Here is a 109,241-nt window from a genome sequence, read left to right as displayed (position 1 = left end):
CTCGAGCTAAAAAGGAATTCCTCCAAGTGTTTGTGATAGGATGAGGCGTCTGGTCAGCCCCACTTAATAAGGGGTAGAGGTAATTAATTGCCCTTGCCCTAGTGTCGGCCTAACACTAAAGGGGCTACCATCTGCCCTTGTTAGGGGTGTGTGTGCGCCCATAGTCAAAAGTGGTCTACAACATGCCTTCTTCTACCACATCTGTCCCGTCTATCCCATCATCAATATCTATCAGCATCAAGGTGACGTCCGCATCATCCGTTGTGCGCAGAGATATGGAGCCGTTTGGCCTTGGGTTTCTCGTCAACCGCCTAGAACCTATAGCAGGTGAAGGAATATCCAACAGCGCGCATGTGGCTCAACACTTGATGATGACATCAGTACTTTGGATACACACAATACTCCTCAAGTTATTATGTAAGGTCCAATCAGTAGAGCTCGTGTCTGCCAATTGAATTTATAGGTGAGCTCGTTACCAAGTAGTTTTTTTTCATAGTTTTGAGAATAGATCGCTAACTAATGATATTATCGTGCTTAGGAACATTGGAGAGGATCATGAAGTACTTGGAGAGAGTTCTGGAGTTGGAGAAGACCATCAATGACTTCCAATTGAAGCACGAATCCTAGTCCAACTTGAGTAGGAGTTTGTCTTGGCCTCCAGAACCAGCATGCACTAAAACAGACATCTAGAATGCGTATAGATTCTGTTTTCGATGATCCATTTGTGCATAGAAATATAATTTTATAATATATTCAATGGATTTGGTTTGACGTTAAAATCATATCGGAGTCAACGGGAATCATCGAAACAAATCAGCGTTCAGAATCTACCAGGGTGTTGTGTCACCGTCTTTTGGGTGTTAGGCCATGTAATGTCTTAAGCCCATTAGGGGGTGTGTCCAGGTAGCACCATGTCCCAAAAACTATATTTAGTCATCATACCCCATGTAGGTTTTGGGGTTTTGTTTAGATTAATCTATCACCATAGTTTCGCTAATAGATCTGTTCGTGAAACACCACAATTTTGAGTTCCTCATTAATCATTCATCTGCAATTGAGATGTTGTTTTTCTTGTTCTTGCTTGTGTTCTTTGATTCACTTGCAGGGATTAGCCTTCTCGGTGAGGTCAATTGGGTTTTGCCTCAGTTAATAACCAGAAAAGACATGGCACTATCATTACAATGTTCAAATCGTGTTGATCTAAAGTCGGATCTTGTGTGTAAAGTTTCCACCAAATCGAAAGTTATCTTTGCCTAACGGAAGATCGGGCAACCCATTGCCATCAACACTAATCATCTATAGGCATGGCGTGTCCTCATTAAGTGGCTCCCCAGAAAGCCGCAAGAGTTATTATGTATTGTTGTAGTCATCCCTTCAGTAGACATTGTGCTATCCACATGTGATGTTAAAAAAAGGGGACCTTGCCTCGGAAGGGGGGAGTTTTGTCATGCCTAAAAATTTACACCAATTTCTGAACAATGATATGCATTAAATCTTGATCTAGGATCAGCCTGAGTACACACTATGCCAATATCTTGATTAAACAAATAAAATAAACATAGTGTAAACAACGCAACGGAAAAAGAAAACCTAATGCTGCTTTTTCAGAGAAGCGACATCAATGACACAACCCCATAGGAAGCACTTAAGCATAGAAACTCACCTAATCTTCAAATTACTCCTCGTCAGATGCAACTCCGGCTTTCGAGGAAAGGGGAAAAAAGCATGGCTGAGTACAATCGCCATACTCAACAAGACACCAACAAATGCAATAGAAATAGATGCATATTGGTGTACAAAGGTGTTATTAATAGGAAATTTTGACATTTTTGACCGTTAATGGGATTTTGCTAAAGTGGAGTGGAGATGGCTGATTAGGAAATCAATCGGGTAAAATGAAAAGGAAATAGGAATTAGAAGCCGAATCAGACCTGGGCTAGAAGTCGAATCAGACAAAAGCTAGAAGCTAAAATGGACAAGAGATAGTGACCGAATCAGATTAGAAGTAGAAGTTGAATTAGACAGTGAGATGAAAACCGATGGAGGAGGATAAGGATTCAGATTTTGAGATAACATAGAGTCTGCTTGTTAAAACAGATATTGTAATACAGATAGTTTAGAATCAATTTTGTCTACTAGCAAACTGTCCGTGCGTTGCAACATGATTTTATATTTTCTTTGGTCGGGAGGGTATCTAATTTAGACTTTTTTCTGGTCCAACTATTAGCCTGTTCGGCCTTCTTTCGGCGTGCGCAAACACCCTCGCGCACCCAGACCGTAACTTGGGCATGGGCCACGAAATCCTCCCTCATGCGCACCCACTAGGGCCGTATTTGGCCCATTCATTCCCAGCCGTCCGATCTAGGGTCGGGTGAATGGACGGCCGACCGGCGAGATAAGGGAACAAAACCATTCGAGACCCAGCCGCCGCCGCCTCAAACCCTAACCCTAGTCGGCGCCTTTCATCTTCCTCTCCCTAGTGATCTTCGCCCGACGCGACGACGCTTCTCGTGCGGTCGTGGCATGGCTCGACAGCGGTGGCATTCGGCTTCTTGCCGGCGCACGTACTCCGACCGGTCCTTGCCCACGCCCCCTCCCCTTCATCGTCTCATCGCCTCGCCAGTGGCGCCGTCATGCGGCCCCTCGTCGGTGCGTGCGCTCACCCGTGACTAAGCGCACTCCTGTCGAGCGGCCTTCGGCGGTGCCCTCGCTGGTGCCCACACGCTTCCTTGCACGGCGACGGCGACCCGTGCGACAGTGCAGTGGCCCAGTGTCCTCACCACCCCCGGCTCCAACGGCAATCAGTACTCCCTCCTCTCTTTGCAGCCTTTTTCGGGGCCCACGCGTGGCCCACACGTCATTGACAATAGTTCACTGGCACCACTACTAGAGTCCTTTTAGTATGGTATTGATTAGTAAAGTTAGAGTTCGACTTTGTAAAGTCAGTTAAAGGCACATGTCTATATCTGTCTTGGTTAGTCTTTGGGGTATAAATATAGAGACCCCACTTCATGTAAATCATCATATTCAGATTACTAAACAACTTTTCCGCGCATCGCCACCATTTTCGACGGAGCGAGCTGACGAAGCAGAGTTGATTGACTTCGCAATATAAGTCCGTGCTTGTCACGAGCAGATTTGATAGGAATTTCTTGGTTTAGTTTGATATTCTATCTAATCTATTCGATGGTTTTACCTAAAGTTTTGTAATTGCTTTTTGCTATGCCTAGTTTAGGATAATTACAATTCCCTTATCACACCCCATGTGTATTATTGATCTAATCTACGTTCATATCTGTTTTAAACATAGTTCTACCTCAATTTGGTCCGATCAACCATGTTTGCTGACAATTATGAGTGCAGATTAGATTAAAATGTATACATGGATTGTTTTGTTGGAGTTCCAGCGAATAAGTTATTTAGTGGCCTATCAGTTGAATTGTTAAGCCTGCAAATCAATCGTTAATCCTTAATTGTGTTGATATTAACCCTATATTCTGTTGATTTGGTCCGATCTATCAGAGTTACTTTCAACTTGATTAAGGATTACTATAAGAATAGTTAGTTTTAGTAATTTAAGCCGATAGGTCACCCTAGGTTATTAATTAAGAATTCATGATGTTTAATACTATTTTGGACTTGTTATTGCTTATTTTAACCTTGAATTGTCTCGGTTGAGTCCGATCTTCTAAATTTGTGATAAATGTTCATCGACCTACTTAATATTACACATACCTTGTTCTTAAGCTAATAATTTAGGCTTGTATGTGCATAATTCCATAAATATTCTTATATGCTTGTACTCAATGATATAATAGTCAATAAATCTAGTGATTGTTGGCCTCAATGTTGAATTGTCTCAGGTAAGTCCAATCTTCTAAGGTTGTTTCCAACAATTTATCTAGAATATTGATTGTTATATTTTATCTTAGTCGATAAGGTTTATTTTATATCCATCATACCCAAAATTCCTATAAAGCCGATTTTATGTCCATAAGCATTATCAACTAGTAAGCCAATAAGTCATTTTAGGTTTAACTTTGTTTCCTTTGTTTTATATCTCGTCACTTGCAGGGTCAAACTGAGCGGCACACCTATTCAAAGAAATTAGGTACTGCACTAAAGCAATTCAAAGACTTTCAGGTCTTCGTGTGTAACACGCTAAGACTTTAGTTTTAGCGTCAACAAAAGGAAAAAAAAGGGCAAAGCCCCTGGTAGTATTCTTGGTAAAAAAACAAAAGGAAAAAATGCTAAGGCTCACTTTTGCATAAAGAAACAGTTATAAAACAATTACTTTAGCAAAAGTAAAATAATAATAATTGAACAGTCAATTAAATAACAATACTAAACCAACCATTGGTCAGTGCTAAACCACACAATACCAATGCCCCACTAATTCTGTGCTAAACCATATGGCACTAGCTCACTGTCTTAGCAAGTTTTACCATATTCATTTAATTATGAAAACAATGCAACTAATCATAGGAAATCTCGATCAACCGCCCATAACCACGGGCGCAACTATTTATACAGTTTTACTCTAGTAAGAGGTGTACAACTTTATCCACAAGACACAACCCCACGTACGTATCCGTACGCCGGCATGTCACCACGACATCTCGCTAAGAGCTTACGACATGACCCTTTACATGACCCACTCCTAACCATTCACCACATCGAGATTACATCCCCACACCCTCATCAGGGTTGGGTAGACTACCCTTTGCCACAGCAAATTCGACAGTGGATCAATCCATCCCCGGACCGATCCAACTCTTTCATTCCTACCCTCGCCTGGGTTCCTAGGAAAGAAGAAAACTATATGTCAAGTTCAGTCGTTGCCCACCTTGGCTTGCTGTAAGTATGGATAAGTCCCCTGAGGATTTCTATGATCTGGTCCTTAATTGCCATGGGTAGTTCCAACAAAACCATGCACTCACAGCCCAACATTAGACATATTCTAATTTTTAGTGAAAACCCCTACACACAACTACTTTTATTGCGAGACAAAAAGTCCCGACTTATTTATGAGAAAGAATATAGTGTCCCAAACCCAAATTAAGTGAGGTAGCAAACTAAGCATGGCTAAACATACCAGCTTAAACAAAAGATAAAAACCCCAGGTTACAAGGTAACAAGGTATATACAACATAATGGCTTAATAGCAAAGTATAGGTAAAACCCATAAGCATATAATTATGAAAACATGCATATATATAAAGCAACAATTCAAAAATAATTTTAAAAACAAGTATCAACATGCTCAAGGATTGGGAATGTGAATTACTAAGAAAGTGACTTGCCTTACGACTCCTCCAGAATGGCTTGGGCCACCATTTCATAGATTGGAACTTGGGTTTCGTTGAAATCTAGAACAAACAATTAAAAACAATCAAGCCAGTACAGAGGGCTATAGAAACAGGGAAAGAAAATTTTTAATTGGATTCTTGACAAAATTATTGATCCACTGCAATAAATGGGCTTAAACGGACTTTGGATTAATTAGTTATGAATTTCAAAAGTTTTGTTGTTTTCTCGCTAAACCTGAAAAACGTGTTAACAACTTTTTAATGGCAACCTGAACGTAACATGAATACAAACCAGAAATAAAAAACTTAATTGAGTTAAAAGTTAGCGTTTCTTAAACAATGTTCGTCATGTTAGATGTTGTTTAAAACAATGTTATATTAATTTTAATTGAGTCATTGGTCTTGCCTTTGTGAGAAACAAATCCCATTAATGTTTTGTGTGATGATTATTATAAATGCATGTGATGATTGAAGTAGGACAATACTAAGTTATGGCATTATGTAGCCACACTCCTAGGGAAGAGATTAAGATTTCATTAGCAAAAGAGACATTTTTCTCTAGGATTTTATAACATCATTTTATGTTAAGAGAGAAATCAACTAAGAAAAGTTGTTTGCCTCAATAAGCCATAAGTGAGATAATACTATTGCGTAGAGGTGGAAATTATGATTAGAAATCTATAAGATATGTCTGCTCTAATAGCTAAGAATAATGTTTTCTAGATTTCAAAGTCTATATGCATACAAACTTGACTTCATTCGCAATAATTTTAACTATCTTTCGACAATTTTATTGGGAATAACAAGAGTTTTCCTTAATACCTAAAGTTTCATATGTGTAGTAAGTTTTCAAGAAACCGCTCGAGATTTAGCAAAAGCTGCCTCACTCCATAGGGGAAAAAAAGGAGTTGGGGGTAAGGTGGCATGCTAATCTGCAGGGACCCTGCTGCTTGTTTGTGGAATAAGCAAAGTTCTCCCTCCCCCACTCTTCCAGGTTTGGAGAGAAGGAAACTTGTTTGTCGCCATGGTTGTGGGGGCGAGCACAGAATCCCTGAACTGTCAAGGGAACCTACCTAGGAGGAGGATCCTTGTAGTTTTAAGTTTCCCTTCTGCCCACATATAATGCGAGAGAGCTAGATACGTATTCGGCCGGTCGGCCTCTCCGATGTTTCTATGCGTATACTGCATGCGCAAGCAACAAGGAGCAAAATACGCTTCCATGTACATATACATGCATGCAACAAGGAGTGAAATATTTATTTTTTACCAGAGAGAGTATTCTTGCTGCCAGCCCTATATACCTGTACACCACAATTTGCTGTCAATTCACTCTCCCTCTCTCTCATATAGCTCTTGGTCTCGCTACTGTGGCTGCCGCATGTTTACTCACATGTCTTGGGGTATATGTATATATAGCTACATATGTAGGATTGAGGGTGTGTGGAAAGTTTTTTTTCTTACAAAACCTACCTACATGGTCCTTGGGCCAACATTTTTTAGGTAGTTCGTGGACCACCCGGACCACCTATGCGTATATCTCTATCTCTACTACTTAAAAAATATAGATATCTCTATCTCTACTACTTATAAATTCAACCCACCGTTGCCTGTCAGCATGCATCCTCACTTGGTTGAATTAAGTGAAAAAGGACTAGTACTGAACAAACTTTTTTTTCTAGGCGCACGCTGAAGTGACCGAGTAAACAGATCGACAATCGAGCTAGATACGTATCCTGCCGCCTGGCCTCTCCCATGTTTACATGCGTATACTGCATGTGCATGCAACAAGGAGCAAAATACATTTCCATGTACATATACATGCAAAAAAGGAGCGAAATATTTTTTTTTTTCGGAAATAGTACTTTTGCTGCCAGCCCTATATATTTATACACCACAATTTGCTGTCAACTCGCTCTCCCTCTCTCTCATGTAGCTCCTGGTCTGGCTACCGCGGCTGCTGCATGTCTACTGACATGTCTTGGGGTATACATATATACATATATACAGCTACGTATGTAGGATTTAGGGTATGTGTGAAAAGTTTTTTCTTGCAAAACCTACCTACCCAGTCCTTGGGCCAACATTTTTTGGGTGGTTCGTGGACTAACCGAACCACCTATTGGATCCACCTATGCGTATATCTCTACTATTTAAAAAATACGGATATTTCTATCTTGCTACGTTGGCCCACTTTTAAATTCAGCCCAGCGTTGCCCTGTCTTGATACATCGACCCACTTACAAATTCAGTCCACCATTGCCCGACAGCGTGCATCCGCACTTGGTTGAATTAAGTGAAAAAGGATAGAATAAGTTCACTCTAGGTCCTTTATCTTGACACCGAGTTTCAAAATCGTCCCTAAACCATAATACCAGAAATGTTAGACCCCGAACTCGTTAATCCCGTCTAATAGAGGTCCCTGGGCAGTATGGAGGGGTGGTTTTGCTTACGTGGCATCCTAAGCTTGTGGGGACCTACTTGTCAGTCAAATAGAGAAAATAAAAAAACTCTCCTGTATCGTTTCCCCTCCTCCTGACGGCCATGGCAACAACCTTGGAAAACAGGTCTAGGTGCTCCATGGCGGCGACAACAAGAACCATGGTCGACCTATCCATGAACGGCGGCGGCAACAAGAACCGCCACGGTGGCGTCCAACACTGCTAGAGCTTAGCGATGACGACATTTAAGGTAGAGCAGATCTTGCCGTTGGTGGGCGCCGCGTACTGCGTCCTGAGCTTGCGGAGGTAGGCGTTCGCCCACCCGCACCAGCCGTCGCACTTCATCGCCAGCCGCACCGGCCCGGCCCAGCTGCCACCGCCCTTGCTAGTGTTGGTCGTCGCCCGTGCTTCGCCCTCCACTGCCGCGCTAGCTGTCGCACACCACCGCAGCACACCACTACCGTGTGGCTCTGCCGCATACCCGCACCGGCCATCACACACCATAGCTACCAGCCCGGCCGCCACCGCCACCGCCCCAGCCGGCTGCGCTCCGCCCTCCAGCGTGACTCGACCGCTACAAGCTTGTGCCCCGCTGCCGTCGGTAGCCCCACCGCCACCACCCTTGCTCGGCTCTGCCGCAAGCTTGCGCCCTAGCTGCCGCCGTGCTCTGCCCTCCAGCTTGCTGCCTGTTGCCTCCCGTGCCTCAACCGGTGAGAGAACAAAGGAAGAAGAGAGAGAGTTTTTATTTTTCTCTATTTAACTGACAAGTGGGTCCCCACAAGTTTAGTAGGATGCCACATATGTAAAACCATCCCTCATACTGCCCAGGGACCTCTATTAGACGAGATTCACGAGTTCAAGGTCCAACATTTATGGTATTAATGTTTAGGGATAATTTTAAAACTCGGTGTCAAGATAAGAGACCTAGAGTGGACTTATTCTAAAAGGACTACTACGAACAAAAAGTGCACCGCCGCTGCCTGACCGGCACGACATTCGGCTCCTCCTTCGGTCCTTCCCCACTCTCGCCCAACACCACGTCGCAAGATGCTTAAGAGCAGGTACAATAGCAGGCTATAAACCAACTATAAATATATTTTAAAGAGATAAGAGAGGAGAGAGAGGAGGTGGGGGCTGCATATGGGCTTCGAGACAAAATGTGTGTATGACATGTGAGACCATGTATTGATGTTTTGTAGGTAAATATTGTATGAATTGACTATTAGATTGACTATAAATGAATTGGAGCTACTAGTTGGCTATACTATTGAACTTGCTCTAAAGGGCTAATCTCTTTTTTCCGTGCGTACGTTTTTCAAACTGTTAAATGTTATATTTTTTTGCTAAAAATTTTATATAAAAGTTGTTTAAAAAATCATATTATTCTATTTTCAAGTTTAAAATAGATAATACTTAATTAATCACGTGCTAACGATGTTTCAAGTTTTGCGTGCGCTTGCTGTTGCAACGAGCCCGTTTGGCCGATCAGCCGGCCGATCAGCCTCCCCAACCCTATCGCCCTAGGCAGCTAGCTAGGTTTCTTTCAAGGCGGTAGAGATGCAATTTTCTAGTACCTTCCTTCCCAGCCCGCACCGCAACGGTAAAAAATTCCCCTTCTCTCCTCGTCTCGCCCTCCTCGACAGATCATTCACCATCATTTCGCCCCGAGCCAGCCGCCCGCCGGCCCCTAGGAATCGAAGATGCCGTACGCCTACCCGCCGGCGCCGAGGTCGACCTCCTCCCCTGATCTTCGCCAAGCGCCCGCCGTTCTCGTCGGCGTTGCTGGCCTCTCGTCCTCCTCGGTACTTGGTACCTCTCATTGGAGCGCCGCCTGACTACCGGCGGTCGGCACCCGTAGCCCGTCGTCAAGCCCCGCCCCACCCGGCGCGCTCCATCTGGAGGCTGGCTTCTCTTGATGAACTAAACCAGACTAGGAAGCTCCTCCGCCACTCGGGGTCGCACCTCGCCTAGCGTTTGTTTCATGGTAAGCCCTAGTCCGGCTTTCGCCGTCGTCAAGATTGGTTCCCTCTCTTCGGGAGATCCCCTTCCTGTTTCTTGTGTGGCTCCACGGCTGTGTTGGATTTGTCCCCGATGATTTGTCTGGTTACTTTAATCCCATCCAGGAGGCGAGCCGAGGTGCATCCGCCATGGCCACGGCGTGGTGCAGGGTATGGTGGCCACGGGGGAGGCTGCAGCCCGTGCCGCCCGCAAGGTTCGTACTGTTCGGATGGCTCTTCGCCCGCACGAGCTCCGTTGACGTTTTGGTCGCGACGGCCCTCCCGCAGGAGGAAATCTTGCTGTCGTTCCCCACCCTAGAAGCACTCCAGGTCTGCAATGGAACCTTGCCATCTTTATTTCCTTCAACCCAATATTAAGTAGACATGTTTTTGGCATTGCCAACTCTAACCAGAAATTATCCTAACTCTATGCGGTAAGTGCAACTTCAAGTTACTTTTTCCTGTCTTTCAAAAATTCGTTGTACCTTCAGTAATTAGGGCCCAGAAGGTCAAATTCTGATAGCCGTTATTGAGTATGTGGCTGGAATGACTTCTTTTTGATCCATTGAAGAGAACAAAGGGAGTTATATATTACTTCAGTACTTATATTTGACCATTGCAGACTATGGTTCTAAATATATGCATGTCATGACGGCTTGATGCTGTATACATCGCGATCGTATTTCAAGGATTAGCAGCCCTTAGAACACTATAAAGGCATTCATAGCAGCCGGAAGAAGATTCCCTTCATCTGGCTATAAGTTAGTGGAATTGAGACACAAATAGAACCTTGTTAGTATTGCATTTTATGGAAATGGCTAGACTGCTCACACCAACTTAACTTTCATCTGTTGTTTCTATCATATGTGAAATATATATGGTATATTTGGAGCTCATTTGCTTAGTTGTATGTTTCTCGTTACAATTCATTTTGCAAGGATGCTATACGAAATTGTTAAGTTCCTTTTATTTTCCGTTGTTCCACTGCAATACTAGAATATATTACTATTGTAATGCGTGGATTAGTTCTAATCTTGACTTTATGTTTGACAGCACAAGATTCTGGCTTGTCCGTTTGTCATAGTGTTGGTTCACATGGAGCTTATGGATTTTATTGTTGGTTGCAGCGCAATTTACTCACAATTATTGGATAAAACGGACATTTATAGACACGTGTACAAGATTGACACACATATCTTCCACTACCGTTTTCAGTGGTGTTTCTATTGCTATATCGCATGCATGCTTGTTGTTTTTCCAAATGTCAAATTAATATCAATACAGTTTTGCTTTCTGAATTATATTTCTTATTTTGAGCATCCCTTGTTCTTTTATATACCCTTGAGGAGGCTTCATCTTCTTGTACAATCACTTTCTGTTGGGTCTTCAATGTGATGACAAGGAAATTGGATTATGGCTTTTGTTGTTGTAACTTTTACGCCTGCTTCATGTGAGGTATAAGGGATCTTACATTATCAAAGAATTAGCGCAGCATTTTTCTTCGCAAGGTAAATTCTGATGTACTCTCTTTGAAGCTTAATATATTATTGTTGCATATTCAGATATTCACCCTCCTGAGATTAGTTTTGTGCTTGTGTATTTTTTCCCATGATGTTACACATGATGTTGGTAGACAATCAATGACTTTACAAATGATATGTGTTTCTATGCCTATAAATGATTAAATCTAGGTCTTGAATTTCCTGTAGTCTTGATGTATATACATCACGAGAACAGGCTTTCGACATTCTGCAGAGTGAGGAAGCATCATTAGTTTTGATGCTTTATAAATAAACTCGACTTCGGTTGATTCAGTTTGAAGGTTTAGGATGAAATAAAACCAGTTTCAAGTTGAGATTTGAGAAAGATACCTTGGTACTTCAGTTTATGTTCCAGCAGAACTTGAGACAAAGGCAGAACAGAACCCATTTAAAAAAGGTTAGAAATATTCAAGATAATAATCTCATTTAACAAACTGTAGGATATGAGTAGACTAATGTTTGAAAGTTCACAAAAATCATGTAGAGAACATGAATGAAATTAAAACTAAAAATTATTGTAGTTACTTTCATTGTTGGGTACATGGAGTTCAAAAGGATAGTGCCAAGGAAACATGTGTATGGTCCACATATCCAACAAAGGCACACAGCATACTCAGTCCATATATATTGAACTGCACCTTCTTACAGTTCCATATATTTTAACATCTCTAGAATTTATGAGTCTAGGAATGAGTTTCATGCTACATGAATGTTCATTTCCGTAAAGGATGGTGACCAGCAAAGGATATTAAGTTGGTGATTGTTTAATTTTTTTCAAGGAAGAAGCCAAACGACATATTTGCAAATAAAAAATAATATATAAATGGAACTTTTATATATGTTTTCTTAGTGATCTAAAACCCAAGGCTAAAAAATAAACGATGATGAAAAAAAAATCTCAAAATCAACTCCGAATTTAAGATTGAAGATTCAAATTTTGTCGTATAAGCATAAACCAAAAAGATGACGGTGTAAGTCTATTCAAATCCCATTGTTTTACAGTATTCTCAATACAGTAGGGATGGTAAATTAGGTTTCTATCTAAGCAGTGACATCCCTTTCAAAAGTAGGGATTCCATTAATGCATTGTACCATTATTAATGTACATTTTCTCTTGCAATAGATCCAACAAATTCGGAGGGCATGCAAAATAGCGTAACTTGATTATAGTATATCAACTTCCCGAGTGGGAAAAGATGACGCTGATGATAGCGACAGGCTTGGTGAAGTAGTGTTCGATATTTTACGTTTCCATTTAGTTTGTAAGATGCTAACTTACCATTCCATTGTAGTTTCTTTTATTCAATAAATATTACAATTGGAAAAGTCAGTTTGTAGATTTAGCCAATTGAAAGGAGCTGAAAAAATAGCTTGTTTTAGTTGCCAAACTTCAACAATAGAATATATTGTCAAATCATAATCTGAATAAGCTGCAGCAATGTTATGTTACTCCACATTTGTAGTCAAGTGTTGGTTATTTTGTAGTGCCATGGGATTATTGTTTTTTCGTCATTTTCATTGAACACATGGAGTTTTCTTTCACAACTTTATTGTCCGTTGACGCTTTCCCAGTGGCATGTAATTGTTTCATGATCTGCTTTTCATCTTTAGTCGAATTCGGTTAGCCGAGAAGATTATATTATGTTTCCTTGCCAAGAACCCTTCAAGATAAATTCTGTTCTATGTTCCCGCCTAATATACTTAAGCTGAAAAGCAGGATTTCGTCGTAGCTCCTTCATCAGTTACTCATGTAGCCTATATGTGTTCCAGAAGAGAATTTTTTTTTCTGTTCCTGCTAATTTTGTTCCTTTTGCGTACCTCCGGGTTTACATGCCTTCACACGTAGTGTTCACAAAGGGGATCCTTCTTTGCTTACACCAGAAAGCCATGTATATAGCCCTTTGCTTGATTGACATTTGCCACCTACTTATGTACTTCTTCTCATTGTTTTCCATAATAATGCAAATGTCATTCGTTTACTCAATGTTTCTAGGACAAATTATTAGGAGCATATTTAATTAGTCCAGCTTTTGGGGCATATTTCAAAATGTACTTGGCAGAAATGCATGGTATGCGATTTGTCCAACCTACAAAGCATACCATAGTTGCAGAATATTCAACAAATTCCGTACCAGGTCCAAATTTGGTTACTATTTCTATAAAGGTAGAACATGTGTTTGCAACAAAACCATTGGATTAGATGAAACTTTTTTTCTCCAGAATCATTTTTGTCGTCTACAATATTTCTGCATCTAGATATGGTAACTGCCTCCTAATTAAAAAGCCTGTATTATTCTTATTGTACATTGGAACATACTATGTTTAATCTTACCAAATTAACCTCTTGGGAAAATACCAAGTTCTTATCTTTTGTATTATCTCAAGGTGCGTAGCGAAGCTGAATGTATCTAGGCAGGAAGCTGAACTTTTTGTCTTTGCAAGAATCAGCCTATGCACTAAAGATTACTTTCAGAGTGACAACTGCTCTTCATGGTGCCAACCCACACCCATAGTAATAATTTTTCTGTTAATTCTAACTTGCAGGTCAAAGCTTTTGAGAGGCTGACTTGTCTTTCCTTTGTAAAACTTGCAGGCTCAAGCTTTCAAATATTTTTTTCAACATGCTAACGTTGCAAGCTTCTTGAAGCAAAACTATGCCTCAATAATTCAATTTATAAATAAGCAATATCAAGTCAAACATTGTACTTATGTGCTACTGCTTACATATATGCATATGTACATTTTTGTATTTTATTTCAGAAGAAAATATGTGAACAACAGAAATTTGATTATGGTCAAATATTGTCAGGGATCTCTTGATGGGTTTATTCCTTGGAGCAGCGCTGTTGATGAAAACAGAGATATTTGTTCTTGGACTCTTGCTCGTCCACTACTTGACAGATAGTGTCCTGAGATCTGGCTGTGTGGGGCTGATGGGTGTTCCAGCAGGCTTTAAGCTGAATACCAGTTGGCAGAGCTTTTAGGCATGATTTCACTTGACGCAATTCAAATATTGTCAACACTTTGGTTCATTGTGGGAGGCTTCCTAAGGCAAATAGTTTGGGGTCTTGCATTTTCTGGGATCCTTTTTGGTTTAACAGTTCCAGTTTTATTCTTCATAGATGTCATCCAGCTTGCTACATTGCATGTTACGCTGCTTCAATGGTTGATCTCTGTGATATATTCAAGACAGATTCAAACAGTGACATCATTGTGGTGTCTTTTCAGGTAAAACCATGAGTACATTGTTGCTGGCATCATTTAAATCATAAAGGACTTAGGGCCTTTTTAGTTTGGAGGAAAAACAAAGGATTGGATTCCTAAGGATTAGTTCTTATGAAAGCCATTTGGTTTGTAGAAATGAATTATAGGAAAACCAAAGGAAAATTTCTTTCTACAAGTTGTATACATAGAAAAATTTCTATCCACTCAAAACTCTTGGAAAATTTCTTATGGATTGATGTGGCATGTATTTGCATTTCTCCACCTTTCCTATTTCTATAGGTTGAAATTCCCCCAAAACGTATAGGCCCCTAATATGCTCATCTATTTTGTCGAGTGCACAGATAAATTTTGAAATTCTAGTATTAATAAGACTTAACACAAAGCACACCCTCTGGTCATGGAAACATGTTTTGAATATAGACATTGCCTTCAAAATGAAACCCGGTCCATGAAATTAACATCACAAAAGTACTTTTCAAGACAAATCTATACAAACGATTTTCTTCTGTTGAATATAATATTAAAAAAAGTCCAACATTTATGTATTACCACTCCATAAGCTGAATTTATACTTACTAACCTACATGTTTTTTTATTATCATGATAGGAAAACTATTTATTCTATCATCGTTCAGCTGAGGTGATGCATTATTATTGAACCTAGTAGAGATGTTAACTGATTTTCTGTTATGATAATTACTCATCTGTTTCATCTTATAATATATTTTGGCCGTACCTAGATTTTATCCATGGATCAATGTGTATGTTTTATATATGTGTCTATATTTATTAGCATTCATATGAATCTAAGGAAGCTATAATGTGAAATGGAGATAATAGTTCCTGATCGTTTTACCATGGCCTATATCAACAAATATCTAAAATATTCAATCTCCTTTATATTTCTTTCTTTTTACTTTTCTTGTAAGCTTGCTGTTAACGTTCATGTATTATTAACAGTGGGCGCAAACAGAATCGTCTTAGGCAAAGATTAGCTATATGACTATACAGTTGAACAACATGTGGTTGGTTCACTGTTGTTTACACCAGTCCTGCTTCTCCTACCCACCACCTCTATGTTCTATTTGTATGGTAGACTAGAAAGAACCATGAGTACAAGCAGCCTAACAAGGAGGCTAAGGTAGCCATTATAGAAAGCATAGGAACAATAGTCCAACGTACTTTGCAACCACAAGAAATGAACACTTGATGGCTGATTTGCTAGCATTGCAGCATTTTTCCTTTGAAAAAGGCAAACTTCAGAAAATTATTGTACATATATTTCGAATTTTACCCTCTGACTTCTGAAAACAATTAACAATGTACTCTGTGCAAATAGTAGGTATTTATCTTTCACAAAAATTAGTTGAGTGTAATGGTTAGTCGCATCTCCACTCAACTTGGGTTTCTAAATTTACCCATACTGACTTTCATCTTGCAATACGATGGATTGTAGGACAACCAAAAATTGTTTCTGTACTCTGATTGAAATATGAAGTATAAATGTGTGTGGATGTCAGGATTGCATACAACCAAAACTCTGGATTCGTAGGCATATTATGCTCAGGTTGTTGTTTGCTTCATCCTGAGAGACCACTTAACTGCTTCCAAGAATTTTTCATTCCCATGTGCATCTGTCCAGGTTTGCAAAATACTCCTGATGTGATTTATCTGACTTAGATATAGATGATTATGCATATAGTTCATTTTTCCTGACTGTACCAATTGATCAGAATTCTTGATGTGATTTATATGACGATGCATCTTAATATTCTGAATTGTGTTGCAGAGATTGGCCAATTGTCCCTGAAAGGGTGAGTTGATGAACAACTCACCTTAAAATGTTTGACAGGTTATTCAACTATGGAAGTCAATGGAATATTAAGTGATATGTCATGGCTCTAATAACAAAAGCTTTTTTTTTTCTCAACATTCATCTCTGATACCTTGGTTCACCTGGTCTTTATATACAAAGAAACACAGTTCTTTCCCAATTTGGTTCGAATTAATTTTGATTAGTTTTGGAATAGTAGATTTATTACTTCCTTTTTCTGGATAATGATGGTATTGAATGCCGATGAAATAGGGATTAGAGGAGAAAGTGTCAAATAATAGCATCAGAGCATGACATGTCAATGAGGTAACATGTTGCCCATGTTTTGTATTTATAATCAGTGGTGCATGCATAAATAAGGTACATCTATATTCTCTCTTCAATGAAAAGAAACCTTAAACTTTCTTTAAAAAGGGGGAAATGGGATACATGCAGGTATACCTATTAACCCATGGAATAACAACTAAAACCGGTTTTTGTTATAGTAGAACAAAGCCTACACCCTTTTGATTCCCCTAGCCTCAAGCTCGTAGGATTTGACCTAAAAATAACGTTGTTAATCTGTCTATTAGCAAATTAGGGCCAACTTGATTATGCATCTGGGGCAGCTTAGCTTGTTTTAATCACACTACACCCTAATATACCATGCCATTATTTTAGTAAATCACAATAATCGTTCATGGTTCTAACACTCAAACTTTTTTGGTCTTACTACCCTAATCCCCAGCCAAATCTCTCCACTAGGCTGCAATGGCTACTCTGGACCCTCCTGTTTTGTGCAAATTTATGTTTTGATGATGGTTGACAATGAGTTTCTTAATTGTTTTTCTAAAGTATAGTAGTTGAACGCTTGAACACTAATTTGATTGATCTTTTATTTGTTCTTTTGCTTAGTTAAGTCCATGCACTGATGATGGTTTGATATGGATGCTCGACGGTGGGAAAGAACAGTAAAGATCGGTACTACTTGAGAATAGAGTCATCATCCTTATTGTTACATAACCCAGGTAAATTCTCCTGAAATTAACTGACTTCACCAATTAGTTTATACAAATTTTGAATGTAGCAGACGATAGCCTCTTTCATGAGGTGTCTTGGCAAATTATATTCTTTTTTGAATTTTTCTTTACCTTTTGATGGAAGGAACCAGGATACTAAATAATCGTAGGACTCCATAAGTCCCATAAGTGAATGTTTTTACTTTCATATATGTTAGTCATATAATACTACGCTACTTGTCAAGGTAATAACCTGCATTAATTTGTCGGTAATTACATTATTAATTGATTCCACTGGATGATCCTTCTTTTGTGTTGATAACGAGGATCAGGATTATGAAGAAGGTATGGAGTTACATACATTCTGTGAGAAGTTATGGGCCTCCCATCTTCGTGATATATATATATACACATACAATATATATATATATATATATATATATATATATATATTGTATGTATGTATGTATACATATATTGAAAAATGTACAGTTACCTCGGAAGAATTTTGCTCAATAAAAATTAATATGAGAAATTGGCTGATTCCAAATCGTAAATGTGACTTCTTTTTGCATGCTTTTAGATCAAAATATTCTAAGTTATTTTTTTGGTGCTTTGTAAGGGCAGTGCTATGAAGAATTGCTAGTTTCCTGGGCTTCTATAGGGGTACATGGGCAATTGAGATTTGATCCCAGTGCTAGATATTATATTGCTCCTTATGTGAGATATTTTCAATTTTAATGGTTGTAAAGAACCGTTGTCAAAGTAATCTAAAAATGAACTATGATAACTTTTCTTTATATAATTTAATGGCATAATTTCACTTATTTGTTCTCATTATTAAATTTAGTTGATAATTGTTTATAATGGTCATTTACTCGGATTCATAATGTCAAATGGGCTGCCTCAACTAGGACCCCCTTTACCATCACCGCTTTAAAGTGATAGAATAGTTTCAAAAGATAAATAGAATTTTATGCATGCACTCCATTCATATGGGTCATAACGTGCCTTGCACGTGCATGGCTACTAGTGTACTAAAATATCATAAGAGTCAAAATGGAGAATTCTACTTGCCTTCTTTATGCGGGAAATTTTACACAGAAATATTTTCTTATTATACTACCTCCTGGATGTGAAATTTGTATATATGATAGTTGAATGGCTGGGTGGCCCCTCGCCATGGCCGCGTCGCCCTTTTTTCGTCGGCCGTCCAATTGGGCACAGGCGACTGGATGGCTGAGGGGCGGTGCAGCACGACGCGTCGATGCGCGGCTGGATGGCTGAGGGGCTGTGCGGCGCGACGTGTCGATGCAGTGCTTTTGCGTTGTGCGTCGCCGACGCACACCACACGGCTCAGGAGCACCTTAGTACTCTCCTTGGCTCTCACGCCATCGTCTTATCTCTTACATCTCGGTTCATCTCGCTTTTCCTCGTTTTTTCTTCATAGATTGTCTATGGCAGTGAGCGGCGGAAGGTGCAGGCGGCGGCTTACGGAAGAGTCGGGGACCGCCATGGCGATGGTGGCAAACGGACGCGGCGGGTGCTGGCAGACCCGGACTTGGCCAAAGCCGGGATGGCGGCTGTTGGGTCCGTGCGGCGCCGGCTGGCGGCGGAGCTTGGTGTGGCGAACACGGCCGTTGCGGCCCGCAGTCGGCCACGCTTACCTCCGGCAGGCGCCGGCTGATGGCAGAGGCAGGGGCAGCGGGCGGCGGTTTTTGGAGGGGACCGACACGGTGGAGCCGGCCGCTGCGGTCGGCCAACGTGACGGCTGCCAACATAGGTCGGGCCGGCAGACCTCGGTCCAATCGTCGCCAGACCTCGTGTCGACATGAATCAGACCTTGGGGTAGCGCAGATCTACACGGCGGACTCCAATCCGTCATTGCCCTCTTGGTTCTTGCATGCGGAGTTGATGAAAGTGTTGCAGGCGAGGCGGCGGGAGAAGATATGGCGATGCAGAGGCCCGGTTGATCACCACCACCTCAGAAGCCACCAGCAACCGCGGAGCGGCCACCCTTGCATCGGCACTGTCGCTCCACCGTCTTCTTTGATTTGCTTTTTATGCTTCTTCTTTCTCTTTTCTATAATGTTTGATTCTCTGGCCTTTTTACTTTCTTTGATTTTCTACGCAGCAAGCGACTGGTCAGCAGTTCGAGCAGAGCTTGACCGGACTGACAGTTAGCACGTCAGTACATACAGACTATGAGCTTGGTATGCCTACGTTGCCTTACAACTTTCATTTTTATTTTACCCTTCTTTTGTGAACCGAGTACAACCTGTTGCTCCATACTACAGGTTCATGTTGCCTTACCGTCTGCTTAATAATCTCTGGTTAACTTCTATTTCAACATGTCCTGCAGCTCTTACTGATGTCTTACTGATGCTGTTCAACTATTTCCGCTGGCCGTAGCGGTGCCGGTGGATGGCGTGTGCGCCAGCCGGTAGGCCACGCTATAGGTCGTCCCGGCGAAGGCGGTGACGATCCATTGAGGCGGCGGCTGCTGGGTGCAGGGTGGTTCATTAATTTGGTTTCGTGTCTATTACAAACCTTTTGATGTACTATTGTCAGCCGTATGTTGTTTGAGAGAGAAGGCACCTCATCTTATAACAGGTACAGGCGTATATAGGAGCATTTCATTTGACCACTGCTACACATGCATAGGCAGATTTGTTTCTTTAAACATAAGTAATATGTGCGATATCATACTTCACCCATTATAATGCATAATGGCTTTGTTTTGTGTTTTCTTCCCTGATATATCTATATGAGCTGTTCAACCCAATCATGATGGCATATGTATTTTCTATTTAGATAGTCATGTTGATTCCTGGCTTGTGGCCTTATGGGAATGCTTCAAAGTTCTTGCTTTTACTGCATTGTCATAGCTTGATTCTTTCAACCAATTCTTCTCATGACATGGATACTCCAGTTCTTTATATGTCACCTAAATATAGGAAACCTAATACAAGTTCAGTCTAGCATTGCTTTTAATTTATTGTCTTCAGTTGTTCGTTATGTTGTTCTCCTAGACTTACAAGTTACAAGATCTGGAAATTGCAGACTTTCTCATAGCTTGTTCAGGATTCTGATTTGTTTAAGTACCTTAATCTTGAGGGATCGAAGGAAATGGGACTGATCTTCCTTACATTCTCTTTAACATTATTGTTTTCATACGTATACATCATAGTGTCCTGGCATGTATACCATATGGAAATGAACTTGTTGTGGTAGCAACAGCAATGGACTAGAGTAGATGTTTGTTTAAAAAGTTAATACAGGTCTTGTTGCATTCAGTTAACGTACAACTTTTGTTCTGCTGCAATTGATCTCGATAACTCTGTGATAGCCCATTTACAGTGAATGCCCTCAGGAAGCCTTGCAAGCAGTGTCAACTCTAATTTTTACCGCTGCTAGATTTCCTGATTTGCCTGAACTGTGTGACCTCAGACATGTGTTAACGGAGAGATATGGGAGTTTCGTTGACCCCTTTGTTAGCTCTGAGGTGCTTAAATACTGTCCTTTTTGATCTGTTCTGAGGCGCTCTCATATTTCACAATGTTAATTAGCTTGGTCTTTCTGTGGCCAGTTTGTTCAGAAACTTCAGAACAAGTCATCTACTAATGAACAAAAGCTGCAAGTGATGCAACGCATAGCTGAAGAATTCTCAGTCCTATTTAATGCCAACGCATTGGAACATTGGAATAATAGATATCTGGTGTACCTCAAAATAGACATGTAAAATTTTGGTTAACTTACTGAATCACAGCATTACATGCATTCCTTCTTAAATATATGTTCACTTATACACTGTCTTGATTTTTTTTCCCTTACAGGATTATTAAAACAAGAGTTCTTTTAAATGTGTACAAGTTGAAAAATCAGCATGTGATGAGTTGAAGGTGGATAGACATCATGAAAGAAAATCGAAAGTGACACCTGAAGTCTATGAAAAGAAGCAGGAAATGATAAAGCCTAAAGATATTCATGTAATCCCTGATGCTGTTGGTCAGCTTGTTGAGAAAAGCAGGAAGAACCACTCAGATATACCTTATGATGTGCCTCCTTTAGACTTGAAGCTAATTAATGATTAAAAGGAACTAAAGAAAGAAAATAAAAAACACAATCATCACCTAATGTTCACAAAACGTACCTTAAAAAATTTTCTTCCTCTAATATTTTTATTGCCAAGGTCTGTTTATGGTGCCGGTGATACTTTTATTCCAACGCTTTCTGCAGTGGGTAAGTGCCCTTTTTCTTCCGAAGGGTACTGCGTTACAGCAGTCAACCTACATTTTTAGCCTGCTTTATTGAGTTCAGCTTGTTTTATTAACTGACAAATATATCTTTTTATGTTGCCATATCTTAAAGAAATTACAAGTAAATGTAACTAGTCATGTGGTTTTTCAGGTACATATTTGATACCTTTCGGGTTCATCGTCCAACCGCTGGTGGAACTGGACATGTGGACAGCATACAAAAAAAAATGCTCTGTAATTCTGTTGTCAGCTTAAAATTCATTATTTGTGGTTTGCTTTAATATTTCGGTCTGCAGCTTTGTTGTCCACTTTATTGTAACTGCATGGCTGTTTCTGCAATTTTGCTATCGCAATTCTCTGTTGTTGATATTTTTCTGCGCTGTTTCTACGTTTAAATATGCCCCTTAGATGATACTTTCTTCTCTGGCCATACCTGTCATTTTACAGCACCGAATATTGTTGCCATATTTATATATATATCTGATTGTTTTCTCAATGCTAATTATACTGTTACATAACAGTGTTACATTTTTTTGTTCTAATGTCTACCTTTGTAGGTCATATTCAATTATTCTTTCGTTGCAAAGCACATTGAGGAAGGGAATTTCATCACTGTCCCTTGGAGAGACGACTTCCCTCAAAATGCTCGTCTGTTTATCTTCAAAACCTACTGTCGTATTCATCGGTGTATTGATATTGGGTGGGTGTTTCTGTCTTAGTAGTCACTTTTTTTACATGTAAAACTTGACATAGATGAATGACAGCGAATGGTAGTTATAAATTATGATTTTATTACAGCAGTTTGGTTCTCTGCCTTTGCTGTTTTCCATTGTCTTCATCACTTATCTGCTTTCCATGTTTTATGGAGCTCTTCATGTTTATCAGTGAAAAAATGTAATCGTTACTTTAGGACAATTATCATTTCGTCATTTTGTTTTGTTATCTCTGTTAACAATAGTCATGCTAATTTCTCGCTGTTTCAAACTTTACCACGCATTTCATATTTAATAGATGAATCATGTAGGAATGCAATTTGTTTCAAGTTTAAGATGTTTTTCCAATGCTCTACAGCATGCTCTCTCAGAAGCTGAACATAACCTATGATCAGGTACAATTGTGGATAATGAACTTAGTTAGGAATTCACAACTTGATGCCTGCATTGATTCAGTGTCTGGAACTATTGTTACGATGACCAATTATGTTAGTATGTAGGTTGGTCCACCCATACATGGCGCAAACTAATTTAAGCAATTGATAGAATACCGATATATTCATATTATCGATTTAGGAGGGAATTTTTCCAATATTTTCCTCATATGTAAATAGGGTGCTTTGCCGTGAACTCTGGCTACATATATTAACCTTGCATGTAGTTCCGCTTAGGAAAAATCTTTACTATTTCTTCTCAGCTCTCATGCGTAATTTAGTATTAATGTTTGGACTACTTTTGACCTTCCATTTCATATAAATTATTTCAAGTTGCTGTAATGCATTTCTAACGTATTTGATTGTTTTCTTACATAAATGCTAGAGAAAACAGATCTGTGCTTCATGTAGCTGTAAGTGCTCCAAGTGATGAGGTCATAAAAAGTGATGGGGTCAATGTGGTTCCTGAAGTTTGGGGCGTAAAGGATAGAATCAAACAGTTTTCAGAGACTTCTAGGGGCGGATTATGGCTAGGTTCAACATTCCCTTCAACTCAGTAAATGTTTTCAAACACTGAAGATTGATCAGTGCTTCTTAGATTGTACGTTGGGCCAACTGGTAGAGCATTCACAGATGTTGCGTCGGTTGGTATAGGTGGTACCTTTCTTGGTCCTTTGGGCTGAGTGGAAACGAATATATACAGAATTAGGTGAGTACAGTGTCACCTGGTGCTGTTGACGGAAGAAAAGGGGAACAGAAAGGAGGAACCGGTAAATACATGGGCCTCCATTTCACCCGGCCCACTTACCGTAACAATCATCTTAATTTAACTGCTACTTACACCCACACTCAACACAAATCGCTTACCACGCACAAACCACGCGGCGCAGCGCGCTCACGCCTGCCCCAACCTCTAATGTTGAAAAGTTTTCTTATGATTATACTGCATCCTGGATGTGGAATCTTGAAATATATTTCTGTGCTTTTAACTTGCAATAGTTCAAAATCATTCACAGAATGGAGCTGAACCAATGGAGTTAAATGTTTATGATTTTTGAAGGGCTTGGTTTGGCTTTCTCAATGAATAATGTGGACGAGGTATGATAAAAAAAAATCAACACAATATGCTTTCTTCTCTTGAGTGGTGTGCTAACTTTTAGTCTCTGTCATTTAGAGCTGTTACCGAACCATCAATGGCAACTGCACTTTTCAAAAAATTGACCCTTTAATACTGGCACTAGGAGTATATGATACTAAAGAAATTTGATGACTGGTAGGTAGAATTATCATTATTTCCAAAGTACTCTTTTGTTGCCACAAGGAATATCAGTTCTTTGTATGTTGTATACTTAGTTCGATCCCACTCTCTGAACTATGAGTCAACTGATATTTTTGCAGGTCATGAACTACAAAGCCACTTTGCAGCCTTTATCCGCTCAGTACACTTATATTGCATATCTTTACGATTTCTCTGGTCCCTTAGCAACTTAGAAATTTGTATGACATACAGTCAATCTATTTTGAGGAAATTATTATTCTCTATTGCTTGATGACGAGAAGTTACATCCTCATTTCCTGCACATACTCCATATGTACCCCTTGATTGAGGTTGATGGATGAGTTGGTCCTGAAAATTGCCTACAAGATCAGTTTATTTTCAGTTTTCAATTATTGTTATTACTTTGCTGCTAAATATCAACACAATTTCATAACAGTTTTGGGCTAAAAAATTGGATCAGGTGGGTGCTAATTTGGTTCAGTTGTTCGGTGCTCCAGGATATGCAGAAGGCATGGCTTATTTCTAGTGGCATCCACATCCAACCTTCAAATGTTCTTAAGTTCTTAAATAACGGACGGTAATGTACTTATACTTTGCGTCTTGTAAATTTGCAGCTGTTAAAGCAAACAAGACCAGTCAAAGAACTGTGGATGTTTCTGCATGACGAATTGCCTGTTTTTTCTCGGTGTCTACAAGGATGCCAAGTGTCATGGGTTCCATTTCCTCACGAAATTGTTCATAATGGATATTCTTCTTTTGGCACGCATATTTTTCTTATATATAGAACTAATTACTAGAAATTATATGTATAATTGTTTGCTAGAGTCTGAAGACTTCGTTCAGGGCCTCTTGCTGCAAGGTTCATATACCAGGAAAACCAGCTCAGGTGCATTTCCTTCGCTATTGTCTTAAGTTTGCTGGTCAAAATGCACACCTTTTATGAAGTATGTAGTTCCTTTTACTGATCCAAATGTAAATTCAGTTTGTCTAGGTCGGAATTGGTTACTCCTACATTTTAATCATAGTTTCTTAGAATCGAGATCTATCAATCTTTTTACTCTGCCGTATACAAACTTTGAATAAATGCAATGAAATTCCAATTGAAATGACCAGTAAAGATGATGTCAGTGTTCCTCTTTCGCACAGTTAATGTGGGAGCAAGATGAATAAACAACAATCTGACATTATTGTATTCTAGAACTGCGACAATTCTTAATTCCAAAAACTACATCACCCATGCCATACTCGTGCTCTGCGCAAAATATTTGTTGTAGCTTGGCATGCGTGTAAGTGATAGGTCATGGGTTGATGTTGGACAAAGCAAATGACCTATTTACTATGTTTGTTACTTTGTGAACTTTGTGAATCAGTCAAGCCAGTCTTGTTATTCAACTTGTACTATTTTTTGTGAGGGTTTGATGAATCTTGACTTGTTATTTTGAGCAACTCACCTCATGGGAATTTTGATACAGAGAGAAGGGTAGATGCTCTACATTCTGATTTGAAAAATGTATCACTAATAGTTTATAATTTACTTTGACTCTCTTCTCTTGAGTTTGCTAGAAGCTGCACTCCACTGTTCCTTTCTGCATGTAATTTGTTTCTATATATCCTTTAAAGCTGTCGGCCTAGGCGGGTGGAGGGGTCGGCCATGTCGTCGTTTTTTCCTCGGCCGTCAGATCCATCATTGGTGGACGGGATTGCTACGCTGGATGCTCGCGCCATGTCCACGATCCAGCTCACACCCACCTACCCACCCACCCACCCATCCATCCAGCTGCTCCCACGCAAATGCAGAAAGTTTTGGATCCGCTGGCTCTCTCGATGTGATCACCTCCTGTCTCCGCCTAAGCACGAGCGGATCCCCAAGGTTAGCTCAATCTCATCCGCCATTTCTCCGGATCGCCTCTCGCTGGGCTTTGAGCGCACTCCTCGATCCTCGACGCTGGCACCCTCAGAAATCCTCATGGCTGCATCAGAGATGCTCGCCAGAGATGCGTTGCTGAGGAGGTCGAGGAGCTCTGCCGTGGGCACTACCGTCATTTCTGGATCTGACGGCGTCCTTCGAGGTCTTGACCACACCCCAAGATCCATGTGATGCTTTGGTGGCGGAGGAGGGAGGCGAAGCGTGAGGCTGTCGTCGGCGGGGACGCCGAGAAGGGTGGGGACAAGGAGTCCGCCGCCCAAGGGCATTTCGCTGATCCTAATACCATCCACGACAGCACTGAGACAATTCTTTTGGTGGCTATTTCCGTCGATGTGGGCAGAGCTCCTCAACTGCCTCGGGCAAGGAATCCATGAAGGGATGAGGATAGCGCGAGATATGGCGGTGGCGGTGGCTGATGAAGTCACTGTGCTCCAAGATGGGGTCGTCGTCACCATCGACGGCGGGTTCCGCGTCTTCCGTGATGGCGTCATCGCGGTCACCGGGAACTGCGTCGTGTTCGTGAGGCCCTCGGGCTACGTTCTCGCGGCCTACCCCTACTGCGGGGACCATTGACCTTGTCGGCTGCATCCTTCTTCCCAGTTGGTGGTGCGAACGCTTGGTCAATTTCAGCTCTTCCCTGGTTTCCCCACTGGAATTTTTGGGGATGAATCATGTCGATTGTGCTGGTAGGGTTCATCAACACGCACGTGCTCACGTCGCTGCAACTGGCATGGGGGATCACCCACGATGTCGACCTGATGACGTGACTACATGGGAGGATCTGGCCCTATGAGTCCCACGTGGCAGAGGACTCCTATGCCTCCTCGGTGCTCTGCGACATCAAGCTTATTTGATCCGGAGTGAGCTAACTGTCCCCTGACATCAGCTCAGTTCAGTTCCTCTGTTGTATTACTATGGATGCTACTATGACAGTGACACTGTCAACCTTTTCACTGGAATCTGGAATGCAAAATGCTTCGCTGCTTGATTGCGAGATCTCAAACTGATTGTTTTATCTGTTTGCCTTGCTTTTGAATTTTCGTGTATTTCATTAGTTTGATTTAGATTAGGACAACAACTCTACAAACATGCTAATAGCACACAATTATTCTAGAAGGGCAATTGAGCGAGTAGTTTTATCTTCAAAATTCTAGCTATTCATGTTTTTTATGATATACCTTTGCCTGAGTGTAATGTGCAGTGCTTTCCGCTTTGAGGCTAATTATGAAGATTAACTATTTTGTAGTGCATAGGGCCATTGCTGATGTGCAAAATTATCTTAATAAAAAAACTTGCAATCTAAACTGAATTTTCTTAACTGATAGGATGGATGAGGTTGCATTGGTCAGGACATCGTCAGATGGCAGTTCCAAGAGTGTTAATGTTGAGGGAGCTAGGAGAATGATTCTGAAGCATACAGACTTTTGTTCTGACATTTTTAGACTCACAAGTTTTTACTGTGGCTTCCACCTCCTCAGCCTCAGAAGCACTATCTCAGATTCCTGATGCGGTGTTTATACAAGAAGCTGGACAGCTGAGATGCAGGTTTGACTTTACACTAATAAAGATTAGCTTTAGTCAGAGTACATGAAACATTTTAACAATCATACTTGTCCCTTCTGCCATGGTATTACTATAGCTAAGAGGAATGTAATCCTTTACTTCTTTTAGTGCTGCTGACAACATAAGAGGAATGTAGTACTAATATAGCCCTTTACTTTCCTCCAGTGGTGCTGAGATTGCTAGATTTGTTGCCATGCTTTGGAATCCTGCATCAGTTCTCCATGCTTGTCCCGCCTTTGCTCTCCTTCAGGTTCGTTTCTTTCCTTCCATACCATCTTAATTTTTGGAAGAGTCCTATCAATTGAGAACCAACATTTTCCTTTATTGTGCATGCATAAGATCTCAATTGTTGTTTAACTCTGTAGTATAGACATTATGAAATGCGCAACATCATTGTTCTCTTCTTTGAATAAGGCACCATACATACCTTGCTCTCTCCCTCTCTCTCACAAACACACACACAGTGACATAGTCAGCCATGCTAAAAAGTACAACACAGTTTTACCATCATATTTGACCATCAGTTAACACAAAAAATTCTCGGAAGTAACTACAGGGTCCTTACCTGGTGTCAGTAGACAACACATGCCAGCCCTAATAATACCAATATGAAAGGAAGCAATAATGGTGTCGCCACAGCATAGACAAGGCCTAGTAAGAAATATAGTTGTATTCGTGGTTCACATGAATCAAAATAGATACTACCAGGATCCATCTCCTCTTCTCTGTCCTTTTCAGTCTTCACCAAGAAAAAGTTCTTCAAATGGAAGAATAAAAGAGCCTTCAATCTCAGTATTTCACCAGCTATACCAGTCCAACCGTCAACCAGTACATGTGCTATGAAAAAAGTGGCCCTCATTGGAATGGCTACACCGATCGTTCTCGGTATTCTGCAAAGGAAGTGATTTAGACTCACTGCAAATCATAATCATTGTTTGATTTCAATCAAGTAATGTGAGGAATTAGTTGTCAAAAGCACAGGCAAACAGTACAACATAAACATAAACATCAGTGCATACAAGCAAAAACATTATCTAAGTTTCCAGGAGGTAAATAGCTATAGTGTAAAGTGCAAAGCGATGTCAGACCCATGCTTTGGCGTTGGCCTTGATGCCAAAATCTCTGCACCTAGAGAGTTAGCCTATCGACAAATTGCCACCCTTTTGCCTCTTTAGCACCACAATATTGTTATTTGTATCTAAAATATAAGTTCCCCATGAGTCAGATTAAATAATGATACTCACTCTAATGAAAAGAAACATCTATTTCTAAGATAGCTTAGGAACCAATATGACATGAGTTCATTGTGTCATTTGAGCCACCAGCACGCATGTTTTATTTCATAAGAATATATATCATAACTGGCTGCTTGGAATATTCGATTATTGCTAACAGGCTCTGTTTTCACTTTGTTCTGTCTTCTGCTTTTCTCCTTTCATAAATAGTTCTGCTGTTCGTTGTCAAAGTTCACCTTCCTTTATTAACACAAAAGATATGTGGTTGCATATTCTCAAAAATATTTGATTAAGCCTATGTGTCTAATATTCAAACAAAAAGCAGCTCCTGGATATATAATCCACAGGTCTGATCAAAACAACGTTAAGCACTTGTCATATATTTGCCTGCTCATGAACAAAGTGACATCTCAATCTTCAAGTCAGTCGATGTGGTGGCATAGGACTTACTCATTTGCTGACTGATGAAGGTACGCCTTAAGCTGCTCTAAAGCAGACCCTGTAATGATGCTTCCAAAAAATACATTGAAGAACAAGAAGATATAATATTTAGCTGCAGTTCTTCGCTCCAGGGATGACTGTGATATTAATCCCTCAAACTTAGACATAAACATCAGTATAGTTGGAAGCAATATAAGGAAGACCTTCAAAGCAATTCTAGGAAGAAATCCTTGGATGAATGATTTGATGGAAGGACTGCATAATAGTCAACAAGACCTATCAGGATATTTCAACAGAATACGCAGAACATAACCATATGCGTAATATAACCCAACTAATTATAGGATAAATTAAACCATGGAAATGCCATAATAATATAAATAATAAACATATGAAGGAACACTTACATATCAATTAAGGGTTTCAGAAATGGAAGCGCCTTTTCTATTCCTTCAAGGCTTGCAAGAGATTGTACAAATGCTTTTGGAATGATATTAGAAAAAGTTGAGGAAGAAGAATGCCACAGCAATTATCAACCATCAACCTCCGAACTGTGAGGGACACAAATGGAATGGATAGATTATTCCAGTAAACATCACGAGGTTCTGGAGCCCATTCAGTCAACCAGACAGTTGGATTACTGGTTTGCTGTGTTTGAGCATAAAACAGCCGCTCCCCACCGTGAACGGAACGAAACAAAGGCTGCTGGAACAACTGATTTGGATCCTTTATGATTCTTTTACGCTCATCAGCTTCCTGCATGATGTTACACATTAACTTATTGTTATCTGACTGTTTTCTGTAAACAAATTTAATGGCCACAAGGTAGCAGGGCATACTAGTCATAAAACACTACCACAACCACTTCCGTCGAAGCCAAAGTCTTTGCAAGAATTGTCCTTAGAAATTTGGAACACCATCAGATGGGGACCTCAACATGAAAGCACAAGCAGTGGAGCGTGCTAACCTTCCAACAACAAGGGCATCTCCAGTAACCTTCTCTGCCAGTTGAAAACATCGTAAAATTGCGGTTCAGGTATGTTTTGGCTTGTATTACCACTTGGCCTGTGCAGACGGGGACCGGATGTAGGTACAATCACGTAAAGAGAGATGTAAGTTTACATTAATGAGGCAATTGCGGGGTGCGGAGTCGTAATGACATTTGTTTTTTGCTTCAGCGCGTGCTTTTTTGGTTCTTCCTGTTGCTCATTGGGATGCAAATGACTGATCGCTAATGGGGTACTAGATTTCGGCAGGTCAGAAATTTGGAATTATTGAATACTCTTTTTTTCGTGCAAATAAGTGAGTTCATTCTTCATATTCTTTGTTTTGTTCGATAGATGTCTGCCAACACGCTTGTAAATTTTCCACCTAATCACGAGTAATAGAAGGAAAAATGATTAGGTATGTTTTTGCTGATTCCCTACCATTTTAGTTTAACACTGAATTTGTGGTTACACGTCTGTTGCTTCCTTTATTTCCATGTGTATTTCTTTGCATAGGAAGCAAACATCCATGAACCTGGACTTCTCGTGACAAAAAAGAGTGCTATTAGATTCATAGACTATGCGCATGCCTCCATGTTGATGCTGCCCCCCTTGGCCGGCTGTGGCGGCCCCATGGCAGCCTGTGAGAGCTGCCCCTCCGCTTCTCTGGCAAGCTCAGTGGGAAGGGGTTGCTGTCTCTCTTGGCCGGTCCGGTATGGCGGCTCCCCGCAAAGTGGCCCCTCCGCTTCTCCAGCGAGCTCGGCGGCGGGGAGTCGGGCGACGCCGGAGGGAGTTGATGCCTTCCTTGCTGGCTGTGGAGGCTCCGTGGCGTCCCGCTCTATTAAGCAAATAGGCTCATCCTAACATAAACTGAAAAAAAAAAGAGCAGAGCTCTCATTTGACTTGCTATCAATGTGAAAGATATTAAACATTACTACTTGTGGTACTGGTTTGCAGGTTACAGGAGGTGGACAGGTCTGATAGATATCCACATGTTACAAACATCATCGAGCAGCAGCATATTTCTGTGTGATTTCGGCTTATGCGACGTCCAATATTCATTCCCTTCTCAACAGAGAACCCCAGAAATACAAACACCTTAAGTGCAAGTATGCCCATACATGATATTCAATCTTAGGTCGGTCTTCACGATACACAAATCATCAATTCTCCTCGCATGTTATTTGCATGTGAGATGCTGCTAATATGCGCTTGTTGTTTAGGGGTTTGCCAAATGCCAGCGCATTCTATGGGGGCAAGGAATTCTAGGTAGCTCACTGGTGGTTCCTTCACTTATCAGTAGCAGCGAACACACGTTCACATCCCAACAACCCTAAGCTGGTGGTTTGACCAGCAATTTCGTTTTAGTTCCGGTGACTTCACTTGCTAGACTTTTTGTTGTTCTTCATACCACATGTAAATTTGAATCACTGCACATGCTTACGGCCCTTCTGTTCCAAAAGGAATCTATACGAGTTACCTCCTTCCTTTCTTTCCCATCTGAAGTTTGGATTCTGTTAATCGTGAAGTTTAATTATTTATTTCTAATGGATTTTGTTAACTCCCTCCTTTTATTTTTGTTGTTGGAATACCAAGCTAGTTCATGATGCTTTCAGATTAGTGCCTTCCACGATTTGGAAATCTCAAATTCAACTTGGGATAATAGCTATTCTCCAGAACCGTGTTGGTATGTTTGCTTCATGTTTTTACACACTATTTGCTGCTTTTCTATTGAAGTTATATTTCGTTGGTCTACAGCATTAGTTTAAGAATCTATTGCATTCATCAAGGATGAAGGTGCTGAACGCCCCATTTTGCAATAGCTATTCTGTCTCTATGCACTACTAATCTATAACTTGAGATATTAGTAGATCTTTGACTTTTCTTAAAAATGTTTCTTTTGTTTCAGTGACTAGCTTTACTATAGGAGAGGCCCTTTTTTGAGCAATAGTTAGTACTTTATGCTAATTTGAGGAAGTTATGATCATACTCTCGAAGAAATTTTCAGAGGAGAGACGAATAGCACTTTACCAGCGTCAGTATTTCCTTTCCCTTGTGATTTGGTCCATGTTACTGATTTTTTTTGCACTGATCAGTATCTTCAGAAAATGTCTATTAGGTGAGAATTGGTTCATGTTATCAAATGCCAGCCGTGGAGAAGGTATGTCTACCATATTATTGACTCTTTTTTGTTTGCAAATCTCTAGCTCTTAGGTGATGTATTAGGTTGATTATATACTTATATGTTCCATATCTTTCATCATTTAAGTTACCCAATATATTCATTTTATTAAGTTCCGATGATAAGTTCTGTGATAATTTTTCTCCCGAATTGCCCGACCTTTTAATTGTACTAGCATCAATAGTTTTGTATGGTAATGCCTGAATTGAATTTCTTAGCAAAAACCAACATTATTGTTGTAATATGCTGATATTTCTTCTTCTCTACTTGCTACCTTGTCCATTTTGACTATCCTCCAATTTAGGTTATTAACCGTGACTTAATACAACGTTGTGATTTGGCCGAATACTGGAAATTAGTACGAGCATGTTTCAAAACCCCTTCTCTTTAGATTTTTTTTGCATTTTAGCCCCTGGGATCGGGCGGAGTTGTATAGACGGTTTAGCCACATGACCCATATCATCAACATGTCAACATAGTTAGGTCATCCATTTTATTTCATCTTGTTTTCCTGGTTTCTTACTCTATTTATTATAAATCTGTATGTACTTTATTTTAGTAATAAATCTATTCATAAAAATCAAACCATAATTATATAAGTTTTTGAATAAACGAAGGGTCAAACATGTAAAAAAAGTTAACGTCATTATTTATCAAAATACATAGGGATTATCTTTTTATGCGATTTGATTGTCCGTTAAATTGTGTACACATGACACTTGGCATATACACGTACATCCCATATATTTTAATAAAAATCTAAATGGAATGGTTCTTTTTGTCCTGTGGCGAAGCACGGGCATTGTGCTAGTAAAAGTAGAAATGTATATACCGCATGGCATGTTGATATTTCCTTTTGATTATATAACATAAAACATTTCAGCATAGAAATGTCCATGCTACTCAAAGGGGGAAAATTTGTTGTTATATCAACCCGTGCAATTCTTTGATGTTATATATCTTTGTATCTCACCAGCTATACTTGAGAAGAAGTAGCCCATTATTCTTGCACATGCACTTCTGGATTATATGTGTGATCTATTTTTGTTAGCCAATTGTTAATATCTACTGTACCTATCCTGGTTTTCTTTGCCCCTCCACGATAACATGAACTCCTAATCTACGTATGCTTAGGGATGGTATCGTGTATAACCAAGGCCCATTTTCTAATCTTGTAGTTTTGAATGTTTCCATTTTTTACCAAGAAAGACATCAACCTTCTTTTTTGAAATTTTCCATTCATATCTGCTCAGGCCTCAACATTTTCTGCGCCACAAATACTTGTACTGAAACACATACATCCAAATTGGTCTCTATACCCTCTGGTCACTGCGTTGGGGATTGCTAGTGGTGGAACCAAAGCTCACCCGGAGAGGGCTGGCGGTGGAGCAGGACAGGTGATGGAGGTGGTTGAGTGGGAGGTTGATGGAGATCTAACATGCGGGCCCTAGTTTATAAAATAGTTTTAGCGGACTGACTATTGGGTGCGCCACCCAAAACTACTCCGGATTGAGTTATTGGTGTAATTCGTTCTTTTTCCTTCTTTTATGTGGTGATGAAGAACTTGGGTTCAGAGTGTGTTGTATAACTAACCCTCAACCCTAAACTGAAAATAAATATAGCACTGTTTTTACTGCACTATCTGGCACTCTAGCTATGTGCCTCTGTCACTTGCTTAGCTATCTTGCTAAAATGATAACTGAAAATAAAATCATATCCACGCAGACGTAACACGGCCGACGGAAGACGGTACGACGCCCTGGCCAGCTCACAGCTGGACCACTGGTCTCAAGTCTCAAGCGAACTAGGCAGTAGCCAACTAGGTGAGATATTCTCTCGGTTTCTAATTTTCTATACAAAGAATGAAGAAACTATTTTATTTGCTCTATATATTAAAAATTGAAACTGGTTGCTTTGCAAATTGCAATGGAGAAATTTCTCAAAAGAAAAGCACGAGATAGTATCAACATCATTAGAATTTCTCAAAACATTGGTATGTAATTTCTAACTTCTAATCCACTTTTTTCATATTTGTCATCATTTAGAGATGTTATATTTATATAATTATAGTCAATGGAAACCCATTTACTAAACATATTTTGGTTATACAATTATATATGCGGCTATAGATAAAAAAGCTAGGCACGCCCTCTTTGTTTGCTCTAGCTCCGCCCCTGAGAATAGCCAAGAGATCTCCTTGAAGTATTTTGGCAACTGATAAAATTTTAAATTGTTATCAAATTTCTGGAATTAACAAACTAATCACATTTGCCTATGTGCCTATGTGATAAATGTACGAATGCATGAACATTATACATCATGGCTAATAGCCTAATTCTGATAATTACCCAAAAAGCAATGAGGAGTAAAAGATGAACATCATACAAATTTAACTTTGTTTTACACACACACATATATATATATGCTTTGAACACCTAGGAGAAAATAATCATTGTTATTATCAATATAAAGATGTAGAAATAAATAGTGAAGTTCATACCCTAGATTACGAGAGACTGTCTAAGAGTACCTAGACATATGGTATCATTATGAAAAACATAGATCTTGAGCTACAAGACAGGACCTTAGGGAAGGGGATCTACACCTACCTTTAATAATCTCTACACTTAAAAAGCTTTTTCGTTTTCTTGTGTTGTTTTGTCACAACTTTCAGCTTGCTAGACAGTAAGGGAATCTATAGTAGCTCTGATGACGTGTTCATCAGTATAGCTGCAGTGTCAATATTAGTCGTATATTTGAAGGTCTGCAACCGGAAAGAACATATAGTGTGGTTTTTATGCAGTGGAATAGTGCAAATTGATTTATTTATGATGTTTGATACATTTTCTCCTTTGAAGTTAGGAAGAGGAATCAGTCAGTAGATTGTGAACTAGGTATGCCTTTGCTGATTTCTTATGTTTGCTGACCAAAACACACATGCCTTGGTTATCCTAGTAGCTTGGGAGATTTGGAAGCACCGCAATGACTGCGTCTTCAATGGAGCCAATCCTATTTTGTATTTTTATTCGTACTTTTTTCTTTGTTTACTCCTCTTTAATATAATGAAACGCTATTCTCTTGTGTTTTCGAGAAAAAAACACATGCCTTGTGATACCTGCCCACTTGAAGTTAGTTTGCCGATTTGCTTTAGAAATTCACAACCAAGTAGCTTGTTACTTGCATATTGTTCAAACTGATTTTTTTTCTTTTTAAGCTAATTGTGATGAACATTTTCTTTCTTTTATGTTTCTTATCACACACCATGGATTCAATTCGAGCTTACAACAGGTACATGAAGCTGCCAACATAAAGTTGCACTAGATCTTGCACCAAACATCCCCTAAATACAAACTAGTGGGTATGTGTTTAATTCCTTTTTAATAAATAACTATAGTAGTTGTATTCCCATGGCATTTTCTTGGTGGGCATTGTTGGTTGACTTGACTAAGTATTGCTAGCAACACTAGTTCTAAAAGAAGTCATCACATTGCATAGCATAACTATGGTTCTCCATTTCCGGTTAGAAATACATATTCATATTCTTTCTTTTCTTTGTTCTTAATCTGGTAGGAAGAGGTTCAAAGCAAAATGAAGGTGTGCCAGCTATCTAAAAGTTTTAATACCTACCAGAAAATAAATGGAAGTTATCTCAAGCACAATTTTACAATATACAAGATATATGTGGCCATTTTTTCGTGCCCACTAATCCGATTTATTATAACCTTTTCTCATCGACATTATGCTAAAATTTTCATGCTCATGAATTTTCATGAATTGTGGTTATTGGCCAAGGATAGAGAGAAGATGCTGTACATTCTGATGAGAAAAAGGTAATGTTGTCTCTAGCCAATCATCTAGTTTTGTTGTTGGACTCTTCAAGTTGCTAGAATTTTCACTTCATTATACTCGTAGAAATAGAAGCAATTTCTGATGTATTTGGATGTATGTGTGTCTAGGCTCATCCTTAAAAATTGGCCTTTTTTGACAGGGACCGGGGGTAGTGTCCTATCATCAATATATTGCCTATCCAAGCTCTACCAGGTAGTTATATGAAATCTATTTTTGCTAAAATCACTATTTCAAGAGTTGTAACATGCTTAGCTTATGGTTTGACTTTGTGAGTGTGTCAAGTCACTTCCATTATTCAGCCTACACTATTTTTAGCATGTCGTCTGATTGTAATTATGATACAGACGATAGTAGATGCTCTACATTTATATATGCAAAATGTGTTACTATCTAGTTTATCATTTATTTTGATTGGATTCTTGAGATTGCACAAATAATTTATTTGGTTCAATTAATGTATGAAAGTGCAATCCACTGTTTCTTTCTGCACAAATAATTTATTTGGTTAATTTAATGTATGAAAGTAGAATTTTAATTTTCAATTTCAGAAAACATCTAACTTTAGTTCCGTTGTTTTCACAAAGTTTGCCTTTGCTTCCAAAGGTAACATTTGTTCCTTCCAATTAACCAATACGTTAGATTTGTGTGACTGAAATATGTTATGTAGTATTTTAGTACATGGTAATATTTTTCACATACCAATTGACTGCCTGTCATCAGTTTTGTTAATAGGTTCATGTGTCATTTTGTTCATAGTTTTTTTTAATGAAATGTTGATTGGGTTAATCTGATAGGCCCCTATGGTACGTTTAAGTTGTTGGAGCAGCGCTATATGTATGTTTGACTGCAGAATAATTCAGTAGAGTTATCAACTTCTAAATCAGATATCATTACCAACCTTGTATTCATGTTGCAGGAAGCATCCAGCAGGAGCTCAAGTGTTGTTACCGATTATGTTGGTTGTCTCAGAAAATGTCAAATACCACCAAAGGTATCATACTGTAACTGCACATATGCTCATTCCATTTTGAACAAAAAAGCGCGGCACCTATCTGATTCTTTTCCCTTTTCAGCACATATCTCTCATTAATTTGACTGTTACCCTAAACATAGAGGGGAGCTTACTGCACATATGCTCATTTCCTTTTCAGCAAATATTTTTGTGCATTCAACTAGCAATATTATGAAATCAGTGACAGATGGAGCTTAACAAGTGGAGTTAAATGTTTATGGTTTTTGAAGGGCTTGGTGTGGCTTTCTCAATTAATAATGCGGATGGGGTATGATAAAAATCAACACAGGATGCTTTCTTCTCTTGTGTGTATTCATCTTTCACAAAAAAATATTGGACTGTAATGGTTAGTCGCATCTCCACTCAACTTGGGTTTCTAAATTTACCCTTACTGGCTTTCATCTTGCAATACGATGGATTGTAGGACAACCAAAAATTGTTTCTGTACTCTGGCTGAAAGATATAAATGTGTGTTGATGTCAGGATTGCATACAACCAAAACTCTGGATTCTTCGGCATATTATGCTCAGGTTATTGTTTGCTTCATCCTGAGAGACCACTTAACTGCTTCCAAGAATTTTTCATTCCCATGTGCATCTGTCCAGGTTTGCAAAATACTCCTGACGATTATGCATATAGTTCATTTTTCTTGACTGTACCAATTGATCAGAATTCTTGATGTGTGATTTATATGATGATGCATCTTAATATTCTGAATTACGTTGCGGAGATTGGGCCATTGTCCCTGAAAGGGTGAGTTGATGAACAACTCACCTTAAAATGTTTGACTGGTTATTCAACTATGGAAGTCAATGGAATATTAAGTGATATGTCATGGCTCTAATAGCAAAAGCAATTTTTTCTCATTTTCATCTCTTATACCTTGGTTCACCTGGTCTTTATATACAAAGAAACACAGTTCTTTCTCAATTTTGCCTGATTTAATTTTGATTATCTTTGGAATAGTAGCTTTATTACTTCCTTTTTGTGGATAATGATGGTATTGAATGCCGATGAAATAGGGATTAGAGGAGAAAGTGTCAAATAATAGCATCAGAGCATGACATGTCAATGAGGTAACATGTTGTCCATGCTTTGTATTTATATCAGTGGTGCATGCATAAATAAGAAAGCTACATCTATATTCTCTCTTAAATGCAAAGAAACCTTAAACTTTTTTTTTAAAAAAAAAGGGGAAAGGGATACATGCATGTATACCTATTAACCCATGGAATAACAACTAAAACCCGGTTTTTGTTACAGTAGAACAAAGCCTACACCCTTTTGATTCCCCTAGCCTCAAGCTCGTAGGATTTGACCTAAAAATCACATTTCTTAATCTGTCTATTAGCAAAGTAGGGCCAACTTGAATATGCATCTGGGGTACCTTAGCTTGTTTTTATCACATTACACCCTATTATACTAAGCCATTATTTTAGTAAATCACAATAATCGTTCATGGTTCTAACACTCCACTTTTTTGGTCTTACAGCCCTAATCCCTACCCAAATCTCTCCACTAGTCTACAAATGCTACTCCAGATCCTCATGTTTTGTGCAAACTTATGTTTTGATGATGGTTGACAATGAGTTTCTCAATTGATTTTTTTCTAAAGTATAGTAGTTGAACGCTTGAACTCTAATTTGATTGTTGTGTTATTTGTTCTTTTGCTTAGTTAAGTCCATGCACTGATGATGGTTTGATATGGATGCTCGACGGTGGGAAAGAACAGTAAAAATCGGTGCTACTTGAGAATAGAGTCATCGTCCTTATTGTAACATAACCCAGGTAAATTCTTCTGAAATTAACTGGCTTCACCAATTAGTGTTGGTTTCTATTAATTGGCACTGGCCTAAAGTTCATCTGGAATTTCTTTGTTCTAGATCTCTATTTTTCTGACAAGAGGGTTGTGTGTTGCCTGTTAGGACTTTTAAGTTTCTCAGTTATTTTGCTTAAACAAATTTGTAAACTATTGTTCTATCACTGTTCTCTAGCTAACCTAAGGAATTCCTTCAAATTACTGTAGCCAAATGGCATGTATTTGTTCAATTAAGTTCAAGCAACAATGGTCTTTGTGTGTTTTTCAACTGCCTAAACGTACTACGGGGTACACCCATATATATTGGTTAGCAAATGCATTGACTGAATTAATATTGTTGACAAATTGATTTTTTTAAGTAACAACAAATTTTGCACTTTCCAAAAAATGGCCACTTTAATATTGGCACTAGGAGTATATGATATGAAAGAAATATGATGGCAGGTAGGTAGAATTATCATTACTTCCATTTATTTCTGAAGTACTATAGTAATCAAGAACTCTTTTGTCGTAACAAGGAATATCAATTCTTTGTACGTTGTATACTTAATTCGATTCCACTCTCTGAACTATGAATCAACTGATATTTTTGCAGGTCGTGAACTGCAAAGCCACTCTTTCAGCCTTTATAATTTCTCTGGTCTCTTCGCAACTTAGAAATTTGTATCACATACAGTCAATCTATTTTGAGGAAATTATTATTCTCTATTGCTTGATGACGGGAAGTTACATCCTCATTTCCTGCACATACTCCATATGTGCAACATTCAAATGTTTAGTGGCATCCACATCCAACCTTCAAATGTTCTTAAGTTCTTAAATAACAGATAGTAATGTACTTATACTTTTCGTCTTATAAATTTGTGGCTATTAAAACAACCAAGACCAGCCAAAGAACTGTGGATGTTTCTGCATGATGAATTGGTCGTTTTTTTTTGGTGTCTACAAGGATGCCAAGTGTCATGGGTACCATTTCCTCACGAAATTGTTCATAATGAATATTGTTCTTTTGGCATGCATACTTTTCTTATATACATAACTAATTACTGTAAATTATATGTAGAATTGTTTGCTATAGAGACTGAAGACTTCGTTCAGGGCCTCTTGCTGCGAGGTTCATATACTAGGAAAACCAGCTCAGGTGCATTTTCTTAGCTAATGTGTTATGTTTGCTGGTCAAAATGCACACCTATTATGGAGTATGTACTGATTTCTGCATGTAGGCCTCAGATCTCTACAAGGCCAACATTGGGGAGTCGTGTGTCGTGCTCGCCTCCAGGGAGGCGACCGGCATGGTCGCCATGCAGCTCATCGTTGTTCTTAACCTGGATGTCCCTAGTATGCCTCTCCCCTGCTTCTGCTTGCCGATAATTTAGTTTTAGGAGTTCTTGCGCTTATTCTGCTGGTTGTGATTGCAGGCGAGGCAGAGCGGATTAAGAAGTGTAGGGGCAGGGTGTTTGCTCTACATGACGAGCCGAAGGTGCCAAGGGTCTGGTTGTCGTTCGACGATGCACTAGGCCTAGTGATGGCGTGATGTTCGGGGACTTTTGCCTGAAAGATTACGCGGTCATACCAGTGCCGGAGTTCTTCCATTGGTCTCCCACAGAAAAGGACCAGTTCATCATTCTTGCATCGGATGGGGTAATTTGCTCAAACCTAACACTTGTAGTTTATTCGTTGTTGCTCTGTTTTGTTGTATGATATTTGCCCGTGCAACGATATGAGCATCTCTGTCACAATAAATTCTTGCTGCTTTCTTTTTGCTGGAGTTAGATTAGTTGCGATGTAGTGTTGATCTTTCACACTTCCGCATTCAAACATGTTAGTTGCACATGGCAGGCCTTGAGTGTCCATGACATCTCAGACCATTTCTTTATAAGCTAAAATGTCATGATGATCATATCCACGAATGGTCTAGGCTTTTGACTTCAGAACAATATATCTTTCAAGATTGATTTCCAAAACTCCTCATGATAACAAAAGGTGTGACAGCGCAGGAAAGAAGGCTGTTAAGCTTGCTAGTTATCACTTAATCCGCAGTCACAAAAGGCACATAATCGTCCTTGAAAAAGGCAACCTTTCGGTTTTCGTGTCAAGTTGACTATCTGTCTTATTTGAAAAATTTTCAAGAAATTTAAAAAAAATTAGTCACACAAAGTATTATTCATGTTTTATCATCTAATAAAAACAAAAATATTAATCGTATATTTTTTAAATAAGACAGAGGGAGTACGAAGGAAAATTGATTTGTTTTGGGACAAAGGGAGTACGAAGGAAATTTAAACTATTCACCTGCAATCATCACTTAATCTGGTAGCAGTTACAGGTGCGGACATTAAGCTAATGGCATATGACTTCCTGAATAGAGTTAGATATCCTTGTTGGAGTGTATAAAGTGAATTGCCCGTCTTTCCCTATCAGCTTGGGCTTTTGGGTGCAACACCCATGGAAGAAAGGCACGATGGGGAGTCATATGCAAAGAAGTACCAGAATGAAGAGTCCAAGGACAACTACCTTGTTCAGGAGAGGAACCCGTAATAGAAGACTGAGAAGCAGCAGCAGAACCTGGTAGTATAGAAGGTTGAGTCATTGAACCAACAGCTCCTGGTGAAGAAGAGGCGACGAGGCGACCGAGTAGCCTGAGAATCTCCTGCGCATCAGATCCAGTAGAACTCAAAATCTTTAGTACTAGAACCATCAGAAGCGTGTGAAGAACGACGAGCACGAGATTTCTAGTCCTTCCTCTTTTTAAAACAATAGGATTCCACATGGCCGTCTTTGTCGCAACACCTGCAATGAAGACCACTCCCTCCTTTAGTGTCAAAAGAAGGCTTCCCAGATGTAGTTACCACTGGTAGAGGTGTAGAACGAGAAGACGAAGAACGAGCAACCAACATAGAAGAGTGTTGTAAGAGGCCCGCATCACAAAGACGAGTCTCATTACGAATCTCAGCAAGAGCATCCAACAAAGAGACACAAGTGACGAGCAAGTAGCTGAGCACGAAGGGGCTCAAACTCTGCACGAAGACGAGTTAAGAAGTCGTAGGTACGACGTAGCTCAAGAGCATCCTTTTGGCGCCAAATAGCATAAATCTGAGCATAGAAATCATCCACTGTACTATCTCCTTGATGAACCAACTACTCGTGGCGAATAACAAGATTTGTGGACTGTCCAGAGGGCTTAGTTCTCAGGAAGAAAAGTCCACATTTGATGCGTATACTCGAGCTCAACAATATCAGCAGAATCCGATCCTCCATACTAGCAACAAGAATGGCAGTAGCACGAGCATCCTCCTTAATCCATGTCCTGTAGGCTGCATATGCCGAGTCATAAGTGGCCAAGCGATCATCATATTCAGCATGCAAACGCATCATATTCCTTAAGCAAACATGTAAATTCCATCTTCTGGTCAGTACTAGCATTCTTCAGAAGAATAGGCTCTTGTGGAAGCATAGGCTGCGGAGGAGTAGGATGGGTTGGACAAAGAAGATCACTAGTCAAAAACTCCCAAAGACGCAGGCCACACATGAATCCGAAGACGAGGAACCCAATCGCGAAAGTTGGTGCCATTGAAAAGCACTAGACAACGGAGAAGAGCAACGCCACTAGAAACTTGCGAAGGAGCCATGGCGATGACGAGAGCGTAGAGGTTTTTTTAGCCGAACCGGTTTTTAAATAGTCTAACTAGTCAGATCCAGATCTAGATCTGCCAGATGGTGGGTGGCCGTAGAGGCGGTGGCGGTCGTCGGCGACAGCTCCGGCGGTGGCCCGACGCTCGTCCTCGGGCGGTGACCAGGCCAAAGGAGCCGATGGCGTCGGCAGTGCTCGGCGACCACAGAGGCGGCTGCCCTTGGCCCCGGCAGCGATGGCAGCAGAGGTGGCGCTCAGCTCCGACGGCGTCGACGACCGTGCAAAGGAGGGGGCAGAGGTCTGGCGATGGCAGCATCGCGGCGTGGCGTGCAATTGCAACACGCAAATTCTCAGGTTTGCTCTGATACCATGAATTGCCCATCTTTCCCTATGAGGTTATGCTTTTGAGTGGAACTGGCTGCTACATGCAACTTAACATGGTTTCAGAGCCAGAGGTCTCGAGTTCGAATCCTGGCTAGCGCGCAATTATTAAAATAATTGCAACCCACTGCAATATTCCACGCGTGAGGGGGTGTTGCAGTGTATAAAGTGAATTGCCCTTCTTTCCCATTAACTTATGCTTTTGGGTGCAACTGGCTGGCGCTCGGCTCCGGCGGCGGCGACGACTGTGCAAAGGAGGCGGCAGAGCTCCGGCGATGGCAGCGTCGCGGCGTGGTGTGCAATTGCAACACGCAAATTCTCAGGTTTGCTCTGATACCATGAAATTGCCCCTCTTTTCCTGTGAGGTTAAGCTTTTGAGTGCAACTGGCTGGTGCATGCAACTTAAACATGGCATCAGAGCCAGAGGTCTTGAGTTCGAATCCTGGCTGGCGTGCAATTATTTATTAACCGTCGGATCCATACATCTAACGGTCTATGTCGTAAGTTGGATTAACCTTTGAATTAACACCGTAATTAACAGGTCACCTCACAGCCACGTCTATCCACGTCTATCCACCTCACCGTAATTAACCACGTCGCATCGCATATAGGCCACCTCCCTCTACCCGTAGCCACGCGCTGCTCTCTCACGCCGCCACCGTTGCGCCTCTCCCTCGTCAGCCGTCGCGCCGCGCTACTTCCTTGCCCGCGGCTGCGGCCCACACCGCTTCGGGAGCTTACCGGCGAGGGTGACGAGCTACAGCCCAATGCGGCTTGATCTGGACTGGACTGTGCGGTGATTTGGCTCCGGTTGGGCACTGCTTTGGTGAATTTGGCGTCGTTGACTCCAGCTGGGTGGGAAAGGCCAGATCTTTTGTGGTGTTCTACACAGCGTGGCTGTCTTCTGGTTTCTTGGAGTGTATTTAGGTGGGTATTGCCTGCATTTCGGGTAAATTGACGGAACATTTGCTGGCTTTGTTCTCCGAGTGTGTGAATCTCGTTGTTCAGTTTTTTCCCTAGGTCATATTTGCAGGCTAAAGATTGGGTTTTGGGGGAATCATTGTTGGCTTTGTTGAGGGGGAATCATTATATTTTGATTTACAGATTACAGCATTGTTTGTTGATGTAGTAACGGTTCATGTGCTTGTTTTTTTTTCACTGGTGTTAAGAACAAACAATTACAAGGTCTTCCTGGTAACACTCATGAATTATGAAAACGTGTATCAATTCTTTATTGGCTCTGTTCAACAGAAATCTAATAATTCTAGGAAATCCGCAGGTCTGTTCAAAACAATGCTGACGAGTCGGATGCTAATCAGCTAGAGAAACTGGAGAAACTCCTGACAAATGCTTTGAGGGATACGAAATCCAAGAAGGTACATTATGATGGCTCTGTTTCCAGCAATAATTCAACCTGGTTCAGAAAAAACTTAGGAGTAAAACACGTGATTATTTTGGTAGGCTATTTAGTTCTGATGGCTTTGCAACAGATCCTTTTTTCTCTACTGTTCGTGTGACATTGCAATTTTCACAGCAACTGAGGGGCTCAGGGCCCATCTCTCTTTGCATGTGGCTGTCTTGATAATTTCAGATTTTTCTGGGCAAACTCACATTGATATCATATAAATATATACGTATATAACTACATTAATGGATATCATATATTGCAATAAACAGGAACTGGGAAAACCAACATCAGTGCTGGAATTGGTAGGTATACCTTCAATCAAAAACCTTGTGAGAAAGCTATGTATGCTGACATAAGTATTGTATAAATCGTTCATGACAATTCACAAAAGAGCAGATATTTCCTGGCAGTATTCTAATCAAGCTTTCTGCGATGTTTTTTAAAGACTCAACAGAAGGCTGTGAAACCGGTCTACCTCTTTGTGTGATGCTAATGTAACAGATGGATTTTACTTCCATTGTTCCATTTTAGTAAACCCTGTAGCTGAACAGGGACATAGTAACGGGCACCCATTGAGTTGGTCCTGATTGTATTTCAATACAGTAGGTCTGTCAGTTAACTGAAGATAATATGTTTTCCCTTCCTTATAATCAATCTTAACAATTCCCTAATGTAGTTTTCCCCCTTGTTTTGTTCGTTTACCTTGCCTTGTTTTGGATTGCAAGTGTTGACGAAACAAAATGGTGAAGGGTGCAGAAGCAGCGCAAACTCCACAATTGTTAATGAGCTGGATTCCATCCATTTGTCCATTAAAAAGGCATCACAAATGGAAATTGTGGAAGAAATTGGTAGGCAGGTAAGTACCCCTTTCTATGATATCTATTGAAAAGGGACTGACAATCTGTATCAACCTCATTATTCGCTTCGTAGTATTCATTTTTGAAGGCATCACACCTTGGGTATTTAAATAAACAGAGCAAGTGAAGAGGTGGCAGCAGCAAAGGAGGGACTGCCATCCAAATGTACATATTGATACTTGATACAATTATTTCCTTTAAAAGAGAAAATGAATATCAAAATTGGTGCTTTTGGGGATAATAGTGATACAAGTGCTATTTGTGCCAAAGCTATGGCTTGTTGTGCCAAAGCTCAGATAATCAGGATTGAATGACATGAGGATAACGACAGCTTTGATCTTAACAAGATGGCTCTAATCTCCCACCACTAGAGGTCCTATGCATATAGCATTGATATATTCACGGAGGGGAGATACCATCTCAGTCACTTAAAGAGTTGACACATCATTGAGTCATTTCTGCTCCAAGTATAGTAAAATTGGAAATAACCAATTCTGGAGGTTAAACTCTTATACTAATGATGTTAAGGCTATTGTTTGTTTCTGAAGGGTATTCTACGGGTTATAATTGTAAGATATATATATACCTCTTTTCCACCTTTTGGAATTCTCTTGTACATGTATATATTTGGGTACATTGCCCTCACTTGAATACAAGTGCTATTCCTAACATGGTATCAGAGCTAGTTCATCTCATCTCTAGCAAAACTCTCCTTGATTTCTTGTTGCTGGATCTTCATCAAGGATGATTTGGTTTCTTTGCCTTGAAGCCATCACATCCTCATGATCTAGCCCCTTGTCAAAGATAGTTGATCTCTGTTCGTCTTCTTGCTGTGTCGTCGCTGCTCTTCGCCGCATGTCGTCGCTGTTCTTCGTTGCCGATCTTGTCGCCCTTCACCGCAGGACGTCGGCAACCTTCGTCGCTGGCCATCGCTGGTCACCGGTCTTTGTCGCTGGCCGTTGCCGGTCGCCAGCCTTTGTCGCTGGCTGTCACTGGTCGTCGCCGGTCGCCGCTGGTCACCGCCGGCCGTCGCCGGTCACCGTCAGTCATCGCCGGTCGCTGCTGGCCGGTCGCCACCCTCACGTCGCTCTTCCCCACTCGCTCTTCCCCAGCCATCGCTAGCTCCCTCCAGATATGGATTGGGAGGTAAAAAGGTGAAAGGGTAAAAAAAAACACTTGAGCTCTGCTGCTTTTCCAGAGCAGCGTACTGTGACGAGTTAAAAAAAAAGAGGATGATTTTTTTTCTTCCTTTGCTTGCTGCCGCTTACTCCTTTGCGCTCTTGCCGTCACTTGTTCATCTCCGATGATGTCGTCTTTATCTGGCACGGTGTCTGTTCCTCGTTGCCCGGTTCTTTTCGATGGTGTCAACTACAGTCATTGGGCTCAGCACATGCATCTTCATATGCGCGGGCAACGTCTTTGGGATATCTTATCCGGTGAGATACCTTGTCCTCCTTGCCCTGTTGCTCCAGATTTGCCTATCCACGTGAGGCTTCCGATGCAGCCAGAGCAGCAGCACAAGAGCGGTATGATGGATGATATAGCATGGAAAATTATCAGACTCCGTTCGCTCCAACCAAAAACTGTCTGGTAGATGAAGACCTTTCAAACTTTAGTGTCTGACCGTAGCCTCTTGCATTACGTGCCAACATGTAAAAGTATTGAACAAAAATCATCTTTTCCTTATAAATTATTTGGTTCTACAATAAAAAAATAATTCATGACAAATTTTAACTATTTGGATTATTTGATTGTTGTTTGCTTGCCAAATTATATGTATTGTTTCCTCTATGCAAAAACAGCATGTCAAATCTCATGTTGTGTGTACTCCAAATTTCCTTTTTTTAAAAAAAAGTTATATATCTTCCTACCATTTGGATGAAATTTTTTTGATTTTTTATATGCTGGAGACCTCAAACCTACTATTTGATTCATGGTGTTCAGTCATTCATAGGCTAAAACTAAATTGCTGCCAACAACTGCTGAATTCATTTTATGTATTTGGCGTCTTATATTGGTCATTCAGATTATTGTTTTAGCAGCTGCTACATTAGTGTACAAACCCTTCTTATGTCATAAATATCAATGTATGAACATCTCCTGGATTATTGTTTCAGCATTTGCCATATTAGTTCTTGAACTTGTCCTTGTGATATCTGAATTCTGTCTGGACCAGAACTTAGACAAGCATATGAAGAACATACATTGTGCACACAGTTTATTATAGTTCAAGTTTAGAATTTATGTTTTATAACTTTATATTGAATTTGTATTATTCGATGTACATAGACCATTTGAACTTAAATTAGAGTTGGAATGCATGTATTTGTAAAATCCAAATTTATTTATGCACATGCTTGGAGTGTATTTGAATTCAGTGGATAAATATGTCGTCGTAATGTTTCTAAATTCAGTGCATGAACATGGCTCGGTGTTACAACCTAGATTTTGCATGTAGCGTTAATTTTATTTTTTGTTCTTTAAGTTTATATTAAAAAATGTGCCTTGAATGTACATAACTACTACTATGTATAAAGATTACTTACATTAAACTACACTTAGGCGCGCCCCAGCCTCTTTTATAACAAGTGCTCGAACAGTGATACCTGTCTAGTTGGGTTTCCTATGTTGCTGAACAACTTTTTTTTATGAAAAGTCAATTCTGGACAGATATGATTTCAGGTTCCTTATTTTGTTGATGAAGAGACAGGTTGGGGACTGGAGGTTGACAAGCTTAAGAAACAATTGGAGTAGTAGGCTCAGTCTAAGGGTATCACTGTTAGAGCACTTCTTGTTATAAATCCACGAAACCCAACTGGACAGGTATGACTTATTAAGTTGTCATACATTTACAAAAGGCCGATATCTTGCATAACGATTTATGAGAAGTCAATTCTGTCTGCTGGAAGACTGGAACACAATGAATATATAGTTTATGAAGCAACCTCCCCCCTTCTCAAAAATCATGTTCTTGGAGTGATTACTTATGGCTCTTCTACTTTCATCAGGTTCTTGCTGAGGAAAATCAAAAGAAAATTGTCAAATTCTGCAAAAATGGACTTGTTCTTCTTTCAGATGAGGTGAGTCCAGAACCCCTTGTACTTGAAGGCTTGAACATTTCAGTTTTAGTGAGCTATTTGACCATTTTCTGTGAGTTTGGTAGGTCTTGTAAGTTGCTTGTTGATTCGTTCCCTGGCAGTTGTACCAAGAAAACATATATGTCGAAGACCAGCAATTCCATTCTTTCACAAAGATTGCACAATCAATGGGATACACTGATGATGATCTTCCCTTGGTATCATCCCATTCAGTTAATTAAGTTCTTCAGTTATTTTATGTACATCTCCAAGGATGCGGTAAAACTTACTGTTTGTACAATTAGGTTACTATGGAGAATGTGGAAAACGAGGAGGCTATATGGAAGTAACCATGTAAGGGAACAAATTTACATGTTGGCATCAGTAAACCTGTGTTCCAACTTCTCCGGCCAAATACTTGCTAGCCTTATAATGAACCCACCAAAGGTCAATATAAGATAAGTTGAATAATGATCGCCGTAACTTACATGGTTACTTCTTCCACAGGCTGGGGACGAATCTTATGAATCCTTTTATGGTAGAGAAAGATGGGATCCTCTCATCACTGGCTCGACGTGCAAGGTTTGTCCTACTTGTTGCAAGAATGGTCAGTTGTAAACAGTATTCACTGCTACTGTCTTTTGATCAAAAAAACAATATTCACTGCTGGAACTGTAAATTTGGAACTACTGCCACTTCTCTTGTGGGTTATTGTAAAACTGAAAAAATATCCAAAGTATTGCTAGCTTATGGAATCCTAAGCGGTGAATGGTTTGTACATATTCTAGAAATCCTTTGGTGGTATTTTTTTTTTCAATTCCTTTCTTGATTTCAGGATACCTACAACTCTCCACCTTCAGTTTTCTCAGTTCCCTTGGATGCATGTTAGCATTCAAGAATACTAGATGCTCTGTCGGGGTTCTGTCCTTTCATGTGCGCCAAAGAGGTGACAGAAATTTCTACCGTACTGAAACCATTTTGGTCCCATTATAAAATCGGCTGGCCCAACCTAGGGGGATCATTAATCTACAAAATCAATTATTATGTTTTATATATGTGTCTAGATTCATTAATATCTCTATGAATCAAAGGTGCACTACCATTCATAGTTACCTTAATTAACTACATTTGTTGTTCTTGGTACATGACGTGGTGCACCACTAGTGTACCTAAACCATGTGTATACCTAGTTTCCATCCCCACGTTTAAGGGTAACATGAGTTTACCTTTAGAAAGAAGCATGCCATCCTGTTGAAGGAGCACGCTAGCGACGTTGGCACCGTCAAAAGGTCCATCTCTAAAATAAGTTTTTTCAATGATCTATTTGTAAAATAAATTTTTTGAAAGGACCAAAATGTCAAAATTCCAGGGAGACGCTCGCTCTTCCTCCCCCAAAACCTTACCTCACCAACAACACCCACCAGCGGAGGCTGTCGAGATGATCAAGAGGCTGCACTTTTTGACAGGACCATGGCTTCCTCCTATAGTTCATGATTTTACATTATCTTGGAGTGATTTATTTGCACAAATAGGATTTCCGAAGTGACAACATGGGCTCAACTTCTTTTTGGTTCTTGACATACTGCAAATCTTGATTGAAGGATGCCAAGTTCTATATGAATAAAGAGATTCTAACCATGGGGAGAGTAGCCACCATTATTAATTTGTTACTGACTATGCGATGTGGACAAAGTTTCTTTCTTGTTCTATATTTGTTATAATTAAACTACTCCCTACGTTTCTTTTATTTCATACAATTGATTTTTGATTTGCATTTGACTGTTTGTCTTATTCAAATTTTTTGTGTAAACACTAAAATTATAAGTCATGCTTAACGTCGTCTTTTTACTAATAAATCAAATCATAATAAAATAATTTATAATTTTATAATTTTTTTGAATAAGATGAATGGTCAAGGTAGACACAAAAGTCAACAACATCAAATAAGTAAAAAGGCGGATGGAGTATTTGTTAGGATAACCTATGTCATCTAAGTTTTGTTGCTTTAATTTAATCACCTTGTACACAAATTGCAATAGCTTAAACATTTATCAATTATATTGTGGAGATTATTAATGATTTTTCTCTGCAATGTTTATTAGGTTCAGGGTATCAAAGTGAAGACAGTGGTATTATTGTTCATTGATGTTCTGCCATTCAAAATATTGGACATTGTGTGGGAAGTATTTAACATTGGCGTCCTCCAGCACCCCCCACTCTTTTCTAGATGGTTATGTAGAAGTATGAACCGTTGTTGGTTGTTGCGCCCAAATCACTTCTAACCGTTCGGCCCTTGAAGCCGGCGCAACCTAGTTATACACACTGCAATCACTTCGTCTTACCCTTCTCTTTTCTTGTTCACCCCGCCGTCTCTCTTTCTTTGACCCCACCACAATTTCCTCCCTTGCAACCCAATCCCGCTACTCTCACTCAGCTACCTTGCTTCCGCCTCCAACAACATCCCCACCACCAAACTCCACTATCGACCTTAGCGAATAGTTTTGGGTGTGGGTCTTCGAATGGCTTCTCCTCAAGATACCGGTCAAGAGTTGCCGCTTGCAGCATGGGAAAAATCGACCTCCAGGAATCGAGAGGTGGCGTTGCTAACATCAGCTCGGTTGCTGTCGGCACAGACCATAGTTGGGTGGCATCCGGTCGCAGGTTAGCCGTTCCCCACTCCCCGCTCTGACGAGATCATCTTTTCCTCTTTCTTCGAGCGAGGATTTAGCCTTCCTGTTTCCTCCTTCCTTGGTCTGCTTGAATTTTACAAGCTTGAGCACCATCACCTCAACCCCAATTCCATTCTTCATATTTCTATTTTTGTTGACATCATACCATTGGCCCTCTCGACTTGACCGTTGCTTTTTAGATGTGCTACAGAAGAGATCTGGATTCAATGCTCCTTGCAGAAATCCTAAAAAACTCCAGAAATAAATGTCTATCGTTGTCTGTAATGATACAGTTCAGGATGCTGAAATGGTACATAATATTTTGTATGAAGTGCCTCGCATGTGCGGAGTCGATTGTAGCGACTGACTTGGTCACAATCCACTTAGTGAATTTGTCGACGGCGATGAACAGGTGAGTGAAACCTCCTAGGGCCCGCTTGAAGGGGCCGGCAATGTCTAGTATTCAATCAGCGAACGACCAAGAAATTTGGATCGTCTGTAGCACTTTAGCCGGCATGTGTGTTTGCCTTGCAAAGAATTGGCATCCTTCGCATTTTCTGACCAGTTCGTGAGCGTCCGAGACAATAGTCGGATAGAAGAAACCCTTCCTATAGACTTTCCCAACTGGTATCTGTGCGGAGGCATGGTTGCCGCAGAGCCCCGAGTGGACCGATTGCAAGATCTTCCCTTCGTCGGTGAGTACACAACGCATGGCGATGCCAATTGCACTTCGACACAGGAGTTCTCTGTTTGAGACTAGGTAGCAGTAGCTTCGGTGCTTGGTGCGTTCGGCTTCTGCTTATTCAGTCGAAAGCTCTTCTTCTGTCAGAAATTTAATAAGGGTATCCTCTCTAGTCTTCCGTGACAGTTGTGACCATGTGGTCGTCGGTGTCGTGCTCCCCAGCCGACTGCTGGGTTGTCTTCTAGGCTTACTTCGGTCCTTCCACTCGGCTCCTCTGGGTCAGCCTTTTTCACTGTGGGCTCAATGAGGTGCTCCAATGAGGTTTGCTAGTTTGTCGGCGGCTTCATTGTTGTGCCGCGGGATGTGGACTAGCTTGAGCCCGTCGAATTTATTCTCCAGCTTGCGTACCTCCTATCAGTATGCCTACATGTTTTCGCCGACGCAGGTCCACTCGTTCATGACTTGGTTGACCATGAGCTGGGAATCCCCACGAACTAGCAGTTGCCTATCCCAAGAGATACAACCAGCCATAGGATATGGAGTAGTGCTTCATACTCGACGATGTTGTGTGACGCCGGGAAGTGGATTTGAAGGACGTATTTAAACTTTTCACCCTTCAGGGAGATGAGTACCACCCTAGCCCCAGCACCCGACATCCATAGGGATCTGTCGAAATATATTGTCCAATGGGGCAATTCTTCCAGCGAAGTCTCTAGTTGGACGTCTGTCCAAGCATATTATATTGTCCGAGGATATTAACATCAGACGCTAAGATTTAGCTTCTAGATTTGTTTTGCACAAAACCATCATTCCATATTGTTTACGTCGAAAATGTGAACGCTAATGTGTTAAACACGTAGGCCTAGAAATCACTTCTCAAAACATTCCAGTGCAGAACCTAAATCTTAGAAACCTGGCGTGTCAATTAGTTTGATCCTATAACTGACAAGATATGAAAAAAACAGGAAAAACAGTTAAACCTAAAGCCGCTATCAAACTAACAGTCAATACCGCTTTAGGACCCAAGCCGATACGTTAGACAATCAACTTTACAGGAATTTAATGATATCGTGTGAAAATATGCCCTATCGCCTGAATTATGAGTAAGATAATCACTAAACAGTTCAATCAACTAACCTATCTTAAAATATCGGACTTAACCGAGACAGTTTTAAGATTAATCAGTCGATCGGACTGATTTAACACATCGCATATGGAGTCAGCAGCCGATATGACACTAAACATGTAAATTAAAGTAGAACTGTATTGCTATGCTAATTACCGGTATAAAACAATGACAACCAATTGCATACACACTCACGCTAGACCTAGAAGATCGAACTATAAACCATGACAGCTCAGATCTAAACATATCGGACCAAACCGAGACGGTATGCAGTTGGATTCGATATAGCTATAGAAAACATGAAAATCTATATGCTTAACAAGTAAACATATGAATTACTTAAGTTAATGCTGGCTAAGACTCCAGCGATAAATCCTCATGACTACTTGATCTGATCTGTTAATACAAACCTAGCTGATTAGATTGATCAGACTAAACTGAGGCAGAATCAAGTTGACCAGACTCATATTGACAAGCCGAACAAAGAACTTGTGAGGCCTTGTTCAAGAACCTATCACTTCTTCAAATCAAGAATAGATCAAAAACAACAATAAGTCTTAGGGAAATTGTCGAACAACTAGGAAGGAGATCGAACTAAATCAAGACAGTCCTATCTAGTCGATCGACAAGTTGACAATTACGAACTATAATCCGAAGCTGACAAATCTCGAGCCGAGAGTTTGCTCCTATCGAAAAGATTGGCGATGTGCCGAAGATGTGTGTATTAAATTGCTGATTGTTTTTACAAAGCTATGGAATACCCTATTTATATCCCAGGAAATAACTAACCTAATCGGATACAGATCCGTATCAAATAACTAATCTATCACACACGAACTCTAATTAGAGATAAAATCCTGAACAAACTCCAATATATATAAACTACTTTACACGGACCCTGATTAATCCTGAATCTCTCCGCAACCTTCCCTAGGCCCAATTGGACTCTATCTCCCGTTCGAGTCAAACTCCATCGGCAGAATCCAAGTTGTATTCCAATTAATCTCTATCCGATTGGCATGTTTCCTATCCGATTCAGTCTTTAATCACAGTTCAAACTCTAACGGCAATTTTTCAAATTCTGGCGTTAACACATATCCGGTTAAAGCAATGGTGCATTTAAGTGCAATGGTGCAACCGTAAAGCTCCAGATTAAAAATAAGCAGATGAGATTTAGTTGGTCTCCCAAAGTTGTAGCATTACTTTAGCTAATCCGTATCATTCCCTATCCTGTTAGAACTATCTCAAGGCCTTCTATACAACCTTGTTATGCATCAACAATTCTGACAAATTGAATGGTAGTTAAGTTACATTACGAAACAGGAAAACATTATTGAATGCCATTAATAACAAAACATTTTATTATATTTTTTTAATGAGAGGGGGAGAGCATAGAAAACCAGAAAGTGAGAAACAAATATACATGTTATGAGAGTACAGAATATACTTGTAAGATGACAAATAACAAGAAAGTGTGTATCAAAAGCTTACTTTTAACATCCTGCCGTATAAGTGACATGAGTGCTTTATGGACAGCATCGTGCTCCACATTTTCCTCTAAAATGAATTAAGAACTCAGAAAAATGCTCATATATACCATTTGATCCCAGATCAAAGATAGAAAAAAGATTGTACCACTTGCAAGGAGTTGTCCTAGGATATCAGCAATTTTTTAGACAAATTCAACATCTTTGGCAAGAAGTGGAAACCCACAAATAGCTTGTATTCTAGTCTGCACGCACATTTAATGAGGGATTAATCAAGCAAAACAGGTGGGAACATGATGTACATAATGCATTCATATGGTTTTAACGAAAACTAAACGCATATAACCATATTCTAACAAAAATAATTTACTTCTGAAGAAAAGTTCTTGATTGCCTACGCATTTAACAGACAAGTGCCTATCAAGTAACCAGGGACAAGCATGAGCAACAACCATTAAGGGAGTAGGGCTGCGTTCGGCAGCTGGCTTATCACTCGACGCGCAAAACACGGTAATATATTAATACATGATTAATTAATTGTTAAATATAGAAAAATAGAAAAATAGATTTATTTGAATTTTTAAAGCAACTTTCCTATAGAAAATTTTCGCAAAAAACACACCGTTCAGCAGTTCGGGATACGTGCGCGTGAAAAACGAGGGAATCTGTGAAGGGGGCAAACGAATGGGGCCTAGGTACAGACAAATTACATTTATTCCTTATATGCTTATGGCATAAATATAGTAGACGATATATGAATATCAGAAAGAAAATGGGCATAAAAAATGGTAGGAATAATCCAACGTTTCATATTGAACACGAAATGCACCACATCCCTTTTCCCTAGTTACCACATACCAAATAGCCTTTTTAACCAACACCCCAGAATGGTGAATGCTGCGCATTCTTGTAGCCTTGCCGGCATCCTTGTATTTGAGGAAAGGATGATGGTCTAACATGAGAGATAACACTGATCAAAGCCGCTATGAACAATTACTACAGCTAACAACAAACATAAGCAAGAACTTTACTGTTGTTTATTAGGCTAAATGCTACCTTTTGCCGTAACCATATTGCAAAACTAATCTACACAAATAAGTTTATTTTCCCTAAGTGAAGACAAAAGACATCCTGAAGTACATAAACAGAACTAGATGTGGATCTTTCAATATAGAAAGATTCAAGCCCTACAGTTGATGAAAGCCCAACATAAAAATTTCACATGAAGGGACAAACATCAGGAGAGAGTATTGTGCACACACCGAGGAGAAACATAATGGTCAGGAAAGGCTATCTGTCAGTTTGACACACCCATCTCTGGATATTAAACTTGCTTTCTGCATCAGTCATTAGATGAGGTTTAGATGGGTCAGATTCAAATGGATGTCGCAGCCACATAAAAGGGCATTCGACAACCCCTTCAAGCATCATTGAATCACATAGGATGGATCTAGCTCCAATGTTTCATTGAATCTAATCAAACCAAATCTGTTCCAGCAGCCCTCTCATCAGGAGTTGTCAGTAATCAATTAACGATGAGTTTTCCTAGATTTATACCCACATATGGAGAATGTGGTTTTTTGTAGTATACAATGGGAAGATTGCAGTAATCAAGCAACGTTGGCTAGTATCAAAATATGAGAAACACCCAGATAAGCGATTAGAAGAAAGTAGAAATAAGTACACTCAACCATGAGCAGCTAATTAGTACTAGGAACAATCCCATCTCTTGTTTCACACACAACAGAGGTGCACCAAACCCATCCAGCATATTTAACCTAAACTTTCCAGTTCCACAACAGGTGTTGGAGTAAAATGGCACTTCCTCCTATCATAAATATTTGATGTTTAGGGCAAGATTTAGTCAAACTTTTGAATGTCAATCAATAACTTCATAATAATTTATAAAAAATGGTATGGGTAGATTTGCTTAGGAAAGTACTAACATAAATAAGCTTCTTGGATTTTATAAACTTATTCTAATAAAATTGATAGTCAAAGTTTCAAAAGTTTGACCAAATATTGTCTTCAACATCAAATATTTATGACAATAGAGATTAACATAAAAGGCTATAAAATCCAAATAATTCAAATACATCCAAAAACTGCATAAGTGTTATGATAAAACAAGATTGTCTTAATATAACACACTAGTCATCGATAACCCCTTCTGGAAACCATCCATCTCAAACATCCTAGAATCAGCTCAATCATTTTGAATGGAATTGGTAACTGGACCATCTAAGCAAATTTAGAACCATCCGAACAGTACGAACCATAGTCGGCAATGGTCAAATATAAGTACTGAAGTAATATATAACTTCCTTTGTTTTCTTCAATGGATCAAAAAGAAGTCATTCCAGCCACATACTCAATAATAGCTATCAGAATTTGACCTTCTGGGCCCTAATTACTGAAGGTACAACGAATTTTTAAAAGACAGGAAAAAGTAACTTGAAGTTACACTTACCGCAGAGTTAGGATAATTTCTGGTTAGAGTTGGCAATGCCAAAAACATGTCTACTTAATATTGGGCTGAAGGAAATAAAGATGGCAAGGTTCCATTGCAGACCTGGAGTGCTTCTAGGGTGGAGAACGACAGCAAGATTTCCTCCTGCGGGAGGGCCGTCGCGACCAAAACGTCAACGGAGCTCGTGCGGGCGAAGAGCCATCCGAACAGTACGAACCTTGCGAGCGGCTCGGGCTGCAGCCTCCCCCGTGGCCACCATACCCTGCACCACGCCGTGGCCATGGCGGATGCACCTCGGCTCGCCTCCTGGATGGGATTAAAGTAACCAAACAAATCATCGGGGACAAATCCAACACAGCCGTGGAGCCACACAAGAAACAGGAAGGGGATCTCCCGAAGAGAGGGAACCAATCTTGACGACGGCGAGAGCCGGACTAGGGCTTACCATGAAACAAACGCTAGGCGAGGTGCGACCCCGAGTGGCGGAGGAGCTTCCTAGTCTGGTTTAGTTCATCGAGAGAAGCCAGCCTCCAGATGGAGCGCGTCGGGTGGGGCGGGGCTTGACGACGGGCTACGGGTGCCGACCGCCGGTAGTCTGGCGGCGCTCCAATGAGATGTACCAAGTACCGAGGAGGACGAGAGGCCGGCAACGCCGACGAGAACGGCGGGCGCTTGGCGAAGATCAGGGGAGGAGGTCGACCTCGGCGCCGGCGGGGTAGGCGTACGACATCTTCGATTCCTAGGGGGCCGGCGGGCGGCTGGCTCGGGGCGAAATGATGGCGAATGATTCGTCGAGGAGGGCGAGACGAGGAGAGAAGGGGAAATTTTTTACCGTTGTAGTGCGGGCTGGGATGGAAGGTACTAGAAAATTGCATCTCTACAGCCTTGAAAGAAACCTAAGCTCCCGAAACGTGTTTTTTAAATAAAAAATAATGTAGTAAAATTTGTATATACGTGCCCGTAGCGACTCAAAAGCAAAATATGAAAAACAAAACATGATGAAAAAACCACAAAATCAAGTTCAACATTAAGTTTTAAAATTCAAATTTTTAAAGGGTGCTGATTAGCGACAACTGGCAACACAGCCAACCGATGGAGCTAAAACTTTTAAAGGGGCTACAAGGGTGGTGTTAGCTGTGTAATTTGGCCATATAGTTTGTCAACTGGCTAAATTATTTCTTGATTAGTTAGATGATTTATTCCTTTAGTTAGTTAGTTCAGCTTTTTAATTGGCCAGGCTATTTTAATATTTTGATTAACTAATGTGTGGAGTTTAATTGGTGTTTAGATTAAATACAGGTTTTGATTGGTTGGTGCAGCAGCTGATTTACAAAGTTTTGTATCCATGTAAGTGAGGATGTATGCACTGCAAGATTTGATTTCCATTTGATGATGCATACGCCTATGACCAAATCTGAGGCAACGTGGGTTGCGGCAAGGTAACGATTGATTATATGCAGCAGGCGTACTACTCGAGTTATTTCCTTATTCAAATAGAAACATTACCATGTATTATGTGGCTTGTATGCCAAAGACCAAGGCACATTTATGTATATATAGTGGATTTTGGCCGATTGGAAGGGAATCAATCGATACAATTTAGTTTACTTTTTGCTTTTCATCTTTACTGCTCTTGCTCCTCGTTCATCGCTGCTGAATCCTAGATACCCTAGGGTTTGGTGATCTTTGCCATTTTGCGCTGAAAAACAGTCGGTTCTCCTCCACGTAAGTGAGGTCTCTTTGTTGCTTTGCTTGAAAAGCATCCGCTGATCGTCGCGTAAGAACGATCGATATTGTGTTGCCGTGCGAATCAAATTTGTGCGTCAACAGGTGGGCGGGGAAGAAAGATATTGCTTGAGGCTGCTCAAGGCTTGCTCCGCTTTCTCGGTCCACACAAAGGGCCCTGTTCTTTTTAGCAATTTGAACAGGGGTAGCACACGCTCTCCCAGTCTCGATATGAAACGGCTTAAGGCGGCCATGCATCCAGTGATGCACTATACGTCCCTAAGCATTCTGGGGGGTCGCATTCTCTGTATTGCCTTAATTTTCTCATGGTTGGCCTTGATGCCTTGGGAACAGACCAAGAACCCTAAGAGTTTACCAGTCGGCACCTCGAAAACGCATTTTTCAGGGTTCAGCTTCATACACATGGTCCGGAGACTATCAAAAGTCTCGTCCAGATCTGAGAGTAAGGCCTCTCGGTTGCGTGTTTTGACGACAAGGTCGTCCACACATGCCTCAACATTGCGTCCTATCTGACTACTCAAAGTAATGCGAGTAGAACGCTGAAAAGTAGTACCTACATTCTTTAAACCAAAGGGCATAGATACGTAACAGTAAGTACCTACAGGCGTAATGAATGCAATTTTTTCCTCATCTTTCCTAGCCATGCCGATCTGATGGTATCCTAAGTATGCATCTAGGAAACACAAAAGGTCGCACCCCGCAGTGGAGTCGACTATCTGATCTATGCGTGCCAAGGGGAAGGGATCTCTAGGACATGCCTTGTTGAGGTCTATGTAGTCAATGCACATGCGCATCTTGTCGTTGGCCTTGGGGACGACCACCGGGTTTGCCAGCCACTCAGGGTGCACAACCTCCCGGATGAAGCTGGCTTCTAGAAAGCGAGCGACCTCCTCACGGATGAACGCATGTCTTTCCGGAGCTTGACGTCATACCTTCTGTCGGACGGGTCTTGTGTCTGGTCGCACGGCTAAGCAGTGCTCGATCACCTCCCTAGGGACCCCGGGCATATCCGACGGTTTCCAAGCGAACACATCGGTGTTTGCCCGCAGGAAGGAGACGAGCACGCCTTCCTATTTGGCATCCAAGTCACCACTGATATGGGCGATCTTGGACGGGTCATCGCCAAGCTGGACAAGCTTGACGGGTACCTCGTCGGTCGAGGTAATCTGCTTCTTGGGGGCTCGCAAGGTTGGCGCCTCGGGGCCCTGGCCGGCTGTCGCGGCGGCGGTGACCATAGCGAGGGCGTCGACGCGCATTTCTGCTCACGCCAACACCATCTTAACGTTGCCATGCACCGTGATGGGGCCACTAGGCCCGACATCTTGAGCTGGCGATACGCATAGTGGGCAAGTGCCATAAACTTCACCAACACCGGCTTGCCAAGCATGGCATTGTAGGGCAGACTAAGGTCCGCCACATTGAAGTCGATCTGCTCCGTGCGGAAATTGGTGGGCCCCCCAAAGGTGATGGGGAGCAAGATCTGCCCTAGGGGCCAAACCAGTCCCGGCGTAACCCCAATGATGGGGAGGGACGGTTTGAGGCTCATCCCTGGGGCCTTGAGAGTATCAAAGGCCTTGGGGGACAGAAGGTTGAGAGCCGCGACACCGTCGATAAGAACGCGACCCACCTTGACGTTGTAGATGGTCGGGGAGGTCACCAGGGCCAGGTGGCCACTGTCGGCGACGCTCGCCGGGTGGTCGGTATGATCGAAGGTGAGCGGCACCCCCAACCATCTCGACCACCGTGCCGTCTTGTGAGTCAGCACTGTCGCCAAAAGCTCTCGCTTCATGGCTTTGAAGCTCCGGCGGGAGGCGTGGGCACACGGCCCTCCGTCCATGGTGGCGATGGTGTGCTCGGCTTCCTGGAAGTTGAGGTCGTCGTCATCATCCTCAGCGGGGCCTAGTTTTTCGGCCTCTCCTCGCTGGTTTTTGGTGGAGGCCGCCGGGGCTTTTCCCTTGTAGCTCTCCTTCTTCGGCCCACTCATTCTGCCGCACGCGCTCGGCCAAGCTTTTGATCGAGCGGCATTCGACAAGGCTGTGGTGGGAGGTGTTGTGCACGGAGCACCGTTTGTCTGCCGACTTCTGCTGATCGGCCGACTCGTCGCGGCCGCTCGCGGCCTTCCCTTTACGCTGGGGTCGCGCGGCGGCATCAGCGGTGAGGACATGCCCTTCCTCACCGTCCTTTGATGACTTCTTTTTCCGCTACTTGCTTTGGCCCTCTCGGGGCTCAGCCGACGCAGCAGCGGGGGTAGAGGTGGCTGGGCCTGAAGGGTTCCAGGCCCATGCCTCCTCTCTTTGAGCCACGCGGTCAGCAAGCTCAAAAGGCGCGGCCATAGTTTTGGGCTTTTTTAGAGGCGATCTTCTCCAACATGCGATTGTGCCGGACCGCATTCCTGAACGCATAAATTACTGCATGAGCAGGAATGTGCGGGATGGTGTTGCGCACCTGGCAAAATTGCTGGATGTACTGCCGAAGGGACTCGTCGTCTCACCGCTGCACTGCGTGGAGATCCGCCTCTTCCCCGGGTTGGGGGTACGTGCCTTGGAAGTTCGTAACAAACTACCGACATAGGTCCTCCCAGGAATGCACGGATGCCATTGGGAGTTTCATTAGCCAGGCTCATGCCTGGCCTTTCAGCGCCATGGGGAAGAAGTTCGCCATGATGCGATCATCGCCCCCTGCCGCCTCTATGATCGTGGTGTAGATCTGGAGGAACTCGGCGGGGTTGATGGTTTCGTTGTACTTCTCCGTAAGGTGGGGCTAGAACTTCGCGGACCAGAGGACAGTCCGCAAGCTTGCAACGAAAGCTCGGCATCCCCCTACAGAGGAGGGTGACGGTGGGGGGCGCGCGTCCCTACGCCGGGATGGCATCCTCCTCGTGGGAGAGATGTTGCCCGTAGTACGTGCTTCTGGGGATCGCGATGACCATGCGGTAGACCTACGGGCACGAGCCCCTGATAGGGGGCACCCGTCAGTCGCGGTCTGTGTCACATGGCGCTTGTCGTACAGCCTCTGAATCTCCGTGTGAGAGTCGCTCTTAACATAGAACTCACTTGCAGGTGCCTCACCGGTAGGAGGGGGACTTGGGGCTTAGAGGGCTCTCGCTGCAGAGGCCGTCCTTCGTGCCCGCCATCGCGTCGCCGCTGAGGCGAGGATTGTGCGGCGGGAGGATATCGTCGATGTTCGATCGACAGCCACCAGCTGCTATTGCACCGTTGTGACCAGCTTGGCCACGTCCTCCAGCCATCGCTGTGTGTTAGTCCCAGGGGCAGGGGTGACCGGCGGGTGGCGCAGGAGGGCCCCAACAGCCTAGAGGGCGCCCTCTGGTGTGCCAAACTCCAAGAGTCTCCCCTCCTAGGCATCGTACGCCTGCCTGCTCATCGACGGCGAGCGCCTGGTCACCGACAGCCGTCGCGGCGCCTTCGCCCTGCCCGGGGACGTCGGGTAGAGGTGTGGGGGTGGATTACCTCGAGGGTGCCTGCGATGGCGGTAGCGAGGGCTATGATCGCCCTCACTAGACGTTTCGCTAGATTCCACCACCTCCTCTATCAGGACCTTGTCACGAGGCGGGGGCGGGTTCTGATCCTCTTGCCCTTCCGCCATCTTAGGCCGACCACTGCGATCTAAGAGAACTTCCTCTTGGGAAATGGAGGGGAGAGGTTTTTACGGAAACCTCAATGATGCACCCTCTACCTGGCGTGCCAGCTGTCGGAGTGTAAGCTCCTCTAGCGGGAGTTCGACGAACCCCCTTTTGTGGTTCGACCCAGGGGTGCGAGGTCAAGGTTGATGCGTAAAAGATGAACACAGTGAGTTATACAGGTTCGGGCTGTCGGGAGGCGTAATACCCTACTCTTGTTGCTTGGTCACTTTGGGAAAGTGAGTATAAGCCTTCTTTAGGAAGGTCCTGTCTGTCTCCTCTCCAGCTTTTGATCCTCCTTCTAGGCAGAACAGGGCCTCCTTTTATAGTAGTAAGGGGTTACCACAATCACCACAATCCTACCAACTACTGACAGGTAGGTCATCATTACGTTACAACTAGGTGATGCAGTGACCCGCTGCCGTTGTATCAATCGTAGTCTGTCGGGGGTAGATGGGCGTGTCAGCCTCACTGTCTCTGCCTAGTCTCGTCTATCAAACGGTTGGTGGAGGGGGCGGCCATGCTTCTCATGTTGGGTCTCATCGATCAACGCCCTATGTCAGAGGTGGGTGACCGTTTCAAGCTTTGGGGCAGCCGCCCTCCTTTCTATCACGGTTTGCCAGCCGCATTAAATGCGATTGTGATGGAACAGAGGCCGGTACCCTAGCAAGGGTGTGACATACCTGCTTTGCCAGAGATACCTGCCACGCTCCGCCTCTTTTTTCTACGGAAGGCCTCAAAAGGGGCGTCTGTGTGTCTGCCTGCATTACGTGCGGGGAGGACACATGTCCTTTTCTGCCATGCGGGAGACGCATACCCTAGGCCCTCTCCCATCAAATTAAATATGAAGGTCGAACCCCAGGAGCACGCCGTGCCTCGCGGCATGTGGGCGTTGCGGTAATTCTAGGACATGCTGGGGGTCGGGGCGTCCCGACCCCGACCCCTGGTCCCGGTGGCTCCCTCGGGGTTTTGTCGTAAGGGCGCGCGTCTCTTGGGGCCCGACCCCTTTCTAGGAATCATTGGGCCCACAGCTGCCACACACCACACCCGTAGGGGTACCTCGGGCCCATTAAACCGACATCTACCATCTCATAAGAAGGGACGCACTATAATATCATTAGTGCATTGGGCTTCACTGCAATGCCATCCATAAGGTAGTTCTATTTGGGCCCCGTTTGGTAGGAGGGAGGGGTGGGTTAGTTATCTAGCGCGGAAAACGTAGTAATAGATTAATGCATGATTATTAATTATTAAAAAATATAAACTAGATTAATATGATTTTCAAAACAACTTTTCTATATAAAATTTTCATAAAAATGCACCTTTATCAGTTCGGGAAGCGTGCGCGCAGAAAACGAAGGATAAGTTAACTTATGGGAGGCTGCCGAACACAACCTTGGTACTTTGCCATTTTCTTCAATTCTAGGTGTTGAAAAAAATGTTTGTGTGATTTTTCTTTGTTTGGGCATGTTTAGGGAGTTTTAGATTCTAAGAATCAGTTGCTTGGTAGCCAGCTTCTTAGAATTTGAAAAGCTCCTAAACCCAGCTTCTGGATTTTTATTTCAGTTTTCAGAATCTTTAACTAAAAATTCTCAGAAGCTGTGGATCGTATGGAGTAGTTTGTGGGAAAAGCTGCAACTAGAAAAAGCTCCCCCAAACAGGCACTTTACGCTAAAACTGTCCATGGGATCCTCTTTTTGTTCCCATGCTCGTGTTTGGCCAGAATAGAGCCCAGCCACACACTTCGCCACCAATGCCTGAGCTGGCGACGGACACTGGCCCGGACAGCTCCTCACCGCGTCGCCGCCCAAGCCCCCTAACGTACACACCGCCCTCGTGCCCCCACGTGGTTCGGTCTTTGCCCGCCCTCGTGGCGGCGTCGCCTCTTCCCACACCTCGATCGCGCCGCCACACCTTCCCACTGCCTTTGCCCACGGCTAAGGGAAGAGGTTATAACCGTCGACGGGAGGAGAGGACTCATGGAGGCACACCGCACACGATGGCAAGAACGAAGAAACACACTGCCTTTCTCTCACGCACAGGCATGGGAAAAAAAGGATTGCAGGGCCAGTTTTGGGAAAAAAAAAGAAAAACATTAATTTATTTTTCAACACCCAGAATTCACGAAAATGGCAAAGGACCAAACGAAACTATCTTATGGATGGCATTCTAGCGAACGCCAATTCACTAATGGTATTCTAGCGGATCTCTCTTTAGAGTATCTCTAAGAGATTGCCAAAAATTGATTCCCAAAATAACTATGCTAGATGTTGTCCCAAAATAATTATCTTCCTAAATCTTCTCCAACTCCAACAATGTTCTTATATTTAAATTTCTAAAATTAGTTAGTTTGCTAAGTAGGCGGGGGTCGGACTGTTTGTTGGTTTAGGATTTTTTAACTACTCTGCGTGCATATGCGATCGACCACGACGACTTCTTTTTATCAGCCTACAAGATCGGCCACAATTTATTTTTATTTATACAAGATCGGCCAGACCATCTTTTCCTTAACTGTGACACATATGTTTGTTATGACTGAAGGACGGAGTGGAAGGAGGCTGGGCACGGCGGACGCGACCGAACATTGGAGGGGATGGAGGGAGAGCATAGGGAAAAAAGTACGTGTGGAGAAAGAATAAGTACATGCGAAGACAACTTTTTTTATTTGCGGGAGTAATTGGAAACACAGAAAGACATCTAAATCTTGCTTATTTTTTGTTAGTATTAGGAGTAACGTAAAATTAGAAGTTTGTATCAAGAGTGGTTGGATATTAATTCGTAAAAAGAAGTTTCAAGGCGGTAGAGATGCAAATTTCTGCCTTCCTTCCCATCCTGCACCGCAACGGTAAAAAATTCCTTGTCTCGCCCTCCTCGACGGATCATTCGCCATCATTTCGCCCCGAGCCAGCTGCCCGCCGGACCCTAGGAATCGAAGATGTAGTACGCGTACCCCGCCGGCACCGAGGTCGACCTCCTCCCCTGATCTTCGCCAAGCACCCATCGTTCTCGTCGGCGTTGCGTGGAAAGTTTTTTCTTACAAAACATACCTACCTGGTCCTTCGGTGTTAACGCCAAATTTAGATAATTGCTATTGGAGATTAAACTGTGATTAAAGATTAAATCGGACAGGAAACAGGGCAATGGGATAGAAGACCGGACGGAATACGACTCGGATTCAGCCGATGAAATCTGGATCAGATAATGAATAGAGTCCGATTGGCCCTGGAATGTTACAGATAGATTCGAGAATAATCAGAGCCCGTGTAATTTAATTTTATCTCTTAATTAGAGTTAGTTTAGATTTTTTTCTTTATCTCTAAGAAAGTTAGAGTCCGATCGGGACTTGTGTGCTAGAGATAGAATCTATATAGTAGTTTATTATTTCTTTTTATCTATTAGGAGTCGTATGTCGTGTCCAACACGGACTAGCGTCCACCCGAGGGTATAAATATGTATGCCCAGGGTCATTGTAAATCATCTACTTCTCAATCAATAGATCAATTACTCTTGGTGCATCGCCACCCTCCTAACCGAGATTTTAACTCCGGCGGAACTTGGCACCTGACTCAGGATTGCATCGCTTCGATCTCCGGCGGAGGGGTAAGTCCTACATTTCGCTGGGCTAAGGTAATCGTATCGACTAAATTAGAACTGTCTTGGTTCGGTCCGATCTTCTAATCTAGTTGTGCGATTGCTAGTTATCGTATCAGTTTCAGCTTGAGTTACTTCTGTATCTTGAGTTGATCTAGTCGACCACCTTGAGCGACCTACGTGAGTTTGAATTTGCTGTTTGACATACTCAATCTAATACTATCTCGGTTCGGTCCGATGTTGTAGATTGCGTTTATCATATGGTTTATATCAGATCGATGTGTTTTGTCCATCGTTTTACCGGAGTACCAACCGATAAGTTATCAGTCATCGGCTCATTGGCTTGACAGCAATCTAGATCTGTTTAGTATCTAGCCTGACGTTGCTAGGCGTAATCTTGAACTGTCTCGGTTGGGTCCGATCTTCTATGATTATTCTTAGCAATATGGGCTATATATTTTATAGATCTGGGTTGTTTGTCCGTCATCTATAGCCGATGATATTTGTCGATCTACATGCTTATCATATTTACATTAATAGAGTAGCCGATCGTCTTACTGTGTTATTTTTACACCAATCGGCTTGATTTATTTAGATCGGCAGTTATTTATGTTGCATCGGCTAGCGAGAATTACACGCAAATTGATTTTAGTCGATCGCAGCAAAGCATTCATTGTTTATTCCAAGTAATTCATAGGTTTATTTATTAACCTTATCGATCTTCATGTTTCCTATAATTATATCGTGCTTGACTGTATACTGTCTTGGTTAAGTCCGATCTATGTACGTTTGGTTCGATCTGATTATAGTGGCCCGTTCGATCGACTAAGATTAATAAGTAACTCGGACTACGTTGGTCTAATATTTAATTCAATTTTATTTCTATCTAGTTTCTAGCCGATCCAAGCTTTTTACAGCCGATCGTTCATTGGCTAACCGTTGCAGCATCACCATCTGATCGGCTGGAATATTCGTTACCTATCGACTCGATAGCCGATCGACTTGTTTTACTGTTTATCTTGTTAGTTGTAAGATCAAACTGACTGGCACGTCCGTGCAGCTAGTAAGAATTTAGGTCCTGCACTGAAGTTGTCTGATATTGACTCACGGGCTTTCGAGTGTGACACGTCAACATTCATATTTTGACATAAACATTGGGCCAACATTTTTTTGGGTGGTTCTTGACTATCCAGACCACCTATTGGATCCACCATATCTCTACTATTCGAAAAATACGGATATTTATGTCTTGTACGTTGGCCCACTTGTAAATTCAGCCTACCGCTCCCTAGCTCATTTTCGTCGCCGCCTCGCTCCTGGCATGTCTATCCGTCGTTCGCTTTGTCCGCGCTCGGTGGGGGTGCCGCGGGTCGGCCGCCAAGCACGGATCTGCACGCCGGAGGCCAGCCGCGCCATCATCCTCCCTGTCGGCGCGGATCCGGCGGCACCGTACCCGGCGCCAAGATGAGCCACATTGTGCGGGTGCTAGATGGGGACGCGTCGCTAGAGGACCTACACCTGCAAGACAAGACAAGCCCGGCTCCACCTCCGCCTCCGACATCTCCCGCCACCGCCAGCTCGCCTTCGACACCAACGACTACACCGACGATGAGTACTTTACGCACACCTCCAACCACTAGGTCCATCTCTATTTCTTTCACTAACCCACCCTAGCTAATTCAATCAGCTGTTCACTTGGGTTTCAAGTAATCAATGGAATTCATTCATTAATATAGTACTCCACTTTTTTTTAGATGTGACCGTCTGTATTTTGGAGTATATATGTATACTAGCTCCACATATGTATAGTCGATTGAATATACCTGGCTGTGTACCTTTACATATATAATTAAGACATAATACTGTAATATTATTGGAGATGACTTATTTTACCTGGTCAACTACCTTTTCTTAGAATCTGTTTGCAGGTCAAATGAAACACTATATATGTTTTAGTTTATTCGCTAGCGGAGGTTCTTGGTGGCAGCGACTTCGGGTGGACCTTCCTTGTCGCTGTCAAACGTCAGACATTCTGCGGGTAGTATTCCTTATTTCGCATGCTCATTGGGACGGCTGTTCTGTTCATGTTAATTATTGGATCTTGTTGGCCGCTCCTTAGAGTGCAAAAAAAAAAAAAGAAGTCTTTCCTTAACATGAGGTCAAACATCTCAAAAGTACAAGATGACGAAGTGGGTTATGGAACTACTTCTGTTGTTGTTTTGGCTGGTGAGCTTTTGAGGGGAACTGAAATGTTGGTATATCTCAGTTCTGACAACACCAGAAGACCGGTGCCATGCATGCAGGAGTTTATTACTTAATAATATCACTCATATTTAATTGAAGTTTAGTTTGTTTGCTCGCTTTTTAAGTCATCATTTATATCCCAAGTGGAGTTGATTGTACCAGGAGAATTATGTGCAATGCAGTGCACATATTCCTCACTAGCAAGTTTTTAATGTTGTTGTATTCAATTGCTCATAGGTTGTCTTCAAAAACAGAAATGTTTGCAAGGAGTTCATGTTCATCCCTGTTGTGTAGACGTGTGATTCAGCATCACTTTCTGTACACATGGGTCAGCTTAACCTTTTTATTTTTGGTCCAATGGATTTGTCTCACTTATTTCAGGGTTCAGGATGGCTGCTGAATGTGCTCGCGATGCTTTATTACAGAGGGCCATGGATAACAAGGAAGATTCAGGTTATTTACATTTCCTTACACATGTGGTTTTGTGTTTTAAACTTGAGATGACCTAGGTCTTAGTTTTCTTGCCATCATGATCTATTAATGGATGTTTGGTTATATATCTACATTCGTTGCTTGCTTATTTGTGTTAACAGGACATAATTGGTCTACCATCTCTTCCATAAATTGAATGACCCCTATAATATTAACCTTTAATTCCTTGTCCTTGCAGATAAATTTAAATCAGATCTTATGAACATTGCTATGACAACGTTAAGTTCGAAGATACTTTCCCAGGACAAGGAATACTTTGTTGGTCTTGCAGTTGAAGCTGTTCTAAGACTCAAGGTACTGAAATGGTTATTAATTTATACTATATTGTTGCACTTAGTAGTTTGGACTTTTGAACTTTTGATTTCTGATTGCTACTGCTTGCTTCGTTGTTATATTGTGTTACATGTGCTACCACTGAATTTCAGGGCAACACCAACTTGGAAGCAATTCAAATTCTTAAGAAAGCTGGTGGCTCTCTTAAGGACTCCTTTTTGGATGAAGGGTATACCAGAATTGTCTTTGACAACCTTTATTGACCCCACCAGCTGTTGTGTTCAGGAACAGAGTAGCACATGAAACTTAGGAAAATATGGTAATACAGTTCTTGTGAAAAGCATTCTCCCTTCTCTGCCAAAGAAAGGAGCTGATGAACATTAGGACGAAGAACCATAAGACTGAAGACTTGGCTTTGATGCTTCCCATTTACGACAAATATCAATTATTTGAGCCGGATCTAAGTGTTGGCTAGGTAAACGCCCCGTAGTAAGAGGGGTCTCGGAACTCTTCAAGGAGAGGTTTCAGCTCTGCGGGGACTTCGAGGTCTCCGTTTTGAGGGGCGGTCTCTTTTACCAATAAGGCAAAGACTACCTGAAACTATTCTAAGGCTTCGTGAAGTTAGGTCTTTCTAAGGAAAAGGCTATCAACGATTTCTACGGAAGGTGGTAAGATAATATCTTGAGCAGTTATGTATCTAGGACCTTTGACGCAAATTGATGCGTCTCTAACTCCATAGAGATTACTTCTCAATACATAGCGAAACGCATATAAGACTAGATAAATATTAAGAGGACTTGAGCGTTCTTTCTGACTTCCGTGTGATATCCGCGATCTCTCTTGATCCGTAACTCAATACGGAAATCCACGGGTTCTGTCAAGTTAGCTATAGGTTGTGCCTTATATTCTAAAGTGCAGCCGGATAGATCCAATCTATTCTTGAAATAGACAACTCGCACACACTCCCTTTCCAAAAAAATCAATACACCAACCACTACAGTTAGATTTATTAGATTTGTTGCTAAAATATCGGTATTAAGCCCGAAACTCCCAGCGGATGGCCAGTGAGCTATTGATATATATTAGAGGGTATTGATATATATTATCATCTAATGTGATTTCTTGATATCCTAAATATAAGATTAAAGACAATGCAGACTACAGAAAATTTTAAACTACGTACACCACCAAATGTTGAAAGCATGAACAGATTGAAACTAAGTCCCATTCTTGGGATGGTAATATCATGATTTTGTCTTTTGTAGGTTCATTCTAGACAAGAAATCGGACTTGGTCAACCGAAGAGAATCGAAAATGCCAACATTTTGGTTGCAAATACTGCTATGGACACACGAAGTTAAGATATATGGCGCACATGTATGGGTCGATTCAATGGCTAAGGTTGCTGAAATTGAAGCCGCTGAAAAGCAAAAAATGAGAGAAAAAGTGGAAAAGATCATAGCTCGTGGAATCAACTGTTTCATTAACAGGCAGTTGATCTATAACTTCCCTGAGGAACTCTTTGCAGATGCTGGCATACTGGCTATTGACCATGCTGATTTTGAGGGCATTGAGCGGCTTGCTCTTGTCACTGGTGGTGACATCGCCTCCACTTTTGACAACCTGCAGTCTGTCAAGCTTGGTCATTGCAAGGTCATTGAAGAGATTATGATTGGGGAAGACAGGCTGATTCATTTCTCTAGGGTTGAAATGGGGCAGGCCTGCACTATTGTCCTCAGACAAGCAAGGTATGCATATGCCTATAATTGGACTCTTTTCCTTTTTTTACATTTATTTATATTCCATCCTGAGCATGTGCCAACTGTGTTTTTACCTGTAGTGAGCATGTGCTTGATGAAGCAGATGCCTTATGTGTGCTTTCACAAACGGTGAATGACACCCATGTGTTATATGGTGGTGGGTGGCTAAAGAAGTAGATGAAGTGGCAAGGAAGACACCTGGGAAGAAGTCCCATGCTATTGAAGCCTTCTCCCATGCTCTTCAGTCCATTCCAACCATCATAGCGGACAATGCTGGTCTGGATAGCGCTGACCTGATCTCTCAGCTTCGAGCAGAGCATCACAAAGAGCTTTCCATGTTTAGAGCTAGCCAGGTTTGCTTGCTCTCTGCGTTCTGTACACCAAACTGTATTTATTACAGATAGAAATAACCTCCACCATTTAAATTCAATACCAGCTAATATTTTCTCCCCAGTTTTCTTCTCATCTGGCCCTGATGTCAAAAAAGAACTATTTGTCCTATATAAATTTTATGTGCATGAAGAGTCGACGGTTAGTTCATGTTATTTTGTTTTGTGAATAATCATGACAAGATTAGTGCAATTATTTTGTTATATTTATTACAGATGATAATAGCCTCCACCATTTTAATTCCAATACCAGCTATTTTCACCCCCATTTTCTTCTCATTTGCCTTGATGTCAACAAAGAACTATTTGCCCTGCAGAATTATTGAACAGAATAGCCTTTTTCAAACTTGTATAGTTGTGAGATCAGTATATTGGTTGCTTACAGTTTGTTCCAGTGAAGTCATTTACTATCTTCTAGAAGGAAGCCAACAATTTTTTAGTTGATTCTGCAACATGTTAGGATGCCTTCGCTATATGAGATCAACTTGAAGATGACAAAATTGTTCTCTTTGGTTAATTGTTGCAGGTTACAACTGGAAAGGATGACAAGGGTCTGAAGATTTATGATCCTGGTTATCTCAACACAGCCCCAGCTCGCTCGTCCATCTGCTACATCGATGGGGACACATAATTCTTCGTCACAGGGGATATCCAATTGAAGAGTTGGCTGAAAGCAGTTCCTTTGTTGAGGTCGGCTGGCTTTCTCCCAAAGCAGGGTAATGAAAATTTGACCTGCTATCTGGAAAGGAAAACTAACCCACTAGTGGATCACAGGGTTCTCAGTCATGTTTGGTTTTTTGCTTTAGAATTATGTGTCCAGGATATATTTTTTTTGAAACATCCTTTGCCCCCCGTGCCTATGGAAACAGTATGCCACATGGTTTCTTTCTATACAACCATCTGCCTGTTTTCTTTTAAAGCTTTTAGCATGTTGGATGCTGATGCTGTTTTATGCTCTTTCCAGTGAACCATGGTGAATTTTGCTGTTGCCTCTGCACAGATAATTTGGAGGAATATGCACGTCCAAATAACCGTCTATAGGCAATGTGTATGCCTGAGGAATTTTTCCCACAATGTTTTTGGCGGTGTAATGCTAGTATATGATGTTTTTCAACACCTTGCATTATCTTCCAACTAACTGACTAAATTACCACCCCTTGTAGATTTCACGACTTTTGGTTACATGATGTGTTATGGAAAGTACCACAAAGCTTGCTTATGTAATTTACTGTAAGATGTCATCACCAATAATATCCTTAGGTTGAAAATAGTTGCATTGACAGTGATCTAAAGGGGCAGAATTTTTTACACCATAAGATTTTTCTCTACCTTGCGTAAGTATTGATTGCATTCGGTTGCATACACATGCTACATAGACTTGTAATTTATGGTGTATGTACTTTCTTTGGGCATATTTAAGATTTTAGTAATAAAAAATCATAGATGCAACATGATTTATTCTAACAATATTACTCCCATTTTCTATTGAACGATCAGATTATGTTTATTCATTTGATCACTAGATGATTTATTCTAACAATATTACTCCCATTTTCTTATCTATGCAGTATACTGCCACATTCCAGAGGCTCGAATCTAGACCAAGCAATCCAGCTCAAGGACCTGCTCCATTGGCATCCACTAACTCGAGTACCAATATAACTAACAGTTCATTGTCTGAAACTTATCACCTTGTGTCGAGACCTCCCCCATATGATACTGATCCTAGATATGCCTGTGTTCAAAGAGAGGGATTGGTATCTAGGCGTCAAAAGTCTATAAATCTAACACAAGAGGAGTCACTGGCTCTTAAGCGAAATGGCAGCAGCTCTGGCATTGACCATTTAGCTGCTCAGAAAAAATGTAGTAGTACTGAACCTGAGGGTGTATATAAAGTCCATCGCTCTGAATCAACGAAGAGTTTGTCCGCAAAATCATATAACAGCAGTTTTGCGGTTGTCACTTTAGAAGATGAAGATCTCTGCCCTACTAGTCTGGAAGGTTAGAATGTTGTATAACTTCTCACTTCTAACTTGCTTTGCTATATATGCATACACACTCACACCACCAGTTCAGGCCAATAAACACGTGGGCTTTTCTTCCAACCGGCCCAGCTACTGTACTTACGAACGTTATTTAAGCATCTTTTACCAGTCACTACCATTAATTCACCCCTGTTGTACATTTTTTTATATGGCGCCAACAGCTTTCGCCGTTTCTCGGTGCGCCGCGATTCCTTTATATCCAGGCGGCGCGCAAACGCGCGCCCCATTCCCTAGTAGATATAAATTCGAGAATCCATCCTAAATCCCCCCCCCCCCCCCGGTGGCTGTGCTGCTGCCGGCGTTGGTATACAATACCGACCCTGACAGATGTGAACGGTGTTTTGGTCATCTATTGCCCGATCTGCCACTACTTCGTGCTTGCTGAAATGAACTGACTTTTGCCCAGCTCGAATACCTGTAGCTGATTGGTACGAAGTTTGAACTTTTGTAAGCGTAAATTATTTTTTATTAGGATGGATGTCTACTACTACTATAGGGAACTATTTGTTTAGAAAGAAAGTTGTATGGGCTATTTAGGTGAAAGTGAAATCCACAAACTTTTAGTTTATACAAATTTTGAATGTAGCAGAGGATAGCATCTTTCATGAGGTGTCTTGGCAAATTATATAGTTTTTTGAAATTTTGTTTACCTTTTTATGGAAGGAACCAGGATCTTAAATAACCGTAGGACTCCATATGTCCCATGACTGAATGTTTTTTCTTCTTTCTTATATATTAGTTATATGATACTTTGCCAGTAATTGCATTGTTAACTGATTCCACCGGATGATCCTTCTTTTGTGTTGATAAGGAGTATTAGGATTATGAAGAAGGTATGGACTTGCACGCATTCTGCGAGAAGTTATAGACCTCCCATTGTCAGTGATATATATATTGAAAAATGTAAAGGTACCTCGGAAAAATCGTACACGTGACTCCTTTTTTCATGCTTTTATATCAAATTATTCTAAGTTATTTTTTTGGTGTTCTGTAAGGGCAGTCCTATCAAGAATTGCCAGATTCTTGGGCTTTTATGGGGTACATGGGCAATTGAGTTATATTGCTCTCTATGTGAGATATTTTCAATTTAATGGTTGTAAAGAGCTGTTGTCAGAGTAACATAAAAATAAACTATGATAACTATTCTTCATATAATTTAATGGCATGATTTCACTTATTTGTTCTTATTATTAAATTTAGTTTATAATTGTTTATAATGGTCATTTACTCGGATTCATAATATTAAATGGGCTGCCTCAACTAGGATTCCTTTACCATCACTGCTTCAAAGTGATAGAATAGTTTCAAAGGATAAATAGAATTTTATGCATGCACTTAATTCATATGGGTCATAACATGCCTTGCACTTGCATGACTACTAGTGTACTAAAATATCATGGTCTCAAAATGGAGAATTCTACTTGCCTTGTTGATGCTGGAAATTTTACACACATAAATGTTTTCTTATGATTATATTGCAACCTGGATATGGAATGTTGAAAAGTTTTCTTATGATTATACTGCATCTTGGACGTGGAATGTTGAAATATATTTCTGTGCATTCAACTAGCAATAATGGAGTTGAACCAATGGTGTTAAATGTTTATGATTTTTGAAGGGCTTGGTGTGGCTTTCTCAATCAATAATGTGGACGAGGTATGATAAAAAAACAACACAATATGCTTTCTTCTACGAGTGATGTGCTAACTTTTAGTCTATCATTTAGAGCGGTTACCTAATCATCAATGGCAACTTCACTTTCCAAAAAAATGGCCCCTTTAATATTGGAGACCAGGAGTATGATATGAAAGAAATATGATGGCAGGTGTGTAGAATTATCATTATTTCTAGTTATTTCTCAAGTACTATAGCAATCAAGAACTATTTTGTTGCTACAAGGAATACTAGTTCTTTGTATGTTGTATACATAGTTTCATCCCACTCTCTGAACTATGAATCAACCGATATTTTTGCAGGTCATGAACTGCAAAGCCATTCTTTCAACCTTTATCCTCTGAGTACAGTTTCATTGCATATCATTAAGATTTCTCTGGCTCTTATCAACATAGAATTAGTATGACATACCATCAATCTATTTTGAGGAAATTATTATTCTCTATTGCTTGATGACGAGAAGTTATATCCTCATTTCCTGCACATACTCCATATGCACCCTTGGATTAGGTGCCTAGAAGGTCACTTTATTTTCAGCTTTCAATTATTGTTACTACTTTACTGCTAAATATCAACACAATTTCATAATAGTTTTGGGCTAAAAATTTTGTATAGGTGGGTGCTAATTTGCTTCTGTTGTTTCGGAGTTCCAGGATATGAAGAAGGCATGGCTTATTTTTAGTGGCATCCACATCCAACCTTGAAATGTTCTTAAGTTCTTAAATAACGGATGGTAATGTACTTGTACTTTTCGTCTTGTAAATTTGCTGCTATTAAAGCAACCAAGACCATCCAATTAACCGTTTTTTTTCTCGGTGTCTGCAAGGATGGCAAGTGTCATGGGATACCATTTCCTCACGAAATTGTTCATAGTGAATATTATTCTTTTGCCACACATACTTTTCTTATATACACAACTAATTGCTGGAAATTATTTGTAGAGTGAATAAACAACTATCTGACATTATTGCATTCTAAAACAGTGAGAATTCTTAATTCCAAAAACTACATTACCCATGCCATAATCGTGATCTGCTCAAAATATTTGTTGTAGCTTGGCATGCATGTAAGTGACAGGTCATGAGTTGATGTAGGAAGAAGCAAATGACCTATTTACTTTGTATGTGACTTTGTGAATCAGTAAAGTCAGTCTGTACTATTTTTCGTGAGAGTTTGATGAATCTTGACTTGTTATTTTGAGCAACTCACCTCAGGGGAATTATGATACAGTGAGAAAGGTAGGTGCTCTACATTCAGATTTGAAAAAGGTACTAATAGTTTATAATCTACTTGTATTCTCTTCTCTTGAGTTTACTAGAAGCTGCACTCCACTGCTCCTTTCTGCATGTAATTTGTTTGGATATGTTGTATGATAGTAGAATTATAAATTTGAAATTCAATAACATCTTGCTTTAATGTTCTCTTGTTTTCACAATGTTTATGATTAATTAGGATAGGGCATTTCAAAATATTTGTCTACTAAGAAATCCAAGAATTTACTCATAGTTCTTCTATGCTCTACCTTTAACTTAATGTGTTAAAATATGTTGAGTCCTGGTTGTATTATGCCATCTAATAAGGCTACTGTGTGCCATTTCGTATAGGGGCTTCTTTCTAGGGTTCAGCAACCTCAATTTCCCATATACTACTTTTTTATACTATTTTCCTGATGACATTTTAGGGGTTACAACGGAAAATCAATACCATCATTTTAAGCTGAGCATAAAAAGATCTGAACGTGTTGGTGATATTTTAGATTTGTCCTTTATATAACCTATCATAATAATTAAGTTGAAATCTGGATACTTTTCTTAGTATATATAGAATGCATGTATTTTTTCTTCCTATATTTTCTGGAATCTCTATCCATGGTACTTCTAATTTATTTTTGTTTTTGAGAGTTGTTATTTGTCCATCTCTAGTATCTAAAATCCATTTAATAAAATAAACCAACTTCTAGCGTTCAACAACGTTCCCCAAAATAAATCAACTCCTATCTTGTACGATTGGCCCGCATGTTTATCACAGATGTGCTGAAAGTACAAATAAATGATCGAGATATTTTCCTTTTCTCTGATTACTGTGCAAATTTCTAGATTTTCTTATTACTGTAGTAATATCTAGCTACTTTGACTTCTAGGGATAACGTGGGGGGCAAAAAGGAGAGCCTCCAATTAGTATATAAAAGATTGATGTGCTGTCTGAATTTTAGGAGATCAAGTAGTATGCATGGCTTTAGGTTGGACAATTGATTATTTCTATAGTAGGCTTTTGTCACCTGAGCTTCTTTGACATTTGCTACAACTGATATTTAAACTATGAATCTTCATTTGTATCATTTGATGATATGATTAAATAGTTCACAACAGTCTCATCATTCTTGAAGATGTCAATCCTATGAGCTAATATTAGTCTTGTACCGTACATTGGATTGTTTTTTAAGTTCTTCCTCTGGTTTTAGCCATCTAGTATCCAGTATACTATTCGGACATTATGTTTGAAACAACTATTTAGAAAGTACAAAGAGAACTGCATTTATATTTTCTATTTGCATAATTTTACTTATGTGCAATATCAATGGAAATTTTGGAATTCAAATATGTAGCTTTGACATCAAACACACTATTTAGAAATTACAAAGAGAACTACATTTATACTCTCTATTTGCATAATTTTACTTATGTGCAATATCAATGGAAATTTTGGAATTCAAATATGTTTTGAAAGATTTGACATCAAACACAATTCTATAGATTCCTAGGCATGAATCTACTTAAAAAAAAGGAATTAACTAAAGTAATGACATCCAAAGCCAAATAATCTTGCATGTATTGATTTTTAGAATTTGAAGATTTGTTTACCTGCTGCAATTCGTGCAATGCCATATGGATTATATAGAGTTGTTATTACTGACTGTCATCTTTTTAATTTATTTTTAGGCACATGTTATCTCAGTGATATCTGCTTTAACTTGTACGGAATTGCTTGACTTTACTAGCAATCATTCGGCACTTGGACGAAATCACGGTTTGCATACTTACTCTATACCTTTGCTCAACTAATACACGTACGACAAACTAACTGTGACCTTCGGAAGGATATAGGCATTCACTTTAACTATGGTAAATAGTTAAATATCTCAATTTGAAAACTGTAAAATTATATGGTATTCTTTTTATTTTTAAGTACAATTTTAATTTACGGGTGTTCTTTAATTGCATGAAAGGGTCTCGTTATAAACTTGACAATCTTGTTGATGACATGCTTAAACATGGCCATAGGGATGCATATGGTGAATGTGAATGGCAAGTTGTGCTGAGGTTCGCGCAAACCAGGTATTATGCTATTCCTACATTTTCCACTTCACACAAAAGACTAAAATAATATATGTGCTAGTTTTGGAGGTCACGATGAAAAGCTAGTTGTGGCCCTTGGGCCTCACCGCACAAGGGTGACCGCCCCAAAACCGCGTGCCCACCCCGAGGGGCCTTGGGGCGGCAAGTGAGAGAGGCAGCCATCCTCACGTGAAGGAGTCGGGCTACCCTGTCCCCTCGGGCCCTCGCGCCAGGAGGCATACAGACAGAGGGGCCCTGCGCATGACGCCCTACCGCCCTGGTTTAAATGCGCCCTGCCATCTGTCTGGGGCTGCATTTAATGTGGCATGCGAGTGGCACGGTAAGTTGCCCCCAGACTGACAGACACAACGACAGATTGAAAGCATGTTAGAAGGATGTGCCTACCCCGATGGGGGATAGGACTTGCATCAACCCCGTCCCATCAGCTATTAATGAAGATAGTCTCTCTCTGCCTCTCCTTCCCGCGGGAGAGAGAGGACGCCTCGTTTCTCGAGGCAGCCCATCATTGCTTCTGTCGCGCCTTGGATACGAAGGAACTTGGGGGATTCGTCATTTGATGTGAGGAGGACGTTGGTCGTTGCACCCGCATCACAATGGGACATGGCCTGCACGCGAAAAGGCACGCGCTGTTGCCATGCGCGATTTAGACAGGCATTTAATGCCCTAGGGCACATGCTTTTCCTAGGCCCTAGTTCTTGTCTTGAAAGGAGGAAAAAAGGCTCAGAAATGACTTAGTGCGCTTGGTCACTAAACTTCACTGGGTGTAATCTCTTGCGCCCCAAGCAACTCACCATAGGAGTAGGGTACTATGCCTCCCGGCAGCCCGAACATGTATACATCGTTGTGTCAGCACAGACCCCGAGGGTCCTGACCCCTCGTCTAGACGGCACCTTCACTCTCACTTGCTCCCCTAGCCTGTCACGCCCGGAGTTTTATCCCAAGCCTAAATATGTAAAAGAAATTCGTAAATAGCAATTGGCTTAATTAACTCAGGAAAAATCCCTCTAAAAGGAATTAATTTAATTAAATCGAGGCTCGCAAATCAATTAACTGGATTTAAATTCAAATTGCAGAAGAATAAAATTTGATCAAACAAATTAATTTAAAATTCGGCAAAAGTGGGGTTTTCCTTTTTCCCTCCTTTTTCCTTTCTTTTTCCCTTCCTTCTCAAATTGGGCCGAAGTCCAATTTTCCTCCTCTCCCTTTTTCTTTTTCTTTTTCCTCCTTCCCGGGCCGGCCCAGCCGAGCTGGCCCACTTTCCCCGTTCGGCCGGCCCAGCCGAGCAGGCCACCGGCCTCCCGCTCCTCCCGTGCACGCCTCCCCTCCGCCTGGGCCGTCAGCCCAGCTCGCCCGCTCGCGCGCCCGCGCCGCGGCGAAGTCCGTCTCGCCTCCCTCCTTCCTTGCGCCACTGACAGGCGGGCCCCGCCTGTCAGCGACTGAACCCGGGCGCCGGCCGAGTCCGCCTCAGCCCCGACTCCTCCGTCCGCCGCGCCGCCGCCGCAACAGCCGCCGCCGAGTTCGCCGCGTCGCCGACTCGGTCTCCACCGGCCGCTCCGCCCTAGCCGGCGCCGCCACCCTATAAAATCCCCGTGCCTCTGCCCCGCCGCCACTTTCCCCCTCTCCGCCCGAAGCTTCCCTCCGTCGCCGTCAGCCGCCGATCTCCTCGTCGGCCGTCGGACGTCGCCGCCCACTCGCGTCACCGTCGCCGCCTCTACTTCGCTGACCTCCCGCCGGCCTCCGTCGCTGCCGGTGTGCACCCGAGCATCGTCGCCGCCCCCCTTCGTCCCTCCCGCCGCCGTGCCCCGTCGTCTCGACGCCGTTGGCCGACCTTGCCACCGAACGTCGCAAGCCGCCGCTCGTCCGCGTCCCCACCTCCGCCTCGCCCTCACCGACGCGCCGCCGTCTCCGTCGCCGCTGGTGAGCGCTCCACTCCTCTCTCCCTCTTTCTTCCCTCTCCGCCGCCGCTGCCGACCTCCCCGTGCCATCGGTAAGTGCCGGTCGCCGTTCGCCGCGCCGCCCGCTTGTCGCCGCCCGACGTCGTCGCCGTCACGCCGTCGTTGCTGTGCCGTTCGCCGTCACCGCCGTGCGCCACTGCTCCGGTTGCGCCGTCGTCGTGCGCCGCCGCTCCGGTCGCGTCCGCCGCTCGGCCGCCAAGCTGCGTCGCTGCTTGGCCGACGCCACCTCACTCCTCCCTCGTGCTCCCGTCTAGCTCCTCTGGCCGCATCCGCCCGCGTCGCCGCTCCGCAGCGCCGCCGCGCCACCGTCGCCCGGCGCCGATCGATCTCGTCACGTCGGCCGTCGTCGCCGCGCCACCCCAGTGAGGCCGCTCTCCTCCCTTCCTCTGTTTCTTCGTGCCACCGCGAGTGCGCCCCGCCGCTCGCCGTCGGCCGACGTCCTCCGCCGCCACCCGATCTCGCGCGCCGTCGCCGGGTGTCGTGCGCTGTTGGCGCTCGCCGTCGCATTTCCGCCCTTTGTCACCGTCGTCGCACGGTCGCCAAGCCCCCGCTGCCGGCGTTCCGTCATCGTCTCTCCCTCCCGCCGCTCGTCGCCGCTCCGAGCCGCGCCACCCCGTCGCTGTCTCTGCCTCCTCGCTTTACAAAATTCCTCGCTTATAAAGAAGGCAAGTGGCACCCTTCTTTGATCATATTGAACCTATGTTTATAAAATTCCTCGCTTTACATTCAAATATGCATTGTTTTATGCAAATCTATTTATTGTATTTATCTATTGGGCATTTACCTTTATATCCGTTGATTCCCATGTATTATTATTGTCATCCCAGGGTTAATTTGACTAGAATTAGTTAGTCAATGCTTAGCCATGCTTAGTTTAACTAGCTCACCAATTATTATTTAATTATTGTTACACTTTGATAGACCTTTAATGGTTGTAATCATTATTAATCTCCCGATGTGGATTAATATAACTAAAATATTGCTTATGGTGGGCTGTGGGTGCATGGTTTTGAGAGTCGTGCCCATGGCAAGTAAGGACCGGTTCTCAGGAAACCCTGAAGGTCTTACACGTACTAACCACAAGCCAGAATGGGCAACGGTGAGACTCGTAATCTAGCTTGTCCCTATTCGACGTACCGAGGCAAGGGTAGGCGTGATGGAGTATGGACGGGCAATCGTGGTGTAACGAAAGCCTCTGCTGCTTCCGGATCTACCAAGGCACAAGAGGGGACTGCCCGACTTGGTGTAAAGGAGGGGGTGAAACCTGAAGTGTGGTGCAATTGTCTAGAGAGGGTTAGGTGAAAGGTCTTATCATGGTTTCCGTACTGAGGTATCGTGGTGATACGTTGGGGCTGCAGAGTAAAACTATTCAAATAGCCGTGCCCGCGGTTATTGGGCGAACTGACAGACCCACTGGGATTAGTTGAACCCCTTTTATAATTTTATTAATCTTGGAACTGGGTTGACCCTGCGAACGTGGTGTAACGTTGGCAGTGGTTTGGGTCTGTCGCAACGTGGTTTAACGTTGGACAGAGGGTTGACCCTGTCGCTACGTGGTGTAACGTTCGACAGTGGTTTGGGCCTGTTGCAACGTGGTGTAACGTTGGACAGTGGATGATTATTTTAAATGTTACTTTACTTTTATTTCAGTCTATTTTATTTACTGTTTTGCTAAATTACTGTAGCTTTTGTGCAATTTAACCTTAGTCTATCCCTTGTTACCCTATTGCATTCATTATTCTCCCTCTCTTGGGTGCTACTTGTTGAGTACGGCGGTTTGTACTCAGCCTTGCTTAATTTTTCCCCCACCAGAGCAAGTGCCAGAGCCTGTGTCAGAAGAAAGTTGTTCCGAAGGTTGAAGTGAGGTTCAGTCCGCCGTCGAGAGTGCCTGTGGTGTGGAGCCATCTTCGCCAGCTGAAGCTGAAGACTAGATGGTTTAGTTTGTTTTCCTTTTCCGCTGCATTTTGATAGATAATTGTTTTTATTTGTTTTTAAGTCGTGGAACTGTGTATTGATTTGTCATAGTGTGTACTCGGGCTGATTCCTGAACCGAGATTTAATACATGCTATTGTTCAGAAATTTGGTGTAAATTTCTGGGCGTGACATGGCCGAACTAACAAAGGGGAGTCGTGGCTTCCCGCTAAAGGAGATTCACCCTCTAACAGCTGGCGCGATAGGTAGGGGGCGTGTTCATGAGAGTTTGATCTTTGTCGATTGTGGTTTCTCGCCATCCACCACCAAAAAGGATGGAAGACGGGGCGCCAATCTTCTGCACCCCACCCCCAGCGGGGCTGGGAATGGGAATGCATCAGATGGCGAGCACCGGGGTCACACCCTGAGTTTTTGCCACCAGCGCCGCCCAATCAGAACTCCACGCCAGGCTCCTTCACCTGTAGGGAGCATCCGCCGGTTCTCCCAGGGGCGCTGGCGCCGTCGGAATGACTACCGCAGTTGCTACGTGCCGCCACCTGACCTATAGTGCGGTCAACACACCCAGAGGTGACTCCAAGCGGCTGGCGTGCTCATGTGTCACCCATCGGTTACCCCGGGACCAGAGACCCCGGTGTCACCCATCGCTGCCACGCCTCTCCCTCGACCGTCGCCGCCCCTCACCCCACCGCAGGAGGCCACGCCTCTGCTTCGCCCGGCGCCCTCCATCACCTCTCCCCTCGTCCCTCTACGCCCTCTGCTCAGGTACCATGTGTACAGGGTTAATGCTATACTCTATGTTGTCCACCTTGTGTGGAGTGTGGTTCATCTGGCTTCAACACAAACAATATACACACTGTTCCAGATCTTGGGTTATCCCACATGATGTGTGGTTAACTAGCTTGTTCTTGTTTCATATGTGGAAACATTCATCAGTCGCTTTTTCTTTATTTCAGCTGTCAAAAGCATACCGTGGATATATTGAAATTATGTTCAGCAACCATATCAATTTTGTTCTCAATTTGGATACAAATACCTTCGTGCATATTGTCAGCACTCTTGAATCTGGCTTGAAAGGTCTAGATATAGGGATATCAACACAGGTATGTGAAATGCTTTTTACTGCATGAAAAATGTTCCTCGTTTCTTGTTACGCACCGTTGGGGAATTAGGGCTTAAACTGCCCCTTTGGTTACTGGTAGATAATAATTGATGCCTTCGTGATATTCTATTCTTAGTTTGTTCTCTTAGATGTCATGTGCAACCGTGTTAGGACCCACATAGTAGTAGTTGACCTCTCTAGACCTACAACACTTTGTGCATGTAAACAATAGCGGCAATAGTTCAAGTGATTCAGGTTAAGATAATCCTGATTTGTTGATTATTTCTATGTTCTTAGATATATAGTAAATGATTGTGTTGTTTCTTTATTATTAAGGAATCAATAAAGGAGCTTTTAGCCTCTCCTCCTGTCACGCCCAGAAATTTACACCAAATTTCTGAACAATAGCATGCATTAAATCTCGGTCCAGGAATCAGCCCGAGTACACACTATGACAAATTAATACACAGTTCCACGACTTAAAAACAAATGAAAACAATTATCTATCGAAATGCAGCGGAAAAGGAAAACAAACTAAACCATCTAGTCTTCAGCTTCAGCTGGCGAAGACGGCTCCACACCACAGGCACTCTCGACGGCGGACTGAACCTTACTTCAACCTTCGGAACAACCTTCTTCTGACACAGGCTCTGGCACTTGCTCTGGTGGGGGAAAATTAAGTAAGGCTGAGTACAAACCACCGTACTCAACAAGTAACACCCAAGAGAGGGAGAATAATGAATGCAATAAGGTAACAAGGATAGGCTAAGGTTAAATTGCACAAAGCTGCAGTAATTTAGCAAAACAGTAGATAAAATAAACTGAAGTAAAAGTAAAGTAACATTTAAAATAATCATCCACTGTCCAACGTTACACCACGTTGCAACAGGCCCAAACCACTGTCGAACGTTACACCACGTAGCGACAGGGTCAACCCTCTGCCCAACGTTAAACCACGTTGCGACAGACCCAAACCACTGCCAACGTTACACCACGTTGCGCAGGGTCAAACCAGTTCCAAGATTAATCAGGTTATTAATGGTTCAACTAATCCCAGTGAATCTGTCAGTTAGCCCAATAACCATGGGCACGGCTATTCGAATAGTTTTACTCTGCAGAGGTGTACAACTTTACCCACAAGACATGGCTGCCAAGCATGTTACCATGCCCCAACGTATTACCACGATACCTCAGTACGGAAACCATGATAAGACCTTTCACCTAGCCCTCCCTAGACAATCGCACCACACTTCAGGTTTCACCCCCTCCTTTACACCAAGTCGGACAGTCCCCTCTTGTGCCTTGGTAGATCCGGAAGCAGCAGAGGCTTTCGTTACACCACGATTGCCCGTACATACTCCATCACGCCTACCCTTGCCTCGGTACGTCGAATAGGGACAAGCTAGATTACGAGTCTCACCGTTGCCCATTCTGGCTTGTGGTTAGTACGTGTAAGACCTTCAGGGTTTCCTGAGAACCGGTCCTTAATTGCCATTGGCACGACTCTCAAAACCATACACCCACAGCCCACCATAAGCAATATTTTAGTTATATTAATCCACATCGGGAGATTATTAATGATTACAACCATTAAATGTCTATCAAAGTGTAACAGATGATTAAATAATAATTGGTGAGCTAGTTGAACTAAGCATGGCTAAGCATTGACTAACCCTAATTCTAGTCAAATTAACCCTGGGATGACAATAATAATGAATGGGAATCAACGGATATATTGGTAATTGCCCAATAGATAAATACAATAAATAGATTTGCATAAAACAATGCATGTTTGAATGTAAAAGCGGGGGATTTTATAATCATAGGTTCAATATGATCAAAGAAGGGTGCCACTTGCCTTGCTTAGACCCACGAGGAACTTCGGCGACGACTTCGAGAACGAACGGCGCTGCGACGGGGTCAAAACCTACGACAAACAAGGCAAAACAAACAAAACAGGCTATAAAACTACTGAAACAGAAAAAGAAACTATTTTTAATGGATTCTTGGCATTTTTCTAGATTTAATGAAACTTGAATGGACCTAAACGGAGACTAGATGAATTACTTATGAATTTTAGAAGTTTTCTGGGTTTTTTAGCTAAACAGAAAAATCCTAAATTAATTATTGCGCAATTAATGGGGTTGCTGACGTCAGCGGAGGAGAGAGGGGCTGACGGCTGGGGGCCACCTGTTGGTGGGACAGAGGGGAGAGGAGAGGCTGACAGGTGGGACCCGGGGAGGACAGAGAGGAAGGGGGGTGGCGGACGGCTGACGGGTGGGACCCACTCGTCAGTGGCCCTGAGCAGAGGTGGAGGGGTAGACGGTCCCGACCGGAAGGGGAAAGGTGGCGTTGGCGGCGGAGGGTCGCTACGGCGATGACCGGCGGCGCGAGGGCGTCGACGTCGGCGGCATCGACCGGCGACCGGAGGGCGACGACGGCGTCGGTGACCACCGGCGCGAGGCGACGGGCGGCGGCGCACGCTGTCGAGGGCGACGGCGACGGCGCGCGGGAGGGAGAGACGATGACGGACGCCGGCAGCGGAGGCTTGGCGACCGTGCGACGACGGTGACAACGGGCGGAGATGTGACGGCGAGCGCCGGCAGCGCACGACCCCCCAGCGACGATGCGTGGGATCGGGTGGCGGCGGAGGACGTCGGCCGACGGCGAGCGGCGGGGCGCACTCGCGGTGGCACGAAGAAACAGAGGAAGGGAGGAGAGCTGGCTCACTGGGGTGGCGTGGCGACGACGGCCGAGCGGCGCGCGCACGGAGGAAGAGGAGGGGGCTGCAGCGGGGCGGCGGGATTGGCGGCGACCGTTGCGAGCGACGGGGCGACCGGGGAAAGCGGAGCGATGGTTGCGTGCAGGAGGAGGTGGCGTCGGCCAAGCAGCGACGCAGCTCGGCGGCCGAGCGGCGGACGCGACCGGAGCGGCGGCGCACGACGGCGGCGCAACCGGAGCAGTGGCGCACGGCGGTGACGGCGAATGGCACGGCAACGACGGCGTGACGGCAGCGACCCGGCGGCGGCGATGCGAGGCTCCTGGCGCTTACCGACGGCATGGGGAGGTCGGCAGCGGCGGCGAAGAGGGAAGAAGGAGGGAGAGAGGAGAGGAGAGCTCACCAGCGGTGATGGAAGGCGGCAGCACGTCGGCAAGGAGGAGGAACAGGCGATGGCGAACGAAGCGGGGCGGCGACGTCGCGAGCGCGGACGGCGACGCGCGGACGACGAAGTCGGGCACGACGGCGAAAAGGGCGAGGAGGCGGCGAGGAAGCTTGGCGACCACCGGTGGCGACGAAGGCCGACGGAGAGGCGGCGAGGACGAGGCGGCGGTGGCGACGCGGTCCCGCGGCAACGAACGGCGTCCGGCGAGCGGAATCGATCGACGGCGGCGAGGAAGCGGCGGTGCACGGAGGAGGTGAAAAGTGGCGGTGGGGCGGAGAGGTGGGGCTTTATAGGGGCGGCGCCGGCTAGGGTGGAGCGGCCGGTGGAGACCGAGTCGACGACGCGGCGAACTCGGTGGCGGCGGTTGCGGTGGCGGCGCGACGGCGCGGCGTCCGGAGGAGTCGGGACGGAGGCGGACTCGGCCGGCGCCCGGGTTCGGTCGCTGACAGGCGGGGCCCGCTTGTCAGTGGCGCAAGGGAGGAAGGAGGCGAGGCGGACTTCGTCGCGGCGCGGGCGCGGACGCTGGCGAAGCTGGGCTGGCGGCTTGGGGCAGCTGGGCCGAGCGGCGGCCCGGGAGGGAGGTGGCGCGCGCGGGAGAGGCCGGCTCGGCTGGGCCGGCCGAGCGGGAAGATGGGCCGGCTCGGCTGGGCCGGCCCGGGAAGGAGGAGATGAAAAAAGAAAAAGGAAAAAGAAAAGGAAAGGGAGGAAAATTGGACTTCGGCCCAATTTGAGAAGGAACGAAAAAAGAAAGGAAAAAAGGAGGGAAAAAGGAAAACCCCATTTTTGCCGAATTTTAATTAATTTGTTTGGCCAAATTTTATACTTCTGCAATTTGAATTTAAATCCAGTTAGTCGATTTGCGAGCCTCGATTTAATTGAATTAATTTCTTTTAGAGGGATTTTTCCTGAGTTAATTAAGCCAATTGTTATTTACGGATTTTTTTTACGATTTTAGGCTTAGGACAAAACTCCGGGCGTGGCACCTCCCTCTTATCCCCTGCTCTTGTCTGGCTTCCTCCATGTGCTTGGTTCCATGGCCACCTTGATTAAGCCAAAGGGCCCTTAACTATGCTCATGTGCTCATCATCGCATTGGAGTCCATCGTTGTTTTTTTAGTGCTAGTTGTTTGGGCTAATCTAGTAAATTGTTGTTTCCTTCTGGCAGTGTGCCTCTGCCATTGATAGCTTGGCGGCCTTTTATTTCAACAATATCACAGGTGGTGATGGCCCTCCTTCACCAGCTGCACTAAATCTTGCTCTGCATATTGGAGAGTTCCCCACTCTGTTTCCTCAGGTTTGTGTTTGTAGTTTCCTCTAGGATGCGTTTGGTTCGTGAACGAGATAGGTTGGGTTGGATCTTTCCCTGGATTATATGATGAGTTGGTTTTATTTTTCTGTTTGGGTGGATGGATGGGTTGAACTCTGTTTTTTGTTTGGTGGGAGGGATGAGATGGGATGGGTGGACATGATTTTTGTTTGGTTGAAGGGGTGAGATGGGATAGAGGTTACCTCTCATATCCAAAATAAAATATTGAATACTTGGATTAATATATGAATAACCTAAAGTAGTTGAATTTATATTTATACAAGTAATATATTTTAAATAAATTAATAAATAAAATGGACAACCCCTCCGTGCGTTGTGATCATCCTAGAATGGATCCGTCTTACCGTTTTGGTAGGATAGATTATACCTGAATCTTAGAGAAATATTCCTTTTCTGGGTTTAACTCATGTCACCCATCCACCAACTAAACAAGATCAGGGATGGGTTGGCTCTATTTCAACCCTAGAGTCAACCCATCCCATCCCTAGAACTAAACACACCCTAGCATATTCTGAAAGCTCTAGATGCAATTACATTTTGTTTTTGTGACAGATACTTTTGGCGCTTTCTGAGATCATCATCTTTGAGGATGCGGGTAACCAATGGAGTCTTAGTAGACCAATACTAAGTCTGATAATGATCAGTGAACAGGTGTTTGTCTTTTTAAAACTAAAATTCCATGTTTCTTATCATATTATTTTGCACTCTTTCCCTGTTTGTGTCCTTAGACCATAACAGTTGTTTTTCTTTGTGCAGATGTTTAGTGATTTGAGGGCACCTGATATAACAAAGCCCAGGTTATATATATGGCTTCTAACTGAGCTTGTTAGATCATCTTTCAAAGAGCACATATATTGATCTAGTTTGTTATTTCAGGGTGTATTTCTAAGTCTTACAAAAATTTCATGCCAACTCACACCCTTGTTTTATGACACTAATTTCATGCCAACTCCTATAGACCGTCCAAGAGACCATCAGTGTAGATACAGAAACTGCAGCTGCTCTGAAATCACAGGCAGGATTTCTTTGTTCTTCTCAAATCATCATTTAACAGAACTAACTTTGGTTATTTCTTATTGACCAGACAGAGAAAATAAGCATTTGGTTTCTTCATTTTCCTAAAAAGTTCCTTTTAATTTGAGAAACCATAAGTAATGGATGTCATAAGCGTATTCAAGTTTTCCCAGGTAATCATCAATATATCTAGCCCTCACCAACTCCTATTATATTTTGTTGTCTTTGTTCTAATGAATAATGATATTGCCCTCTACTGCTTGTATGTTTTTATTGCCATGTGAGCATGTGAACATTATAAAACTATGGACAGAGCATATTAATGATAGATCTTTGCAATTCCTGTTCTCTAGGTGAATCTTGAAGTATTACCTGTATAATTGTATTATGACTGAGTACTTGTTTGCTTCATTCCCCTATACAACGAATATAAGGTAACTATAGGTTTCTCAATCAGCGACAGCACCTTTAATAATTGCATTAGGTAGAACCATGCAGCACCACGAGGTCTAGGTTCGAGTTCCACAGCCGCTGCCGCATCGGCCGTCGCGGACGGCCGTGCCTCTCCCTCGCCCGGCGCTGCCGCGCCCCTCCCCACAGCCCCCTCCCTCGCCGGCCACCGCCGCCACGCAGCTCCTCGCCGGACGCCGCGCCCGCTGCTCGCTCTACAACTGATTTCAGAGATAAGGATAAGTAAGCTGTAATATCTGGATGATTCTCTATATATATCCAATAATTGCATTCATCTATAGTTGAGCATACAGTTACAAATACAGCAACATAACAGTAAAGATTATGCCAAACTAGGCAATAGTATGGAGCTATGGATAACCAATTCTCAAATGATTGTTTAGTAAGTGTTAAATTATAACCTGTATATATTTTGGGTTTTATATAGATTCATGTCACCTGTGAATTCCTATAGAATTATCTACCCATACTCTTTACATGTTTTTAGAGCATATTGGACTGCTATGCCAATAGAATAATCTCCTGTTCTGTTTTTGTTTAGATGAATTGATTGAGAAGTTTTTTTTAGCTAAAGCTAAAGGTCATGCTTTTACATCATTCTATTTTATATGTTAGACTAGCAACAACCATGAGTACAAGCAGCATAAGGAGGCTAAGCTAGCTATTTTAGAAAGCATAGAAACAATAGGCCAAACGTACTTTGCAACCTCAAGAAATGAACACTTGACCTGTTCTGTTTTTGTTTATGTGAATTGATTGAGAAGTTTTTTTTAGCTAAAGCTAGAGGGCATGCTTTTACGTCATTCTATTTTATATGTTAGACTAGAAAAATAGCTAGGTATTACTAAACTCTGATTATACTTCTGATGCAAGTCCAAGTCCAAGTTTAGCAATTAGTTCACTTGAACAGAAAATTGATTTTTCTATCCGATTTAAAATTTTGACCAAATGGTGAATTAATATTTCCAATAAACAAATAGAACTGTAAATTTCTCTGTTAGGTTGATCTCCATCAGCTCTTGTGAGCATATGGGATAAGGAAAAGAAGAAATGCCGGTGCCTGGTAAAATTCCTAGCAGCAAATATAACCTTATGTCAGCTTACGTCTACATAAATAGCTTCTCAGAATATATTGATTTGGTAGGTACATCTGTTAGGATGGCTGAGTTTGTTGGAAGCATTCTATAAAAATGATATGCCTTTTGTGGTTCTATAAAAATGGATGCCTTTTGTGGAAAATCTAGTTTGCATAACTAAATACATCTCATAGGGGGCTTTCGTTAGAAGATGCTACAGAACACACTTGCAAGCTTTTTGGCGCAAACAGATTGGAGAAGTGTGTAAGTTGACTGCCTTTTCTGATCACAGTTTACCTGAAACACATTCTTGTTACGAACGCCTTACATTTTCACTTTCTTTGGAGTATATTATGATTAAGTTTCTCAAGTTTATGTGGAACCCTTTGTCCTGGGTGATGGAGACAGCAGCAGTGATCATTGGTCTTAGCAGATGGTGGTTAGAGTGATTTGATTTTTGTTCTTTGAATATTTACTTCGATGGTTCTTATGAAAAAAAAACTAAATTTCGTGAAAGTAACCCATAATTGTTTCTTCAATATTCACTAATATACTTTTTTTTTCCAGAGCCAAGGTCCTGACTGGGAAGATTTTTTGGGAATTGTCTACCTCTGAAGTATTAATTCAACAATCATCTTCATTGAGAAAAACAACGTAGGTGATGTTGGTGCTGCACTCGTTGCCTGCATGGTGCTAAAAGTAAAGGTTATTTGTAATGTCATACAAATTATTTGTTTATGGTCATGTCCGCCGTTTGCAAAAAGTCTAGGGAAGACAATACTTAAATCCAAGCATTTATCTGTTTTGACCAAATGAGAAGAAATGTGTTATAATACCAACTGCTGATTCTATAATTTCTGTTTGGTCAAGGTAATTTGCTTCCATCTTGACATAATGGTCAAGCAGATTTTTCTTTCTGTCGCCTGCCAGTGGGTATATTTTGGTTAAGATCAACACTGCTCTACACCATCCATTAATAGATTTCTTTGCATGTTGCTGCTCAAGGAGAACACATGGTATATAAAATCTATTTATTTGCCTATGGTGCTAGAAAACATCTGAAATGGTGTGTTTCCTCCGTGTCACTAGAAACATCTGGATTACCCTTGCAAAAAGGAAAACATCTGTTTAGTTGGGTTGTTAGAGCAATTGTATAAAAAGTTGATTAGGGAGAAAAATAGCTAAAGCAAGTTATTCATTTTGCATCAGCTAATTTTAATGGGAAAATGTCTACGCCTGGCTCCACTGATAATATCAGTTGTCAATCTGTTATCAGTACATACTCGTGTTACTTGATAGAACACCATTGATAAATGAATATTTCCTTTGCTTTACTGACATGTGATCAGAGTATCAATTCCAGCACATCCTGCAATGTTTTGGTAATCTTAGCTTGGGGATCACATTAAATTCCCAACTCTTGGTGCATTCGTGCTATGTATTCATTTGTCATATTGATGTAAATTGGGGTAGTAATGGAAGTCTCAAACAATGAGTTTTCTGTCAAATAGACCAAGGTTCTTTTCTGTTGCTGGCAGCTTGGATGGTACGTAAGTTGGACTAAGTCTTGTTGATATATGGTACACTTTACTTTGTATATGGTTGCTTGCACATCAATTTTATTTGATTTCCATAGAAGATTTTGATTTCCTATTTTTGTACATTGTTCTCCACTGCAAGTTCAAACATAATGAGCCTTTACATATCTATACTACTTTAAAAGAAAGCAATGGTGGTGGCAGTGAATCTGCCACCTCGCCATCTGTTTTATTTTTTTTATCAACTACTCTATGTTATTTAGTGTTAAAAAATAGTCTTTCTATATGTTATTAATATCTTATTTCATCTCTAGAATACAATTTTACCCGTCTTAAAAAATCTATAAAACATTTTATGTAACATTGCAAAGTATGGGTATTTTGCTAGTAATATAGTAAATTAGAAAGATCAAGTGAGGTAAATTGATTCTTAATTTGCAGCGTGCATCGCCCATGCATGGAATGGCTAAGTTGCTGCAGCCTTTGTCAATAGCCTCAGCAATCAGCGAGAAACGAGATCCGTCGAGCAGGGGGAAAACGAAGAGGAAGAAATAGAAGGGAGAGTGCAGTCACGTGAGGGATGGCATGAGAGAAATTGACGCGTAGACAAGGCACGAGAGAGAATGGAGACGATGGATTTGGGAAGGGAGGCGCATCAGATCTGTTATCGATAGAGAAAAAGATAATATTGATGATAATATCGACTTTGGTGTCCTTATTTTCTTGTTCAAGATTAGCGAAGAAATAGTTTGGATGATTTATTTCCCCTCCCAGCTCCACGTCAGCAAAAATCCTATTTAACCGGTCTATCGTCTACTGCTTGAGGAGGCCTAATGGAGGTGAACCGGTGAACCAGCCATCTCTTACCCTCCGCTCTCTTCCCAAACCCTAACCCCCAAAATCTCCCCGCTCCCCGCCGCCATGGCCGACGCCGACGCAGCGGAGGTCGAGCGGCTCTATGAGCTCGGCGAACGCCTCTCCTCCGCCAAGGACAAGTCCCAGGTGCGCCTCTGATCCTTCTCCGCGACCTCGCCGCCGTTCCATTCGCTGCTACGGCCCCTGCCTAGGGTTTTGACGGGGGTTCTCTCTTTTCTGCTCGGGGGGGCGCCCTTCGCATTGCAGCACGCGGCGGACTACGAGGCGATCATATCGGCCGTGAAGGGGAAGAGCGTGAAGGCGAAGCAGCTCGCGGCGCAACTCATCCTCCGCTTCTTCCGGAGCTTCCCGGCCCTCGCCACGCGCGCAATGGAGGCCATGTTCGACCTCGTCGACATGGAGGAGCTCGCGGTATGCCCTCTCCCTGTTCTGCATAATGCTGCTCGTATACGACCTAGTCTAACGTTAGTAACAAGCAAAAGACTTGCATTATGTGTTAATTTACTCATTCGTTTAAGAATCCCTGAAAAGCTAGATTTGTCTGCTTAAAGTTGGTCTGCAGTGCAGGTCTTTACTGTAGGCAACTCGGTTGGCCCAGAGAGTTTTTGGCAAACCGTTGCCACACTTTCTGCTCCATTTGTAGCTGCATCATTTCTTTTCCTGTTTGACAACCAAACTTTTTCCCAATATATGTGCTAGCTGAACAATATGCATTAACTGGGGTGCATCTATCATTTGTGTTCATGTTGAAAATGATCATTCCTTGAGAAGACATAGAAAAAAAGAGATGCAATCGCTCTTCCCAGGCTTCAACTTTTCTCTGGCTCTTATCATCACACCAATGCCCTTGTTGCTACTAAGGGCTTGATTGTTTCGTTGCCAAGACCAAATGTTTGGTAAGGCTTCAAACCAAAATGCATGTTGGCGTAAAATATTATAATAGGCTTTGCTTGATGCGCGGTATTATCCATTTGAAATGATGAAATGATACCTTTGTTGGTTAAAGAAGCTATTTGGTATTACCTCCGTTCTACATTATAAGACTTTCTGGCCTTACCTAGATTCATACGTATGCTAATGAATCTAGACACATATACAAACTATATACATGGATGAATCTAGGCAAACCCAGAAAGTCTTATAATATGGAATGGAGGGAGTATGTGGTAACTAGGGAAAAGGGATCTGGTGCATTTCGTGTTAGGTTGTCATATGAAACATTGGATTATTCCTACCATTTTTTATGCCCATTTTCTTTCTGATATTCATATATCGTCTACTGTATTTATGCCATAAACATATAAGGAGTAAATGTAATTTGTCTGTACCTACTCCCTTAATGGTTGTTGCTCATGCTTGCCCCTGGTTACTTGATACTTCAGATGAGTTCTAGAACTTCTTTTGATACCTAGGGTTTGGCACTTGTTTGTTAAATGCGTAAAGGCAATCAAGAACTTTTCTTCAGAAGTAAATTATTTTTGTTAGAATATTGTTATGCATTCAGTTTTCTCTAGAACCATATGAATGCATTATGTACATCAGGTTCCACCTGTTCTGCTTGATTAACCCCTCATTAAATGTGCGTGCAGACTAGAATACAAGCTATTTGTGGGTTTCCACTTCTTGCCAAAGATGCTGAATTTGTCTCAAAAATTGCTGATATCCTAGGACAACTCCTTGCAAGTGGTAAATCTTTTTTCTATCTTTGATCTGGATCAAACGGTACACATGAGCATTCTTCTGAGTTCTTAATTCATTTTAGAGGAAAATGTGGAGCGCGATGCTGTCCATAAAGCACTCATGTCGCTTGTACGGCAGGATGTTAAAAGTAAGCTTTTGATACACACTTTCTTGTTATTTGTCATCTTACAAGTATATTCTGTACTCTCTTTTTGAACTTTGAACCACTGCCCTATTTTTGTATATTTTTTCCATGAGATATCCTTTTGGGATGTACACCCGTTGACTATCCAAGTAACTCTAAAGAGGATTTGTAGATTGTGCTCAAGACAACAACAGTAGATGGCTTTGTTGATTTTCTATCATTAATAACGTTATTAATTCGAGATTCGTCCCTGGTGGCAATTTATTGGACCTTCATGTAATTTTAGAAACCAGGAAGACGAGCTAATATTTTTATGTTTTAAGTCCCAATTTTCGTATTTTCTCAGCTTTTTTCATTTAAAATTACAGGACCTATGGGTTGTACGTAACCACTGTCGTTAATTTCTTGTTTTGGGACCAGTGTTTTGAAATATGATATCTGTTACTAGCAATATGTGCTCATGTGATTAGTTACAGAACTAGGTCTATCAATTTCTATGTTGCTAGTTCAGTTGTGTACTTATGTATTTTTGTAAATATATTGTCCGTAGACTTCGATAGTTGAAAAACTGTAGTGTTTCTTAGTAATAGTTGTTGACTTGCTGGGATCTATCAGTGAATTGTAATATTCACTTACACAGTGATTTAATGTATATTCTATGTTATCTAAATGTAAAGTAAACCACATGAGCAATCAGGAGTCAGGTCTAAGCCAGTATGATAGTCTGCCTTTGGGCTTGTTGAGTTCTGGGTATAGGTATAGGAAAATCTTGTACCACCATAATCCAATTTGTTTCGATGGGCTCATGTACTCGGAAACAAAGGCAACCATTCTATTCTTACTCATCCAAGTTGATCATGAATCTGAGTAGTTATCCCGAAGTTAATAGTCAAATCTTGGTTGGTTTAGTAAGAATAGAATAGTTGTCCTTGTTTCTGAGTACTTTCGCTGCATGTGTCCAAAGCCCTTGCAACAGTGATACTGAACATCTTCTGTTCTACCTGTGGATGCAACTGAAGAAGCACTTGCAGCTGGCTGCTGAGCAGTCTTTGTCGCTGCAGTTGTAGGACCACGTGGCGTATTTTCACATTTGAGTAAACCAAGTGCCATTCACGGTGCTGTACCTTTGTGACCTTGGAGTATGAGAGGCATTCCATTGGTTAGTTTTGTAAAACCGCCTAGAACGCGTAAAATTCTCCGAGAATCTGTTTTTTTTTTTCAGAAAACCAAGAAAACAAAGCATTAGCTGTGACTAGCTGATTTTTTCATAAGACAAAAACGAGTTACAACTGCACACATGCCCAATTAAAGCATTGTTCTAAAATTGGTTTTGAAAAAGTTTATGGTAGAGTTTGCTGGGATATTTTTTTGTTTGAAGTGCTTTAAAGGAAAGGCTTCCCTCCTATCTGGATTAATCAGATTAAATCTTGTGTCGCTGGAGGTAAAGTGTGTGTTAACATAAATGGAACTACAGTTGAATTTTTTTAAACTTCTGGAGGTCTTAGGCAAGTCCCTGTTTCCCTCCTTTTCAATCCAGTTGAATCTCTGTTGGCGGAGCCAAGTGTTTTTTCTCACCATCTGGCTGCACTATAGTAAAATGGCCATAACTTCTACGCATAGTGCCCAATTGGGACACTCTTGGTCTTTTTCAAAAGCTAACAGAAAGTTTTATTTGAAAATCTCTGAAATTGCTTCCAATTAGTTGTCCAACACGGAGCCATAGGTCACACTTGCTTCACTTGGTGGGTCCCATCTAGGCCAAAGTCATTCTCCTCCACTCCTTGCTCTATCACCAAATGCCCAGCTAGCCTCTTTGTTCCTCTCTTTTCTCCCCCTTTAACTTCAATTGATGAGTTCTCAACAAGAAGTCAGTGACCCTGAGCTGCTGAGAGAACATTGTTGGTAACAGCGAGCATGATGTGGCAACATCTTGTAGAGCTCGGAGAAGAGGTGCTACTAAGCTTGAAGGAGAGCAGGTTCCAGCGTAGCATGAGGCCATTGGAAAGAGAAAGAGGTGCAGCTGGGCTTGGAGAGGAGCAGGCTCTACACGCGAGGTAGTGGGGAAGAGTGAAGGAAAAGGCCAAATCTTGACATGGCATGTTTTGTGATTTGCAGCCAATGTATCTTTGATGCCCCTTTGTGTTAGATTATAAGTTCCACCGGATATTTTTTATGTTGTTGCATGACCATAGAGTAGGAAGAACCAAATCTGAAATAGTACTTTTTTATGACTTTTTTGATGTTTCAGTTAATATATTTTCAATGTTCATTGTGTTGAATCAAAATATTGCAGTGACTATTTTTTATTATATTTTTTTGTTAATGTTTTTATGAATAATACATGATTCAATAGTTAATGCTCGATTCGTACTATACAGCGAAAAGTGTTTCAGAATCTAATTCCATTATATTTCATCATATATGATGAAACACTGCTCAATTTTTCTATAAAAATTAGGTGTCTGATCTGTAGGTTGATCCAAAAATCTCTTTCATTCCGCGCATCTTTAATCGATTGTTTTGAGACTTTCTAGCGTTTCCCCCTCCTCTCTAACTTGGTCTTCGACTATCCATATCCTGCTCGAACCCCAGATTATTGAGGCCCTGGGTCCTGTTTAGTGCACCAGAGAGTTAGGCCTAGGCCCGAGAACGCTTAATGCAAGATCTCTGAACAAGGTCATGACCTAGATCCAACAGCCCATGCTTCTCCACACCCACGTGCCCTACAAAGCAAAAATCCCCTCCTGGAGAGGAGACGCTCCCTCTCCCTCCCCCAAAACCTGACCTCACCAACGACACCTGCTGCCGGAGGCTGTCGAGATGATCAAGAGGCTGTACTTCCAACAGGACCATGGCGATGAGTGGATCCTCCTATACTTCATGATTTTATGTTATCTTGGAGTGATTTATTTGCACAAATAGGATTTCTGAAGTGACAGCATGGGTTCAGCTTACTTCTTTTTGGTTCTTGATATACTGGAAATCTTGATTGAAGGATGCCAGGTTCTACATGAATTATTATATTTCGCACTAAACAAACCCTTTGCTAATTCAGATTCAAAGCAGTTGAGTCAATAAAGAAATTCTAACCATGGGGATAGTAGCCACCATTGTTAGTTTGTTACTGTCTAATGCAATGTGGACAAAGTTTCTTTCCTGTTCTATATTTGTTATAATTAAACTACTCCCTCCGTTTCTTTTATTTCATACAATTGATTTTTAGATTTACGTTTGACTGTTTGTCTTATTCAATTTATTTTGTGTAAACACCAAAATTACAAGTCATGCTTAAAGTCTTTTTAGTAACAAATCAAATCATCACAAAATAATTAATAATTATATAAATTTTTTGAATAAGATGAATGGTCAAAGGTAGACACAGAAGTCAACAACATCAAATAATATAAGGCGCATGGAGTATTTGTTAGGATAACCTATGTCAGCTAAGTTTTGTTGCTTTAATTTAATTACCTTGTACACAAAATTGCAATAGCTTTAATATTTGTCAATTATATGCGGTGATTATTAATGATTTTTCTCTGTAATGTTTATCAGGTTCAGGGTATCAAAGTGAAGACAGCTCCGGTAATGATGTTGATGGGCCTTTAGTAGGTATTGTTCATTGATGCTCTGCCATTCAAAATATTGGCCATTGTGTGGGAAGTATTTAACATTGCCCCCCCCCCCCCCCCCCAAAACTCTTTTCTAGATGGTTATGTAGAACTATGATTACAAATATTATGTTTGACTATAATGCTATAATGTAGTCTCTCATTGTATCAGTACACCACCACTGTTATAGTTTGTTTCTTTCACTGTGTTAGCATGGCCAAGTAATGTGGGTCTCCTCAGGGATCTCATTTTGGTACTCCATGTCTTTTTCACAAGTGTATTGTGTCCATTAATTACCTGTCCCCAGCCGTCTCTCTGCCCCCCCCCCCACCCCCACCCCAAAAAGAAGAGAAAAAAATACCGTAGTTTATTTTCTAGCCATTGCTTTTAGATCGCTAAGAATATATATATAAAAGTTTACCCATAAATTATTTTTCAATTATTAATAAGCCGTTTTTCTTATTTAATTTAAGCGAAGTAGTGATGCATATGTGAAATCTGTGATCTGATCATTTATAATTATTACCTTGTAATATTTGAATTCGATGTAGTTATGGTCATCAATAGTTCCTGCTTGTCGTGTCAATTTCAGTCCTTGTTGGAACAATGACTATTTGCAATGATTTGTATCTCACTTCTCAATAGAAGGACATTAATCACTTGGTGTGAAGCATTCTTTACCGACTCATCCAATGCAGTGCGTTCTGAAATTTCAGGAAGATAAATCTCCACAATGAAATTTTGCTTATCATAGTTTTGGTTTCAGATAGTGATGAGCACATCAGTCCAAGACATGAAGAAGATCCTGACATAAGTTTGCCTATTAAGAGAGCCTCAAGTGGTAATGTTGATTCAACCAAAGATGCTGCTAACATGGATGATGCTTTGGAAGTTGATTTCAATAAGTACATACTGAAGTGCAAATCTGTGTATAAGTGCAAGCTTTGTCCTAGAATCATTTGCCTAAATGAGGAGATGGTCAGGGTACATCTTAAATCAAAGGTGTGTAATTTAGGTGGAAGCTAATATTTCCCTCTTTTAATTTTTAAGGGAGAAGATTTCCATTGTGCATAAAATGAATCTATCAGAAGAAAAACGATGGGGGTTATCTTGTGCAAGATACCTTCACATGTCTTAGTTTTGGTTTATTTCTTGTAGAGACATGGTCGATCAAAGAAATTATTAGGAGAAGGGAGGCTTAAGCTGATGCTGAACAGTGATGGTGAGTTGGAGGAAGAACAAGAGACACATGCTGAAAGACATGCTCGAATTGTTGCTCTTGCTCAGGTGTTTGCGCTATCTTTTTATATGTTTTGATTTCTCATGTGCAAAATATTTTCTTAAACCAAATTGCTGTATTTTATTCTGACAATGGCTGTTAAATGTTTCAGCAAGTACAAAAGCCAAAGAAGGATTCAGGCAGGCAACGCCAAAACCGGAGGAGGAAGAAGGTAAAGTCATCCTTTTCCTATGTTTTGCTGCAAAGCACATATCAAAGGCTTTTTAGGTGTCATATATAGAAAGGCCTATTGAGCTCAAAACTTGGATTTATCATACTTGTCATTTCTCTAGATCAAATTGATCTCCAGCAGCATAACACCATGAAGATCATACTAGGATGATGGACATGCTTTAAAAATAGTTCAGTTTCTATTTTGTGGTTTGCGTTGGAAACCTTGATGTTGGATGCTTTTAACTCAAAGTATTGTATGGTTAATTTGTTATTATCTGCATTTCTTATGTTCTTTTTGCAGAGATCTCAGAATCATGTTGAGAAGAAAACATCTGACAAGAAAAGGCGTAAAATTGAAAAATAAAGTGGGTGCTGCAGAAATGTTACAAGTTTTCCCTCATGTTGCTCAATTGCAATACTAACTTTTAGTGGTGGAATCATGTGATGTTCTCAAAGTAATTGCTGCATGTTTTATGTCTGCTATATATGGACGTAAGATTTGTTAGCGACAATTTGCCGCTACTACGAGTGATCAAACTAAAGGGAAATGAATTGTCTCGCTTTTAACTTTTATCTTTGCAAGAATCCTATCTATGGTTAGAAAATGTTTAATGATTCTTTGTCAGTAACACACTCAAAACAATATGAGTAAACCATGAATATGGGATGAGGCTGGAAGTTTATTGTAAATTTCAGGTTGCTATTGAAAATGCATATTTTGGTATTTATTCTCAATTTTCGGTCTCTATTGAAAAGAGATGATTCGTCACTTGCGGGGCTGATCACCTGGGAGCTAGCTGGCGAACTGGAATTAAGTTGACGTAACAATGCTGGAATCAATATTATATTGGTTTGGTTGGTTGTCACCGGTCTAACCTGGCTGGCATATATGAGTTTGACCAGCTTTTACATTCGCTCGTCCAGGTAATTTTTATTATCTATTGAACCTTTTTTTAATTTCAAAACCAAAGCCTTCCAAAACTTATTTCATATCTGAATATTTTACCCACACCACACACTTGAAGTGGCCAAGTGACAGTCATACTCTGAGGGTGTGATAGTATTTTTTTGCACATATGCGACCAAATAATATTGTCGTGATAGTCAGGGTTATATGGCTAAAAATTTCAGATCTTGGCATAGATTTTGGGAGAGTTTAGTTTTAAAATTTGAAATTTAAAAATTCAAAAAAAGTCTCGTTTGCTCATGCGTGATATGAGCAAGGGCTGGTGGATATGCCATGAGGGCTAGGGGCACTCTAGCCACCACTAATTGGTCTAGGCTCATGGAGACTCCTTAAGGCTTCACTATATTTTCTATCATAGGTAAATAGAAATGAATGCATATGCCTTCGTGATATTGCTGGAAAGAAAACTTACAAATTACTTTTTATGATATCTTACAACATCATTATTTAGTAGGACTTTGCTAGTATTAACTATATTTATATGAATGCTAATGTGTGTCGGAGAACATGTTTATATATAAAAAATGTCAGAGAAGTGGGCCTGGGGTTATCCACTGAGCTCGGGTGGCGCAAGGCGTGTGGGCCCACCAATCGAAACTCCCGGAAGAAGAGGGGGGTCGGGCCCCAGAGAAGCCGTACGCCCTCGGGAGGTTGAGCCCAGAAGATAGTTCTGTGGATGAACGCCGGAGTGGTTGGTTGCTCCCTGTCCCCTTGGCACTCGGATCACCTATTGTGGGGCCCACCTCGCGTCAGATATGGTGTCAGCGCCCAACCACCGCCTTTATTGCGAGGGTTTCTGGCACGCTTTGCTGCCCTCCTGATAGGCACGCGCCCACGTCACATTAAATGCAGCATAGGTGCACACCGCTCGTCCGTGCTTCCCCAGGAAAAAGGGAGGAGATAAGGCCCCCTGACAGCACTGTGATATATTTGTCGCAGCAGCAGTGGTGGCTTCCCGTTTGGACCGCTTGGCCCCTAAAGGTGCCACTCCCTTCTACCAGCTCACTGACAGACGGGAGCGGCCTAGCATTGGGTTGACTAACGGCAAGCCACCATAGCTGTCCCTAGGAGAATGATCACCTGCTTGTCATAGGCAGAGAAAATGGTGATTGTTGTGGTGTCCCCTTTAGTATAAAAGGGGACCTTGGCCAATAAACGGAAGACAAGGAGAACATTTCCACAAAAGCTGTAACGCATTTACTCTCATAGTGTGCAAGCAACATTAGTAGGCTCGAACCCATCTAATTCCTCTGTGTTCACTGAGGGGCCCAATGCCCTGAAACCTCTCCACCGTCGCTTCCTCTTCTCGGACAAGGCTTTTGGGCCCTGTTCTTGCACTCCTGGGTTGAAATCACAAAGGGGGTCACACGAACTCCTGCTCAAGGAGCTCACGCTCTGACAAAATATGTTTTGATATGTAGATGAATCTGCGTGACAAAATATGTTTTGATATGTAGATGAATCTAGATACAGATGTCTTACAATATGAAACAAAGTGAGTAATCGACAACCAATTTTATATTTAAATTTTATTTGGATGTTTCTTCATTGTTTATAGTTTATTACGGGAACTCTTAAGTGTAAAAGTTAAAAATTAATCTATGCATTTCATATTGTAAAACTTTTTAGCTATATCTAGATTCCTATATTAATTAATGTATGTTGTTTGTATATATGTCTAGATTCATTACGATCCATATAAATTTAGAACATGCTAGAAAATTTTAGTGTAAAATAGAGGTATTATAACTCAAAATATTAGTTATATGAGTGTAGCCCTATGGTGACCGATGAACCTAAGAAAACTATGGGGGCATGAGCCTAGTTTTTAGATAATGGAAACTCATTTGAACCTTGTCAATTATGTCGAGAAGATATAATTGTATTGAGAACACTTTTGGTTTCCATAATGCTAAAGAGAGTTGATTTTTTTACTACTAAGATTGAGTTTCGATTATTTGACATCCCAGTGTACTCTTATTGACTCAAATGGTCCCACATGTCATACTCAGAAGTGTCAACATAAACAATTTGACAATAAAGAAGTGTCAAATCATCAACTTTTCGATAATACTAGAATTGGTACGACCATACTCAGACTTGAAAGTGTATCTAAGCCCTCTGTCGATGATCTGGATCGGCAATACTGTGGTGTGGCTAAAAGGCGATGAAGTCGATGGTTAGGATGAAGAAGAAGGTTTAACTAGGTTCATGCTCTCGACTGGTGAGATAATACCCTAGTCCTGTTGAGATTGTATTGGAGATATATGATTGCGTATCCCCCGAGGGGTTGCGTATCCCCTGAGGGATCCTGTACCCCTTATATAGTGGGGGATAAGGCTTATAGATACGATAGATTTCTAATCTGATAAGACTAAGATCTATCCTACGGATACGGCTGGTTTTGGTACGTGCGACATACAATCCGGCAATTACCAAACTTCTAGCCGATCCGGTACAAATATGATAACCTTCCTATTCGGTAACCCTATGACCGTACGTATACATGTAGTCTAGGATAACCCTGGTATAGGTATCCCACAATAGCCCTCGGTGTCATACATAGTCACGTAAGAGCATCTCCAACAGACAGCCCAAATTGGACTCTCCAAATACCAATTTGGCCACTCCCCATTTTATTTGGCCACTCAATTCGTTTTTTACTCCAACATCTCTTCATCCACTCTCTCTATTTTGAGTCTATGACAGCCGGGACCCGCATGTCATCCTCTTCTCTGTATTTTTCTCTCGCTCTTCCTCCATCTCTTTTCCTCCCTCTCTCTTTTTCTCTCCCTTTCTCTCTCTCCAAGCGGCAGAGGCGGTGGAGCAAGCGGCACGGCGGCGGCGCGGCGCGGGGAGGTCATGTGGCGTGGGAGGCCGGGCGAGGCGGCGGTAGCGCGGAGGCCGGGCGGCCTAGGGAGGTCGGGCGGTGCGGGAGGCCACGACGCGACGGCGGCGTGGAGGCCCCGCGGCAGGAGGCGGCGAGCCGGCGGCGGCGCCGACGGTACTGGATGGCGGTGGCCAGATCTAGTCGCAGTGGCGGCGAGCTGGCAGCCTCGGACGCGGTGGCGGCTTCCCGGCGGCGGTGGCGACCCTCCGGTGGCGACGGCGGCGACCCTCCGGTGGCGCCGTTGCTTGCTGAGTTTTTGTAGTAGTATAGTAGTAGTACTGGTACTGTTTTGTGGGCCCATGTGTGGGGCCCACGTTTGGCAAGTGTGTTTTGGGTGGCCAAATTTAGCCAGTGTGGGGTGAGGAGTTTGGCCATCCGATCGGCCATTCTGTTGGTCCATTTTTTAGTGAGAATGGCCAAAGTTTGGCTTGGAGAGGCACCTAGTAAGTTTGTTGGAGATGCTCTAAATCATCCGTGTAAATTGTTGATTCTGAATACTCCGTGATGATTGTAGAGGCTATGGAGGGCTCCGAATGGAATCATGGAGTACTCCCCACTCTGACGAGATCGTCGTCTTTTCCTCTTTCTTCGAGCGAGGATTCAGCCTTCCTATTTCCTCTTTCTGTGGTCTGCTCGACTTTTACAAGCTTGAGCTCCATCACCTCAACCCCAATTCCATTCTTCATATTTCTATTTTTGTTTACATCCGCGAGACTTTTCTCGGCATTCCTCCTCATTTTAACCTCTTCTGCCACCTCTTCAGGGTGAAACCTCAGCCTAATCGGACTAAACCCTCCGCCGTGGGGATGCTGGGATACAGTTGCACGAGGGGTGCAAGGTGGGTTCACCCTTGTAATGCACACCTCGATGAAGAGGTGTCATTCCGGGTGGTTCTATTGCATTAACCACTTGGAATTTCTTCCTGCCTTTGTCGGCCACGCTCCCGTTGTTTAGGAATCGTGGCCTTCGTTCCCAACTCCAGATGAGGCCCCACAGATTGGGGCGTGAGTTGGTTCCCAAGCTGAGGGCCGAAGGCTTGACCAGCGTTGTGGGCCGCACGTCACTTCATCCGTCATTGGATCCAGCCATTGAAGGATCGAGTCCTCTCGTCTTTGACTACACGGGTGAGGCTAACCTGACTCACGAATCGCCTGAGTTGATGAAGTTGGCGATACTCGCATCCTGGATGAAGCGGATCTATGCGCCCGAGACCGTCGTCCCCACTCGGGGTGAAGACTTCTCGAGGCCTTTTAACGCCAGCTTCCATTTGCCCGTAGTAAGGAGAGTTTCTCCGACGAGATCTTTGGTTGGCAATTTTTTGAGTCTTGATGACGTTGGATATTCGTAGGACCGTCACCAATTTCTGTCTCATCCACCCAAGCGAGCCTCACCCAAGCGAAAGTGCACCGTAGACCCATCCGGCAACGAGCCAACTGCCAAGTGGCTTGCCGTCGATTCAGACACCGAGGGTGAGTCTACAAGAGCCTCCGAAGATGTCGAGACCCCGAGTCCCAAGAGCACTTCACCGCCTTCTCCCTTGTGCTGAGTGAGGAAGCAATTCTTCTTCAAGCAAGGGTTGTGGTAAGTACTTGCGTGCTTGAAGTCATTTTGGTTAACTCGTTAGATCATTATTCCCGATGTTCAGTTGAGGGGTTTTGAAGATCGAGTGCCCCTCAACCTGTGTGTGGAGTAGATCATGCTACATCTTGCGTGATTGGTTCCTCAACTCATCACGAGATTTATTCTCACGTTAGCGTTTGACTTCATCTTCAAGTCACTGGTGCTCATTTTCTTGCCTATGTTTTTGGTTAGTTTGGTAGCTTGTTCCTCCTGATGATTCCTATCGGCTTCATCTATTGATGCTCGTTTGGTTCTGAAGATTTCTCTAGGGGGGAACAAAGCTTCCTGAGCTGCTGTAGGTGTCTGGCACAACGAATTGGATAGTTGGCTCGTTGTTGACATCAATCTCAAGTGACAAAGGTGCTGACTCCAGAGACTGCAGCTCTATGTGGTGAGATCCATATTACTTCAATTGGCGTCGTGTTGTCTGGCATAAAGTGACACATCTCCTCCTCAGACTCGGATGACTCTAAATCTGTGAAAGAGAGTGCACCGTACTGGTCGGCGAGTAGTTTGACTCCGCCGAACTTGAAGTTTTCCCTAGGGCAAATTTTGTCTTCATGATATTTGAGTTTAGGACCATAGATCTCGTCGAAACCTTCGAAGTAGCACCCCTACCTAGCACACCAACTGTCGATGATCTTGAAGGGCAGTAATATATGCGTTTGCTAACGAGGCATGGAGAACGATGGTTAGATGAAGACACGGGGTTACCTAGGGTCATACTCTTAATATACGAGATAATACCCTACTCTTGCTTGACGATTATATTCAGTTGAATATGTGTGTCTATGTCCCCTGGCTAGTGCCCCTATCCCCTTATATAGTAAGAGATATGGTTACAGATACATACCTAATCTGATTAGACTAAGATATACCTGACCCAGATACAGTAGGATCCAATAATCTCAGCATACAATCCGGATATTATGAAACTACTAACTGATCTAGTACAAGATAATGTTGCCTTCCTATTTGGTATCATATGAACATGTACAAATTACGATTACCCCTAGTATAGATATCACACATTAGTGTTGGGCATGGTGAGGTATGGTTTAGCACTGTGTTTTTTTTTTTTGCAAAAGTGAGCCTTAGGTGTATTACTTTCTACACTCTTATACATTCTTCATGCATCTGTTGGTGCCTTGTTGAGTACGATGGTTGTACTCATTCTTGCTTTTTTTTCTCCTTTGCCAATAAGCCAAAGTTGTGTTCGATGAGGGGTCGTTTGAAGACAAGGCGAGTTGCTACGCTCAAGTGCTACCTGTGGAGCTATGTCGATGTTGTTGCTTCTCTGAAATGATGCACGTAGGGTTTTATTTTTCCGCTATGTTGTTAAGACTCTATTTATTTTATTTGTTCATTAAAATGATGGATCTATACTGAGTTTGTTATAGCGTGTACTTAGGCTGGTCCTGGACTGAGAATAAATGCATACTATTGTTTGAAAAGGAGTAATTTTTTGTGCATGACAGAGGACAAATACATGTGTTGGCAGGTTATATTAATAAAATAAATAATAAAATTTTCCAAACACAACAAAGACAAATTGTAAACGAATATGTTCATATATATAGCTACTTTGTTTGCAGAACACATTGTTTCATCCATTTATATTGCTAAGTTTAGGGCATGTTTGGGGGAGCTTTTAGATTCTGAGAAGCAACTATTTGGTAGCCAACTTCTGAGAATCTAGAAAAACTTTGAAACCCAACTTCTCTAGTTTGTGGCTTCTTAGTTCATTTTCCAGAATATGTAACTACAGATTCTCAGAAGTTATGGACCGTTTGGGGGCAGCTTCTGGCAGGAGCAGCTTTTGACAAAAGCTGTAGCTAGGAGAAGCTCCCCCAAACATGCCTTTAGTTATAGATTGAAAGTTCTTTCTATGATATGTATGTGAATATGTATCAGAAAAAACATTAAAATAGAAGAAATAATTAATTTTCTTACCAGAGAATATTATAACGGCTAGTCAATGTCTTAGGACCGCCTATGAAACGTGATTATCACAAGCGGGTGTCTTATAAGGGCCGCCGGTGAAGAATGAATGTTGTAGGCGGTCATTGTATGCAGTTGGCTGAGATAATCACTCTTCACATATGATTTGTTTGGCCCAGATGCAAAAAGGGCTACTATCACAGATGAAAAGAGCTAGGCGGGTTGGCCAGCTTCTTGACCCGTTTTGGCTGTCTTTAAAGGCCTATATAGGCCTATTGTGATGCAATGTGGCATATGGTCTGTTAATAGATGTGATGATTCAGTAATCTCATTATTCAGTTAATGAGATAATTTAGAAAATGTTGACAGCATGTATAAAGAGTCCAACAAATAACTACTTTAACTTATATAATTGTAGAGGACCAATAGACAAACTAATTTAAGGAACAAATAGCATCTCTGGGATTGACTACAGTGCCTATGACCAACGCCCATAACAAAAGTTTTGTTGGTCTGTCATGTACTGTAACTTACGTGTCACCAGCTAAGCTAGCATTGATTTACATATATAGTACCTAGATTCAATACAGCACCCGGCTACTATAATTTGCTGAATTAATATATGGGTAAGACCTATATAAAGTTTAATTCTTTCGAAAATCAAAAAAGGACATTTCATGAAATGGCATGTGAAGAAGTTGAGTACCATCTTACTTATTCTACAAGAGGAAACATCCTTATACGGGGGATGATGTCTCAGCCATTTGAGACATATGTAGTGAAGAGAACAAGAGTAACACATGCGCGCTCTTGCTTGCCTGGCCAGACGCTTATACGTGACATGAGCGTGAATGGTCCATCAAAATTGGATCATCATCCTTGCGTAGACGCAAGTATCTTTTGTAGTTTTGTTTGTTATAATTCGGTTGCGATTAAGTATTGTTTTATCTAAATATCCCGGTGCAGGCAACAACATGGCGTGGAGTCCGAATGAGATATGCGTGACTTATCTAGTTCGGTTACGTGAAGTAGAGATAACGCAGGCATTCTGATCACGCATCTAGTTACCTCTATATATACCAAGCCACCGCCTAGTCGCAAAACGTAGAAACAAAAAAAAAACAATCTAGGTTTTGTCTCCTCATTTGTACTACACCATTGCTCGTAGTCTACTCTGTCTCGCTCGCCAGCATGCACCGGCGATCGGGGGAGCAGATCTCTGAATCGAACCTTCACCTTTGGTGTCCTGCACTAGGAAAAAGACGGTAATAAGGTTTTTAGGTAGCATCTTGCATGACTACTTACTGATCTTCCATGACAGTTCGTCTACCTCTACACTCAAGGGTTGCGTGCTGACGACAACATCCAACATTGCGCGTCGTTCCTCTGGTACGCGCGTTTACTCATCAACATGATCAACAACAAAATAATAACACTCCGTACGTATTTGACGCGTCTTTTATATACGATCTGTTCATATTTTATTGTCTAGCTACATGTATAGATCGTATGACCTGAGTATCGTAGTTTGCATGGTTAATATCATGATTTATTTATGGAATAAATTAAACCATTACGTGCTTATATATTAAACATAATTCATTTCCATATGTAAATTTTCCTTCTATCATCTCTATATATAAAACGTATACCTCGAGTTAACTTCTTTATTGTTTGGCCAAGGGTTTATCCAAACAAACGAACGTACGTACAACTATATATGGAAAACAAAAGGTATTGTAACCCACTACATGCGCACTTGCAATATGTCGACGCATAGAGTATATATATAGCGAACTGTACACTTAAAAAATACTTTTGCTGGGAAAACCGATACCGTTGTTTCTAACTGATTCTATTTTAATCAGCATCCGGCCGGTAATCAAGTAATTAATCTAACTAGTATGCTTGCTAATATGGTCTTAGGACAAACAAACCGGATTCCCATATATCTGATGCCACAAGAGATAAATCAGTGATACTGGGGCAGTAGCCTATGCATAAAATGCCACTGGATACCAGTGTTCACAAAAGAATGCGAGTCTCCAGACCTTTGTCCATAAAGTTGGCTTCTTCCCATTATGGGCTCAGTACATTATCCTCCAAATGCCAGAGCAGCAGGAATGACCCTTGCACCAGAAAATTGTCTGCTTTGATGTGAGTTGCAGGCATCGCCATGCACAAGAGCATACTGTAATAATATTGTATGGCAAGCACATAATAAGGCTCATTTATGATTTGTAGGAAAAACACATGAAATTTGAGATAATTTCAATTCTACATGAAAATTTTCTAGGAAGGCTTTGAAACAAAAAGATTAAATCCTATCTCATTTCCTTCCAAATTTCACTATGCAATGGGCAAGAGCTTTGACCTCTCGAGTCTATTCTCTCAGCCTATCATTGCCCTTTTCCTGGGGTTTAAACGACCGTTCCTTTTTTTTTT

General features: G+C 42.0%; 4 protein-coding genes, 5 long non-coding RNA genes and 1 pseudogene across 29 annotated transcripts; 9 read left to right on the top strand and 1 right to left on the bottom strand.

Moving 5' to 3' along the window:
* The first annotated feature begins 9,303 nt into the window (after nt 1-9,303).
* On the top strand, nt 9,304-14,949 carry LOC107304211. 2 transcript variants are annotated; one of them, XR_005811752.1, is made up of 5 exons: nt 9,304-9,731; nt 9,871-10,074; nt 10,798-11,252; nt 13,671-13,778; nt 13,879-14,949. It is a non-coding gene; the product is annotated as an uncharacterized LOC107304211 (long non-coding RNA). The 2 variants fall into 2 exon arrangements; XR_005811753.1 differs by having other exon boundaries at nt 13,671-13,797.
* A 1,082-nt stretch (nt 14,950-16,031) lies between these two features.
* LOC107304213 lies at nt 16,032-19,441 on the top strand. 3 transcript variants are annotated; one of them, XR_005811921.1, is made up of 4 exons: nt 16,032-16,152; nt 16,597-16,650; nt 17,239-17,351; nt 18,793-19,441. It is a non-coding gene; the product is annotated as an uncharacterized LOC107304213 (long non-coding RNA). The 3 variants fall into 3 exon arrangements; XR_005811922.1 differs by having other exon boundaries at nt 18,807-18,849; XR_001550228.2 differs by lacking the exon at nt 18,793-19,441 and having other exon boundaries at nt 17,239-17,715.
* A 320-nt stretch (nt 19,442-19,761) lies between these two features.
* On the top strand, nt 19,762-22,359 carry LOC107304210. The gene is made up of 4 exons (XM_015837278.2): nt 19,762-19,955; nt 20,703-20,847; nt 20,932-21,080; nt 21,179-22,359. The coding sequence occupies exons 1-4, from the start codon at nt 19,918-19,920 to the stop codon at nt 21,240-21,242; spliced, it is 396 nt and encodes a 131-aa protein (XP_015692764.1). The 5' UTR covers nt 19,762-19,917; the 3' UTR covers nt 21,243-22,359.
* Nucleotides 22,360-22,554: 195 nt separating this feature from the next.
* LOC107304212 lies at nt 22,555-24,530 on the top strand. Its single transcript, XR_001550227.2, has 4 exons — nt 22,555-23,518; nt 23,765-23,846; nt 23,923-24,021; nt 24,147-24,530. It is a non-coding gene; the product is annotated as an uncharacterized LOC107304212 (long non-coding RNA).
* Nucleotides 24,531-24,653: 123 nt separating this feature from the next.
* On the top strand, nt 24,654-46,420 carry LOC102721734. 15 transcript variants are annotated; one of them, XR_005811911.1, is made up of 24 exons: nt 24,654-24,913; nt 27,280-27,499; nt 27,683-27,767; nt 30,019-30,229; nt 30,372-30,449; nt 30,534-30,597; nt 30,696-31,317; nt 31,403-31,866; nt 32,089-32,214; nt 32,285-32,340; nt 34,087-34,184; nt 35,650-36,191; nt 36,350-36,402; nt 37,127-37,201; nt 37,453-37,568; nt 37,706-37,827; nt 38,245-38,298; nt 38,898-39,010; nt 39,637-40,007; nt 40,105-40,182; nt 40,265-40,379; nt 40,460-40,682; nt 44,333-44,429; nt 45,187-46,420. It is a non-coding gene; the product is annotated as an uncharacterized LOC102721734 (long non-coding RNA). The 15 variants fall into 15 exon arrangements; XR_001550216.2 differs by having other exon boundaries at nt 35,650-35,719; nt 36,159-36,191; nt 37,706-39,010; XR_005811912.1 differs by lacking the exon at nt 38,245-38,298.
* A 1,292-nt stretch (nt 46,421-47,712) lies between these two features.
* LOC102707679 lies at nt 47,713-49,224 on the top strand. Of its 2 annotated transcripts, none has more exons than XR_001550224.2 (5): nt 47,713-48,141; nt 48,327-48,398; nt 48,518-48,613; nt 48,701-48,749; nt 48,903-49,224. XR_001550224.2 is itself a non-coding variant. In XM_040524543.1 (5 exons), the coding sequence occupies exons 2-5, from the start codon at nt 48,373-48,375 to the stop codon at nt 49,011-49,013; spliced, it is 318 nt and encodes a 105-aa protein (XP_040380477.1). In that variant the 5' UTR covers nt 47,713-48,141; nt 48,327-48,372; the 3' UTR covers nt 49,014-49,224. The 2 variants fall into 2 exon arrangements, 1 of the variants encoding a protein (XP_040380477.1); XM_040524543.1 differs by having other exon boundaries at nt 48,482-48,613.
* Nucleotides 49,225-54,170: 4,946 nt separating this feature from the next.
* Nucleotides 54,171-57,668, bottom strand: LOC102707402. Its single transcript, XR_005811920.1, has 4 exons — nt 57,275-57,668; nt 56,932-57,135; nt 54,508-54,604; nt 54,171-54,429 (listed from the first exon to the last, which is right to left on the bottom strand). It is a non-coding gene; the product is annotated as an uncharacterized LOC102707402 (long non-coding RNA).
* Nucleotides 57,669-60,987: 3,319 nt separating this feature from the next.
* LOC102706845 lies at nt 60,988-71,725 on the top strand (annotated as a pseudogene).
* A 5,767-nt stretch (nt 71,726-77,492) lies between these two features.
* On the top strand, nt 77,493-88,597 carry LOC121054565 (exportin-7-A-like). 2 transcript variants are annotated; one of them, XM_040524682.1, is made up of 6 exons: nt 77,493-77,707; nt 77,962-78,015; nt 87,352-87,480; nt 88,066-88,164; nt 88,270-88,310; nt 88,472-88,597. In XM_040524682.1, the coding sequence occupies exons 2-6, from the start codon at nt 77,983-77,985 to the stop codon at nt 88,494-88,496; spliced, it is 327 nt and encodes a 108-aa protein (XP_040380616.1). In that variant the 5' UTR covers nt 77,493-77,707; nt 77,962-77,982; the 3' UTR covers nt 88,497-88,597. The 2 variants fall into 2 exon arrangements, with proteins under 2 accessions (XP_040380616.1, XP_040380615.1); XM_040524681.1 differs by having other exon boundaries at nt 88,270-88,516.
* Nucleotides 88,598-92,058: 3,461 nt separating this feature from the next.
* Nucleotides 92,059-100,102, top strand: LOC102721273 (apoptosis inhibitor 5-like protein API5). 2 transcript variants are annotated; one of them, XM_015837274.2, is made up of 9 exons: nt 92,059-92,614; nt 92,735-92,899; nt 94,078-94,174; nt 94,251-94,316; nt 97,869-97,925; nt 98,680-98,927; nt 99,084-99,212; nt 99,317-99,376; nt 99,680-100,102. In XM_015837274.2, the coding sequence occupies exons 1-9, from the start codon at nt 92,534-92,536 to the stop codon at nt 99,740-99,742; spliced, it is 966 nt and encodes a 321-aa protein (XP_015692760.1). In that variant the 5' UTR covers nt 92,059-92,533; the 3' UTR covers nt 99,743-100,102. The 2 variants fall into 2 exon arrangements, with proteins under 2 accessions (XP_015692760.1, XP_006654221.2); XM_006654158.3 differs by having other exon boundaries at nt 92,138-92,614; nt 98,692-98,927.
* Nucleotides 100,103-109,241: the final 9,139 nt, after the last annotated feature.

This window comes from Oryza brachyantha, chromosome 5, assembly GCF_000231095.2.
Source record: "Oryza brachyantha chromosome 5, ObraRS2, whole genome shotgun sequence".
Taxonomy (NCBI): Eukaryota; Viridiplantae; Streptophyta; class Magnoliopsida; order Poales; family Poaceae; genus Oryza; species Oryza brachyantha.
The sequence above is the reverse complement of the archived record's forward strand: the minus strand, read 5'-3'. Positions and strand labels throughout refer to the sequence as shown.

What these genes read in the sequence shown, in the direction of transcription:
- LOC102707679 (XM_040524543.1), top strand. Translation starts at nt 48,373, where the DNA reads ATGGACTTGTTCTTCTTTCAGATGAG. An exon ending in TTGTTCTTCTTTCAGATGAG is followed by an intron (nt 48,399 to 48,481) that starts GTGAGTCCAGAA and finishes TGAGTTTGGTAG; the next exon opens with GTCTTGTAAGTTGCTTGTTG. An exon ending in CTGATGATGATCTTCCCTTG is followed by an intron (nt 48,614 to 48,700) that starts GTATCATCCCAT and finishes TTGTACAATTAG; the next exon opens with GTTACTATGGAGAATGTGGA.
- LOC107304210 (XM_015837278.2), top strand. Translation starts at nt 19,918, where the DNA reads ATGTTGTTTGAGAGAGAAGGCACCTCATCTTATAACAG. An exon ending in GGCACCTCATCTTATAACAG is followed by an intron (nt 19,956 to 20,702) that starts GTACAGGCGTAT and finishes GCCCATTTACAG; the next exon opens with TGAATGCCCTCAGGAAGCCT. An exon ending in ACCCCTTTGTTAGCTCTGAG is followed by an intron (nt 20,848 to 20,931) that starts GTGCTTAAATAC and finishes TTCTGTGGCCAG; the next exon opens with TTTGTTCAGAAACTTCAGAA.
- LOC102721273 (XM_015837274.2), top strand. Translation starts at nt 92,534, where the DNA reads ATGGCCGACGCCGACGCAGCGGAGGTCGAGCGGCTCTATGAGCTCGGC. An exon ending in TCGACATGGAGGAGCTCGCG is followed by an intron (nt 92,900 to 94,077) that starts GTATGCCCTCTC and finishes ATGTGCGTGCAG; the next exon opens with ACTAGAATACAAGCTATTTG. An exon ending in AGGACAACTCCTTGCAAGTG is followed by an intron (nt 94,175 to 94,250) that starts GTAAATCTTTTT and finishes AATTCATTTTAG; the next exon opens with AGGAAAATGTGGAGCGCGAT.
- LOC121054565 (XM_040524681.1), top strand. Translation starts at nt 77,983, where the DNA reads ATGGCAAGTTGTGCTGAGGTTCGCGCAAACCAG. An exon ending in CTGAGGTTCGCGCAAACCAG is followed by an intron (nt 78,016 to 87,351) that starts GTATTATGCTAT and finishes TCCTTCTGGCAG; the next exon opens with TGTGCCTCTGCCATTGATAG. An exon ending in TCCCCACTCTGTTTCCTCAG is followed by an intron (nt 87,481 to 88,065) that starts GTTTGTGTTTGT and finishes TTTTTGTGACAG; the next exon opens with ATACTTTTGGCGCTTTCTGA.